Source organism: Ipomoea triloba, chromosome 7, assembly GCF_003576645.1.
Source record: "Ipomoea triloba cultivar NCNSP0323 chromosome 7, ASM357664v1".
In the NCBI taxonomy this organism is placed as follows: Eukaryota; Viridiplantae; Streptophyta; class Magnoliopsida; order Solanales; family Convolvulaceae; genus Ipomoea; species Ipomoea triloba.
In genome coordinates, this window is record NC_044922.1 from 18,726,040 (window position 1) to 18,865,726 (window position 139,687).

The 139,687-nt window shown below is 33.0% G+C and overlaps 11 protein-coding genes, 1 long non-coding RNA gene and 2 pseudogenes across 17 annotated transcripts; 2 read left to right on the forward strand and 12 right to left on the reverse strand.

Annotated features, from left to right (window-relative positions):
• Positions 1-9,315: 9,315 nt before the first annotated feature.
• LOC116024499 (disease resistance protein TAO1-like) lies at positions 9,316-18,790 on the reverse strand. The gene is made up of 5 exons (XM_031265401.1): positions 18,185-18,790; positions 11,950-13,066; positions 11,542-11,817; positions 10,114-11,427; positions 9,316-10,005 (listed from the first exon to the last, which is right to left on the reverse strand). The coding sequence occupies exons 1-5, from the start codon at positions 18,667-18,669 to the stop codon at positions 9,445-9,447; spliced, it is 3,753 nt and encodes a 1,250-aa protein (XP_031121261.1). The 5' UTR covers positions 18,670-18,790; the 3' UTR covers positions 9,316-9,444.
• A 15,423-nt stretch (positions 18,791-34,213) lies between these two features.
• LOC116024281 (TMV resistance protein N-like) lies at positions 34,214-50,621 on the reverse strand. The gene is made up of 7 exons (XM_031265172.1): positions 49,884-50,621; positions 49,756-49,765; positions 39,182-39,599; positions 36,704-37,817; positions 36,297-36,572; positions 34,888-36,192; positions 34,214-34,781 (listed from the first exon to the last, which is right to left on the reverse strand). The coding sequence occupies exons 1-7, from the start codon at positions 50,619-50,621 to the stop codon at positions 34,365-34,367; spliced, it is 4,278 nt and encodes a 1,425-aa protein (XP_031121032.1). The 3' UTR covers positions 34,214-34,364.
• A 7,374-nt stretch (positions 50,622-57,995) lies between these two features.
• Positions 57,996-63,262, reverse strand: LOC116024282 (TMV resistance protein N-like). The gene is made up of 5 exons (XM_031265173.1): positions 62,778-63,262; positions 60,507-61,629; positions 60,108-60,383; positions 58,788-60,005; positions 57,996-58,700 (listed from the first exon to the last, which is right to left on the reverse strand). Exons 1-5 carry the CDS (start codon positions 63,260-63,262, stop codon positions 58,170-58,172), a joined length of 3,633 nt encoding a protein of 1,210 aa, XP_031121033.1. The 3' UTR covers positions 57,996-58,169.
• A 2,894-nt stretch (positions 63,263-66,156) lies between these two features.
• LOC116024283 lies at positions 66,157-69,803 on the reverse strand (annotated as a pseudogene).
• Positions 66,695-67,348, reverse strand: LOC116024506. Its single transcript, XR_004099493.1, has 3 exons — positions 67,272-67,348; positions 66,872-67,147; positions 66,695-66,779 (listed from the first exon to the last, which is right to left on the reverse strand). It is a non-coding gene; the product is annotated as an uncharacterized LOC116024506 (long non-coding RNA).
• Positions 69,804-74,362: 4,559 nt separating the features above from the next.
• On the reverse strand, positions 74,363-77,466 carry LOC116024284 (disease resistance protein TAO1-like). The gene is made up of 4 exons (XM_031265176.1): positions 76,414-77,466; positions 75,992-76,252; positions 75,065-75,874; positions 74,363-74,925 (listed from the first exon to the last, which is right to left on the reverse strand). The coding sequence occupies exons 1-4, from the start codon at positions 77,464-77,466 to the stop codon at positions 74,425-74,427; spliced, it is 2,625 nt and encodes an 874-aa protein (XP_031121036.1). The 3' UTR covers positions 74,363-74,424.
• Positions 77,467-77,563: 97 nt separating this feature from the next.
• Positions 77,564-79,464, reverse strand: LOC116024285 (annotated as a pseudogene).
• Positions 79,465-87,676: 8,212 nt separating this feature from the next.
• On the forward strand, positions 87,677-92,479 carry LOC116024882 (truncated transcription factor CAULIFLOWER A-like). Its single transcript, XM_031265901.1, has 8 exons — positions 87,677-87,861; positions 90,819-90,903; positions 91,022-91,086; positions 91,152-91,251; positions 91,494-91,535; positions 91,651-91,692; positions 91,971-92,080; positions 92,209-92,479. Exons 1-8 carry the CDS (start codon positions 87,677-87,679, stop codon positions 92,318-92,320), a joined length of 741 nt encoding a protein of 246 aa, XP_031121761.1. The 3' UTR covers positions 92,321-92,479.
• On the reverse strand, positions 91,054-93,696 carry LOC116024883 (tRNA-specific adenosine deaminase TAD2). Of its 2 annotated transcripts, XM_031265902.1 has the most exons (3): positions 93,555-93,688; positions 92,689-93,337; positions 91,054-91,523 (listed from the first exon to the last, which is right to left on the reverse strand). In XM_031265902.1, the coding sequence occupies exon 2, from the start codon at positions 93,259-93,261 to the stop codon at positions 92,725-92,727; it is 537 nt and encodes a 178-aa protein (XP_031121762.1). In that variant the 5' UTR covers positions 93,262-93,337; positions 93,555-93,688; the 3' UTR covers positions 91,054-91,523; positions 92,689-92,724. The 2 variants fall into 2 exon arrangements, with proteins under 2 accessions (XP_031121762.1, XP_031121763.1); XM_031265903.1 differs by lacking the exon at positions 91,054-91,523 and having other exon boundaries at positions 92,533-93,337; positions 93,555-93,696.
• A 4,454-nt stretch (positions 93,697-98,150) lies between these two features.
• On the reverse strand, positions 98,151-101,066 carry LOC116026263 (cytochrome P450 CYP749A22-like). The gene is made up of 4 exons (XM_031267745.1): positions 100,805-101,066; positions 100,475-100,698; positions 99,044-99,667; positions 98,151-98,883 (listed from the first exon to the last, which is right to left on the reverse strand). The coding sequence occupies exons 1-4, from the start codon at positions 101,064-101,066 to the stop codon at positions 98,455-98,457; spliced, it is 1,539 nt and encodes a 512-aa protein (XP_031123605.1). The 3' UTR covers positions 98,151-98,454.
• A 922-nt stretch (positions 101,067-101,988) lies between these two features.
• On the reverse strand, positions 101,989-105,974 carry LOC116025633. Of its 4 annotated transcripts, none has more exons than XM_031266937.1 (6): positions 105,830-105,974; positions 105,433-105,530; positions 103,930-105,324; positions 103,478-103,600; positions 102,607-102,756; positions 101,989-102,495 (listed from the first exon to the last, which is right to left on the reverse strand). In XM_031266937.1, exons 3-6 carry the CDS (start codon positions 105,316-105,318, stop codon positions 102,355-102,357), a joined length of 1,803 nt encoding a protein of 600 aa, XP_031122797.1. In that variant the 5' UTR covers positions 105,319-105,324; positions 105,433-105,530; positions 105,830-105,974; the 3' UTR covers positions 101,989-102,354. The 4 variants fall into 4 exon arrangements, with proteins under 4 accessions (XP_031122797.1, XP_031122796.1, XP_031122798.1 ...); XM_031266936.1 differs by having other exon boundaries at positions 103,930-105,327; XM_031266938.1 differs by lacking the exon at positions 105,433-105,530.
• Positions 105,975-106,541: 567 nt separating this feature from the next.
• Positions 106,542-110,381, forward strand: LOC116024610 (protein CLP1 homolog). Its single transcript, XM_031265544.1, has 10 exons — positions 106,542-106,756; positions 107,650-107,718; positions 107,847-107,939; positions 108,489-108,730; positions 108,872-109,010; positions 109,091-109,147; positions 109,312-109,446; positions 109,570-109,805; positions 109,943-109,987; positions 110,076-110,381. The coding sequence occupies exons 1-10, from the start codon at positions 106,565-106,567 to the stop codon at positions 110,161-110,163; spliced, it is 1,296 nt and encodes a 431-aa protein (XP_031121404.1). The 5' UTR covers positions 106,542-106,564; the 3' UTR covers positions 110,164-110,381.
• Positions 110,382-113,620: 3,239 nt separating this feature from the next.
• Positions 113,621-117,178, reverse strand: LOC116025671 (ACT domain-containing protein ACR4-like). 2 transcript variants are annotated; one of them, XM_031266989.1, is made up of 8 exons: positions 116,780-117,178; positions 116,011-116,083; positions 115,888-115,933; positions 115,661-115,775; positions 115,469-115,536; positions 114,793-115,386; positions 114,567-114,671; positions 113,621-114,367 (listed from the first exon to the last, which is right to left on the reverse strand). In XM_031266989.1, the coding sequence occupies exons 1-8, from the start codon at positions 116,781-116,783 to the stop codon at positions 114,020-114,022; spliced, it is 1,353 nt and encodes a 450-aa protein (XP_031122849.1). In that variant the 5' UTR covers positions 116,784-117,178; the 3' UTR covers positions 113,621-114,019. The 2 variants fall into 2 exon arrangements, with proteins under 2 accessions (XP_031122849.1, XP_031122850.1); XM_031266990.1 differs by having other exon boundaries at positions 113,621-114,364; positions 116,780-117,176.
• Positions 117,179-135,569: 18,391 nt separating this feature from the next.
• LOC116024951 (translin-associated protein X) lies at positions 135,570-139,099 on the reverse strand. The gene is made up of 7 exons (XM_031265993.1): positions 138,923-139,099; positions 138,726-138,844; positions 137,020-137,099; positions 136,680-136,821; positions 136,439-136,588; positions 136,127-136,328; positions 135,570-135,977 (listed from the first exon to the last, which is right to left on the reverse strand). Exons 1-7 carry the CDS (start codon positions 139,008-139,010, stop codon positions 135,880-135,882), a joined length of 879 nt encoding a protein of 292 aa, XP_031121853.1. The 5' UTR covers positions 139,011-139,099; the 3' UTR covers positions 135,570-135,879.
• Between the last annotated feature and the right edge of the window lie 588 nt (positions 139,100-139,687).

Below are 139,687 nucleotides of genomic sequence, written 5' to 3' on the forward strand. Positions count from 1 at the left end.
AAGAATAATTTAACATTTTAAAATCTAAATGTAATATTTATGCGTAAAATAGTTACTTATGAGAAAAAATGTAATGCTAATCATGAATTGATTATATGAGAGAAAATGTAACTTTTATTGTAAAAAATGTGATACTTTTGATGAAAATGTAATACTTTTAAATCAAAATTAAATATTAGGGATTCAAGAGTTATAAAAAATTGTAATAATACTTATGAAGAAAAGTGTAATACTTTAAAAAAAAAAAACTCAATCCGTCACATAGATAAATACCCATAAGATGGTTTTATAAGAGATTTTGGCTTAGATTTAAAATTATAAATTTCAAAATATATTTTGGTAAGTTAATAATTTAATTATACATTAGAGTCATTGCCATTTTTGGTACTGTTATTAGGACATTGCCAATTTTAGTCCACTTCATTAATTTTTGCCACATTGTGGCCAGTCTTATTTAATCCTTGCCACTTTTAGTCCACTGTTAAAATTCTCGTCAAATGACCGTCCAAAACAGGAGTATTTTTGTCTTTTCATGCTTTGGTCATCTCCTTTACCCTTTGTAGTGGTTTTCCTTACACATTTGTAGTCGTCCCTTTCTCCTTTCTCCTTTACCCTTTGCAGTCGTCCAAAACAGGAGATGCCGCATAGAAAGATTTAGGTTTCCATTGGATGAAAATGTGTAAGGATACTACAAAGGGTAAAGGAGATGACCAAAGTATGAAAAGACGAAAATACCCGTGTTTTGGACGACCATTTGACGTGAATTTTAACGGTGGACTAAAAGTGGCAAAGACTAAATAAGACTGGCTGTAATGTGGCAAAAATTAATGAAGTGGACTAAAATTGGCAATGCCCCAATAATAGTAGGACAAAAAATGGCAATGACTCTATACATTATTCCCAACCTAGATCTTAAGATACAAGTTCTCAATTTTAATGTCACTATAATAAGTTAAATTAAGTTTTTTTTTTTCTAATATAACATAAATTTTCGTTATTATTAGTAAAATTGAATTATTTGTGAAAAAGTTTTCTATAATAAACAATATGAATGTCATTATCACAAGAGTTTTACTACATAAACTCCTAAATTTTACTCCCTAATGTGACCGACAATAATAAACTACTTTTTTCATGTGGGTCCCAATACAAATGTCTACCTCGATATTTTGTGTATGAAAGTAAAAAATTGAAGGAGAAAATGAAAGTACACAGTATTTTCCATCACAATGTAACCTTCAAAAAAAACATAGTGGGGACTAGTGGGGCTAGTACTAACAAATTTTCAACCACAAAACAATTAATTAAATTAAATGTTATGACCATCTTGAAATCGTTCTCCTTGGCAGTTGTAGTGAGTGCGTCTTTCAACTCATTAACTTTTTTAATACACTTCGTCCTTCTCCGTCCGTTTAACCGTCATAGTTTTCTTGAAATTCTTCCCCACAAAAAAAGCCCACTTGTCACTTGAGCTACCCCATTGAGTTTGTTTGTGTAGAGTTAATGCATCATCGAATATGCTTGTTTGTTTGTGAAGTTCGGAAGGATCAACATTGTAGAATATGGGAAAAATAATATGATTCAACTTTTGTTTACATTCCATGATCTTCACAAGCTCATCTAGACACCATCTGGATCTGTAATAGTCTTTGAAAAGTACGATGATGGATATCCTTGACTCCTATGTGGCCTTAGACAGCTGATCAACATAAATATCATCGCCTCTCTAGATTGATTCATCATCTCGAAAAGTGTTCATTCCAGCCCGCTTCAAATTTGTATAGAGATGATAAAAAAAAGGATCCTTGCCTCTGTTAGCAACTTGGGTCTCGTAAAGGAACCTGAGACTCAAAAAATAATAGAAAACTTGATCCGTCTTCATGTATGTTAAAGCACACTGTCTAAAAGTTTCTGATTTTTCTTACAAAACAAGATTGACAAACCGGGACGTATATAAGAAGATGTCAAACTTAGCCATGTTTTTCCATAAATTAAATTTACTAAGGTAGTAACTTGAAATTTTTGTTTATAGTTAAATATAATGGTTGACATCTTATAATCGAACCGGAGCGTTATCTTCCCGGAAGGGTTGTGTTCTAGTTAAATATATATAAAATTACGAAAGATGCTTATCAAACCGTATCAATTCTTTAATTGATTTGAATGCAGATCTTATAATCATATATATTAAACAAATTAATGGTGTTTACATCTCAAATTAATTAATATATAAAAGTGTATAGTAGTAAAAAAAAAAAAAGTGAAAAGAAGGTCTTTGTGGCATTCAAGGTCAAATCAAAAGAAAATAAAAGAAGGTATTCCAATTACCTTCTTTTCAAATAGGGTTTTGAAAAGAAGGTAATCTCATTAGTACTTTACACATTTTTGTCCAGGGTTTTGAATCAACACATTTTTGTCCACATGATGTCAAATCTACACATTTAAAACAATGACTCGAGAAGGGGAAGATGATGCCATATCCTTGAAATTGAGTATACTATCTGTATGTATTTTCTTGCAGTATTAACTAAAGATTTAATTAAGAGGTTTGAAAACGCGTGTAGCAGATATGCACTGAATTGAAGCCACTTAAGAATATTCAAAGTCAAGATAGGAAAATAATTCCCAATGATTGTTAAACTCACAGGAAATTTCTTGCTTCATATTATAGGCTTTAGATTTAATGATTATCAAATTCAAAATACGTTTTATATAAGTTAATAATTTAATAAGACATTATTCCCCAAGAGAGATCTTAAGATACAAGTTCGCAATTTCAATGTCACTATAATAAATTAAATTTATTTTTTTTGGTAATATAACATGAAGTATCGTTATTAGTAAAACTATAAATTACTTGCCAAAAAATTCATTATAATAAATAATATAAATTGTCATTATCACATGCAATGTCACCTTCCAAGTTCCAACAAAACATAGTGAGGAATAGTGGGGCTAGTACTAACAAAATTTTAACCACAAAAGTATTAATCAAATTAAATGTTATGATCAATTAAAGAAGGTGGCTAGATCTTTCAGCACAAATCAATTAATCAAATGCAATGACAAAGAAGATGCACATATGGTTAGACTTTTCAACACAAGAATTCATAACCAACACTTAATTAATAATTATTTGTTACTCTCAAAAAAAAAATAATTATTTGTTAATCAAGCCCCTTGATAGTTCCTCTTTTAAGATTGTCAAAAAGATATTTAATTTTCATTCACAATAAGAAAAGGTTTTGATGAAGATAGGAAACTACCTCCCAAGTCCCAACAACCTGTTGCCAAAGTCAGGGAAATTTCTCATCTTACTTAATAATAAACCCAACCTTAAGATTGTTAAATTCCTGTACACACAATACTTAGGCTGTGTTTGGAAACTTGGAAAATGATTTTCGCGTTTCTAGTGTTTGGCGAGGGAGGAAAAATGATGGTCAACGAAAATTAATTTCTGGTCAAAGGGAAAACAAGTCCATTTTTTTTGGAAAATTACCTCCACCTTTTTTCTTGGGGGAGAAGTCCTTTTCCGGAACCCTCATGTTCTCTATCTTCTTCCTTGGTTTTCGTTGGAAACCAAATGTTTCTCTGATTTATGAAGTCGGAAACCAGATTATCTAGTTTCTAGATTCGGAAACCAGGTTTTTTTTTTTCTTTTTACTTTTTATTTTTTATACAACTCTTCAACTCTCCAACAATGGCAATTTGTTATCTCAACACATCTTCTAGGTTCAAGAGTTTCCAATCTTGAAAGCTCAACCAAACTTTTGCAATTGGGAATATACAACTCTTCAAGTCTTTTCTAAGTTTTGTATTTTTTCCAACGACCCACAATTTTTTGCAAAGAGTGCCTCCAAATTAAACTATAAGAGGAAGTTGTAGTAGTGCTCTTAGATTTTGCCAATCATCCAATATGAGACGTTTCAAATTAGAAAGATGAGAAAGACTGAAGGGTAAACTTTGAAGATAGCAACTTCCCCGGATAAATCTAAAAAAATCCAAAGAGGTCAAACTTCCAAGTTCCAAGAGCAATTTGTAAGCATTCATATATGCCAATAGTTATAAGGGATATTCAAACTTCCAAGGTCAAGCTGTGCTATCGCAAGCATTCATAAGGATTCAACACTCATTAAGCACGAAAGCTCAACCAAACTTTTGCAGTCCACAATATACAAACTTTCAAGTCTTCTTAAGTTGGACATATCTGCTGTTTTTTTCTAATGACACACATGCATTGAGCCTATCCAAACTAGGTGGAAGTTTTAAAAGTGCTCCAAGATTTTGCAAATCTTCGAGGAAGAGGCTTCTCAAATTGGAGAGATGACAAAGGTCTAATGATAGGCTTTCAAGTTTCAAGATAGCAATTTCCGTTTAACTCTAAAGATTTCAAACTCCCAAGAGCAATTGGAAGATTTACTTGCTGCAATTTGTTGAAACTCCCCTTCAACCTTTCCAAAGAGCATAAATTCGCAGCTGAAGATGGAAAAAAAATCACTTTTGACTTGTTTTTCATGCTACTACTGAATCCTCAGTGTCTCCCACGTCCAAGGACTCTTTTCTCAAACATCCTAAAGAAAAGGGTAAATGTGAAATGGCAGTTTCTTTAGCAATTAATCTTCTTAGTTGCTCTAATTTTCCAACGTCAATTGGAAACTTCGCCAGATTTTGCAACCATATAACCCTAAGCACTCAAGTGATTTAACTTGAAAATGCTACTTGGAAGCACCTTCAATTTCTTACAATTACTAAAATCTAACCCAACACGCCTCGATCTCCAAACTTCAATTCCAATTGATGGGGGCACCTTCACTAAATTTGAACACATTTTGAAGGATATTTTCTGAAGGTTCTGTGGTGTATTCTTAACACATTTTGAATAGTCTAAGCCCGTGATGACTTAGACTATTCAAAGTCAAGATAGGAAAATCAATTAATAAAATGCAATGACAAAGAAGATGCATGGTTAGACTTTTTAACACAAGAATTCATAACCAACACTCAATTAATAATGGGTCACACTTGTGTGATGAGACCGACTCACGGATTCTTATTCGTGAGACGGGTTGAGTCGGGTCGAATTAACATACAAATGTCATATTTATTGTTATTGCTTTGACTCATATTATCTAAAAAGTGGATCCCGCTCTCATAGCTCCGAACAAATTCAATACGTGCATTAAGTTACGAAGGCTTCTTATTCCACAACAACGAAAGTACTTTTTCACTCTTTCATATAGGGCTAAAACGTAATACTAATCAANTTGGTTTTCGTTGGAAACCAAATGTTTCTCTGATTTATGAAGTCGGAAACCAGATTATCTAGTTTCTAGATTCGGAAACCAGGTTTTTTTTTTTCTTTTTACTTTTTATTTTTTATACAACTCTTCAACTCTCCAACAATGGCAATTTGTTATCTCAACACATCTTCTAGGTTCAAGAGTTTCCAATCTTGAAAGCTCAACCAAACTTTTGCAATTGGGAATATACAACTCTTCAAGTCTTTTCTAAGTTTTGTATTTTTTCCAACGACCCACAATTTTTTGCAAAGAGTGCCTCCAAATTAAACTATAAGAGGAAGTTGTAGTAGTGCTCTTAGATTTTGCCAATCATCCAATATGAGACGTTTCAAATTAGAAAGATGAGAAAGACTGAAGGGTAAACTTTGAAGATAGCAACTTCCCCGGATAAATCTAAAAAAATCCAAAGAGGTCAAACTTCCAAGTTCCAAGAGCAATTTGTAAGCATTCATATATGCCAATAGTTATAAGGGATATTCAAACTTCCAAGGTCAAGCTGTGCTATCGCAAGCATTCATAAGGATTCAACACTCATTAAGCACGAAAGCTCAACCAAACTTTTGCAGTCCACAATATACAAACTTTCAAGTCTTCTTAAGTTGGACATATCTGCTGTTTTTTTCTAATGACACACATGCATTGAGCCTATCCAAACTAGGTGGAAGTTTTAAAAGTGCTCCAAGATTTTGCAAATCTTCGAGGAAGAGGCTTCTCAAATTGGAGAGATGACAAAGGTCTAATGATAGGCTTTCAAGTTTCAAGATAGCAATTTCCGTTTAACTCTAAAGATTTCAAACTCCCAAGAGCAATTGGAAGATTTACTTGCTGCAATTTGTTGAAACTCCCCTTCAACCTTTCCAAAGAGCATAAATTCGCAGCTGAAGATGGAAAAAAAATCACTTTTGACTTGTTTTTCATGCTACTACTGAATCCTCAGTGTCTCCCACGTCCAAGGACTCTTTTCTCAAACATCCTAAAGAAAAGGGTAAATGTGAAATGGCAGTTTCTTTAGCAATTAATCTTCTTAGTTGCTCTAATTTTCCAACGTCAATTGGAAACTTCGCCAGATTTTGCAACCATATAACCCTAAGCACTCAAGTGATTTAACTTGAAAATGCTACTTGGAAGCACCTTCAATTTCTTACAATTACTAAAATCTAACCCAACACGCCTCGATCTCCAAACTTCAATTCCAATTGATGGGGGCACCTTCACTAAATTTGAACACATTTTGAAGGATATTTTCTGAAGGTTCTGTGGTGTATTCTTAACACATTTTGAATAGTCTAAGCCCGTGATGACTTAGACTATTCAAAGTCAAGATAGGAAAATCAATTAATAAAATGCAATGACAAAGAAGATGCATGGTTAGACTTTTTAACACAAGAATTCATAACCAACACTCAATTAATAATGGGTCACACTTGTGTGATGAGACCGACTCACGGATTCTTATTCGTGAGACGGGTTGAGTCGGGTCGAATTAACATACAAATGTCATATTTATTGTTATTGCTTTGACTCATATTATCTAAAAAGTGGATCCCGCTCTCATAGCTCCGAACAAATTCAATACGTGCATTAAGTTACGAAGGCTTCTTATTCCACAACAACGAAAGTACTTTTTCACTCTTTCATATANTTCCCATCAATCGAATCGCTTTTTCTATAAATACGAGACATCTAAGTCATACAAGTAAAGAGATCTATTCATTGATAAGAAAAAGAAAAAACGTGAACGGGGATTGGATTGATGATAAAATAGAATCCTGGGTCGCGAACAGTGATTCGATTCATGAGGAAGAAAGAAAATTCTTGGTTCAGCTCTCCGCCTTAACGACAGAAAAAAGAATTCTATTGAGTCTGACTCATAGTGATCATTTATCAAAGAATGACTCTGGTTATCAAATGATTGAACAACCGGGAGCAATTTACTTACGATACTTGGTTGACATTCATCAAAAGCATCTAATGAATTATGAGTTCAATATATCCTGTTTAGCAGAAAGACGGATATTCCTTGCTCATTATCAGACAATCACTTATTCACAAACTTCGTCTGGGGCTAATAGTTTTCATTTCCCATCTCATGGAAAACCTTTTTCGCTCCGCTTAGCCTTATCCCCCTCTAGGGGTATTTTAGTGATAGGTTCTATAGGAACTGGACGATCCTATTTGGTCAAATACCTAGCGACAAACTCCTATGTTCCTTTCATTACGGTATTTCTTAACAAGTTACTGGATAAGAAGCCTAAATTTATTGCTGATATCGATATTGATGATAGTGACAATATTGATGCTAGTGACGATATCGATATTGATGATAGTGACAATATTGATGCTAGTGACGATATCGATCGTGACCTTGATACGGAGCTGGAACTGCTAACTTGGATGAATGCGCTAACTATGGATAAGGAGATGATGGCGGAAATAAACCGATTGTCTATCACCCTTCAATTCGAATTAGCAAGAGCAATGTCTCCTTGCATAATATGGATCCCAAACATTCATGATCTGGATGTGAATGAGTCGAATTACTTATCCCTCGGTCTATTAGTGAACCATCTCTCCAGGGATTGTGAAAGATGTTCTACTAGAAATATTCTTGTTATTGCTTCGACTCATATTCCCCAAAAAGTGGATCCCGCTCTCATAGCTCCGAACAAATTCAATACGTGCATTAAGTTACGAAGGCTTCTTATTCCACAACAACGAAAGTACTTTTTCACTCTTTCATATAGGGCTAAAACGTAATACTAATCAAGAATAAAATATTTGTTACTTAAAATGTAATACTTTTTGTATTTTGATGTAAAAGTATTATATTTTCCATCAAAAGTATTACATTTTCCATAATAAGTAATGTTAGAAAGTAACTCAATGGGGTAACTCAAGTGTCAAGTGAGGTCTCTTTGTGGGGAAGAATTTTGGGAGAACCTGGGTTCGATGCCTCACGGACCAAGAAAGACCATATGTAATACTATTACATTTTGCACTGTGGACCTTATTTTTTTTTGAGTACCTGTTACAATGCAGTATTTGTTCATAACTACTTTCTCAACCTACTGAAGCAAAAAGAGACAGTAGCGCCTCCACTAAGGCTCGAACTCATCCCCTTCCACATGGGGTACAACCGGGTGCCACTTGTACACACACAATAATTAAATATGAAATTTATAGAAATTTCTAAGTAAATTAATAAAACTTTTTCCGATTATAATCTTTTAACTTTTTATTTTAAGGAAAAAACTTGTGAGATGTTCGTGTGAGACGAGTGTGATTAGGAAAAAAATATAGTATTTATACTGAAAATGTAATACTTGTTGAAAAATAGCATAAATGACATTTTAAGTGGTTATTTATTTTTGGTTCTCATGAACCAGTTCTTATACCGTGGACCATGGTCCACAATGAGTCATGGTTGATACTGCAGTTGTGTTGAAAGGATACTGCAGTTGTATTGAAAGGGAACTGCAGTTGCGCGGAACAGAGGCCGTGTCATCCATCTGGAACTGCAGTTGTGTTGAACGGATACTGCAGTTGTGTTGAACGGATGAACGACCTCTGTTTCGTGCAACTGCAGTTTCCTTTCAACACAACTGTAGTATCTTTTCAACACAACTGGAGTATCCGTTAAATACAACTGCAGTATCATCTATGATCATGGTCCACAGTATAATTTGCGCTCATGAACGCTAATGGCGAGTGGATGGATGGTTTTACGGGTAAGGCAATGTTTGGAGATGCATCCCTAATTGAAGCTGAAGCTTATTGTTAAGGGCTTGGAAGAAAGGTGTCCGGGATATAGAAATCCAATTCGATGTTATGAATGTGATGAAGTGGATCCGGGAGAGAGCTGACCTGAGAGGACCCATTCGAGCTTACATTGAGGATATGATGTTTAGTTATTTATTTATTTTTACTTGCATTTCAAAATTCAATTATTTACGAAAATATTATCGCTTTTTGTTTTAAAAAATAATATTTCTAATCTAATCCATTAGAGGCCTAAGAATTGTCATAACTGATCCTCTTACTTAAGGCTGCAGAGCGTGTTGGGGAATCAAGTACAACTTTATTATAATTGTAAAGTAGGTTTAGGTTTACGTACAAATTACAACATCATTATTTACCACACTAGCTAATAATGTTCATCTTCATTATCCCAACAAAAGCACTTGAGTAGAAACTCCCAAATGCAACATCTTGTGTGTCTTCTCCTACCCCTACCATTCTGCTCGTCACCTGTTGAATCCGCAACAGTTTCTATCATTAATCTATTTTCTTCATTTTGGAGACTACTTAAAGATCCATCTGTTGCTGTTTCCTCAAATTCCAGGAGTCCCCTTGTGGATGGAAAGAAACGCACTTCCTCCTCTCTGTTTCTATATATTTCAAATAGACAAACTGTCTGCAAAGGACAGAATTCTGCATAAACCTCCAATACTTGTGCAATCACTGTTGGGACCTCAAATTCAATTTTGTCATATCCATTGATCTGAATATATTTGGGTTCCTTTACAATCCAAGCACCAGTGGTTTTGCTTCTCACCCTCACTCGAACTCCATTATAGCGATTTTGTTCATTTTCACTGATAATGAGTTTTAAGGATTCAAACCCCAAACAAGTTGGAATATTGCAAAATACTAAAGTTCCCCATACTTGAAGCCAAATCTTGACACTATCACCTTCGTAACGTGCCTACATTATGGAATACCAAATCACATTATAGTACTACTAAAACACCAAATCATCAAAGACGACAAAGTGATAGATAGAGATCAAGCTAACGGAATGAACATAACTAACCTTGAACCACTTTTCAGTCGAAGAAATACTCAAAGCACTGCAATTTGTTATCTCAAGATTTCGTAAGGATTCGAGATTTTTCAGCCCTGGAAGCTCAACCAAACTTTTGCAATTGCGAATATTCAACTCTTCTAGACTTTTCAAGTTTGATATGTCTGCAACTCTTTCTAAACGGACACAATTTTTTATAGAGAGTTCCTCCAAACTAGGAGGAAGTTGTAGGAGTGCTCTAAGATTTTGCAAATCCTCCAAGTTGAGGCTTTTCAAATTGGAAAGATGACAAAGGTTGAATGGTAAGGTTTGAAGAGAGCAATTTCCATTCAAATCTAAATATGTTGACAAGGAAAAATCTCCATCTCCATCTCCAACAGTGATCGAAAGGTCTACTTCTTGCAAATAGTTGTAAGAAGTAATCAAAGCATTGCAACTTGCTAAGTCAAGCACTTCTAAGGATTCAAGACACGCAAGGCCTGGAAGCTCAACCAAACTTTTACAGTTGGGAATGTATAACCCTTTGAGTCTTCTCAAGTTTGATATATAAGCAACTTTTTCCAATGAGACACAATTTTCTGCAGAGAGTTCCTCCAAATTAGGAGGGAGTTCTGGAAGTGCTCTAAGATTTTGCAAATTGTCCAATCTGAGGCTTTTCAAATTAGAAAGATGACAAAGGGTGAAGGGTAAGTTTTGAAGATAGCAACTTCCTGATAAATCTAAATGTGCCAATGAGGTCAAACTCCCCAGAGCAATTGGAAGATCTACTTCATGGAGATAGTTGTTAGGCATACTTAGACTTTCCAATGAGCATAAATTGGCAACTGAAGGTGGAAAAAAACCGAGAGGATTACGAGTTCTTTTTGACCACAAATGAGGTGATAAGATGCCAAGAAGTTGAGATTTTGATTCCAGTGGTAGTAAACCCTTTTGCTCTCCCAGGCGTAGGACCTCTAGATTTCTCAAACATCCTAAAGAAAAGGGTAGGTGTGAGATAGCAGTTCTTTGAGCATATAACCCTCTTAGTTGCTCTAATTTTCCCAAGTCAATTGGAAGCTCCTCCAGTTTTTCACAACCATTTAAAATTAAGAACTCAAGGGACCTTAACTTGCAAATGCTACTGGGAAGCACCTTCAGTTTCTTGCAACTACTAAAATGTAACTCCACAAGGCTCTCCAGACTTCCAATTGATGGGTGCACTTTGACTAAATTTGAACAATTTATAAAAAATATTTTTTGAAGACTCTGTGCTCCAGTGAAATCCAATGTTTTCTTAAGTTGTTCACAACCATCAAGCTTTAAAATCTTCAAGCATCTAAAATACTGTTGAAATAAAGTAGAGGAATTTAATCAATTTAATTCTATTTTTTTCTGTACTTGGTAAAAGTTCTTAAGAAATAAATATGTAATGTTAAAATAATCATTAAACATACTAACCTGCATATTGGGTTGAAACTCTTCGATATTGCTATCTTGCACGTCTAACTCAACAAGTTTCCCAAAACAAGAATTAGATGGTATGTGACTCAAATGGCAATTATACAACCTAAACAACCTAAGCTCATTGGATAAATATTCAAAAGATCCATTGAGACATACTCCATCCAATATGAGTATTCGTAACTTTACCATCCTTGTGAATAGTTTGGTATTCAAAGGCACATACTTTAACATGTTAGAATTTACAATCATACCTTCAATTGCTTCCGTGCCCTAATTTTAAACAAAAAGCATATTATGTAACAATATCTTATACATTCAAAAATCTTTCGTACTTTAATAAAACTAAGTATTGCAAGTAAATGAATTAACTAGAATAACTCTAGTGCAAAGGATATATCTTACCTTGTTGTCTTGGAGAACATCAAAGACATCCTTTGGGTCCATCAATCTACTTCGTTTGCCAGGTTCTCGTGGAGATTCTTTTCTAACAATTTCTCTTCCCATATCCTGGACTAAATCATGCATCTCAAGTCTTCCAACTTTTCCAATCTGATCTATTGTTAACAAGCATTTTTCTGCCAAAGTTCTAATTCCACTTTCAGCATAAAAACCACAAGCTTCCAATATCATAGCAGTGTCGTTTTTGTCATGCCCATTGAAAAAACTAGCAATATCGAGAAAGATGTTTTGAGTATCATCATCAAGTGCATCATAGCTAATTTTAAGAATTTCTTGAACTTCGCCATGAGGTATCTTTTTTAATTTCTCAATGTCATCCCTCCATTCTTGCACTGATTTTCCATGTAAATGAGAACCTATGACTTTAAGTGCTAATGGAAGTCCATTAGTATAACCAGCTACTTTTTTGGATAGTTCAACATAACCCTCTAATGGTATAGGATCATCAAAGGCATGCCAACTAAAGAGCTCCAAAGATTCATTAGTGCTTAACATGTCAACCTTGTACTTCTCGTGTGTTCCAAGGTTACTCAACAAATGAATATCTCTAGTTGTCATGATAATTATGCTACCTGAACCAAACCAATCCCGTTGCCCTGCTAATGATTCTAGCTGAGTTATATGATCTATGTCATCAAGAACAATAATAATTTTTTTTGATCGCAATCTTTCTTTGATCAAACTTATTCCTCTATCAACATTATCTATTTCAAATTTCTTTCTCTTGAGTGTTTCACAAAGAAGTTTCTCTTGTAAACGAACTAAACCATTGTGTCGTCTCTCAGAAACTTCTGATCTAATGTTTGCTATAAAACAACTACCTTCAAACCTTTGAAAACTCAAGTTATATAAGGCTTTAGCAAGAGTTGTTTTTCCAACACCACCCATACCAAAAATTCCAATCATCTTGACATCATTATTTGTTTGACTTTGTAATAAATGATGTATATCTCTAACACGAGAATCAATTCCAACAGGGTACTTTGCAACATTCATGTATGTATGATTCACTTCCCTTAATACCTCTTCAGTAATTTTCTTGATGAACTTTGACTCAAATCTGATCACATTCAAATTTATTAAATGAATGTCAATTTAAATCGTTACTAAGAAACCAAATTGAACACATGATACAATATTGTAATTTTGTCCATAAGACATATATGTTTTTAGCCTCTAAATTATATGTGATTTCAATATTCTTGGAATAAGTACCCCTTAAGTGAACGGAAAATTATTTGGTGGACCCGGTACTTAGGTCTAAAATACAGAATTTACATACTGAATATTCATAATTTACATGCTTAATATAATGTTCAACAATTCAAATTGTGAATATTCAATATCTAAATTGTAATTTACATACTAAATGTTCACAATTCAAATTGTGAACATATATTCAATATGTAAATTGTGAAGTGGTCTAGTGGCACCCGATTGCACCCTCACATGAGAGGAGGTAGGTGGGTTCGAGTCTCAGTGGAGGCAATTAGTTGAGAAAGTAGCTATAAACAGATACTACATTGTAACAGAGTCAATAGTATTAAAAAAATTGTGAACATTTAGTGTGTAAATTTTTTATTTTGAACACGAGTTCACCTTGCAAGGTGGACCGGAGTCCATGGTATAAGTATTGTTAAATGAACCATGTTGCACAATAAAATGAATGCTTAATAAAAAAATGGTAAAATTACATGTTCAAAATAAGTAGAAAATAACTTCAGTTTCACATACAATTAACAATAAATTATTAATTTGTTTAGAATTTTATATCTATTAATTATATTTTGTTCTAACAATCTTCTAGCCTTTAAAAATTCACGGTGACAAAAATGTAAATATTTGAATAAGAATTCGCGCCCATTACTCACTAATACAGTCACCGTTTGAAAAAAAAATGTGGATAGTTTCCGTGACCGTTTCTTTAACAAACGGGTCGCAGAAACTGAATATTAAAATAATAATATACTTTCTACGATCCTTCCTCTTGGAACAGTAGCAGAGAGTTAATTAAAAACCTAGGGATCGTGATCGTCTACAGTGCTCTCCTTCTCCACACTGCTCTTCGTCTCTCCAAAGCTTTCCTTCTCCACACCGTCGACGACATCACCGCCACCGCAACCTCCACGACACCGCTATTGCAGCGAAGCTCTATCGCCACCACTATTATTGCAGCGAAGCTCCACCGTCGACACCCCTACCGCGCTCCACTGCCAACCCAAAGCCTGCCTCAGCCACCGCTAACCCAACGCTACCACAGGACGCGAACCACTGCCACCCGCTCGCCTATGTCTATCTGGTTGGTTTTTTTAATATTTAAATTGTTGAAAGTATGGTTTTATTATTATTTTGATAAATATTATATTTGATGAATTTTTAGAAATTTTACTTCGAATTTGTATTAATTTTTGATTATTTTTATTATTATATCTTGAATTGTTAAAGAATATGAATTTTGGTAAATATATGTATAAATTTGTTGTTTTTTTGTGCTTATATATTAATGTGTGTATGCTATGTTTTTGAATTTTTTTTGAATTTTTATTTCAAATTTTATTAGTTTTTAGGATGAATTATTGCTATTAAATATTAAAATGTGCATACCTATAGTGCTTGATGAGTTATGCATACTTTGATTATATGTTATTTATTTACTTATTTTCATGAATTAAGTGCTTTGATTACAAATTAGGTTTTTTGATGAATTAGGTAGCTAGTTTGATAAATTAGGTATTTGATTAGTTAGGTATATATTGAATATGAATTATTTTGTTTGATGAATTATTAGATTGAATATGATGAGTTAGGTATACTTTGATTATACATTAGATATTTTAATTACGAATTCGGTAATTTGGTTTCAATTCAAATCACCTAATATCATTTATAAATGCGTCCATCATCGAGTATTCATATCTCCACAGTACTTAGAGTAGCATTCTATGAATTGATAGATATGGATCAGAGTTGGATATATGAAAAACACACTACATTCAAATATATGCAAGGAGTTCACGAGTTTATAAAATATGCTGAAGAAAACAGAAGTAAAAAGGCGGAAAACTTTATTGTATGTCCGTGTTGTGATTATAAAAATTTCAGAAGATATCGTAGTTTTGATCAAGTGAAGAGCCACTTGATACGTCGTGATTTTAAGGAAGGGTATGATCAATAGATATGGCATGGCGAAAGCTTACTTCCTAATACAAGTGCAAGTAAGAAACTCATATAGATAGTGAAACTCATGCAGACGCTGAAACTTAAGCAAATAGTCAATTGGACGAGTTAGGAATATCAATGGGAAGCCATGCAAAGTATGTATGAAAATTAAATTAAAATTTTAGTGTGATATTATATTTTGAATTACAATAAGTTATTTCAATTACTAAAATATATAAGTATTTTGTAGTGTCAGATACAATCGGGAGGTTTTGAGTGTAGATACTATGTCAAGTGATAAATGTTTGACATATTGACAAAATATTTATCTGTTGATTGTTTTGATGAGGTAACTGAACTTAAATAGAAATATGTATAATCAAATTATATTTTATTAATTAACATATTTACTAATTTTATTAATTAAATTATTTGAGCAAATACTAATTTTGGTCCCACAACTATCACTAAAATGATAATTTTAGTCCACATGTTTAATTTCTACCAATTTTGGTCCTACGAGTACTGTTTTAGTACCAATTTTGGTCCCATGACTACTGTTTTAGTGCCAAATTCATCGCGCCGATCATCCATCAGTTTAAAACGTGCCGAAATCTAAAATTTTTAACAGTATTTTCGTCTTTTTTCAACTCAATATCCCAATTTGAGCATGAATAAAGAGATTTAAGCCCTAAGATCGATCACAATTCACAATTCTCCTCCTCAAATTAAGGTAAAATGGGGAGGAAAACTGTGAATTTTGATCGATCTTTGGACTTAAATCAATTTATTCATGCACAAATTGGGATATTAAGTTGAAAATGATGAAAATATACATAACAATTTTAGATTTTTGCACGTTTTAAACGGATGGGTGACCGACGCGATGAATTTTGGCACTAAAACAATAGTCGCGTGAATGAAAATTGGTACTAAAACAATAGTCGTGGGACCAAAATTGGTAGAAATTAAACATGCGTACTAAAATTGTCATTTTGCTAATAGTTGTGGGACCAAAATTGGTATTTGCTCTCATTTTATTGGCATTTGAAAACAATCCATACTTTATCAACGAAATAAATTAGACTCAAGTGGGCAAAAATACTTCTTAGAAGAGTGTGCATAACTTTTGTTTTAGATTAAATATTATCTTATAAATTATTATTGTGTTCAGAGAATTGTATTGATATTATTGTGTTGAAAGTGTGTTGATAATATTATGTTGTTAGTTAATTTGTATTGTGTTGATAGTATTTGTGTTCATAATATTGTGTTGTTAGATAAATCATATTGTGTTGATATATAGTATGTTGATAGTTACTAGTATATCATGCGTTGATATGGATTATGAGTTGTATAGGAATTTTTAAAAATTAGGGATTTTAAAATAAATAAATTATTTTTAAAAAATAATCAGCAATCGTTCTTCACTACGAACGGACACGGATGATAAAAAAAAGGTTTTTGCGACCGTTCTTCACTAAGAACGGTAGCAGATGCTCAACATTCCGCGATTGTTTAATAACGGTCGCAGAAAATCCAAGACTTTCCGTGATCCTAATATTTGTGACCGTTACATTGTTCAACAGTTGCGAAAAGCCCTTTAAAAGAGTCGCGGATTAGTTGTTCTGTACTAGAGTGACATCATCATTTCTATGAGTTTGCAATAAATAAAGTATATCTCTAACATAAGAATCAATTCAAACACGATACTTTACAATACTTATGTATGTAGGATTTACTTCCTTGACATCATTATTTGTTCAGTAATTTTTTTAATAAACTTTTACTTTGACTGATACCTATCACATTTACGAATGAATGTCAATCTAAACCATTAAATGAAATATAGGCAGCAAACAAAAAGCAAAGAATTAAATCAAATAGAACACATGTACGTACGCTAGTTCAAATATAAGAAAGGACAAATGACACTTTTTCCCCTTATGTTATGTACTTATAGCACTTTTCCCCCCTATGTTATTAAAGTGGCAGTTTTCCCCCCTGAGTTATTTTAAAAGTGGTAGTTTTCTCCCCTGTATGTTAAATTGACATTTTTGCCCTTAAAAATAACTATTACATTTATTTTTATTCTCCAACCAATTATTACTAATATGTATGGAAGATCACAGTTCGATACAAACCTAATCGAACACCATAGCAATTGAACTTAAATAGTATAGACGATTATGGTTACGATTCAGAACCGAAAAAATAAAATAAAATAAATTTTGAATTTAGACTATTTTTAAATAAGAAATAAAATTATAAAAATAAATAAATAAATAAATAAGTTTTGATTGGCGGTTCAAAATCGAAATTGGAGCCGAACCGTACCGATTTATCAAAATAAGTGTTTGATCATTTTCACTATATATGACTGTGGTTAAGTTCCGGATCACGGTTCAACAATTATTTAATTTTATTTTTTCGATTTTGAATCGTAACCAGAACCTCCGTACTATTTCGGTATGATTGCTACAGTGTTTGGTTAGGTTCGAACCGAATCGTGATCATCCATACATATAAGTAATAATTTGTTGGAGAAGAATAATAAATGAAATAATTATTTTTAAGGGTAACAATGTCAATTTAACATTTCAGGGGTAAAAATTGCCACTTTAATAACACATGGAGAAAAATGCTATATGCACATAGAGGGAAAAAGTGTCATTTTCCCTATAGGAAATGTGTATTTTAGTCTCTTATGATTCTAATGTTTTAGCCAAACAGCCCATATAATATTTTTAATTGTTTTTTAATCAAGGGATATAATCAATACATAGTTATCATTTCTAAAAGGAATTAATATTTATGACAAACAAATTAAAAAATAATAAAATTACTTACAATTCACGCGGTGCAGATTCTTCTTGCATTGTTTTACCAAAAATATGAATCCATCCACAAAAATATCATACTATCTCTCTCACACACAACAAAACAAAAACAAAGACCAAAACAAAACCAAAACCAAAACCAAAAACCAAAAAAAAAAAAAAATTGAAAAGAGGATTACCCGTTTGTCATGATTTGCAAATCCCATCCGGACAAATCAGCAACGGTAGTGAGTGCAGTTTTCCACTCATCAACTTTTAGGTCTCCAAATCGTTTTCGATGTTGATTCAATGCCTCGCCAAACTCACCTGTTTGTTTCCGAACCTCTGAAGGATCAACGTTGTAGAATATAGGAAGAACCATCTGTTGTAATTTTTCCTTGCATTCTAGGATCTTCACTAATTCATCAAGACACCATCTAGATCGAGCATAAGTTTTTGAGAATACGATGATAGATATCTTGGACCCCTCGATGGCCTCCAATAGCCTAGCAGAGATGTTTTCACCTTTCGGGATTTCTTCATCATCGCGAAAGGTATTAATTCCAGCTTGGCACAAATCTACATAGAGATGATCAGTAAAAGATTTTCGTGTCTCTCCTTTAAAACTCAAAAAAACATCAAACAACCAAGGTGTAGTCGTTGAAGATGATGAAGAAGAAGCCATATTTGAAATTGAGAGCGCTATGTATCTTCTGTCTTGATTTGCTTGCAGCTTTCCTAGATAGCTAGTTTATAATATTTAAAGAGCTTGGAAAATGCGTGTAGTAATGGAAAGGAAAATACTATTTTCCCTTCCAAAATTTTCACCAAATATTTCCTTTCATAATGAAACTTATATTCATTGGGTAGATGAATTTCCACTTTTGGTCGAGTATGGGATCATTACTACATTTATTTCCCGACTATTGAAATTTTTAAATTTGATACCACGACTTTTAAATCTATACCACATTTGATCTTTCCGATCAAAATTCCGGCCATTGGTGATCATATTTCCAACGAGTAATTTATTTTAAGGGAAAATTTCTCATTTTCTTTTTTTTTTAATTCATTTTTTCCCAAACCCCTTTCTTCTCCCAACCCTCATTCCCCTCTTTCGCAATCCTCTTCCCCAAAATTTCGGCCACCCTCAACATCTCCCTTCAAAAATTTGATCAAAATTTTGATCAAAATGACCAAATATAGTAAAGATTTAAAACCCATGAGACTAAATTTAAAAATTTTAATAGTTAGGACTAAATTTAGAAATGATCAAATACTTGTGGGACCAAGAGTCGAAATTTTTCTATTAGGTATTATGAATTAGTTGGCCCCGCCTATTTTTAATTAAACACTAATTTAACTAATGAGATCAGTTTTTTTTTTTTTTTTTGAAAAAACTAATGAGATCAGTTCTGTTTTGCACTTCTAGCTGAAAAGGTAGTAGTTAATAATAAGCTAAATGATTGAAATTAAGGTGTTTTGTAAAATTAGTTGTTATATAAGAGAATAAGTGTAAAAATACATAAAAGACATTTTTTTTTATAAATTTATAAATTCAAATTTAAATAGTGATATATATTGCAATTTAAAGTCTAAATATATATCACATTAATGATCTAGAATCTAATAATAAAGTAGCAATATTATTTCGAATATCCTTCATCTCACTATTTGACTCATTTAAATTTTCATTGCTGGTGCTAGTAGAACTAAAATCTTGAAGATTATCGGGCGAGATATAATCTGGATGTTGCTTGAGCATATTAAACATCATGTCAACTTGTGATATATATATATATATATATATATATATATATATATATATATATATATATATATATATATATATATATATANATATATATATATATATATATATATATATATATATATATATATATATATATATATATATATATATTACTCTAATTAAAAAATAAAAAGCGAGATTGATTACCTTGGATGATTACAACGCAAGGGTGATGAGTGTTGTTTGTCTCTCACATTGATGAACCCGTACGTTAAAGAACTGGGAAGAGAAAGAATGTTTAGGGAAAATACATGGTAAATAACTGAGAGAAGAAGAGTTTTTAGGAAAAAAAAATAGATATTAGCTAGGTTAGTTTTGATTAAAGAAAGGTAAATGGTGTCATTTTTATAAATTAATAAGGATTAAAAAAAAAGGATGAAAATGTTAAAAGTCTATAGCTTATTTTGAAACGCTACTTTGAAAAACATTTCAAAATAAGCTATTATTTTAAGATCACAAGTGTACTAAAAAAAAAAAAAAAAACTCAGGTTATTTTACCAACAAGACCAGAACTAGTTTATTTATAGTTTAAAATAAGTTATAAGCTCTAAAAAAAACTCTACCAAACAGAGCCACGTGTCACGTCAAATGAAAAAAAATGAGTGAAATTTTAGAGAATATGTGTCTAGCATTACTCTCATGAAAATTTTCCGAGCACTGCCAAACTCAATGGAACCCACAAAATATTGCAATTTGATCTTTGTTCATTGACTTGGTCTTTTTAATAATTTCCTACTACACCGCACCAAGGCAATAATTCTAAATAAGGGGACCATCCACATGATATGTTATGATATTGCATCCTTTTTCCTAGACCCCACCTATTTGCCATCAATCATGTTAAGTGCTCACGCTTTTTTCCTTTTATTAGTGTCACATTTGAAGTATAAATCAAAAGAAAATAAAACACAAAACTAAGAAATCAAATTCAACAGACCAGCATTAAACATTATAATAAGCTCGATTTATTTGACATAATACTTAATTTATAAGCTATCTTAAAACTGAAAACTTAAAAATTAGTACCTACTAATATATTTTGAAAAACTACGTAAAGTAGTGTTTCAAAATAAATTATTAATTTTTTTTTGAAAATAAAGAAACTCATTCATTTAATCATAAGCTAAAATAATTACAAATAGGATAAATGGAACGGTATACCATTTCTTGTAGTCAGACATAGAAACAATTTCCCTAGCAATGCTACAAAGAACTTCGATTCGCAGACTGTTTCACAAATTTGAAGATAAATCCGTTGGATAAACTTAATGCTTCTTTAATATCATTGAAGGATTGATCAAACGTAGTCAAAATTGACTTCGGTTGGAAAGTCTTGCACACCACCTGAGTATTTGTTTTCAACCCTACGTTCATTGACAATACATCCATCAATCTGAACTGCAGATGCTCTTTTTCATTGTCATCTTTGTCACCCAGGATGGGGTTCACATACGCCATGACCAACTTTTATAATTCACACTTATGAAGAAAAGAACTCGTCAAAAGAAACGAGATGAAAACAAACTCGTCACACAAACGAGGGAAACAGACAGAAAAACACAAACAAATACAAAACACACGAGAAAAGGGAAACAACAGTACACCTCTTCTTGAAAACTTTATTTTAGGGATCCACTAAAATCAAACAACCTCTTTATCCAGATTTGGTTGAATCCTTTGAACTTTGAAACTTTTGCAACTTCCTTCGAGAGTTGGTGGTTGAATCGGCAGTGAAAGTTATGAAAAAACAAAAAACAAAAAAACAAAACAAAGGGAAATAGGAGACCACCGGCCAAAGACATGCCGACACGAAACTTCATCAAAGTTTCGGCCAGATCTGGCCAGAGGCCGACGGCAAAAAAAGAGACAAGGTTTTGAGAGACAGAAGAGAGGGTTCGAGAGAATAGGCTAGGGTTTTACAAAAGAGTAAAATAAACTATTATTTTAAGCTCGTCATATTTTACTAAACAGAACTTATATCTTATTTTTAGTTTACAATAAGTTATATACTTTAAAATATTTACATTCTACCATACAATGCCATAGTTTACTAAAAAAAAAAACATTATAATTGACATTGTCAATTCTAACAGAACTCACTGCGGAGTGGGGTTAGAACTCAAAAACCAAAAAAATCATTTAATCAAATGAAATAACAAAGGAAATGACTAGACTTTCAGCATAATAGTCCAATTCAATCGACAAAAGGTCAGATATGAAAACCAATTAACCTGCGTGATCCAAATTAATTAAACTAATAATACTATTCACTGGTATTTTCAAGTTGTAAAGTGGCTCATTATACAAACTTCAAAATTTTTTATTAGTTTTATTCATGGAATAAATTAACATGGGTGGTCGAAATTAATTAAACTAATAATTTAGAATAAATAAATATAGACGAGTGTTGAGTAGGAAGGACAATTCTTGATTAAAGACTTGTGTAGGATGATTACAATATTAATTGTGTATCTTAACAAGACAAATAGTGAATTTATACTCTTCTTAGCCTCATAATAGTCCCGAGAAAAGAGTGGACAGTTAGGACCCCTTGACCAAGTTTGCATGCCCTATCCTGCCTCACAAGTCACAACGGGGCCTAGACCATAGTCATAAGGAGGCTGAGCACCTGGGCTCGGCCTTTGGCTGCCTAGGCCGAGCGCTGAGTTCGGCCCCGGGGACCTCGCTTTGATCCGAATCCGTCTCTAATATACTGCCAAACTCAATGGAACCCACAAAATATTGCAATTTGATCTTTGTTCATTGACTTGGTCTTCTTAATAATTTCCCACTACATACACCGTATCAAGCCAATAATTCTACATAATATGTTATGATATTGCATCCTTTTCCTAGACCCCACCTATTTACCATCAATCATGTTAAGTACTCATGCTTTTTTCCTTATATTAGTGTCACATTTGAAGTATAAATAAAAGAAAATAAAAACACAAAACTAAGAAATCAAATTCAACAGACCAGCACTAAACATTATAAGCTCTATTTTGACATTTTGACATACCTAATTTCTATTATAAGTTAGTTTAAAACTGAAAGTTTAAAAATTAGAATTCCTAACTTATTTTGAAAAGCTATTTAGAGTAGAATTTTAAAATAAACTATTATTTTAAACTACTCATGTTTTACTAAACATAACTTATAACTTATTTTTAGTTTAAAATAAGTTATAAACTCTAAAATAAATTCTACCATACAGAGCCACAGTGTCCTAATATAATTTGATAGTAGGAAATGACCAAGAATTATGCCTTTTAAACCGTATGTTATTTAGGGAGAGTTTATGATAGATATAAAATATTGTAACACTCTGTCAAACTCATTGCATGAGGTCTTCTTAGTACGGATTTGACGGTAATAATGGGTTACCGGATATTATTTGAGTATTATTGAGTATTTGAATATGATATTGAGTACAGTATTTTGAGTGCAATGCTCAGTGTACAATCGAGTTCAGTGTGTTTTGTCTAGTAAGAAGTGTCGTAAGAAGTGTCCCCCTTCTACAAGTGTTGTGAGCCTTTTTATCTCCTTCAGCTCAGTAACGGAGCGTTAATGCCAAGGGCTGAGGAGCCGTTGAGCATTAATGCCTTGAGCTGAATGTTGGGTGTCAATGCTGAGGAGTTGCACGTTGGACATCAATGTTGAGGGGCTGAACGTTGGGCATCAATGCTGATGAGTTGAACCGTTGAGCATTGATGCTGAGGAGTGAAGTGTTGAACGGTTGGTTGAACGTCTGTTGCCTTGCCTCTGGGTCCTGCCAGTGGTTCCGGGTCGGGTGCTGCTAGCCTGATTACTCTGTCACCAATCCCCCCACTCCCTAGCCAACGAGAGTGGTTGAGTTGGTTTGGGAGTTGACCAGCTTAAAAATTGATTTTTTTTTTCGTTGCATCCTCGGCACGAGGCAAGGCCCCGTGCCGAGGTGTGACCTCGGCGGCCGAGGTCGCGTGACATCAGCGAGGCCGAGGTCACGTGACCTCAGCGAGGCCGAGGTCACCATGTGCGTGACCTCGGCAGCCGAGGTCACTATGCGCCGAGGTCACCATGTGCGTGACCTCAGCGAGGCCGAGGTCATACTTTTTTTTTTTTAATTGCTCAAGGCTCTTGCGTGAGGTCACTTCGACCATCCGTAGGTTCGGTCAAAGGTCAGCTCTCCCGTCAAGTAGCTAGCGAGATCGGATCTCGTGCCGGCCTTAAGGGACTAGAGTGTGGTGTTTTCGTAGCAAAGCCTTAAGCTTTACCCAGAAAACACCCTCCGAGGTCTACTCTCCCGTCAGGTAGCTAGTGAGATCAGATCTCGTGCTGGCCTTAAGGGATTAGAGTCTGGTATTTTTTGAATCCAAGCCCTTGGTTGGGCTCAGAAAAACACTCTCCCGTTAGGTAGCTAGCGAGATCGGATCTCGTGCCGGCCCTTAAGGGATTAGAGCTTAGATTTTTTATTATTATTTTGTTTTTTAACAAAATTGATCAGGGCAGACCATGACCAACTACTGAGTCCTTTTGCTTATGGAGGTGAACGCACAAGTGAAGGAGGCAGATGTACAAGTGCAGGAGGCGGATGCACCAGTGGAGGCGATGGACGCACTTGAGGAGACGGATGCACCAGTGGAGGATGCGAGTGCACAAGTGCAGGAGGCGTGCGAGTGCACAAGTGTAGGAAGCAAAAGCACTTGAGGAGGAAGCAAACGCACTTGAGGAGACGGCGCTGCTTGAGGAGGTGACGCAGCGCTTGACGCTGCTTGAGGAGCAGCGCCATTTGATGATGTGACGTTGCTTGAGGAGCAGCACCACTTGATGAGGTGACACCCACTTGATGAGGTGATACCAGCTTGATGAGGTGACGCTGCTGGAGGAGCAACACCATTTGAAAAGGGCGGATGCTACCGTCAGGATTATCTCTTATTTGTTAGATGCATGCAATGGTTGATTTTTTTTTTAATGATTATCAATTAATTTTCACTTCTTGGCATGTCTTCACTATAATATGCCACTCTAATAAGTTGAGTTAATTTTTTAATGAGTTAATTCTATTTTTGGTTCTAGATTTATAAGTATCATTCTATTTTTAATTTTTTTTTTCAGAACATTACCTGATGGTCCTAGTATTATTATCGCATGCATGACCATTTTTGGTTCTCCACCAACAAACCTATTTAAATTATGTTAAATACGAGGACATTTTCTTCTATTTTATACAAAGTGGGTTGACACACTATATATATATATATATTTTTAAATCCCTAATTCAAGGCTAGAGTACCATGTCTTCTCCAATTGCAATCTGCGCCTCCGCAGTAGAGCCTCCGTAGCAGTGGAACGACACATACAAATCTAGGATCAAAAAAGAAATTAACAGTTCGAACTAAATAGACTAAAATGTCATCATATTTAACATCATTTAAGTAACTTTGTTGACGGATGACAAAAAATGGACATGTCACAATAATACTAGGACCAAAAGGGAATGTTCTGTAAAAATAATTCTAAAAAATGAATAAAAATAAAATATCACCTATGAATGTAGTATGAAAAATGGAATTAACTCTTTTTAAAAAAAAATTATAAGATATAACATAATATATCTTTATTGGTAAAACTAAATTACTTTTGAAAAAATTCACTGTAAAAAACATTATAATTGACATCGTCGCCTCTAACAAAACTCATCACTACGGAGTGGGGTTAGAACTCAAAAACATTTAACCAAAAAAATCATATAATCAAATTAAATAACGAAGAAAGTGACTAGACTTTCAGCACAATAGTCCAATTCAATCGACAAAATAAAGGCCAGATATAAAAACCAATTCTCCACGCACCTTTTTTTTAACATTTTCATTCTTCAAAGAGAAAGCACTGCACAGTGGACAAAAAAGGTTTTTTTTTTTTTTTTTTTTTTTTTTGCTAAAAAACGAAAAAGAAAAAAAAATTGAAAATAATAAACTGTTCACTCGTATATTCAAGTTGTAAAGTGACTCATTATACAAACTTCAAATCTTTTTATTAATTTTATATAGATGAAAGATTTATCATAAATTAAAAAGCCCAGTAATGTTGCAACTTGATCTTCTCCTATTTACATTGTCTTCTTGATAATTTCACACCACCAAGCTAAATAATTCAACGTTACAAGACTATTCACGTTACATGTTATAATGTTGTCTTTTTTCTAGACCTGCATGTCTACCATCAACCATATTAATTGTTTATGATTTTCGTTAAGCAAAATTTTTTATATCCTGAGCCCGGCCAATAGATATAAATATCACACTAATTTAATTTTAAAAATTATTATTGTTGCTGTTGAAAAAATGAAAATTTCATTTATTAAATTATTACTTCGTATATGGATATATATAAATTGAGCAAAATTTTATGTGAGACCGTCTCACCGTGAGACGAGTCGGGTCAAGGTGAAAATGTGATATTTATACGCACAAATATAATACTTATATGCTCAAATGTAATATTAATCATGAATAAAATTTTTGTTACTTATAATGGTAAATGTAATACTTTTAAGGGAAAATGCAATACTTTTACATTTTGATTTAAAAGTATTATATTTTTCTTTATAAGTAAGGGGAACATTACTTATTATGAAAAATATAATACTTTTGATGAAAAATATAATACTTTACATCAAAATGCAAATTTATTATTATACATTTTTCTTTAAAAGTATTACATTTTCCCTTATAAAGTATTATACATTAAAGAATCCCTTACAATATGTCCATATGCGAACCACCCTCACGTAAAAACTGTAAATTGATCATAACGATAGTGTACTGATCAACACTACAAAATACAATGATAAATGAACAAAGTGTATCTAGTGGTATGTGAAGTGCATTATATTTCTTATAAATATACTTCTACTTACATATCATCGAATGCTTGTAATTATTCAAGATGCACTTTCAAAATTTTAAATTGATGAAATTATAGGAAGTCTCTAAGTGTTTCTATATATGTATTTGAAATTCAGAAAGTATAGTAGGTGTAGAGGATGGATGGAAATGTGCATCCACTCTCACCATTTTTTTTCTTCTTCTTATTATTCTTAATAAAGAAAGTGTAGTAGGTGTAGAGGCCGGATGGATGGAATCCATCCCCTTTGGACGAAAAAGCCTTCTTTGTTTCTATGTATTTCAAACACACGGCAATATCATCTGCAAATTAAAAGAATGGAACCCTAAACCAACAAACTGCAATCTGATTTAGATGGTTTGAGAATTGAGATTAAAAGTCAAAAAGTAAATAGTATAAAGCTCACTCTACAAGTTTGCTTGGAGGGGGCAAAATAGTAAATATTTGGTCGGGGTAAAAAAAAATTTACTACAATACTAATAGAAAAAAAAATAAAAAAAATAAAATTGGCAGGGGGCCCAAGGCCCCTGCAACTCACATGTGGCTCCGCCACTGTAGGTGGGCAAAGTGGGAGAAAAAGCCAAAAATATACTACGTAAAAGTTAAGAAATTGTACTGGGTTTCTTGATTTTTGACTCTGCTGAAAAGAAGGAAAAGAAGATTAAAGGCAAAAGTTGGATGTGGGGTTTGCAGTTGGAATGTCGTAAGAAATTTCCTTTGAGTTTAGCAGTCTTCTACACACGCATTTTCCTAGCTGCTACCTCAGCTCTATATATAAATGTTTAGTTACTAGGCAAGCTGCTAGCGAATCAACGCAGAAGATAGTACTCAATTTCGAGTATGGCATCATCATCTCCATCGTCTTCTCGTTGGACGTATGATGTTTTTTTAAGTTTCCATGGAGAAACAAGAAGATCATTTACTGATCATCTCTACACGATTTTGTGCGAAGTTGGAGTTAACACTTTTCGTGACGATGAAGAGATCAAGAAAGGAGAGAACATTTCTACAGAGTTGTTGAAGGCTATTAAGGGGTCAAGGATATCTGTCATCATATTCTCCAAATATTATGCTCGGTCAAAATGGTGTCATAGATAATATGACGGGTTTACTTTATTATGGTATTTGACTGTCTAATGTAGGTTGCCCATACTTAATTGACTCAAATCGAGAAAGTCAATAATAGGCTCCTCCCGATGAGTTAGTAAATGTTCAATTTGATCTCTTTGTTTTGTGTGTGTTTTGCTTAAAAAAAAAAAAAGAAGAAAGTTTTGTGTGTGTTTTATTATTATTTTTTTTTCCATTTTTTAAGGATATAACTAAATGTTTAATTCAATAAATATAAATTTTGAGCAGGTATGAGTCAAAGTTCATCGAAGAAATCACTGCAGAGATATTAAGGGAATTAAACCACACTTGCATGAATGTTGCAAAGTACCCCAGTGGAATTAACTCTCGTGCTGGAAAAATAATTCGTTTATTGGAAAGTCAAAAAACGATAGACGATAATGTTGGGATGGAATGGGGCGCCAATAATTACTTGCGATTACTGCTGGGAGTTATTAACACTGCCTCCAGATCTTGGTCTCTTCAAAAGGAAGCTAAGGTGTAATGCATGCTTGAAAGTTCTCAATTTACAAAACAGAATACAAGCCGTCCCTTATTCTCAAAAAAAAAATACAAACCGTCCCTCTTACCAAAAAAAAAAAAGAATACAAACCGTCCCAAAAGCTATTACTGAGCAGGCTCCTACTTTAGCCCCTAACGCTGCCCGCACGCTGAGTCTGTCATATTCTGATGATTTGGGGCGTCTTTCTGCAGGACTCCGGTACTTTCAAGTAGGGGATTATGTCCTCGGAATGAAGAAGGCAAGTTTGCAAAGAAATGGGGGCCTTACATTATTGGGGAGGCCATTGGTCCAGGAACTTACAAGTTAAAAACAGTAGGAGGCAAGATCGTTGATCGGATATGAAAATAGGAACACCTAACTAAATATTATCAATAACACTGTAAGAAATGGCTCAAATTAACCGTGCAGCATTCCCTCCATCATCCACGTACTTGCCGCCCACTTTCACATTTTCTCCCATTTTCTCCCATTTTCTTACGCATTTAACTCATTTTGGATGTATAAATAAGTTAGGCTTTTGCTTTTGAAATCACTAATTCATTATCAATATTCAATTCTTAATTCATTCATTCTTCTTTTTCATTCTCACGCAGCCTCTATATATATATATATATATATATATATATATATATATATATATATATATATATATATATTATATCGTCCCAATTTAGCAATTTCCTTATTCTCTCATATTTATATTTCTCTATTATTCAACTTTTATAATTCTCAATTTTCGGTTATTGGCTTCCCGCCTCTGGTATATTCCTAACAAACACTGTAGTAGTAATCATGTTCCGCCCAAGGAAAGCCAAAATCAATGGAACCTACAAAATATTGCAATTTGATCTTTGTTCATTGACTTGGTCTTCTTAATAATTTCCCACTACACCCTACCAAGCCAATAAGTCTACATAACGGACCATCCACATAATATGTTACTCCGTATGATATTGCATCCTTTTCCTAGACCCCACCTATTTACCATCAATCATGTCAAGTGCTCATGCTTTTTTCCTGATATCAGTGTCACATTTGAAGTGTAAATAAAAGAAAATAAAAACACAAAACTATGAAATCAAATTGAACAGACCAGCACTAAACATTATAAGCTCTATTTGAAATTTTGGACATACCTAATTTACGACTTAGTTTAAAACTGAAAGTTTTAAAATTAGTAACTGCTAATTTATTTTGAAAAAATATTTTGGATAAGTTAATACTCCATCTGTCCCATTTTATCTGTTATACTTACTATTCATTGGTCAAACCAACTCTTTCTTTTTTTTTTGTTTATTTTCTTTATCATTTTTTACTTGTTTTTAAATTTAATTTTTTGTGTTTAATAGTACTTTTAGTGTAGTTTCTAAATATATAAATTTTGTATATTAATACTAAACTTAATATTATGAAAAATTGAATTAAAAATAACTTCAGTCAAGCCTCATTAACCGAACCAGACACATAATGTGACGGAGGGAGTAATTTAATTATACATTATTCCCAACCTAGATCTTAAGATACAAGTTCTCAATTTTAATATTTCACTATAATAAGTTAAATTAAATTTTTTTCTAATATAGCATAAATTATCAATATTAGTAAAACTGAATTATTTGTGAAAATCTCTTCTATAATAAACAATATGATTGTCATTACTCGTACGTTATCACATGAGTTCTACTACATAGTCTCCCAAATCTTACTCTATAAATTTTATTTCATGATGTAGCGGGTAAGCTACTTGTTTTTATGTGTGTCCCAATATAAATGTCTACATTAAGATTTTGTGTGTAGAAGTAAAAGTTGAAGTAAAAAATGAAAGTAGACAGTATTTTCCTTCACAACTTCACCTTCAACAAAACATAGTGGGACTAGTGGGGCTAGTACTAACAAATTTTCAACCACAAAACAATTAATTAAATTAAATGTTATGACGGTCTTGAATATGGATGGCAATGGGTCGGGTGTGGATCGGGGAGGGCTATTTCCATCACCCGACCCACCTTTCATTTTCTCCACCCATCCCCACCCCCAACCCGCATCGGGTGGACTTTTTTAGAATCCATCCCCACCCTCACCGGGTGCGGGTGCCCACTAGGGTGTCCACCACTTATCAACTTATTATTTTTTCAAAAAATAATATCAAAATTACTTACACATAATTAAACAACAAATTCATTAGTTATACTAAAACATAAAATAATAGAAATATTATAATATAATAACTAAATTGTTAATTTTTAAAAATAAATTTAGTTGTTTAGATATAAAAATGGTAAAAAGTTACCCAAAGTTATTGAAACTTTTATATAATTAACTATATACTAGTACTACTTATTTTACTATTATATATATGTATGCACACATGGTGGGTCTGGTGGGGTGCTAGGCGGGTTTTGTACATAAAACCCGAATCCAACCCGACCCATCGCGGGTTTACATTTTTAAGATCCACCCCCGACCCACCACCCACTATCACCCAAAAAACCCGACCCATTCGGGGTGGATTCGGGTGGATATCCGCGGGGCGGATTGAAATTGCCATCCCTAGTCTTGAAAGCGTTTTCTTTGGCAATTGTACTGAGTGCATCGATCTTTACGACTTTACACTCATTATCTTTTTTTATCCCCAAATCATTGTTTGTGTAGAGTTAATGCATCATCAAATGTGCTTGTTTGTTTGCGAAGTTTAGAAAAATCAACATTGTAGAATATGAGAAAAACAATTTGATTCAACTTCTGTTTACATTCCATGATCTTTAATTCACAGGCTCAACTAGACACCATCTGAATTCGTTATAGTCTGTAAAATACTATGATGGATTTCCTTGACTCCTATGTGGCCTTAGATAGCTCATCAAAAATATCATCGCCTTTCTGGATGGATTCATCGTCTCGAAAAGTGTTAGTCTTAGCCCACTTCAAATTTGCATAGAAATGATCAGAAAAGGATCATCTATTAGTAACTTAGGTTCCTTTCCTGAGACTCAAAAAATAATGAAAAACTTGATCAGTCTTTAGGTGTGTGAAAACACATTGTCAAGTTTACTTGTAGAAGAAGATGTCAAACTTCTTTGGTATGTTTTGCTAAGAAATTAGAAGATGTCAAACTTCTTTGGTATGTTTTGCTAAGAAATTTACCAAGATAGTAACTTAACATTTTTGTGCAGTTTTACTTTCTCAACCTACTAAAGCACCCTCACTGGTGATCGTAACCTCACTTGAGAGGGCCACAACTATGCCGCTTGACCACAAGCAGTTACTTAGTCAAGAATTGTGTACATTTCATATGCTGACAACTAATGAAAATTCTATTTTATGTCCATCATCAGACATCCCTTTCATATGTCTTCTTGAGACTAGAGTAATGAAAATGGTTAAAGGAAATTGTAACTTCCAAAATCATTATACTCATAATATGATTTCAGTCATTTAAATTATTATTTACAGATTAAATGTTTGTGTAACTCCTTTAAAAAAAAGTGTGTGTAAGTAATAAAAATTTCATTATATTAATGAAAACAAAATCTTTAATTTTAACTTATCGCACAAAGCACTCCTACTCTATTAAGGTTTCCCTAATATTATAAAATATGGTAATACAATTCCTATTCGTACTACAATTGAAAATTCAAATATGATAATAGAGTACTAATATGAAAATATTAGTATTAATATTAGAGTACTAATATGAAGAATATTGTAATACAATTCCTATTAGTACTACAATTGAAAATTCAAATATGAAAATTCAAAATTCAAATATGATAATATGAAAATTAAAATTACTAATTGTAATAATGCAGTACATTTATTTTCCTGCAACGTAATTTATACTATTTGTAATTCATAATTTTGAATAAAATACAGGTTGTTATTTTACTATTAAAATTGCTCTATAAATATTATAAAAAACAAAGAACAATTGTACTATTGAATATTTTCTATTCTTTTATGCTATTTCTCATATTTCTTCTTATTGTTTAGTAATAGAGTCTGTTTTTGTCTCCGTCTCCGACCTATCTCTAGGACAATGAAAAGCTCTTTAAAGCTCTGGTTGATACGTTGTTATTTCTCCAGAGAATATCAACTCTCCACGGTCAACCAACAAACACTCAAGGGCTTATTTCATTACTCCTATATGAATTTTTTCCTAATATAGTTATACTTACTGAATATCAAAATATAAGTGTATCTCAAAATATTGCATGGGTTAAATATTTTTTATATATTATAACAAATCAATTTCGTACGTGCATCGCACGGGTGAAAATACTAGTATATATTATAATGTCCTATTACTTCGAAGAAAATTTTTTCGAATCCATCGTATCAGAAGATATGACTTCCTTCCGGAGGATATTGTTTCCTTCCGGAAGGCATCACTCCCTACTGAACGCTCCTTCCAAAAGAAGCCGCTTCTTTCCAAATGACATTCTCAAATTATTTCGAGTAAATATCATTTTTGGTCCCTTGACTATCATTGTTGAAGCACATTTAGTCCTTAACTATTGCTTTTTTCTAATTAGGTGCATGACTTTCAAATAAGTATCACATTTGGTTCTCCGGTCAAACTTTCTAGCCATATATTACCTGAATTCTAACCGTAAAAATATTGGGTTACAATTAGAAGGGTATTCTTGTCCTTTCAAATTTAGTTTATTTTCCTATTTTATTTTTATTTTTCTTTTCCCTTTCTTCCTGGCTCTCTTGTTATTATCCCTTCCTCCTTCTTCTCACTGTCTTCATCTCAATTGCAGTGGTCGTCGGAGATGGGTGGTTTTGGTGTGACCGGCTGCAAGATCATCGGTGACGGTAGGCTCTAGCTTCTGGAAAGAGTTTAGGACGACAGCGTTTGCGCCGGATAACTTTAGCGCCATGTTGTAAATCATTCCAGGGAATGGCGCCTGCAAATCCTTGACAAGAATTTCTCCCGGCATTTCGCCGATTGATACTTTTGACATTTCTGGGATTACTTTCAGCTTTTGCTCCAACCAGGGCCGGTCCAAACATTTTGGAGGCCTGGGCGAAATTAAAAAATGGGCCCTTATATGAAAAACTAAAATTTAAATTTAATAATACTAAAAAATAATAATATCAAATAACATGAAATACATTCATTTTCTTTAGATTGTTTCAAATTTTTGTTAGATGATTCTGATTTTTTGAAAAATTTATTTATAGCTCTTGTAATTCTATTAGCTGCTCTACTTTTTTTTTTTCCACTTCTAGATAAATGTTTTTTTAGGTAATATTATATAATACAATTTTAAAATTTGTATATAAGAAAAGAACAAAAGCACCTGAATATTTTTAAAAAGTTCTCCTCAGTCTTCAGTTGTATCACAAACAGCTACACAGCCATGATTTTTAGTTCTTTTCTTTTACATATTTGCATTACTCATTAGAAGATTATAGATTTATATCCCTAAATCCCTAATGTGTGTTGTGTTGCCTGTGTGCAGTGTTGCAAAGGAAATAAAGACAGAACAAATTACAAATAAAATAAAACTTACAAAGTTACAACGGACAATGGGGCCCAAACTGGCAAACAAAAGAACAATAGTTTATCGTCCACGAAGATGCGGGGATGTTGCTGAATTTTATGAGTTAGAATAATATACATTATGAGTTAGAATAATGTACATTACGTGTTAGAATAATGAAATTTCTGGGGTAAGATAATGTACATTATGTGTTAGAATAATTAACATAATACTTCAATATTATTTGGTATTGTTATAATGAAATTAAATTAGTGTGTGGGGAAAATGAAACTACAAAATAGAGCTTATGCAATAATGTATATTGTCAAATGAAACTGTAGTAGAATTAAAATGATACTTTGGTATTGTTATAATGAAATTAGTGTGAATGGAAAATGAAACTGAAAAACATAGCAATATTGTCAAATGAAACTGAAATGCAATTAGAATAATACTTACTTCATGGGCCACACTGTTACATGAACCATGGTTCAAAGTAACCTCTTATTTTTAAGATTGCAAATATTACAATATCTTGCAAAGGAATGAATCCTTATGCTTCATGAAGATGCAGGAATGAATCCCCTTGAGGATGGAAAGAAACGCACTTCGCCTTCTCTGTTTCTATGTATTTCAAACAGACAAAATATCATCTCCAAAGAATTGAATTCTGCATACACCTCCAATACTTCTCCCATCCTTGTTGGAACTTCAAAAAACATACTATCATACCCAATGACTTTGATATTATAACACACATTGATGCTAATATAATTGGGTTCCTTTAGAATCCAAGCACCACTGCTTTTGCTTCTCACGCTCAAACGAATTCCGTTACAACCATCAATTTCACTGGGATCAATCACATTGTGCATGATTTGAAACTTTACATCCCCCCAAGGTATTGGAAAATTGCAGAATACAGACCCCACGCCCACTTGAAGCGAAATCTCGACACTATCACCTTTAGAACGTGCCTACATTATATTATGGAATACATACAATATAACAATTAATTATTACTACCTACTATACTATAAAAACACCAAATTAACAGAGATTAGGGGAACATATATAACTAACCTTGAACCACTTTTCAATTGAAGGAATCCTCACACCATTGCAATTTGCTATCCCAAAACCATGTAAGGATTCAAGACTCTCCAAGCCTGAAAGCTCAACCAAACTTTTGCAGTTCTGAAAATCTAACCATTCGAGTCTTTTCAAGTTTGATAGATCAGCTATTTTTTCTAATGACACACAATTCTTTGCAGAGAGTATCACCAAATTTGGAGGAAGTTGTGGAAGTGATCTAAGATTCTGCCAATCGTCCAAGTAGAGATTCCTCAAATTGGAATGATGGAAAAGGCTTAATGGCAAACTTTGAAGATAATATCTTCCCATTAAATCTAATGCTCTCAATGAGGACAAACTCCTAAGAGCAATTGGAAGATCATCATCTTCATGCAAATATTTGTCAGGAATAGTCAGAGCATTGCAATTGCTTATGTCAAGCTCTACTAAGGATGAAACACTCTCCATGTTTGGAAGCTCAACCAAACTTTTGCAATTCCCAATAAACAACGCTTGAAGTCTCTTCAAGTTTGATATATATGCTATTTTTTTCAATGAGACACATTTTTTTGCAGAGAGTATCTCCAAACTAAGAGGAAGTTCTTCAAGTATTCTAAGATTTTGCAAATTGTCCAAGTAGAGACGTTTCAAGTTTGAAAGATGACAAAGCCCAAAGGGTAAGCATTGAAGATAACAACTTCCTGATAAATCTAAAGATACCAATGAGGTCAAATTCTCAAGAGTGATCCTAAAATCTACTTCATGTAGATAGTTGTAACTCACACTTAGAACTTCCAAGGAGGATAAATTTGCAACTGAAGGTGGAAAAAATCCAACCCCAAAACGCCTTCTTCTTGACAATAAATGAGGTGATAAAATGTCAAGAAGTTGAGATTTTAAGTGTGATAGTACAGAACTTTTGTGCTCCCCCAGATCTAGTCTCTTTAGATTTCTCAAACATCCCAAAGAAAATGGTATATGTGAGATGGCAGTTCTACGAGCAAGTAAATCTCTTAGGTTCTCTAATTTTCCCAACTCAATTGGAAGCTCTCTCAGTTTTTTGCATTCTTCTAAACATAAAACTTCAAGTGATTTTAACTTGCAAATGCTATTTGGAAGAATCTTGAGTTTCCTGCAACTTTCGAAATCTAACTCAACAAGTCTCTCCAAACTTCCAATTGATGGGTGTACCTTGACCAAATTTGAACACCCCTTAAAGGATACTTTTTGAAGAGTATGTGCCCCAGTGAAATTTGGTGTTTTCTTAAGTTGTTGACAATAATCAAGCTTTAAGATCCTCAAGCATCTAAAATGCTGTTGAAAAAAAGTAGAAAAATGTTTAATCAATTTCTATTTTTCTAGTCAAAGCTCTTAATTAAGAAATAGGCAATGTTGAAAGAAAGGTTAGACATACTAACCTTCATATTGCATTGCAATTCTTTGATATTGCTACCTTTCATGTCTAACTCAACAAGTTTTTCACAGCGAAAATTTGATGGTATGCAACTCAAATGGCAATTGTGTAATCTAAACAACCTAAGTTCATTGGATAAATATTTAAAAGATCCACTGAGACACGTATGACCCAATATGAGTATTCTTAACTTTACCATCCTTGTAAATACTTTGGTACTCAAAGGCACATTCCCTAACATGTACGAATTTACAATTATCCCTTCAATTGCTTCGGTGCCCTATAAAAAACATTTATATATCGTTATTTCATATTTTAGATATTCTAAAAATCTTTTATTTTAAGATAGTTAAGTATAACAAACAAATGAATTAACTGGAATAACTCAAATACAAAAAAAAAATGTTTTACCTTGTCACCATGAAGAACATCAAATACATCCTTTGGGTCAACCAATCTACTTTGCTTGCCGGGATCTCGTGGAGATTCCTTTTGAACAATTTCTCTTCCCATATCCTGTACTAAATCATGCATTTGAAGCTTTCCGGACACTCCATCTCCATCTATTGTCAACAAGCATCTTTCTATCAAAGTTTTTATTCCAATTTTGGCATGAAAACCACAAGCTTCCAATATTATAGAAGTGTCGTTTTTGTCATCCCCAATGAAAAAGCAAGCAATATCGAGAAAGATGTTCTTAGTATCATCATCAAGTGCATCATAACTTATTTTAAGAATATTTTGAACTTTATCATTAGGTATTTTTCTCAATTTCTCAGCATTGTCGATCCACTCTTGCACAGATCTTCCACGCAAATGAGAACCTATAATTGTAAGCGCTAAAGGAAGTCCACCAGTATAACTTGCTATTCTTTCAGATACTTCAGTATACTCCTCTAATGGTTCAGAAACACCAAAAGCATGCCAACTCAATAGTTGAAAAGATTCAAAAAAGTTTAATGTTTTTACCATGTACTTCTCGTGTGCTCTAAGGTCACTCAACAAATGAACATCTCTGGTTGTTATTATAATTGTACTGCTTGAACCAAACCAATTCCGATGTCCAGCTAATGATTCTAGTTGACTAATATCATCTATGTCATCCAGAACATTAAGAACCCTTTTTGATCGCAACCTTTCTTTGATCAAACTGATTCCTTCATCGACATTATCTATTTCAAGTTTCTTTGTATTGAGAGTTTTGCAAAGAAGTTTCTCTTGCAAACGAACTAAACCACTGTGCCCCTCAGAAACTTGTGATCTAATGTTTGCAATAAAACAATAACCGTCAAATCTTTGATAACTCAAGTTGTAAATGGCTTTAGCTAGGGTTGTTTTTCCCACACCACCCATGCCAAAAATTCCAATCATCTTGACATGATCATTTGTTTGAGTTTGCAATAAATGAAGTATATCTCTAACACGAGAATCAATTCCAACAGGATACTTTGCAACATTTATGTATGTACGATTCACTTTCCGTAATACCTCTTTAGTAATTCTTTTGACGAACTTGGACTCATACCTATCATATTTTTCAAGGAATGTCAGCCTAAATCATTAAAGAAAATATTGGCAGAAAACACAAAACTAAGAAATCAAATACAACACATGATACAAAACTCTAGTTCAGTTATATTTTTAATTTTTTTTATCAACTGGCATAATCAATTCATAATTATAATTTCTAAAGAATTAATATTTATGACAAGTAAAATGAAAAATAAAAAAATTAATTAAAATGCATGATGTAGATTCTTGTTGTTTTACAAAAAATTTACATCCATTGGTAAAGATGTATAGATGGTGGAAGGCAATTAATTAGCAAAATTAATATAATAGGGTTACACTTGTGTGTGACCCGTTCCATGAGGTGAGTCGGGTCGGATTAGATCAACATGCAAATGTTATACTTATATGTGCAAATGGCATACTTATATGCTCAAATGTAATACTAATAAGGAATAAAGTGTTTGTTACTTACAAAGAAAAATCTAATACTTTTGAGGAGAAATATAATAATTTTTCATTTTGATATAAAAAAAGTATTACATCTTCCCAATAAGTAACGTTAGCAAACCTTTGTTACTTATAAGGAAAAATATAATACTTTTGATGAAAAATATAATATTTTTAAATCAAAATATAAAAAGTATCACATTTTCTCTTAAAAGTATTACTCCATACATTTTTTTTCCATATAAGTAATAAACACTTTATTTCTAATCATGGTGTGCTTGGTTTGCACATGGGAATCAGAATCAAAATAGGAATCAAATACTTGGTAATGGTAATGGGTGTTGGTGAAAGTATTTTGCATGTTTAATTTGGTAGTAGGGTGGAACTAGAATAATTACAAATATTGATGTTTGGTTGTGTATGACTCTATAATTGGAATAAGTATTTTAAAAATACAAAAATAAAAAATCAAATCAATTGATCCTAATATAATGACATCTAAAACATCATCAATATGTACAAAAAATCAAAACAATAATCTAAAAGTACTAATTCTAACTTAAAAATTAGATTACCAAGAAGATGGAATGATACACATTTTTAATTAGAGAATGATATTTTTAATTGAAGGGTAATCAAAATTAATAGTTGTATTTTAAAAAGTTATAAACCAAAAACTAATTATGATTTTGATTCTAATTCTTAATGTGTAAACCTATGAACCAAACACATCCTTAGTATTACATTTATGCATATAAATATTATATACATTTTCATCAATCTTGACTCAATTCGTCCAAAGGTGAGACGGTCTCCCAAATTTTTTTTTGCCAATATTATATTATTAATCATGTTGTGACAAATATATCGATCATACATCACATGCACCAAATATAACAATTTTTTTTATTAAAAAAAGGATTATATTACCCGTTTGCCATGATTTGCAAATCCCATCCCGACAAATTAGCAACTGTAGTGAGTGCAGCTTTCCACTCATCAACTCTTTGATCCCCAAATCGTTCTCGATGTTGAATCAATGAATCACCGAATTCTCTTGTTTGTTTTCGAACTTCGGAAGGATCAACATCATAGAATATAGGAAGAACCATTTGTCCTAAATTCTGTTTACATTCCACGATCTTCACCAGTTCATCAAGACACCATCTCGATCGAGCATAAGTTTTAGAGAATACGATAATTGATATCTTGGACCCCTCGATGGCCTTCAATAGCTCATCAGAGATGCTCTTGCCTTTCTGGATCCCTTCATCATCTCGAAAGGTGTTAACTCCAGCTTGACACAGACTTGAATAAAGATGATCAGTAAAGGATTTTCGTCTCTCCTCTAAAACTCAAGAAAACATGGTACAACGAAGCATCAGATGATGAAGAAGAGGAAGAAGAAGCCATAGTTGAAATTGATCTGAGTAAACTACTTTCTGTTTTGATTTGCTAGCAGCTTAGCATTAACTATAAAAGAGCTTGGGTGTAGTAGACAACCGGTGACTTAGACATTTCAAAGTCAAGATAGGAAACTTCATTCTTTGGAATGCGAAACTCAAAGGAAATTTCTTGTACATAGGATGTGATATGTTACGTTACGTCCTTTCCTAGATCCCACCAGTCAACCATTAATCATACCAATAAGGCAATAACGCGCCGCATAGCTTGGTAGGTGAAAATTTGAGTTTGGGGTAATAATTAGCGAATACTCATCAAATTTCATAAAGGGTTTGCCTAAAAATTTAGAACAATACATCATCAAGATATATTTCGTGATTTATTTCCTCTCACAAGTTTTCAGGACAGGAGACGTGGAATCCTTTAAATTTGTAGTTCAAACTTAATAAGGCAAATGTTATACATTCTCTTAATTTTTTCCCTTTATTTATGTAACATGTTTTGATTCATTAAAAAAAAAAAAAAGTGATTCAACCTCCACCTCACAACAAGAAGCAAATCCCAAACAAAATTTCCCATAAACTAGACCAATAGTTTTGGGGCGCATTGTGAATATCTTTGATTTGTATCTATTGCTTCGCAAGAGTCTTTACTTAACATATGAGTTAAGGATGTATAACTTTTGGTTAGCCATTTGTTTTTTATTCTCTAACCATGAGTTAATGTTGTATTTGTTGTTGGCTTATTAATTTATTATACAAATCTTATTTATTTATTTAATGTATTCTTATCTTGTTTTTTTGGTAAATTTACAGGGTATTTCTCTCCGTCCGTTTAACGGTGTCTGGGGGGGTCCACCCACGTTTGCTCCGGGAGGCACGGGAGCTGGCCTAGGGGGAATCGTCACTTGTGGGAATTGAACCCGGGTTCTCCTGAAATTCCTCCCCACAAAGAGAGCTCACTTGCCACTTGAGCTACCCCACTGGGTTATAATGTATTCTTATCGATTCAATAAATAATAATAATATTTAATGATGGTGATGGTGGTGGTGGTGTAAAATTTATACACATTTTGGACCTCCTATTTGTTGGCTTAATTAGTGTCAAAAACCTTAGTTTAGTTTTATAGGTTGTTAATTAAGTCAACAGTATCAGCTCTGGATTTTCCTACCGCACAGTCTGGATCAACGCTAGTGGCAGTTTAAGTCAAATCAAACTAAGTCTTCTTGATCCATGAATTGTGGGATTGATCTACACTACTGGTTGGAGCTTCATTTGAGGAAATAACAGCTGCAATATTTCAGGTTTAATGGGTTGGACATTCGGCTATATATAGAGCTCAAAATCAATGGTTTCATTACACACTTTCCTACAAATATATATTCCAGATTTACATGAGCTTTGAATACAGAATTATATATATTATTATTCTTGAGTTATTATCAGCGTGGAAGTGTGCTTGGTGGTTCGTCTTTGTTGGTGATCAATTATGCAACGCACAGTGTCAGCTTGAAGATGATGAAGGCTTAGCTAGGAGTACTTTTTGTAACCATTGTTGTAGTATGGTTGTTTCGTGACTCCTTGTAACCCCTGTGATCATCTAGTGGATTGGGTTGACGTGAAGTGCCCCGCAGACGTAGGAGTGTAGCTCCGAATTGCGTAAACAATTCCCGATATCTGGTTCTTTTACTTTGCTTTATTGTTTATGTTGCTTATTTATCTGTTTCTAATTTACTAATTTAGTCAGATAAATAATTCGGTTAAAAAAAAGTAGAAACCTTAGTCTTTATTTGTACATTCAAGATCCACAATACAATTTCAATGATGAGATGCTGATGATCTATATCTATACTATTAATAAAAACAAAATCCTCCATTTTAACTTTTTGTCCAAAACATTCCTATACTATTAAGGTTTGCTTAATATTGTAAAATATAGTAATACAATTCATATTCGTATTATAATTGTACATTAAAATTTAAGATATGGTAAAATTCCTAATACAATATATTCTTTCCTACTTTCCTATTCGTAATACAATTCTAGACTAAAATTAATAATTGCAATCTTCAATAATAATAATAATAATAATAATAATAATAATTTATCAAAATAATATACAAGCATCGTTACTCCGATCAAATAGGTTGTTCGATAATGCTCAGCCGTTGTTAGAATCAATTGATGGTTCACCATCATTTAGTCTAGTTAATCCTAGAGTGAATGGTAAGCATTGTACCATAGATTTATGATTTGCTTTCCAAGAACACCTATTAATATGCCTAGGAATGATAATACAACTCACATTGAAATTTTTTGTAATAACCTTTACATTTTATTATATACAAAATTTGATTTATTTGTTGTTTTAAATTATTGATTTACTCCAATTAATGTATTAATTATTATTTATTTATTTGTTTTTATTATTTTTCAAAAATATTTCAGTTGCTAGCAACCCAAATAATGCATATCCAATTAATATATAAAATTTATTTTGTATTAGGACATACATTCATAGTTGTGCATCTAAAGTACGAACCATTCTATGGGAATCGTTTAAACATTGATAATTTTTTATTATTTTTTTAAAGAAAATGAGCCGGTATTGCAATCAACTGTTGGTTCTCCAACATTTAATCCAGTTAATTCGAGATTGAATGGTGAGCAACTTTTTTTTTCCAATATCCCACGCACATATTTTCTTCTGTAAAAAATGCAATCATACATTTTTCTTCCTCAATGTAAATAATTGTAGTAGCGCAGCTGGTAACAAAACATTGTTCGATGGATTTAGGATTTTCTCTCCATCAACACCTATTAGTATACCAGCAACTACTACTACTGAAAAAATATATTGTAACTTAATATATTAAATTATATGTAAATTTTAATTTATTTGTTCTGTTAAATTATTGCAGTTAATATTTGTCAAAATCCATTCAAAGAGAATAATGTGGCCACTAGAGGAACACCATTAAGTGCAATCATAAATGGTATATGTTATATTCAAATTATCTTATTTCTCATCTCGGTTAAAGTAATATTTTAATATGATTTTATTTATTTAGTTATTGTTTTATTTTTACTTGTTAACATGTTAATATTAGTGAATCTTAGATCTCCTCAAAATAAGCTGTTGCATCCATTTAAAAGTCAGCACAATAAATGGATCATAAAAATTAGATTCGGTTAGAGTAAAACATGCCCACTATCCTGCATTCTGTCTTTGATCCAGACGACCTGAAGAGTATATTGACTTTGGTCCAGAAACTGATCCAGCGAACAGAAAAATACCTTATAAAATTTTTATATTTTGACTAATAATTAGGTCAATATTAAAGGGTCCAAATGTGTATTATTTTTACACTTACAGTTTACTTTGTATCTCCATATAAATCGGAATCCAGAGAGATAAGAACGAAAGGGTTGGTGTGGCCACAACTACAACTAGTGGCACTTCAAAAGGCTGAGATTCTACGGGCGCTACTAAAAGTCTTTTTGTTTTTTAGGTCGTGTAATAGGGAAGTGTAACCCTCAAAAGCCTTTGGTACTTCAGTAGGGCGAGCAACCCTTAAACAAAAAAAAGGTTGTTTGGGGCCGAAATTTTAGAAAATGTGTTTAGCATTATTGGAGGATCAATTCCTTCAAATTAAAAATTAGGAAATAAATTGACAGATGCAAACAATTGAGAAATCAAAAAATGATTTTTTTTTCTAAGTAAGGAGTGAAATTTTAGAGAATTTATATGTAGCATTACTCTAATGAATTTTTTTTCCAAGCACTGCCAAACTCAATGGAATCCACAAAATATTGCAATTTGATCTTTGTTCATTGACTTGGTCTCCTTAATAATTTCCCATTATAATGTACCAAACCAATAATTCTACTTATATAACGGGACCTCAATGGAGCCTACAAAATATTGCAATTTGATCTTTCTTCATTGACTTGGTCTTCTAAATAATTTCCCACTACACCGTAACAAGCCAATAAGTCTACATTACGCGCAAATTATATTGTGGACCATGATCATGGCTGATACTGCAGTTGTGTTGAACGGATAGTGCAGTTGTGTTGAAAAGATACTGCAGTTGTGTTGAAAGGAAACTACATCGAAGCTCCAACACGCATACAAAGGAATCATCCAGTACAGAACATCATTGGAGATCCCAGCTCTGGAGTTAGAACTCGAGGGAGAAAACGTGATTATCTTGAACTTGCAGGGTACGCATGTTACACATCGAAAATCGAACCAAAGAATGTAAAGGAAGCATTGCAGGACGAACACTGGATCAAGGCCATGCAGGAAGAACTCGGCCAATATGAAAGAAATAAGGTATGAAATCTTGTCCCTAAACCTCACGGTGTTAATGTTGTAGGTACAAAATGGATATTTCGAAACAAGACAGGCTTTGTAGGCAACATTGCTCGGAACAAAGCTAGGCTGGTAGCAAAAGGATACTCCCATATTGAAGGCATCGACTCCGATGAAACTTTTTGCTCCTGTAGCTCGCCTTGAATCTATACGTCTTCTAGAGGCTATTATTATCTCCTTCTATTGTAGTATTTTTTCTCATTTTAAATAGTTGACATATTACTATTGGTTTTCCTAAGAAGTCTGTAGAGGAATCAAAAAATTGTATTCCAAAAGTTCCACTTCCAAATGTTTCCATCATTTTTAATAATGAGTCTCCTATTATTGTTGGTAATTTGCTTATATTATACATGCTTTCATCTACTATTATTTTATCAATAAAACCATAAGTAAATAGTTTATATACTGCTGTAGGGTTGGCTTCTTCGGTACATAAAAATCTAGGATATTTTGTTACTTTTCCTACTCTTAATATGGTATTATTAGACTTATATTCATAAAATTTATTAATAACTTCATAGGCTTCTATTACTTGAGAGGGGTACTTAATTTTATCTGCCATGGTGAAAGGAATTTTAGTGGTGGAAGATTCTGGTTGGTGGATTAATTTTGATGGAAAAGTTTTTAGGGGTTCTAATAATGCTTGTACTGGTGAATTAATACTAGGTTCCTCTTTATATTCTCTTAATATATTAATAAGTTCTGCACACTCTTCTAGAGTTTCTAATATTAATTCATGTTTTTTAGTAATTTCTTCTATTGTTTTCTTCATTTTTTCACTGAAACTTCTACTACTTGACATTTTTGTACCTGCTCAAAAAATCAGCTAACACATTTTTAGTTCCTGATATAGGTTTAACAATAAAATCATAATAGCAAAAGAAAGATTGCCAATATCTCCTTCTGTTTAATTCTGGTAATGGATCTATTTTATTCATAATAAAGGCTCTAACTTGAGTATTATCTGTTCTTACTATAAATTTTACCGGTAATAGATGATAATGAAATCTTTTTATTCCTAATTTTACTGCTAATACCTCTTTCTCATTTATATGATAATTTTGTTCATTAGGCTTCCATGTTCCTGATCCATATCCACATATTAAAGATTTTTCCTTGTCTATATCTTCTTTAGTATAAGCAACTAATACTGCTCCCCATCCTACATCACTAGCATCTGTATATAATTCTAGTTGATCATCTTTTTCTGGTAATCTTAATTTTGGTAGGGATTTTACTTTTTGTTTTATAGTTTTAATAGCATTAGTATGTTCCTCTTTCCATTCAAATATATTAGATTTTCTAATTAAATTTTGTAAGGGTTTTCTAAGTGTTGGTAAATCTTTAATATAATCTGATGCATAATTTACTATTCCTAAGAATTGTTGTACTTCTTTTTTATTATCTAGTTTTTCTTTAAAATCTTTTATTTTTGTTACTATGTGTTCTTGTAATTGTAATCCTTCTCCTGAGACTATGTATCCTAAATATTCAACTGTATTTTTAAATATTTCAGATTTCTTTTCTGATAATAAGATTCCATGTTTTCTAACAGTTTTTATAAATTCATTCAAATGTCCTACATGATCTTTTAAAGTATTACTATATATTAAAATATCATCTACATATACTATACAAAATTCATTTAAAGGTCTAAAGACTTGATCCATTCTTCTTTGATATATTTGTGGTGCATTTTTTAATCCAAAGGGTAATACTTTCCATTCATGTTGTCCTTGAGGGGTACTAAAAGCTGTTAAAGGTTGAGCTTCCTTAGTAAGTTTTATTTGCCAAAATCCACTTTTATCAAGCTATTCTGTTTATTAAATTTCTTTTACAAGGTAAAAAGTATCCATCAAATATTATTTTCTTGTTTAATTCTCTATAGTCAATTACCATTCTAGCTTTTCCTCTTTTTTGTTCACTATGTTTTCTTACCATTCTAGCTTTTCCTCTTTTTTGTTCACTATGTTTTCTTACTAAAAAGGCATTTCCTCTTTTTTGTTCACTATGTTTTCTTACTAAAAAGGCAGGGCTACTATGTGGACTACTATGTTTTCTTACTAAAAAGGCAGGGCTACTATGTGGACTGCTACTTTCTTTAATTATTCCTAATTCTCTACTATGTGGACTGCTACTTTCTTTAATTATTCCTAATTCTAATAATTCTTTTATGCTACTTTCTTTAATTATTCCTAATTCTAATAATTCTTTTATATGTATTTCAAATTCCTTTTGGTCAGTTGGACTATATCTTATAGGTTTACTTCTTATAATATCATTTGGATTTATTAATTTTATATCGGCATATATTTTTTCTTTATCCCATAAGGTAATAGGGTTTTCTCCAAAGTTTATTTTTAATAGTTCTAAATATTTTTTCTTTAATTGTTCTAAATTATTATTTCTTTCTATTTTAATGTTATATATTTTTAAAAAATGTACTGGTAAAATTCTTTTTAATATAATCCATTTATTACAGGGTGTTAATAGACTTAATGTTTCACTATTTATTACTTGTGTTTTAAAAAAGTCTAAAAAGTTGTTTCCTAATAATAAAGGGTGTTTCATATTATTTTCTTGATATATTATTGGTATTTTAATCATTAATTTGTCTAATATGATTTTTACATCTTCAGCTACTACATCTAGTTCTTTATTATGTTCATTAAATCCTGAGATTTTTATTCTATGTCTATTTGATTTTTTCCATCTGTATGGTGCTATTATATCTTTTTTAGCTAAACATATATCTGCTCCACTATCTATAAATATTTTTTGTATTCCCATCTTATTAGGTTTGTATTCTACATATGCTTCTATATAAACTGCTACCATCTATAAAGTAAATAGTTATAATAATTTTCCATAATTTTGTCTCCTAGATCTTCTCCTAATTTTTCTTCTAATATTTTTTCTACTCTTTTTAAGGTTATCATCCTCTCAATAAAGTTTCTTTCAATGTTTTTTATTCCTAATTGTAATAAAACTAACCATCCTTTATGCGTATCCATTATTCCGAACTTTCATCCTCACTACTCTCATTATTACTACATTCATTAATATTTTCTTCTTCTTCTGGTTCTGTTTCACTGATATAAAATACTTCATATTCATACCATTGATCATTTTGTTCTTGTATTTGCTCTAGATTCATTATAAATTCAGTAGTATTAATATATTTTACTCCTTTTTGTTTTAGCTTAGGGCATTTATTAGCATAGTGTCCTTTTTCATTACAATTCCAACATCTATATTCATAAGGTTTTTTATTTTTATTTTCTCCTTCTAATGGTTTTATATTTCTTCTTCTTTTCCTGAATTTTCTCTTATATCTAAATCTTCTTCTAGTTTCAGGGGTATTTTTATACTTTCTAAATTTTTTCCTTTTATATCTTCTATAAGGTTTATAATATGGTTTATAATAAGATTCATTATTTCTATTTTTCCTAAATTTCCTATCTTTGTTAGAATATTTTCTTTTTCTTCTCTTATCTTTATAGTCTCTATCACATCCAAATATTAATCTTTTCTCTGTAAATCCACATATTTCTCTTAATCCTTTCCTCTTATCTTTTTTAATCTTTTGTTGTATCCTATATTCTTCACATTTTCTCATTAAATATGACCTTAATACTCTAATTCTTTCTCCTAAGGTATTTTCTTTTGGTTCATAGTGACTATATTCCTTAGTTATTTCTGTATTATATGGTGTTGGTAAATGATCATAATATAATTGTTGATATGTTATACCTTCTTCTTGGGAAAATCTTGCTTCATAAAAGAATTTGCTAAAGCTTATAGTATATTCTGGTAATTTACTAATTTTACAACATTTCATATTATTTAAATTCATTATTATTTCGGTTTTTCTTTCTGCTATTACTTTTTCTTGTGATACAAACCATCTTTCTCCTAAAAATTCTCTTTTTAAAACTATATCAAATATTGATAACATAGATTTCCAATCTGTAGCATAACTAGGTGCTTGTGCTCTAAATTGAACTGTTATAGATTCAAACCAAAATCCTACTTTTCCTATTAAAGTTTTTGATATTAAGTCATAAACATAATCAAGATCTGCAGTGTAATTTGAGTTCATTAGTGCTATAAACATTCCTAAATTCCAGTCATGTATTCTTCTATTAATTTCTTGTTCATCATAAACATTATCTAAGTCTAGAAAATATCCATTTAAATTTACTCCTTGACTCATAGATCCTACAAAATCTTTAAATTCAGATTGTTGTCCTATTGGTATGTGGTCTGGTAGTCTTGTTTTTCTTTTGCTGATTAATTCTTCTTCAGGATAATCATTAGCATCTTCATTTATTATATCTTCTGTTTCGGCATCAGTTTCTATATTATTATTGTTTTGGTCAAACTCTTCTTCTATATCGCTNATTATTGGTATTTTAATCATTAATTTGTCTAATATGATTTTTACATCTTCAGCTACTACATCTAGTTCTTTATTATGTTCATTAAATCCTGAGATTTTTATTCTATGTCTATTTGATTTTTTCCATCTGTATGGTGCTATTATATCTTTTTTAGCTAAACATATATCTGCTCCACTATCTATAAATATTTTTTGTATTCCCATCTTATTAGGTTTGTATTCTACATATGCTTCTATATAAACTGCTACCATCTATAAAGTAAATAGTTATAATAATTTTCCATAATTTTGTCTCCTAGATCTTCTCCTAATTTTTCTTCTAATATTTTTTCTACTCTTTTTAAGGTTATCATCCTCTCAATAAAGTTTCTTTCAATGTTTTTTATTCCTAATTGTAATAAAACTAACCATCCTTTATGCGTATCCATTATTCCGAACTTTCATCCTCACTACTCTCATTATTACTACATTCATTAATATTTTCTTCTTCTTCTGGTTCTGTTTCACTGATATAAAATACTTCATATTCATACCATTGATCATTTTGTTCTTGTATTTGCTCTAGATTCATTATAAATTCAGTAGTATTAATATATTTTACTCCTTTTTGTTTTAGCTTAGGGCATTTATTAGCATAGTGTCCTTTTTCATTACAATTCCAACATCTATATTCATAAGGTTTTTTATTTTTATTTTCTCCTTCTAATGGTTTTATATTTCTTCTTCTTTTCCTGAATTTTCTCTTATATCTAAATCTTCTTCTAGTTTCAGGGGTATTTTTATACTTTCTAAATTTTTTCCTTTTATATCTTCTATAAGGTTTATAATATGGTTTATAATAAGATTCATTATTTCTATTTTTCCTAAATTTCCTATCTTTGTTAGAATATTTTCTTTTTCTTCTCTTATCTTTATAGTCTCTATCACATCCAAATATTAATCTTTTCTCTGTAAATCCACATATTTCTCTTAATCCTTTCCTCTTATCTTTTTTAATCTTTTGTTGTATCCTATATTCTTCACATTTTCTCATTAAATATGACCTTAATACTCTAATTCTTTCTCCTAAGGTATTTTCTTTTGGTTCATAGTGACTATATTCCTTAGTTATTTCTGTATTATATGGTGTTGGTAAATGATCATAATATAATTGTTGATATGTTATACCTTCTTCTTGGGAAAATCTTGCTTCATAAAAGAATTTGCTAAAGCTTATAGTATATTCTGGTAATTTACTAATTTTACAACATTTCATATTATTTAAATTCATTATTATTTCGGTTTTTCTTTCTGCTATTACTTTTTCTTGTGATACAAACCATCTTTCTCCTAAAAATTCTCTTTTTAAAACTATATCAAATATTGATAACATAGATTTCCAATCTGTAGCATAACTAGGTGCTTGTGCTCTAAATTGAACTGTTATAGATTCAAACCAAAATCCTACTTTTCCTATTAAAGTTTTTGATATTAAGTCATAAACATAATCAAGATCTGCAGTGTAATTTGAGTTCATTAGTGCTATAAACATTCCTAAATTCCAGTCATGTATTCTTCTATTAATTTCTTGTTCATCATAAACATTATCTAAGTCTAGAAAATATCCATTTAAATTTACTCCTTGACTCATAGATCCTACAAAATCTTTAAATTCAGATTGTTGTCCTATTGGTATGTGGTCTGGTAGTCTTGTTTTTCTTTTGCTGATTAATTCTTCTTCAGGATAATCATTAGCATCTTCATTTATTATATCTTCTGTTTCGGCATCAGTTTCTATATTATTATTGTTTTGGTCAAACTCTTCTGCATCAGTTTCTATATTATTATTGTTTTGGTCAAACTCTTCTTCTATATCGCTTGTTGGTTCCTCTTCTATTATAGCATTGACTGATTTCATGCTTGTTGGTTCCTCTTCTATTATAGCATTGACTGATTTCATCTTTCTTAGTACTTCTATAATTTGATCATTTTCTTTAACTATTTCTGTATCATCTTCTTCTTCTTCTTCTACTAATCCTTCTATGTATCCTACTATTTTTAAATCTTTCTCATTATTTTCTATTTCTTTTCTACTATCATCACTACAAGTATCTACACTACTAGTATCACTTCTTATCTTATCTTTTCCTTTTAGTTTTTTCATAGAATTTCTTAAATCTTCTACTTCTAGTCTTAAATTTTCCATTTCTTGTTTTATTTGCTTTAATTCTAATTTAGTATCTTTTAATTCTTTTTTAGTGTCATAATAACTATGTTTATATTTCTTATATTTATCTATCCAGTCTTTACTAGTATGTTTATATTTCTTATATTTATCTATCCAGTCTTTACTAGAATTTTTTAATTTCTTATATTTATCTATCCAGTCTTTACTAGAATTTTTTATTAACTTATATTTATCTATCCAGTCTTTACTAGAATTTTTTATTAACTTAATATTTTCCTTTTTTAATTCTTCTATTTGTTGTGCTTGTTTTTCTATTTTTAATGACAAAAATTTCTGTATATTCTGTTTTTTCTATAAATACTTCTCTTTTTTCTTTTTGGTTCATTTTTTCAGTCATTTTAGATTCTTATTTTATTGGTTCATACTTGTATCTCTCTTTATCTAATATTTCTTTTCCATATTTTGCGAGAAAGGTTGCTATACTATTTTCTTCCATGATTCTAAAATTTTCCTCTTTTACTTAATAAAGCTAATTTTTCTATAGTTTGTTTTACGGGTTCTGTTAATTGAGGTTTCATCTTACTTATATCTATCATAATTGGTTCTTTAGTTCTTCTCCAAGCATCTATAGGTACTATTTCTGGTTTTTCTTCTAATTTTTTAAGGTCTATTGTTTCTTTATTTATTCCTGAACTTTCTATTCTCTCTCCTATTTTTTGCTTTTGTTTGTCTTTGTTTTCTAATAAATCTATCTTTTCTAATATCATTTTAAAAGTTGGAACTTCTGTTATATTCCATAATTTAGTCAATTCTTCTTTTACAATTTCTTGTATATTTAATTCTTGTATTTTACTTTGTTTTTCTTTGATTTCAGTTAATAATTTTATTATATTTTCAAGTTGTTTTTTTATTACTATCTCATTCCATATTTGATCTATTTTATCACTTAAGTCTATCTTATTCATTTTTATATACTCTTTTTCTCCATCCTCCTTCAAGTATTATCCATTCTTTTCTTGGTTCCTTTGTTCTTTCTCTTAATATTTTTATTTCATTTTCTATTTCTTCTTGTTTTGATATATATTCTATGTATTTTAATTGTGAAACTATTAAATTTTCTTCTATTATGCTCTTTATTTGTTTTAATTCTTTTTCCTTTTTATCTATTTCTTTTGATATATTCATATTCTATTTATAAATCTAATTTTTCCTTGATCATTGATTTCAATTCCTTCATTTGTTATTTTATATCTTATAGTGCTTAAAAAATCATTTCCTAGTAGCAATTCATAAGGGCTATCATATTCTAGTACTCCTATATTAATATTATATTCTAAATCTTTTATTTTAAATTTTAAAACTATTGACTTAGTTACTATTATTTCTCTTTCATCATTTGGATAATTATATATTTGAGGTTCAATTGTAATACATTCTTTTTCATTGATCTTACTTATATGGACAAAACTATTACTAGTATCCGTAGTTATTACTGTTATTCCCTCTGTTACAATCATTCTATTAAATATTGTTACTTTTATTTTTAATTTATCTAGTTTTTCATGTTGTTTATTTATTAAATCTAATTTTTTGGGTATAAATTGTCTAATTCCTGATTCCATTGGTCTTGATATAATTTGTTTTTGAAAACTTAGCTTAGACCCTTCTACTAATGGTATTAATTTTGATATTGGTGTTAGTCTTCTATTTTCAAAATCCATACATATATCTTCTGGTATTGTAATTCTAGAATTGTGTTTATGTTCTATAGGTTCTAAAATATCCTGGTATAGTTTGGGTACTATTATTTCCATTTCCTGTTGTTTTCTTATTTTGGTGATTTCCTGTTAAAGCATAAATCATTTTTGTTTCTATACTCATTACTTTACTCCCTGGAGGCATATCAATTCCTTGTAATCTATAATATAGAGTTAAGGCTAATTCTTTATGTTCATCTTCTAACGATATACTAAAATCTGGTTGTACTGTAAATTTTAATTTTTGATAAATTAGATTTCCTCTTACTACTGTTATTAAAGCATCTAATATATTTCCTCTTATCCTATCATCAGCTATATATATTTCTATAGGTGTATCTACATTTTTCTGAAAATATGCTTTTATAGTGAATTCTATCGCTCCAAAATAAACATTTCTGTATCTCTTAGCTTCTTTTCTTGATAATTTTGCTAATTCTCTTTTTAATATATCATCTGTTATCAAATTTAATTTTGCCTTTCCATTAATAGTTGTAATATCAATATTATTTTCATGTTTTTGTACTACATATCTTATATCTTTATTTCTATCAAACCATTTAGTTTTAAATATTTTANTTCCTTTGTTCTTTCTCTTAATATTTTTATTTCATTTTCTATTTCTTCTTGTTTTGATATATATTCTATGTATTTTAATTGTGAAACTATTAAATTTTCTTCTATTATGCTCTTTATTTGTTTTAATTCTTTTTCCTTTTTATCTATTTCTTTTGATATATTCATATTCTATTTATAAATCTAATTTTTCCTTGATCATTGATTTCAATTCCTTCATTTGTTATTTTATATCTTATAGTGCTTAAAAAATCATTTCCTAGTAGCAATTCATAAGGGCTATCATATTCTAGTACTCCTATATTAATATTATATTCTAAATCTTTTATTTTAAATTTTAAAACTATTGACTTAGTTACTATTATTTCTCTTTCATCATTTGGATAATTATATATTTGAGGTTCAATTGTAATACATTCTTTTTCATTGATCTTACTTATATGGACAAAACTATTACTAGTATCCGTAGTTATTACTGTTATTCCCTCTGTTACAATCATTCTATTAAATATTGTTACTTTTATTTTTAATTTATCTAGTTTTTCATGTTGTTTATTTATTAAATCTAATTTTTTGGGTATAAATTGTCTAATTCCTGATTCCATTGGTCTTGATATAATTTGTTTTTGAAAACTTAGCTTAGACCCTTCTACTAATGGTATTAATTTTGATATTGGTGTTAGTCTTCTATTTTCAAAATCCATACATATATCTTCTGGTATTGTAATTCTAGAGTTGTGTTTATGTTCTATAGGTTCTAAAATATCCTGGTATAGTTTGGGTACTATTATTTCCATTTCCTGTTGTTTTCTTATTTTGGTGATTTCCTGTTAAAGCATAAATCATTTTTGTTTCTATACTCATTACTTTACTCCCTGGAGGCATATCAATTCCTTGTAATCTATAATATAGAGTTAAGGCTAATTCTTTATGTTCATCTTCTAACGATATACTAAAATCTGGTTGTACTGTAAATTTTAATTTTTGATAAATTAGATTTCCTCTTACTACTGTTATTAAAGCATCTAATATATTTCCTCTTATCCTATCATCAGCTATATATATTTCTATAGGTGTATCTACATTTTTCTGAAAATATGCTTTTATAGTGAATTCTATCGCTCCAAAATAAACATTTCTGTATCTCTTAGCTTCTTTTCTTGATAATTTTGCTAATTCTCTTTTTAATATATCATCTGTTATCAAATTTAATTTTGCCTTTCCATTAATAGTTGTAATATCAATATTATTTTCATGTTTTTGTACTACATATCTTATATCTTTATTTCTATCAAACCATTTAGTTTTAAATATTTTATTAATAGTTAATTCTGATCTCTCATTTTTTAACGTTTCATAGACATCTTGTTTAAAGGTTAAGGTTTGTGTTGTTCCACCTTCATAAGTATCCATTTGATAATGTGTTCCTGATTCTTCCATTATTACCTTTTCTTTTCCCTTATCCATAATTTAATTTGTTGATTTGAGAGTAACATTCTTCTATAATTTGTCTATATTCTCTTATTTCTCTATCTTTTTGATTTTCTATTCTTAATTTTTCTTCTTTTAGTATTCTTATTTCTACATCCTTTTGTCTAATTTCTTCCTCTTTTACAATTAATCTATTATTTAAATAATTTATTTGTTGTTGTAGTCTCTTATTTTCTTCTATATATCCTTGTATTTCTTCATCTTTTTGTTTTATGATCTCTACACTTATTCTACAGCTTATAATATGTTGGTTAATATCTCTACTATATTGTAAAGGTTTTGCTGCTATATGTTCTAAAGCTTCCATTTTCTAGCAAATATAATACTTATATTGTTCATATAATATTTTTAAATATGCTTCTATAGTATTAATATCATTTATACAATCATTTATTTCTATTATTATAAAGAACCAATCTTGTGACTCTTTATTAGTGTTTTCTAATATTTCTTGCCAAGCTTTTAATTTTCTTCTCCTATTTTTTAATACTGTTTTCTGTTTTTTAATTTCTCGAAAAATATACATAATTTCCTATCTCTTTAAGGCTCTGATACCAATTTCGAGGCGGGAGGCTAGTTAGAATTTGTAGGAGTATAAGGAATTTCTTTTTATGGATTATGTAAATAAATTAGTTAATATCCTATACTTCATGGTTTCTAACCTTGTAATTTGTATTTCAATAACTTCTATTTGTTGAGAGAATTGATTTATTTGTTCAGTTTCTTCTCTTAGATTTGCTTCTATCTTTGTAATGTCTGTGTTAGTCTCTTTTATTTCTTGGGAAAAATTATGGATTATTTTGTAATATTTTTCTTGATTCTTGTTGTGTATTTCCTTAAGAATTTCATGAGTCCTTTTTATTTCTACTAAGGCTTCTTTATTAATTTTTATTGCTCTATCAAGTGTTTTAATAAGTTTTCCTGCTCTAAATTTACTACTCATGATTTTAGTCTGGGTATTCTAAATTCTTGAATCTTGCTGTAATACGTGTTAATACTGCTCTTCTTTGTTCTGCTGCTAGTTTTTCAAGTTCTACTATCTTTTTATCTAGTTTGTTTAAATTATTTATTGTTTGTTTACATTTATTATAATGATAGTATTTTCCTGTCTTATTTTCACAAAATATATATTTAGTTCTATGGTAATTACCTACTTGATACCAATCTCTTTTCTCCTACTCTAATTTATTTTTATTATTAATAATTTGATTCCATTCTTTAGTAAAATTATTAGGACTATTACTAGGAATCTATACGTCTTCTACTATCGATTGCATGTGCACTCCAAATCAAACTATATCACATGGACGTCAAAACAGCATTTCTGAACGTATACCTAAATGAAGACTTTTATGTAGCTCAACCCAAAAGATTTGAAGATCCAACTCATCCTGACTACGCATACAAGCTTGACGAAGCACTATACGGACTTAAACAGGCCCCAAGGGTATGGTATGAAAGGTTGTCTCAATATCTACTCCAACATGACTACAAGAGAGGGGGAGTAAACAAAACATTATTTATCAAAAGGTCAGATCAACCATTTGGAGGATCGTGTTTCTTATCAAGTTGCAAGGGATGAAGACCCTACACAGGGTGATGGTGGTACTCCGTCAGGCTCCCCGGTCCACTAGATTGATGATCACTTTGGCAAATTTTTGTGTCAAAAAAAAAAGGGGGAGATGAATAAAGTTAGGGGGAGCAGCTCTCTTGGGTGTTTTGGCTGCTTATTTGGTCAGCTCATTATGTTCTGGTTGACTTGAATTTGCCTTATTTGCCTTTAAGTGACTTATGTGTTTTTATATGTGTCTCTATGGCTATATGACTTCTTATGTGAAAATATGTTATGTGCTATGTGATGTTATGTGCTATGTGATGTTATGTGTTTTCAACCAGTCCATGATGAGTTAAGGTTTTGGGTTGTGGTTCTGAGAAAAAGCTTCTGCAGTGGTTTTCATTTGGATGTCTCTTTATCAGATTGATGGTTGGTTATATCAAGTTTGGCTGATACAGTCCCTTATAGTGTCAAACAGGGTACAACTCTCTTTGGTTGTGACTACAAATCTTCTGGGCACTCCGTCAGCTTCCAGTCCTAACTCTAGATGATCACCTTTGGCAATTCCTTTGTCAAAAAGGGGGAGTAAATATTAAGGGGGAGCTAAGGGGGAGCTGTTTCTGGTATGGTGTTTTTGGAATTCTTTGAAATATTTTTTGATTATGTATGGTATGGTTGATGGATATCTGGTTTTGGTACGTACTTGGATTTTTCTGTCTATTATATTGGACTCAATCTCAGAGTGGATTATCTTTGAAGTATGAAATATATGAGTTAAATGGGTATATCTGAATCAGTTGATGTGACCGTCAGAATCTTTTTGAGTATCTACTATCAGTTTTTGGTATGGTCTGTCTGATCCTGGTTGAATTGAGTATAATATCTCTTGAAGATCTTTGGAAGCCTATGTCAGGTACATCTAATACGTTATGACTTTCTAGTTTTGCTTCATAGGCTATTCATTGTAAATAAATATACTTGAAGGCCTATTTTAATGAAATTTGGTTACATATTACTTTGCCTCAAAAGTATATTTGTAGTTCAGGTTTTTGACAAATAATTGCCAAAGGGGGAGATTGTAAGTGTACAAATGATACACATTTTGGACCACCTTTAATTGGCTTAATTATTAGTCAAAAACATAGGTTATTTTATTAGGTGGTTTTGTTAGTTTGCTGGAACAGTTCTGGAGCAGAGCCAGCGAGCAGTCCAGTGGACGGGATTTATTCAAATCAGAATTCAGTCATCATGATCCTCATTTTACTCAGATCTAAACTTATGGCTGATCCTTATTTGGAGTGGTTTTCAGCTGCAAATATTAAGGGATGATTGGTTAATGGTTTGGCTATAAATATAGCTCTATCACATGGGATTCTAACACGCCAATTACTATTCAAAATCCCACTTCCATTATTCTTTCAAATCAGGTTCTATAAGAGGATTTCATGCTGGTGTTTCTACAGTTCTTCTCGTGTTCTTATTCTGGTAGCTTGAAGATTCAGCCGTGTTGGTGAATCGTGATGTATTGCACAGTGTCAGCTCCAAGATGAAGAAGGCTTAGCTAGGAGTATTTTTTTGTAACCATTAGTGTAGGATGGTTGTTGTTAGACTCCTTGTAACCCTTGTGATCATCTAGTGGATTGGACTGACGTGAAGTGCCCCGCAGACGTAGGAGTGGAGCTCCGAACTGCGTGATCAATTCTGGTGTCTGGTTCCATTTTTATCGCTTTATTTTCTTGTTGTTTATTTATCTGTTTTTATAGTTTAATTCTTTCAGATAAATATTTCTTTTAAAATAAAGTTGGAACTTTTAGCTAAATTATACATTCAAGACCCACAATACAATTTCAATTGTGCTGTATAACCTAGCTACCATTGACAAATGTTATCCTGCATATCACATCGAGAGTGATTCCAGCAAATCTCGCTCATTCGTTTAACATATCTTATCAGTTTGCATGATCATCAGATCCTAGCCTTGTCACAGTGTAACAGACCTGAACTCTACTCGGATCTTGTTCACGTAAAAACTGTAGATTGATCTCAACGGTGGTAAAGTGTACTGATCAATACTACAAAGTGCAATGATCAATAAACAAAGTGTATCCAGTAATATGTGAAGTGCATTACAATCAAACAATTTGTTTCTATTCTTTTTATATTTATCTCCCCATTTATTTCTATTCTTTAAAGAAAATAAAAATCCCAATTTGTTTTTATCTGCAGACTCTCTGGAATAATGCTCCTCCTCTTCCAACCATAATTCTGCTCTTCTTCTTCTTCTACACCACTTGTTGAAGAATCACTTTCTTGTATTTGATCAATTTGTAAGAAGCCTCTTGTGGAGGGAAAGAAACGTACTTCTCCATCTTCGTTTCTATGTATATCGAATAAACAAAGCTGCATCTTCTCCATCTCCAGAAGATGGAAATGAGCATAAACCTCCAATACTTCTCCAATCCCCCTTGTTCCCACCTCAAATTCAATTTCCTCATACAATTTAAACTTAATATATTCCAGAGGTTCCTTTACGATCCAAGCACTAGTGGTTTTGCTTCTCACACTAACCCCAACTCCATCAAACTTCTCATTCCCATCAAAACCACCACTATTAATGATTTTAATGGGTTTATGCCCCAAAAGTCTTGGAACATAGCAATATACTTCATTTCCAAAAACTTCAAGCCGAATCTGGACAGTATTACCTTCAGAACGTGCCTACATTATTATTATTATTGTTATTATTATTACTATTATATAACCAAATCAGACAAAGATGAGGAAGGGGAACATAACTTAACTAACCTGGAACCAATTTTCAACCGAAGGAATCCTCAAACCGCTGCAATTTGTTATATCAACAGATTCAAGACTCTCCCATCTTGGAAGCTCAACCAAACTTTTGCAATTGGGAATACGCAACCCTTTCAGTCTTTTCAAGTTTTCTATTTTTTCCAATGACACACAATTTTCTGCAAAGAGATGCTCCAAACTAAGAGGAAGTTGTAGCAATTCTCTTAGATTTTGCCACTCATTCAATATGAGACGTTCCAAATTAGAAAGATGAGAAAGGGTGAAGGGTAGGCTTTGAAGATGATAGCCACACAGCGATAAATCTAAATATTCCAATGAGGTCAAACTTCCAAGAGCCATTTGTAGGCATTCTTGCAAATAGTTATAAGGGATAGTCAGAGCTTTGTGTTGTAGAATCACAAGCTCTCCTAAGGATTCAACACTCTCTAAGCCTGAAAGCTTAACCAAACTTTTGCAGCCCACAATATACAAAGATTTAAGTCTTCTTAAGTTGGATATATCTGCTATTTCTTCTAATGACTCACAATCATATGCACTAAGATCCGCCAAACTAGGTGGAAGTTTTAAAAGTGCTCTAAGATTTCGCAAATTCTGGAGGAATAGGCTTCTCAAATTGGGGAGATGACAAAGGTCCAACGATAAGCTTTCAAGATACCAAATTCCTGATAATCGTAAATATGTCAATGAGGTCAAACTCCCAAGAGCAACGGGAAGATTTACTTGCTGCTGCGATTTGTTGAATCTCACAATCAGAGTTTCCAATGAGCATAAATTCGCAGCTGAAGATGGAAAAAAATCAACAGATATTGAACCCATGGGCTCTCCCACTTCTAAGTCCTTTAGATTTCTCAAACATCCCAAAGAAATGGGTAAATGTGAGATACGAGTTCCACTAGCATTTAAACTTCTTAGTTGCTCTAATTTTCCAATGTCAATTGGAAGCTCCATCAAATTCTTGCAACCATCTAATCTTAAATGCTCAAGTGATTTTAACTTGCAAATGCTACCTGGAAGCACGTTTAATTTCTTGCATTCCCCCAAATTTAACCGAACAAGCCTCTCCAAACTTCCAATTGATGGGTGCACATTCGCCAAATTTGAACAAGCTCCCAAGGATATTTCTACAAGACTTTGTGCCCCAGTAAAGTCTGGTGTACTCTTAAGTTTTTTACAATGATTGAGATTTAACGTCCTCAAGCTTTCAAAATGCTGTTAAAATAAAATAGAGAGGTTTTAATGTATTTCTATTTTTGAGTCAAAGTTCTTAGCAAATATGAAATGTTAAAATAATTTAGTATTAGACATACTAACCTTCATATTGGGTTGAAATTCTTTGATATTGCTATGCCTCAAGTCTAACTCAACAAGTTTCGCACAATGAAAATCCGATTGTATGTGACTCAAAGAGCAATTACACAACCTTAAAAGCCTAAGCTCATTGGATAAATATTTAAAAGATCCTCTAAGAAGCACACCATCTAATATGAGTATTCGCAAATTTACCATCCTTGTGAATACTTCCATACTCAAAGGCACATTCTTAAACATGTTAGAGTTTACGATCATCCCTTCAATTGCTTCTGTGCCCTAAAAAAGTGTTCGATGTAGCGATATGTTAGATATTGTAAAATCTTTCATATTTTTAATAAAACTAATTATTACAAGCAAATGAACTAGATTAATAACTCAAGTACAAAGGGAATGTTTTACCTTATTGCCTTGTAGAACATCAAAAACAACATTTGGGTCCACCAATCTACTTCGTTTGCCAGGATTTCTTGGAGATTCCTTTCGAACAATTTCTCTTCCCATATCTTGTACTAAAACATGCATCTCAAGCTTTTGAAATACATCTATTGTTAACAAACATCTTTCTGTCAAACTTCTTATTCCACTTTCAGTATGAAACTTACAAGCTTCCAATATCATAGCAATGTTTTTTTTGTCATGCCCAACAAAAAAACAAGCAATATCAAGAAAGATGTTTTTAGTATCATCATCAAGGGCATCATAGCTTATTTCAAGAATTGTTTGAATATCTTTATGAGGATTCCTTTTTAATTTCTCAATATCTTCAATCCACTCTTGCACTGATGATCTTCCACGCAAATGAGAGCCTATAACGGTAAGCGCTAATGGAAGTCCCCCAGTATAACTTGCTATCGTTTTGGATACTTCAGTATACTCCTCTGATGCTATAGGAACACCAAAAGCATGCCAACTTAAGAGTCGCAAAGAATCATCATTGCTTAATGTTTTAACTTTGTACTTCTCTTGTGTTCCAAGCTCATTCAACAATTGAAAATCTCTAGTTGTTATTATAATTGTACTACCTGAACCAAACCAATTTCGTTGGCCTGCTAATGAGTCTAATTGACTTGAGTGGTCTATGTCATCAAGAACAATAAGAACCCTTTTGGATTGCAGCCTTGCTTTTATCAAACTTATTCCTTCATCAACATTATCAATTTCAAAGTTCTTTCGCTTGAGTATTTTGTGAAGAAGTTTCTCTTGTAAACCAACTAATCCATTGTGTCCCTTATTATAAACTTCTTGTCTAATATTTGCAACAAAGCAACTACCTTCAAACCCTTGAAAGCTCATGATCAAGTGATTGTATATGGCTTTAGCAAGGGTGGATTTCCCGACACCACCCATGCCAACAATTCCCATCATCCGAACACCATCGTCATTTGTTTGGATTTGTAATAAATGAAGTACATCTTCAACAAGAGAATCAATTCCGACGGGATGCTTTGCAACATTCATGGGCATAAAATTCAACAACCGTAGCACTTCTTCAGTAATTACCTCAATGAACTTTGACTCATACCTAATCAGATTTAAATTTATTGCATTAATCTGTCTAAATATTGATTTTAAAAACAAAAACAAAAAAAGAAGGCAAAAAACACAATTTTTTTTGAATACTGCTGACTCTATTACAATGCAGTATCTGTTCATAACTACTTTCTCAACCTATTGAAGCACAAGAATCAGTATTGCCTCCACTGAGGCTCAAACCCACCACCTCCCGTATAAAGGGAAGGGAACCAAGCAATAACCCCTCACGTGCGAAATTATAGAAGATCCCCATCAAACAATTCCATCGAATTGAGTATGATTGTATGTGTGATAGCATCTACTATACCAGGAATATCAATGAACCCGATTATTGCAATTGCTCAGGATACCCTTTTTTAGCTTCTAGGGTCTAGTTCTTAGTTCAAAATCCCTCTTACTAACTGGAATCAAAGATTCGTAGATCTGTTCCGCCCAAAATGGGCTAGGGTTATGAACTTATAATCTGATGATCGAGTCGATTCCATGATTATAAGTTCATTCCATACCCCCACCACCTCCCGTATAAAGGGAAGGGTTTGATGCCACTGGACCACAAGAGAAGGCAAAAAACACAATTAAGAAACCAAATTGAAAACACGAGAGTAGACATTAACTAAAACACTATTCTACCAATTAATAATCCATCGCAATAATAATTTAAAAATATGATCTTTCTTGACTAAAAGGTTAAGCCCATAGTTGAATTCACAACAAGTAGACCATCATTTATATTTATTGCTGGATAATATGATGATTTCTTTCTCTGTTGGCTAGAAATCATTATAGAACCTTTCAAGAGATCCTTTATATTTAGTTCGCATGAGAATGTGATTTCCTATCTTGACTTAAATTTGTATTCTCCTTTTATCTTGGTTTTTGGTTTTTTTATTCTTTAAGTTTGACCGGGATTGAAATTTATATTTTTATTTGTCAATAATTTAAGACAACAAAATGTGTCAACAATTACTACTTTTAAAAATTAATTAAAAAGCATAGTTAGAAGATGCAGATCGATTTTCTCTTTCAATTATTTTAAAAATTCTTTAAAAAAATTACCATAAATATGAATTTACTATATGAGTAATTGTGTCAAGCAAATATCAACAAATAAAAGGAAATCAAAAGAGTTAGGATTACCCATTTGACATGGTTTGCAAATTCCATCCTGACAAATTAGCAGCTGCAGTGAGTGCATCTTTCCACCCATTAACTTTTTCATCTCCAAATCGTTGTCTATGTAGAGCCAATGCATCACCATAAGTGCCTGTTTGTTTGCGAACCTCTGAAGGATCAACATGGTAAAATATGGGATAAACAATCTGATTCAACTTTTGTTTACATTCCATGATCTTCACAAGCTCATCTAGACACCATCGGGATCCAGCATAGTCTTTGGAGAATACGATGATGGATATTCTAGACTCCTCTATAGCCCTAGACAGCTCAACAGAAATATGCTCGCCTCTCCGGATCGATTCATCATCCCGAAAGGTGTTAACTCCAGCCCGCTTCAAATCTGCATAGAGATGATCGGAAAATGATCCTCGTGTTTCACCCCTAAAACTCAAGAAAACATCATACGTCATTCGAGCATACGTTGAAGAAGATGATGATGATGCCATACTCGATCGAAATCTGAGTATACTATCTTTCTGGATTTTCTAGCAGCTTGCCTTTGGAACTAAAGATTTATGTTAAAGAGCTTTGAAAACGCGTGTAGCATATCAGCAGCGATGACTTAGACATTTCAAAGTCAGGATAGGAAAATACCATATTCCCACGCGTTATCTTAGGATACAAGTTCTCAATTTGAATGTCTCTATAATAAATTAAATTAAATTGTACTCAAAAATAATAATAAATTAAATTAAAAAATTTTTTTTGTGATATAACATACCGTATGTTATTACTGGTAAAATAAGTTAAAAATTTATGTGTCAATGACCTTGTGATCCAGTGGCATCAAACCCTTTCTTTTATACGGGAGGTGGTGGGTTCGAGCCTCAGTGGAGACTTTTGTGTTTCAATAGGTTGAGAAAGTAGTTAGTCGAGTCAATATTTATACACACAAATGTGATACTAATCAAGAATATAAATTTTTGTTACTTATAAATGTAATACTTTTAAGGGAAATATAATACTTTTACATTTCGATTAAAAAGTACTACATTTTTCCTCAAAATTATTATATTTTCCCTTATAAATAAGGGACACTTACCAACGTTACTTATTATGGAAAATGTAATACTTTTGAGAGAAAATATAATACTTTTACATCAAAATACAAAAATATTACATTTTTCCTCAAAAATATTACATTTTCCCTTATAATTAACAAACATTTTATTTCTAATCAGTATTACATTTGACCATATAAGTATGACATTTGCATGTTGATTCGACCTGGCCTGACCCATCCCCGTCTCACGAATAAGGATCTGTGAGACGGTCTCACACAAGTGTGATATACCACTTTATTTAACATTATTCGCATGAAATTGTAATTCATTTCCCACCTAATTTCTTTCTTCTACGAACAATAAAATTGTTCGCCAACACAAAAAACCCTATTAGATTGTAGTATCTGTTCATACATATTTTCTCAACCTGGGCCAGTATCGCCTCTGATCTACCCTCGATCTCATGACCTCCCATATAAGAGAGCCCCTGCATGCCATTTGAGCACAAGGTGCTTGCATGGCATATGTTACATGATTTAGTTTTCAAAAAAATAAAAAATAATTACAGGCTTTAGATTTACCGTGATTCTTCTTATCTTCTATATATGAAACTGTCTCATAAATTTTTAACTGCAAAATAAGTTAGATTAATATAAAAATGTAATATTTATGTTGGAAAAAATAATAGTATTTAGAAATAAATTAAGTGTTATTTATAAGAGAAAGTGTAATATTTTTTGAAGAATAATATAGTAACATTTTAAAATCCAAATGTAATATTTATGGGTGGAATAGTTATTTATTAGAAAAAGTGTAATACTAATTATTAATATATTATATGAGCAAAAACCCAGTACTTATGTTAGAAAACATAATAGTATTTAGAAATAAATTATTTGTTATTTATAAGAGAAAGTGTAATGTTTTTGAAGAATAATGTAACATTTTAATTTAAATGTAATATTTATGGGTGGAATAGTTACTTATTAGAAAAAGTGTAATACTAATCATGAATTGATTATATGAGAGAAAATGTAATATTTATGATAAAAATGTGATACTTTTGATTAAAATGTAATATTTTTAAATCAAAATTAAATATTATGGATCGAAGAATTACTTATGAAAAAATTGAGTATACTCTGTATGGATTTTCTAGCAGCTTGGCTTACGAGTTATTAACTAAAGATTTCGATTAAGAGGTTTGAAAATTGAAATGCATGCGTGTATCAGATATTCAGATATGCAGTGAAGCCCGTGAAGACTTAGACTATTCAAAGTCAAGATAGCAAAATTAATTAATCAAATGCAATGACATCAAAGATCGTATGATCAAGTGGCATAGTTGTGGCCCTTCCAAATGAGAGGTCATAGGTTCAAACATTTAATAACGTAACACTTCTAGTTTATGGGCTGGGGTTCATGAAAACGGAGGAATCCATTCCCTTGTTGTGGATGGAAAGCTTTGTTTGTGCTTCAGTAGGTTGAGAAAGTAGTTTATGAACAGAATCAGTAGTACTAAAAAAAAAAAAAAGTACAATATCATCCATATGCATGCAAATTAAAGAATATAATGGAACCCTAAACCAACAAATTAAAATAATATAACACAAAAGAGTCACTACTACTAGCTTGTTGAAGAATCACTCACTTGTATTGCCATTTATCTCATTTCTACGAAGCCTCTTGTGGATGGAAAGAAACCCATTTCTCCATCTTCAGCGTTTCTATATAAATTAAACAAAGCAGCATATTCTTCATCAGCAGAAGGAATCCATCCCCTTGTGGATGGAAAGAAACGCACTTCCCCTTTTCTGTTTCTATGTATTTCAGCTACACAACCTATCTTATTATACACACGACAGACTTCTACATACACCTCCAATACGTCTCCCATCTTTGTTGGAATCTCATAGAAACTATGTCTGTGCTCCTTTACAAGAATCCAAGCACCACTGCTTTTACTTCTCACACTCAAACAAATTCCATAACAACTATAATCAATATAATTGTGATCAATATCATTGAGCGTGATATTAAGGCATCCATTCGTTAAAGGAAAATAGCAGGATATCCCCCCAAAGCCCACTCGAACACCAATCTCGACACTATCACCATTAGAACGTGCCTACATACATTATGGAATATAACAATTAATAATACCATAACTATTACCAGCTACCTACCTATTCTAATATAATATCAGAGATGAAGGGAACAGTTATATATATAACTAACTAACCTTGAACCACTTTTCAATTGAAGGATTCCTCAAACTACTGCAATTTGCTATCCAAAGAAATTCGAAGGACGAAATATTCTCCAAGCCTGAAAGCTCAACTAAACTTTTGCAATTCTGAATATTTAGGCTTCTGAGTCTTTTCAAGTTGGATAAATCTGCTATCTTTTCTAATGACACACAATCCTTTGCAGAGAGTATCTCCAAATTAGGAGGAAGTTGTGGAAGTGATCTAAGATTCTGCCAATTGTCCAAGTAGAGATGGCAAAGGCTTAATGGTAAACTTTGAAGATAATATCTTCCCATTAAATCTATTTCTTTCAACGAGGAGGGCAAACTCCTAAGAGCAATTGGAAGATCTTCTTCATGCAAATAGTCGTCGGGAATAGTCAAAGCATTGCAATACCTCATGTCAAGCTTTACTAAGGATGAAAGACTCCCCATGTTTGGAAGCTCCCTCAGTTTTTCACAATAATCTAAATTTAAAACTTCAAGTGATTTTAACTTGCAAATGGTACTTGGAAAAACCTTGAGTTTCTCGCAACCAAAGAAATTTAACTCAACAAGTCTCTCCAAACTTCCAATTGATGGGTGTACCTTGACCAAATTTGAACATAACTCAAAGGATACTTTTTGAAGAGTATGTGCCCCAGTGAAGTTTGGTGTTTTCTTAAGTTGTTTACAATAATCAAGCTTTAAGATCCTCAAGCATCTAAAATGCTGTTAAAAAAAATAGAAGGTGTAATCAATTTCTAGTCAAAGTTCTTAATTAAGAAATATGCAATGTTGAAAGAAGCATTAGACGTACTAACCTGCATATTGCATTGGAATTCTTTGATATTGCTACCTCCCATGTCTAACTCAACAAGTTTCTCACATTCAAAATTAGATGGTATGCAACTCAAATGGCAATTGCGTAATCTAAACAACCTAAGCTCATTGGATAAATATTTAAAAGATCCGCTGAGACATATACCATCCAATATGAGTATTCGTAACTTTACCATCCTTTTGAATACTTTAGTATTCAAAGGCACATTCTTTAACATGTTAGAATTTACAATCATCCCTTCAATTGCTTTTGTGCCCTATACAAAAAAGCATTTATATAACAATATTTTAGATTTTAGATATTTTAAAATCTTTGGTTATAGATATAGAAAGCAAATAAATTAACTAGAATATAACTCAAATACAAAGGAAATGTGTTACCTTGTTCCCGTGAAGAACATGAAAGACATCATTTGGGTCAATCAATCTACTTTGTTTACCCGGCTCTCGTGGAGATTCTTTTCGAATAATTTCTTTTCCCATATCTCGTAATAAATCATGCATCTCAAGCCATTCAAACTTTTCATCTCCATATGTTGTCAACAAGCATCTTTCAATCAAAATTCTTATTCCACTTTTAGCATAAAAACCACAAGCTTCCAATATCATAGAAGTATCATTTTTGTTATGCCCAATTAAAAAACAAGCAATATCAAGAAAGATATTCCAAATATCATCATCAAGTGAATTATAACTTATTTCAAGAATTTTTTGAATACCAACATGAGGTATCCCTCTTAATTTCTCAGCATCATCATTCCATTCTTGCACTGATTTGCCACGCAAATGAGAACCTATAATTGCAAGTGCTAGTGGAAGTCCACCAGTATAACTTGCTATCCTTTCGGATAGTTCAATATACTCCTCTAATGGTATAGGAACACCAAAAGCATGCAAACTCAATAGTTGCAATGATTCATCTTTCCTTAACGTTTTTACCATGTATTTCTCGTGTGCTTCCATGTCACTCAACAACTGAACATCTCTAGTTGTTATTATAATTGTGCTTCCTGAACCAAACCAATTCCGTTGTCCTGCTAATGATTCTAGTTGACTAGTATCATCTATGTCATCAAGAACAATAAGGAACACTTTTAGATCCTAGTCTTTCTTTAATCAAACTTATTCCTTCGTCAACATTATCTATTTCAAGTTTCTTTCTGTTGAGTGTTTTGCAAAGAAGTTTCTCTTGTAAACGAACTAAACCATGATGCCCTTCAGAAACTTGTGATCTAATGTTTGCAATAAAGCAGCAACCTTCAAACTTTTGAAAACTCAAATTGTAAATGGCTTTAGCAAGGGTTGTTTTTCCAACACCACCCATACCAAAAATTCCAAACATCTTGATATTATCATGTCTTTGAGTTTGCAATAAATGAAGTATATCTTTGGCACGAGATTCAATTCCAACAGGATACTTTGCAACGTTCATGTATGTACGATTCACTACACGCCGCAGTACCTCTTCAGTAATTTTTTTGATGAACTTTGATTCATACCTATCACATTTTTTTCAATGAATGTCAATCTAAATCATTAAAGAAAATATAGGTGGAAAACACAAAACTAGGGGTGTGTTTAGTTCAAACATGGAAATTAGAATCGAGATGAGAATCAAATACTTGATAATGATGATTGATTTTGAGAAAAGTATTTTGCATGTTTGGTAGTAAGGTGGAATTGGAATGATTACCAATATTGATGTTTGGTTATGCACGGCTCTATAATTGAAATAAAGGTTTTAAAAATACAAAAAAAAAACAAAAAACAAAAAACAAAAATCAATGCAATTGATCATAATATAATGACATCCAAAGCACCAATATGAACAAAAAATCAAATTAAAACAAAAATATGAAGAATGTAGTGAGGATGCGACAGATCGGGAGGTGACAAATGAGGAGAGATAAGATGGAGTGATACCCGTTTTTAATTAGGGAATGTGATTTTTAATTGAAGGATAATCAAATGTCATAATTGTGTTTTAAAAGATTGCCAACCAAACAATAACTATGATTTTGATTTTCATTCCTGGTGTTGCTACCCATGAAAAAAGCACACCTAAATATGTATATTTAGTCGCTCATGGTTCCATTGCTTGAGGTAAACAACTCTTAATAATATTTTTATCAACGGATATAATAATCAATCCATAATTATTATAATTTCTAAAAGGAATATAATGAATATTTATGACAAATAAATTGAAATGCACGGTGCAGATTCTTCTTGTTTTACCAAAAATATTAATCCATCCTTAAAGATGCATGTATATATGCTACAACGCAATTTTTAATTAGCAAAACTAACATAATTAAAAAAAATTGGTAAAGAACATAATTAATATTATTGACAATATGAGTTAGTGAGCCAAATTTTGACAAATATATCATATTATCACACACAAAAAAATGAAAAGATGATTTACCCATTTGTCATAGTTTGCAAATCCCATCCGGACAAATCAGCAACAGTAGTGAGTGCAACTTTCCACTCATCAGCTTTTTTATCATCAAATTGTTGTCGATGTTGAGCCAATGCCTTACCAAATTCGCCTATTTGTTTACGAACCTCTGAAGGATTAATGTTGTAGAATATAGGCAGAACCATCTGTTGAAATTTTTTCTTACAGTCTAGAATCTTCACCAGTTCATCAAGGCACCATCTGGATTGGGCATAAGTTTTGGAAAATATGATGATGGATATCTTGGACCCCTCGATGGCCTTCAATAGCTCATCAGAGATGTTCTCACATTTTCGGATTTCTTCATCATCCCGAAAGGTGTTAACTCCAGCCTGACGCAAATCTTCATAAAGATGATTAGTAAAAGACTTTCGTGTCTCGCCTCTAAAACTCAAGAAAACATCATACGCCCCAGCAATAGTATATGAAGATATAGAAGAAGAAGCCATATTTGAACTTGAGAACACTATATATCTTCTATCTTGATTTGCTAGTTTTTATAGATTTAAAGAGCTTGATAAATGCGTGTGTAGACAGACGATACCGTAATGGAAATTTCCTTCCGGCCACTGCCAAACTCAATGGAAATTTCTTAGACAATCCAACGTAAGATTGCTATATGTGCACTTCCATATACTATACATACATATATATATATATATATATATATATATATATATATATTGATTGAATTGGTCATCTTAATAATTTCCCACTACACCGTACCAAGCCAACAATTCTACGTAACGTACGGGACAATCCACATAATATGTTATGATATTGTATCGTTTTCCTAGACCCCACCTATTTACCATCTCTACCATCAACTAGGGCAACAGAGCTTTCGACAAGCTACTCGTGTTTGAGTTCGGTAAGCGTTCGTTTATGTTCGTTTATTAAGGTAAACGAACATTAACAAACAAAATTTAGAGCTCGGTTAATAAACGAACAGAGTCTGAACAGTGGTAAGCTCGTTTGCTAAGTGTTCGCGAACAAGCTTGTTTGTGTTCGTTTATTAGTGTTTGTGTTCGTTTAGTAGTGTTCGCGAACAAGCTCGTTTAGTGTTCGTTTAATAATGTTCGCGAACATGTTTACAAACACACACACACACACACACACACACACATATATATATATATATATATATATATATATATATATATATATATATATATATATATATATATATATATAATTGTTCCTGAACGTATATTATTTATTGTTCACGAACAAATTGTGTTCATGAACATATGCAGATGTTTGGTTATTAAGTGTTCACAAACGTGTACATGAACACGATTGTGAACGTGTTTGTTAACGTTTGCGAACATGAACGTGTTCGTTAACGTTAACGAGCGCGTTCGTGAACATTAACGAACACTAACGAACACGAACACAAACACCCCAAAATCCTTAACAAACGAACACGAACAGTCTCCGTTCGTTTATGTTCGGTTCGTTAACAGCCCTACCATCAACCTATTAAGTGTTCATGATTTTTCCTTAAGCAAAATTTTTTATATCCTCAACCCAGCCAATAGATATAAATATCACAATAATTTAATTTTAAAAATTATTAATGTTGATGTTGTTTATGCAATTAAAATAAAATTCAAATTTACTAAATTATTATATAGATATAAATTAATGTGTAACCTGCATAAGCAGATAAGTATATTGTTTTATTTATTTAATTATTCTTAAAATGTTCTTAGGATTATTCTTTACATTTTAGGATTATATATATATATATGTATATATATATATATATATATATATATAAATGGGTTCCCGTGCAGTTGACCTTCTCAGGTGCGGTTGCTAAGGTGCGTGGTTTTCCTTCTTAAGGTGCATGATTTGTGTGCTTAAAATGCATAGTTTGTGTGTTTAATGTGCGTCAGTATTGAAACTTAAGGTGTATCAACCTAAAGCTTAAGGTGCGTGATTTTCCTTCTTAAGGTGTGTGATTTGTATACTTAGATGAGTCAATTGTGTGAAACTTAAAGTGCGCCATTTTAAAACTTTATGTGTGTGGTGTATGTTCTTAAGGTGTTTTTTTTTTGTGTGTGTGCTTAAGGTACATGATTTGTGTACTTAAGGTGCGTTGGCCTAAAGCTTTAGGTGCGCGTGGTTTGTGTTTTTAAGGTGCTTTGTTTTTGTGTTTAAAGTGCGTGATTTGTGTACTTAAGTTGCGCCATTTTAATGCTTAAGGTGCATAATCACACAACTGCACGAGAAGCTATACTGTACTCGCACCTGAAAGAGAGATCAGATGTGGATGTTGTGTCCAGGTTAAACAAACGGCGAGATGATAGCCATTCATCTTGCCAAAATCAACGTCCAGGATGAACACAGATTAAAAAAATACGGTGACAATTTGGTCATTTTGCGTATTGTTCAAACTTAAGGTACGTACTTTCTATTCTTAAGGTGCGGCATGTTAATACTTACGGTGCACCATTTAATACTTAAGGTGCATTAGTTATACACTTGAGAACTTAAGGTGCGATTTTTGTTAAAACTTAAGGTACGTCATTTCAAAGCTTAAGGTAGTACGTCCTTTTAACACTTAAGGTGCGTAATTTTACTACTTAAGGTGCGTCTTTGTAACACTTAAGGGTGTCATTTAAAAACTGAAGGTGCATGATGTTAAGACTTAAGGTGCATTTATGTAACACTTATATGATTGATGTACACATTCATTGGCATGTTGGATTCCATGCCTCAATGAGAGTTGGGTAATGAATTTAAGCTACCCCTTGCATAAACCCAATTTGCTTCTATGAAAATAGGGGAAATTAGGGGTTTAAGATGCTAATTGTGCTTGAACAACTTGGAGTTGATTCACCACGAAAATGGGGCAATTCCTTGTTCTAATTCTTGTATATTTGCTCACATGAACGACTTATAGACTAGGATTCCTACGTGCATACCCATTGATTCTTGGTTATTTGTCCTCCCTAGCCCCGTAGGTTGTTGAAGCATCTAGATGATAACCCCCCTAACTTGAGTCATATTTAAATTTCTTTATTTTGTGTTTATCTTTGTGTATATGTGTTAGTCTTACTATTTCTTTAAAATTGTTGTTTGATTAGCTTCTTGTTGATTTCCTTATGCTAGTGCCTAATTTTGTGATTGCATATTGCGTGTCATATCCAATCTCCTGAGAAAGACATTTCACACCCGTACACTCACTGTCTTTCATTTTTGCTACATCACTTAAGCACATAAACCACACACCTTAAGAAAGAAAACGACGCACCTTAAGAAGAAGAACGACACACCTTAAGTTTGACCAATAAGACCGAATTGGCACAGCATTTTTTAAAAGTTTTTCTTCAATCTGGGCAATTGATTTTGATTAAATCAAGGACTGCGATCAAATTCATCTTTTACCTGAAGCCTATTACCGCATTTGATATCTTTTATATATATATATATATATATATATATATATATATATATATTGAACACATATCTTATATATATATATATGTGTGCGCGGGCGTTTTTTTAACGTTTTGTTTCATAGGTGTTTTTGCCGCTCTTGTTTTCTTGTTGGGCTACATAGGTTGCATCAAATGAGTTGTTCTACAAGATGGCCGGCCATAATTATTCTCAAACACTACATTTGTATACATAACAAGAGTGGCAAAATTGTTCAAAAAAAAAAAAAAAAAAAACAAGAGTTGCAAAAACATGAAACATTGTGCGCATATATACACACGCGCGAATGATATTTTGTATAGATATTCATTGTTTATCTCTAATTGTTAATATAATTACACTCCAATCCAGTTGAGCTAATGATTCCAATTGATTAATATTAAGAACCCTTTTTTATCGCATTGATCAAACTTATTCCTTTATCAACATTATTGACTATTTTAAATTTGTTTCTCGGGAGAGTTTCACGAAGAAGTTTCTCTAGTAATTAATTTGACAATCCCATTTTTTTTCTTTCCTCTAAAACTTCCGATATGATACTTTCAATAAAGCTACTACCTTCAAACTTTTGAAGAGAAGAGAGTGGACCATCCGGAAGGAGACTGAACAAAAACTGTAAGTGTAAAATTTATAAACATTTTGGACCTCCTATTTGTTGGCTTAATTATTGCCAAAAACCTTAGTTTAGTTTTATAGGTTGTTAACTAAGTCAACTGTATCAGCTCTGGATCTGCCTACTGCTTACTTTGGATCAGCGCCAGTGATTGTTTAAATCAAATAAAACCAAGTCACCTTGATCCACGATTTATGGGATTGATCTACACTACTGGTTGGAGGTTGAATTGAGGAAATAACAGGAGCTGAAGTTGAGGTTTAATTGGTTGGATCATTGGCTATATAAAGACCTCTAGAACTTGGGATTCATTACATACTTTACTAAGAATATTTACTCCAGATTAACGTGAGCTTTGAGTACAATATTATACTATTATTCTTGAGGTATTATCAGCATGGAAGAGTGCTTGGTGGTTCGTCCTTGTTGGTGATCAACTATGCAACGCACAGAGTCAGCTTGAAGATGATGAAGGCTTAGTTAAGAGTACTTTTTGTAACCATTCGTGTAGTATGGTTGTTATGTGACTCCTTGTAACCCTTTGTGATCATCTAGTGGATTGGGCTGATGTGAAGTGCCCCGCAAACGTAGGAGTGGAGCTCCGACTACGTGTAAACAATTCCGGTGTATGATTGTATTTTCGTTGCTTTATTGTTTTATGTTTTATTTATCTGTTTCTAATTTATTAATATTTTCAGATAAATAATTCTTATTAAAATAAAGTAGGAACCTTAAGCTTATATTGTACCTTCAAGATCCACAATACAATTTCAAAAACCAATTAAACCGGCAGAAAATTAGAAAAAAAAATAATTGAAGAGATGAAAATGTCATTGCCTAAATTAGGGTCTCATAGGAAAAGTCATCGAAATAACAAAAAAGGTCAAAAAAATAATCTAAGATGTTAAATGACAAAATTGATAACCTGAACAAAAATTTAAAATTGTCTACAAGGGACCTTTGCCTAAAATTAACTCGTATTAACATGTAATTTACAAATATTTAGAAAATCAGTAGATGATGAGCTGCACTTCCTGACCATTGAAAGAAACTGTTGTTTCATCAACTTCCAGATATCCCCTTGTGGATGGAAAGAAACGCACCTCCCCATCTCTGTCTCTATGCAACTCACATAAACAAAGAATTTGTGAAGGATCCAATTCTGCATACACCTCCAATTCCTCCCCACCCATTATTGGGACCTCAAATCGAATTCCTTTACTCTCATCTTTCTCCAGTTCCCATTTTGGCCATCCACACTCAAGTCTAATCGTACCATCACAGTGTAAGAGTCGATACTCTAGAAAATTATGGTCTCTCAATGGAATCCAATGACCAGTGGTTTTGTTTCTCACAGTCACATGAAATCCATACAAATAATCATCATCAAAAGCCTTATGAATCATTCGAATGGGCTGTTTATGCCTCAAAACTGTTGGAATATAGCATTGTACAAAAGTTCCCAATACTTCAACACAAATCCGGACACTATCACCTTCACAATAATGTGCCTACATTATATATACAAAAAAAAATATTAATGTGTTGGTAATATAAATTAAATGCTTACGGATTATGAATTTTTCTATTGGTAAATTTGATTACGAAACGATAAGAACAGTGAAAGATGAAGAGATGAATGTAACAAACCTGGAACCAGTTTCCAAACCGAGGAATAGTCAAAGCACTACAATTTGTTATCTCGAGTCCTTCCAAGGATTCGAGACTCGCCAGGCCAGGGAGCTCAACCAAACTTGTGCAACCAGCAATGCACAATATTTCGAGTTTTTTCAAGGCTGATATATCTGCTATTTTTTCTAATGAGACACAATTTCTTGCATAGAGCTTCTTCAAACTAGGAGGAAGTTCTAGGATTGCTCTAATATTCCGCCAATCGTCCAAGTAGAGGTATTCCAAATTGGAAAGATCGCAAAGGTTGAAGGATAAGTTTTGAAGAAAGTAACTTCCCTTTAAATCTAATCCTTCCAATGAGCACAAACTAGCATTAGCAGGATCACAAGATGTTCTTAACCAGGAATGATGTGTTAAGGTTTTCACCCCCACCCCCACCCCACCCAGGGATAAGAGCTTTAGATGTTCTAAACATCCCAAAGAAAAGGGTAAATGTGAAATAGAACTACCATTAGCTCTAAATTCTCTTAGTGTCTGTAATTTTCCAAAGTCAATTGGAAGCACTTTGAGTGTGACACAATAACCTACATTCAAAACTTCTAGTAATTGTAACTTACAAACGCTATTGGGCAGTTCCTTGAGTTTAATGCATCCCCAGAAATTCAACTCAACAAGACTCTCCAAATTCCCAATTGAAGGGTGCACCTTGGCCAAATCAAAACAATGTTTGAAGGATAATTTTTGAAGACTCTGTGCCCCAGTGAAGTCTGGTGTCTTCTTAAGGCGCTTACAATCGTTGAGGTATAAGATCCTCAGGCATTTAAGGTTCTGTTGAAACAAAGTAGAGGATTTTTTATTTTTAGTCAATATAAAAATTTCTAGTCCAATTTGTAATTAAGAAATATATATAAAGTTCATAGAAGCATTATTGGACAACATACAAACCTGCATACTGGCTTTAAATTCTTCAATAGCACTATTGCTCATGTCCAACTTAATAAGTTTTTCAAAGCGGAAATTGGATGGTATGCATTTCAAATGACAATTACGCCACTTAAACCACCTAAGTTCGTTGGACAGATATGCAAAAGATCCTTTAAATTGCACATTATTCAATTTGAGTATTCGCAACTTTACCATCCTTTCAAGTGCTTTGGTACTCAAAGACAGATTCTTTAACATAATCCCTTCGATTGATTCCGTACCCTAATTAAAAATTTAAATTAAAAAAAAAAAACAAAGAAAAAACATTTTATAACAATATTCTAAACATTATAAAAAATTTAGATTTTTATAAAACTTATTAGTAAAGAAAGGGAATGAATTAGCTCGAATAACTCATGTAGAAAGGAGTTGAAATGTTTTACCTTGTTGCTTTGAAGCACGTCAAAGACATCTTTTGGGTCAATCAATCTAGTTCGTTGGCCAAGCTCCCGAGGAGATTCCTTTCGAACAATTTCTATCCCCATATCACGAACTAAATCGTGCATATGGAGTCTTTCATTTTCTCCGTATTCACTTATTATTGTTAGTAAGCATCTTTCTGTCAAAGTCCTAATTGCGGTTTCAGCATGAAATCTAGAAGCTTCCAATATCATAATACTTTCTTTTTTGTTCTGTCCAAGGAAGAAACTTGAAATATCGAGAAAGACATTCTGAGTATCATCATCAAGTGCATCGTAACTTATTTTAAGAATTTTTTGCACATCAGCATGTGGTATTCTTCTTAATTTCTCTACATTGATGCTCCATTCTTCCACAGATCTTCCACGCAAATAAGAACCTATAATTGTTAGGGCTAATGGAAGTCCTCCAGTATACCTTGCTACACTTTTGCATACTTCAGCATAACCATCTAATGGTTTAGGGACACCAAAAGAATGCCAACTCAAGAGTTCTAAAGATTGATCAAAGCTTAAAGTTTTGACCATGTACTTCTCGTGTGCTCTAAGGTCACTCAACAAATGAATATCTCTAGTTGTTAATATAATTACACTCCCTGAACCAAACCAATCTTGTTGAGCTAATGATTCTAATTGACTAATATGGTCTAGGCCATCAAGAACAATAAGAACCCTTTTTGATCGCAACCTTTCTTTGATCAAACTTATTCCTTTGTCAACATTGGCTATTTCAAATTTGTTTCGTTTGAGTGTTTCACAAAGAAGTTTCTCTTGTAATTTGACAATACCATTCTGTTGTCCCTCTAAAACGGATATGATGTTTTCAATAAAGCTACTACCTTCAAACTTTTGAAAGATCAAGTTGTATATAGCCTTTGCGAGGGTAGATTTACCTATGCCTCCCATGCCATAAAGTCCAATCATCCCAACATTATCTTTCGTTTTTTGACTATGCAATAAACGAATTATTTCTCTAGCACGAGAATGAATTCCAATGGGGTACTTTGCCACATTCATGCAGGTGTGGTTTAATTCCTTTAGTATCTCTTCAGTGATTTCTTCGATAAATTTTGACTCACACCTGGTCAAGATTTATATTTATTGAATTAAACATTTAGTTATATCTATTTAAAACAAAAAACAAAAAACAAATAAACAAATAAACAAAAAACAAAACTAAGAGATCAAATTGAACATTTACTGATTTGACGGGCTACAATCCAACTAATTAAGTTAGTCTATGGTTAACTTCCTAACCACAAAGTTACAAGTTTGGTCCTAGCGGGGGATGGAGAGCCCTATTGCATGTATTTAATACATGATAAATGTATTTGAAGTTAAAAGGTTTGCATGATGCATCAATGAGTGCAATTGCATGTGTTTTATCCATTTTTATCCATAAGTGTTGCAAATTAAATTAGGACATGCGGCAAATATATTATATCACACTATTAATCCAGAAATTAAATGAAATTGAAAATAGGAGTACCTGTTTGTCATGGTTTGGAAGTCCCATCCAGACAAATTAGCAGCCTTAGTGAGTGCAACTTTCCACTCATCAACTTTTTGATCCCCAAATCTTTCTCTGTGTTGTATCAATGAGTTACCAAACTCACCTGTCTGATTTCGAACCTCCGAAGGATCAACATTATAGAATATAGGAAGAACTGTTTGTTGCATATTCTCTTTACATTCTAAGATTTTCACTAACTCGTCAAGACACCATTTTGACCGAGCATAAAATTTGGAGAATATGATGATAGATATTCTTGACCCTTCAATAGCCTTCAACAACTCTGTAGAAATGTTCTCACCTTTCTTGATCTCTTCATCGTCACGAAAAGTGTGAACTCCAACTTCGCACAAATTCGTGTAGAGATGATTAGTAAATGATCTTCGTGTCTCACCTTTGAAACTTAAGAAAACATCGTATGTCCAACGAGAAGACGATGGAGATGATGAAGAAGATGCCATACTCTAGGTCGAGTACACTATCTTCTGCGTTGATTCGCTAGCAGCAAGACATTTATAGGGCTGAGGTAGAAGATTGCTAAACTCAAAGGAAATTTCTTACACATTCCAAGGTAAAGTTGGTAAGTATATATATATATATATATATATACACGTTATAAAGCATGCATGCAAGCACGCGACTTGCTATATACATAAATTGCCGTTTTGTGAGCAATAGGAATGTTCCCCCAAAAGATTGCAACTGCGTAGAAAGAGATAGTCGAGTAGGTTGTGCGTGATTCTCGTATCTAAAAGTTAGTGAGATCAATTCTTGTTAATATTTTTTCGATTGAGTTTGTTGCACATGTCTTTCTAGTGTGATTTACCTTTTTGTATAATTTTTAAATTAACTCGCAAACAGAATTTACCAACTGCATAAAGTGATGACGGAAGGTTTTCCTCGTCATCTAAAAAATTGCATGTCGACCTAATTAATAAGGAGTTAGTCAATAATTATACCATGGACCCATCACAATTTACATATTGAATGTTCACAATTCAAATTGTTAACATTAAGTAAGTAAATTGTGAATATTTAATTGTGAACATTCAGCATATAAATTGTGAATGTTCAGTATGTAAATTGTGTATTTTAGACTCGATTTCACCTTGCACATAATAGTTTGCCAGAATTAGTTATATGTGGGTCAAGATTCTGTCTTATAAATTGATGACGAGTAGTATAAAATGAAGAGACAACAAAGTAACATAAAGATTATTTGACAAAAAGATAACGTAGGGAGTAATATATAAGGAATGAATTAAATAAAGCAGGTCATGATTCTATTTGTTCAAATAGACAAGTAGTATAAAATGAAATAAAGGACAGCAAAGTATGTACCATAAAGAAATGTTTACAGTATTAAATAAAGCAGCTCAAATTTTGATGTCTAAATTGAAGGTGTTAAAATCAAGCATTTATCATTACTATACACTAAAAGTTATACCTAGTAATAAATAAATAATTTTATTTTCTTATACTTACGTAGCAATTAGCGTCATGTCTTGCTTTAATATCAATTGTCATAACGAAGACGTAATTTTATTCTCTTATACTTACATAGCAATAAATGTCATATTTTGATGGTAGGACATTGGATTAGACCCTCTAAGCCTCTGCCCAACAGAATGTGAACAGAAAGGTTAAAATTAAAATTAGCAGTTTAAGTGAGTTAAAATTGCGTTCTCTTTAGAAAAGAAAAGAAAAATAGAAAAAGAAGTACAAATGATTGGTTGAGAAGAATAATTACAGCTCAAAAGATGATGACATGAACTGTTTATAGTCCTAAAGATCATTCTCCTGCACTTGCGCCTCAATTTCTTCTCTTTTAATTTAAAGCCTCAGCTCTCTTTCTTTGACTAACTGTCTTACTGTACTCTTCTTGATGAATATTATCACATGAATATTTGAAGTTTGAGGAGGCAAGGTGGATATGATAACAAGTAAAATCGTAAAACGTCCAGGCTGTACGAACTATTTCACTATAATAAAAAAATTTTAAATTAATAAAAACCACTAAAAAGATCGTGTACAACGGGTTCATTATATTTGAGAGGGTTTAGGTATATATATATATAGTTTTCAAAAAAAAAAAAGGTATATATATATATATATATATGAAATAGTTCATGTGCAAGGAGTCTCCAAATGAAAAATTGGGTGCGATTTGAGCCGTTGAATAATGTTAAGAGCATCCTTATCAATGATTTTTTCATGGGATGAAGTTAAGAGCATCCTTATTTTTATTTTTTAAACTTATATTTGTTTTATTTTTTTTCTTTCTCCCACATTTTCTTTTTCTTAATTACACTTACAAAAACTCCTCAAATACAGCGAAATAATCCCATTGATATGGATGCTCTAAGTGCCTCGAACTGATGTACCTTAACCTCTGAACTTATGTACCTTAACCTCTGAACTTATGCACCTTAAGTCTCGAACTTATGCACTTTAAGTCTTCGAACTTATGCATCTTAAGTCTCGAACTAATGCACGCACCTTAAGTCTCAAAATTATGCACCTTAAGTTTCGAACTTATGCACCTTAAGTTTTGAACTTATGCACCTTAAGCTGGAAAATAATGCACTTTAAATTTTAAATTTATACACCTAAAGTATGAAAGTCGATATTCCTAATGAATCAAAGTTGTGCATCTTAAGAATTAAATTCATTTACCTTAAGTGGGAAACTGATGCACCTTAAGTTTGAAATTTATGAACCTAGAGTCTGTAACTCGTGCATCTTAAGAGTTAAACTTATGAACTTATGCCCTTAAGCTATAAACTTACGCACCTTAAACTTTAAACTTAAACACCTAAAGCTATAAACGTATGCACCTTAAGTTATAAATTTACATACCTTAAGCTATAAACTTATGCACATTAAGCTTTAAGTTTACACACCTTAAGTTTTGAATTTATGCAAAATTACCATACTGTCACCACATTTGTTTTAAAAATTTTCTTAATTTTGTGTTGTTGATTTTGGCTAGATCAGTGGCTGAGATTTCACCCCATTTTTTACTTGAGAACTCATTCGCATTTTATCTCTAGTTTTTTAAATTAGGACTTAGATTTTTTAATTAAAAATGCACTTATCTAATAGTTTGACAAGGAGTTGAACGGGAATGGAGATTTCCCGTCCCTGCTTAATTCCCCGATGGGATGGGGATGAGGAATATTTTCAATTCCTAATCAAAGACAGGGGTCGGGGTCGGGGTCGAGGGGACGATGAGGACACAAAATATACTCTCCACCGCGCACCGTGCGCCCTGTTATCCTTCATAGAAAGTATCAGTAAGAATCAAACTCATCATAACTTTTTAGTACAAGAATTATATTATACTCACTTGATTATTTTTTTCGGACAAATTTGATTTTTTTTCTGTAGTGTATTAAATGTTGTGCGTTTCATGTAAACTATAAGTGTTTTGTGAGGGTCAAATAATGCTAGGTGTGGGACCATATCTGAACTTTAATTGTGGTGGGGATTAGTGTTTTGATGTCTGCTAGCTTATGCATTTGTGCATGCATGGGACCATTGTTGTTTTACTTGTATTTTGTATTGATGTGAATTGTGATCCCTACTTTATCAAAGTAGCTTAGATACTATAATTTAGTTGTTCATTCCATATCCTTTATTAAAGTAGTTATTAGAATTGGAAATTTGGAATGTTCTTTCTCAATCATTTAATTCCGAAACTTTTAATTCCGAAACTTTTACACTTAAATTAAGACATGGAGAAAGATACATCAAAGTCTGTCTCTTGAATCCCCTGGGACCTTAGGTCCCTCCCTTTCACCAAAAAAAAAGTCTGTCTCTTGAATATATTAAAGGAATATTGATTGAATCATTTAACAAATAAGGTAGAAGATGAGTGGGGGTTAATTTCTTTAAGGGAGAAGGTAGGGAAAATTGGATGAAAATTTTATGTACTCCATATATAGTAACCATAGAAGGTTTGCAAGTTTGCAAGAAGTGATATTTGATTGGCCTAAGTTATTCTGGGTGAAGCCCGCTTTATTATTATCAAATTAACTGTTCAACTTATATAATATTGATAATAATAAAGCGGGCTTCATATTAGTAAGTCAACTTTTGAATTAATAAAAATATCATATTTTATGAAATTTTTGGGTGAACAGAAGATTGATCGTGTCTACTAATCATATTGATGTAGAAGATTGATCGTCTCTACTAACCAGAGTTTATAATATTCATAGTGGACCTTGCATTATTATATATTTTGGTAGTTTGATCCACAATATTGTCGATATCGATATATTATATAAGAGTGTCATTTCATTACATAAGAGTTTTTTTTTTTTCTCTTCCATTTTCTTTTGTCGTTAATTTACTTTTTTGCACCAGTTCTTCCTCCTTGCAATTGGATTAAATGTTGCTATTCTGGATGAAGATTCATCTTGCAATATAGACATTAGTCTATGATACAATTTGTTCATCTTATTATGCTTAATTGCGGATACAAAATTAAATTGAGCAAAATTATATAGTACAATCAAAACCTTACAAGTAATTTGACTAAAAAGCCTACGAATGATTGGATCATTGCAGAATAAAGCCCAAAAGATGGGCTGAGCTGTTTTTATAAGTTCAAGCTGAATAAGCCCAATTAAAGGCTTAAATAATGTTTGGGTAGGAGAGAATAATGGCCCATTCAAGTCTCGAAGGCAAATTATGCTATGGATCCGGGTCCATGTTCACAAATTTAGAACTCTATCTTCACAATTTTAAAACTCTATATTCAAAATTTTAGATCTCAATATACAAAATTACATTACTCAATATTCATAATTTTTGAACTCTATATTCACAATTGTGGTATACGAATTCAAAAATTGTGTTATACGATTGAATATAGAGTTATGAAATTGTGAATATAGAGTTCTAAAATTGTGAACATAAAATTCTAAAATTGTAAACATGGATCCGAGTCCATGGCATAATAACCGAGTCTTGAACCTGCAACTAATAGGCCTCTTAGCGATTTCCTATGACTTCACAAAAAATAACATTTAGGGGGGAGTTTGGTTCAAACATTAAAATTGAAATTAAATACTTATAACGAAAATGAGTTTGAGTTTAAGAAGTCTCTTTGTTTGACAGTAAATAAAAATTGGAATTAAAATAAATAATTAATAAAAATAGAAATAAATAAATAGATGAAATTAAACAATAAATATATACACACATACATAAATGTTTATATATATTAAAATTTTATACATGGACAATGACTTTTTAATGTTTTTCCTTTTTTTCTTTCTCGTATTTGATTTTATTGTTCAAACTAGTTTTTCTTATGCGCGATGCGCAAAATATAATTGCCCAATATTAGTATTTTGTATTAAAATTTTAAATTTAATTAAATTTTAATATAGTAAATAATAATGTAAAATATTTTTATAAATTGGATATTTATATTTTAAAAAATAACTAATATATAACTCTAATATTTAATGTGTATATTATTATTATTATTATTATTATTATTATTATTATTATTATTGAAGAAGAAGATAAGAAAATATATGGTGGATGCATGTGCATAGTAACAATAGTGGAAAAGATAACGGAAGTTATAACGGTAGGGGTATATTTGTCCAAAATATTATGTAGTACAACTTTTATAACATAATGTACAAAAAACCTTAACGGAAAAAACGGACATAAATGAGGGGTATAACCTTCATTCACATTTATTATGTTTCTAGATATAGGGAAGGAAAAGGGTAACGATTTTATGATTACTGAATGATTTGAATCTAATAGTAGGATAACAAAGGTACGCAAACAAGCATGGTAATAAGTATCAAATCTGATAATTAGGTACAAAAGTCAACAACCATTATGACTCTGTTTGTCAAGACTTATTTAGGAGCTTATAACTTATTTTAAACTATTAATAAGCTATAAGCTCTGTTTGGTAATGTTTCCAAAATAAGTTAATAAGTTATAAGCTCTGTTTGGTAATGTTTCTAAAATAAGCTAGTAGCTTAAAATAAGAGTTTATTTTGAAAAGCTACTTTAGGTAACTTTTCAAAAATAAGCTAGTAGTTTTTTTAACTCTTTTATATTTTTATCCTTATTATTTTATATAAATGACATCTTTTTCTCCTTCCAATTAAAATCCTTTTGGTCTTTTCTTTTCAATATGTTTGGTTATAAGTTCAATTTGACATTTGTGTGATTGAACATTAATTTTTGTATGAACTAATTTTATGAACTATAAATATTTTGTTTTACTTTATATATTTTCAAATACATGTTCTTACTTTATATTTTATTAAAATATATTAATTTCATTATTTTATATTTTAATATGTAAACAAACCTATTTAAATTTAAAACTATTTAAATTTTGTGAAGATGTCATTTTTAGTCTTTTTACATTTATCAGTTTATCAATAAGCTAATTTTACTAAACACTTTTAAGCATAATAACTATTTTAACAGCTCTTCATATTTCAGCTATTAGCTTATAGGTTTTCAGCTTTCAGCTACCTTTTCAGTTAGATTTGTCAAACATAGCCTATATTTTCAATAAACTGCTGTAAAAATCGGTCTAGGCACCCCTAGGCTGTTGCGATTTCACAATTAGGCGGGAAAAAATTGGCCAGCCGCCTAGCCGACTTGCTAGGCAGCCAAATCGGCCTAGTCTTTCAACTCGGCCGATTTTGACCAACTCGTTCGAGTCGGCCGATTTCATTCGATTTTTACCGAGTTATTTTGATTTAGACCTGTTGTTAGATCCTGGACTGCTACGGTAAGTTTTAAACTTTAAACCTTTTAATTTCTTTTATTAGTTAATCCAATTTATTCATTGATTTTATAATCCAATTTATTAATTACTTCGTAATAATTATTCATTTATTTGATTTATTTCATACTTCATTAATTAATAATCATTATTACAAGATCCTTATACACACCGGTAGTACACAATTCACAAATGATTCACAGAGATGCATAAATAAAATATGAACCCAAATTTTATTAGTCAAAGCTAAAATAGATATGGTCATGCGAGATGCATAATGATCCATTAGTTATTTTTGATAGTTTGCTACTTTGAATCTTTGGTTGATTGAAGTATTTGAGTATTTCATATTTGTGTATTTTTATTTTTTTAATATTGCTATGATGTTATGACTTATGAATTATCATTATTTCATTTATTAGGATGTGTTATTTGATTAAATGTTGAGAACAGTCTCATTAAAATTGTCAAACTGCAAGTCTGTCATTGTTTTTTTTTTGTGCCCACTTAGCGTCGTCTAGATTCTGCCTAGCGCCGCCTACAACCATGATTTTCATTAAGGTTTATTTGTGAAAAAAGAATTCAAACATTTATGTATATTGATAAATATATCTAAAATTTTAAATTTTAGCAAATTAGTATAAAATCTTTGTGTTTTATGACAAATTGACAAGTATATCTAATTATGTACAATAATTTTATTCAAATATTTAAAATTTAACAAAATAATATTTAATTATTTATATTTTGTAACAATTATATATAATTTGCAATTTAAGAAAAAATTTAACCTAACCGAATTTTGTGAGTTATATGTTGGCACATAAGTCATTTAATCAATTACAATATAATATCGTTTTTAATATATATATATAGATATATAATGTATCAAAATGCGTAATTAATAGGGTTGGCGGTAACCAGTAAGGGCGTAAGGCAATGAAAGAATTGTCATTTTGAACAAGAAAAAAAAAAATCGAAGTATAATGATATCTCCCTTGTTCATCATCACTTAAATAATGGTTTGTGGGCTCTTGTCCACTTGTAGAGTACTCCTAATTTTTCTTTCAAGTTTTCATATAAAATATTGTTTTTATTCTTTATGCCCTTCTTGTGTAATAGAAACCGCTCAAAGAAGATACAAGAATTATGTTTTATCTGTCAGCATGAGCAACTCAATTGATCATAAAAGTAAAGTTTGAAAAGAAATATCAAAATTGAGTCTCACCCTCATTAATGACGTGGAACATGTTATTGCTAGCAAATACCACCATTTTTTGCTTTAGATCTCCCAAACCGTTCCCGCAGGAGATCCAGACCCGTTTTTGTTTGATTCTTCGAAAAAATATTCATTCTCCTCATAACGAAAAAGAACAGGAGACAGAACCAATAAAGATTTCGTTTTCGATTCAGCCCCGATGTTGAATACCTCATTCAAGAATTTTTTTTGATCCAATCCGTACGAATCAATAGAAAAAGAAAATCCCTTATGATATACTAGATCCGGCTCGGTTATTGATAGAGTAAATAGATTGGGGCAGGATACCCAAAGCTATCACACCTATTAATTACTCCCTCCATCCCATTTTGGTTGTCTGGTTCGTTTAACGAGGCTTGACTGAAGTTATTTTTAATCCAATTTTTCATAATATTAAGTTTAGTATTAATATATAAAATTTATATATTTAGAAACAACATCAAAAGTACTATTAAACACAAAAAATTAAATTTAAAAATAATAAAAAATTACTAAAGAAAATAAGCAATGAAGAAAGAGTTGGTTTGACCAATGAATAGTAAATAGGACAGGTAAAATGGGACGGAGGGAGTACATTTTAATCATTGTATTATTGTTTGATTACTGCATGAATTATTTATCTAACTCATAATAAGATTACGCCACTTTACTAGTAAAGTAGTAATCATTTTTTTTTCTTTTGGAGTAGTTACGTTTTTCTAAAACTATTTTCACTACATTAATGCTCATAGATAGTCCTTTTCAGATCACTATAAACCATACCATTGCTTTTGATTTTCTCTTTTAAATGATCACACTCCCAACCCTAATGACCTCTACCACTCTTACCTTGAAAACTTAATGAATGAGATAAATCACGGAATAATGATTAATGCTCGAAGACTTGAGAAGCAATACCAAATGAAAAAAGCATGGTAGAGATTCAAAACACCGGCACGAGTAATCGTCCAGTCAAACAGTTGACTTAGTAATCACAATGTTTCAAGTTTGATTTCTTATAAAAACTATGTACTAATAACCTTCTCTATTTGAGCCAGCCTTCTTGTTTTAAGCCTATAGCTATGAACAACCTTGTTGAGCATAAATAATATATAAACATAAATGTGCATTCCAACTATCAGCTTAAGATTTTAGTTGAGATGGAACACATGCTTCAATTTGATATCAGAGCCTATATAAACATAAATGTGTACTTCAACTATCAACTTAGACTTTTAGTTGAGATGAAACACATGTTTCAATTAACCTAAAGTAACAAGACGTTTTTCACCTGGAGCACACTTCAGTAGGGGTACAAATTTTTTTAGAACAGTCTGTTAACAACTCAAAACTGAGCTTAAAAACCAGTAACCGCTGATGTCCAGCAGACACTAACGGAAGCACAGCATATAACCCAACCACCACTCGACAACACATCCTTAAAAACCACCCAGTTTCCCACTTTTCCCAAAACCACCATCATGTTTCAAGGAATCTCTGCGATGTCACATCGTTTACGTACCCTAGCTTTCCACCACCCACCCTAGCTATTGTTAGATCAGAAAGGGCAATTACAATAACAAAATGGGTGTTTCTGAATATTGTTATTATTCTAAATCGAGCTGAGGGTTTCAATTCTACTTTCCAGTTTTAGGTAATCTGATCTGGGCGGCCTAGCTAGGTTGTTGAGAGAAAGATGGGGAGAGGGAAAGTGGAGCTGAAGAGGATAGAAAACAAGATAAACAGACAGGTTACATTCTCGAAGAGGAGAGCTGGTTTGGCCAAGAAAGCCCATGAAATCTCTGTTCTCTGTGATGCAGATGTTGCTTTGATTGTTTTTTCCCATAGGGGAAAGCTTTTTGATTACTCCACTGATTCCTGGTATGTCAAAACTTCCATTTTCTCTTTTGTTCTTTCCATTTTTGTCATATGTTTTGCTTTTTTATTCACAATCTGTGAACTACTGGATCTAGGGTTCCGTTTTCTTGCAAGAATCTTTAAAAAGGGAATAGGTTTTATTTTTGTTTTTAAAAAACAAATCTAATCTCCTGAGAATATTATTTAGTTTATAAATAATATGTGTTTTCTGTTTAATTCATTTCTTGAATTTAGTTTTATAGTGTTTTTTTTTTTTTTAAAGTTAGACTTAATTCATTTGCATGCACTTTTAGGTTTTCCTATATGTGACTAATTAAGGTCAGAAGATCTGCATTTTCTATGTTTTTTCATAATATTTGGGAGACTAATTCACTAGTAAATGATTTAACTAGTGACGGTAATAATGTTTACCGGATATATTCTATGAATTAGTCAACAGAAACAATTGTATTGAATAGGTTTGTGTATAATGAACAGAGCGTGTCACCCTCTTGTTACACGAGGTCAACCTTTATACTATAAACCTGTAACGGTTACAATAATGATAGAAACAGCCCCCTAATAAGTGACGCTGTCATCCATAACTCCTATTTTTAATTTGATAAGGCGATGATCTTAATGCGTGTGCTCTTGTAACCGTTCTACCTGTTCTCTGCTCCTGACTGTTGTTTGACTGCTTTGATGGATTAGACGCACTGGGTCAGATCAAGTACCTTGTCCAATTATCCCGTCACCTAGTTTTTACCAGCTTTCTAGATCCACTAAACAGTTCTTTCATTCTGGCTCTAAGGTGTGCCTCATGTACATTTTCGCCCAGTTTGAATAATGGTTTTCTTGTTTTTTAAACAAGGGGAAATATAAAATTTGAAAACAAAATTAAAAATCATGAGCTAGGTTCATAACAAGTAGAAAGCTGAAAAATCTAAAATAATGTTTTAAGAAAATATTAATTAAATTGATAACTTAGGGTCTGTGTATGTTGTTCTCTTTTTTCTTTTTCTTTTTTTCCTTCTTTTTTTATTGGTTTTGCAGCATGTTCAGTGCTTTTTCAGATGAATAAGCATAGGGATAATAATTAACCTAGAAACTAGAAAGTGAAATGCTATATATGTGTAACAATGGTATGTACTTAAAAGTATATATTGAACACAGGTTAATAGGTTATTATTGTGAGTTATACTATCATTAGTATGTATACTCTCAAATTCTGTTCTCTTACTTTTACTCATTTCGTTATGTGGGTCTCCAGAAAATTATTCACACCAAGAATTTGAGAGTCAAAGTAGAATTTCAGAGTAGAAAATATGAATACTACATATAACACTTTCCTATTATTGTTGAATAGAGATTTAAAGGATCGAGTACATACAGTCTAGCATTATGTTATTGGCTGTGGAGGACTTATTATTGTAGGGCGGAGGCTTGGATGGTTGGGCATAGTATCCTGCCATCGAAACATAGCACTGTTACGCAAGTATATGAAAATAAAATAGCATATTCACAACTAACTATAACTTTTGCATAGTGTTATTTGATCCTAATAATTGATAATGTGTAATTAAGACTGATAGTATAAGAAAATAAATTTGTGATATATTAATCAACAAAAAATAGTTCAAAGATTAAAGCCGTAGTATGGGCTTTATTAACACATTTCATTGGTTTCACCTATGTATTTACACATTTATTTAGCACACATCACTTAGCTTAGGGAATTGCTTCCATGCTGAATCGTAACAAATACTAAAAAAAAATGAGTGCTTTTTTTTTGAGGAAAAAAATAATGAGTGTTAAGTACATTTTATAAGTTATATAACATCTTTTATTATTTGTAGTATCATACATTGTAAAATTTTCCTATTACTTAGAATATATCCATAATGAGGGTTTTTTGTTCAGTGCTTTTTCAGATCAATAAGCTTAGGGATAATAATTGCCCTAGAAAGTGAAATGTTATGTGTTACAATGGCATGTACTTCAAAAGATACTGGACAAAGTTTTAATAACTTACTAGCCCAGGGGTTATTATTGTTGGGTAGAGATTTTAACCACCGAGTCTAGTATTTTATTATTAAAAGATTTATTATTATTGTTAGGCGGCGGAGGCTTGGAGGGTTAAGTCTAGCATCTTCATATAAAACGTAGTACTAACTGTTATGTAAGTATAATGAAATAAAATTACGCATTCGCTACTAGCTATAACTTTTGAAGATAGCGCTCTATTCATCATCAAAAACAACAACAAAAGAAGTTCAAAGATTAGCACCGTATGAGCTTTGTTAAACCCATGACCTTTGATAGTATATGACATTTGTATTTTTATTGAAAGTATTTAAACATTTATTTAGCACACATTTATTACTTAGCTTAGGGAATTGCTTCGATATTGAATCGTAACAATGACGTATACTTAGGCTTTAGGTTATGTTTGGTATGCACATGGGAATCAAAATTGGAACGAGAATTAAATACTTGGTAATGGTAATAGATTTTGATGAAAATATTTTTCATGTTTAGTAATAGGGTTGAATTGAAATGATTATGTTTGGTTACGTATAACCTGTGAATAAATGCTTTAAAATACAAAAATTAAAAAATCAAACCAACTGATCCTAATATAATGACATTCAAAGCACCAATATGAACAAAAAAATCAAAACAAAAATATGAGAGATGCAGTGAGGAGGCAACGGATCGGGAAGTGACATATGAAGAGGGATAAGATGGAATGATACTCATTTTTAATTAGAGGATGAGGTTTTTAATTGAAAGCTAAGGGTAATCAAATCTCATAATTGTGTTTTAAAAAGTTGTCAGCTAAACAATAACTATATTTTTTATTCTCATTCAAAGTGTGTAAACCGGCCATGAACCAAGCACACCCTTTAGTACCATACATTGTCAAATTTTCTTAAAATGTATCCGTAATAGTATTGATAAGTTGTATATTTGAACTGCAGCATGGAGATGATTATTGACCGATACGAACGATACTCATATGCTGAGAAACGCTTGCTTGCAGAAACTAATGACTCTGAATCATCAGTAAGTGTATAATATGTCAAACTGTTACAAGCAGGCCACCAAATGAAACCGAGACGAAATATATCCTTCAATTTTGTTTGAACCTGGAATAGTTACGCTGTATGTGTCACTTTTGAAGGATAACTGGAGCTTGGAATATGCTAAGCTAAAAGGAAAGATTGATCTTCTGCAAAGGAATCACAAGTGAGAAATTCATATATACATTAATGACATCTTGTACTGTTGATGATAAAAATGCATGCATGCAGGCACTACATGGGAGAAGATCTGGACACCATGAGCCAGAAAGATCTCCAGAATTTGGAGCAACAGCTTGATTCTTCTCTCAGGCTGATTCGATCCAGAAGAGTATGTATGATTACTCGATTTAGAATATATATAATTCCTAAAGTCTAATCCTTCACTCCTTCAGCAAACCAAACAATAGAATACAATTTATGTTCTATTTCATTCCCTATGGAATAGCATTCGTATTCCCTCAAAATTCATTCCGGCCATGAACCAAACGTGCTGTTATTTTCCTTAGATCATCAGTTTCTAAGTGTTCACTAAAATGCATGACTTCCAAGCTACGTGTCTCTGTCTTGCAGAGCCAGCTTCTGTATGATTCACTTTCTGAGCTGCAAAAAACAGTAAGCAGATTGATTCTCTTCTGCCATGGCTTAAAATATCTTGAGAGATTGATTCTCTTCTGTTTGGTTGACTATATGATCTTCAAACATTTTGGTTTTTTATGTTCTTTGACAGGAGAAGGCAATTCTGCAGGAGAATAATATGCTGGCAAAGAAGGTGAGGTTGATTCTCTTCGGTTTGGTTAACTATGAGAACAAATATTTACAGTATAGTACCCAATATAACACAAATAGCATACATAGTTGTACCTGATACACAAAGGCACCAATACCGCACAAATTCCATATAAAATATTTCTATGGGAAAGGATTGCATATGCGAGGGATACCGTGAAATTAGTATTTATCCTCTATTTTTGAGTGTCAAATGACCAATTTGCTTAAACTTAAAACAAGATGATTTGAAATCTAGTGCTTTTGTGACCTGATGGTTAGATCAAGGAGAAGGAGAAGATGGCAGCACAGCAGGCACAATGGGAGCAAAATCAAGGCCCAAGCTCAACTTCATTCCTCTCACCACAACCACTTCCTTGCCTAAACATTGGGTAACGACTAAATGACTAATTTATCACCTAATCATTTGGGCAGGGATGATATATAGCTTGTTGATATTTTACTAATCCATGCTTATGATACTTGCATATATATATGTATAATGATTTCACGTAAGCAGTTACCAAGGAGAAAGAGCAAATCAAACAGGGAGAAATGACCTGGACCTAAACCTTGACTCACTCTACCCTCCATGCCATCTTGGCTGCTTTGCTCCATGTGCCAATCAATAAGCAATCAAAGTTGCTGGTCTGGCTTCATCCCCATACTTTCATTTCCTATGCGAGTATAGATGAGAGAAATAATATTGACACTGATTCCTAATTGTATGTTCATGATCTTTGACTCCTATGTATCTCATGCCCTCAGTATACTACTTTATCAAGAACAATTTGCACCATTTGTCATGAATCTGTGTCAGGATTCTTTAATATCTACACGTATGTTGGATATGATGTAAATTGACTGATGAAAGATGATGAATGTCTAACAGTATAAAATCAAAAAGGGAAAGCCATAGATTGTTTCAATGATCATGTCAAATAAGTTATCAGAGAACAATACAAATTTCAAGGAATCCAAGAATAAGTCGTTTTAATACCTCATCCATAAGTAGATAAGACACATGATCAGAACATCATGTGGTTTGCTTCACCGGCCTGTGAGGCTTGGGGGCATTTGGATTTCCTTGTTCATAGAAGCTACGCAGAAGAGCAACCGCCTCAGATGCCATGATTCCTCCTACACATTTGAAGCTCTTCTTCTGTGCCACTCCTGCACAAGTATGCAATGACAATATTGATCCACAGCCGCCAAATTTGTCATTCCCACATCCATAATACGCTTCTTTGATGCCTAGAAAAGACAGGGCCGCTGCACACATTATGCAGGGCTCGCAAGTCACATAAAGGACGCATTTTGAGAATCTTTCCGAGACTTCACTGGGTGAAAGTCCACTCTTCTTCCACTGCTCTAGCAAAATGTCAATGGCTTCCATCTCAGCATGCCTTGTAGCATTCCTGGTCTCTGTGGTTCGGTTCCTCCCCGAAGCAATCACCTCCCCATCCTCTACCATGACACAACCGACCGGAACTTCAAGGCTGTCCAACGCAAGCTTTGCCTGTTCCAGAGCAAGTTTCATAAAAGAAAGGACCTCTTCACCATAAGATGCCATCCGATTGAAATCGTGCTCTCTTCCCCTGGTTAGTCTGCCTGGATTTCCAGAATGCTGCGCTTCTCCGCTCACCGTCCTTGAGTGTTAGTGTGTTACCATTGCAAGTGCACGAGCAAATAAAGCAAGAAAGTAAATGACTGGAATGAAGAAAAATGATAAAGACAGGAAGGATACTGGTTTAAACATTTTATCAAACAGGTGGCGTTCATACCGCCGACGAAAATACAGTAGCAATAATAACAATAAGAAGAATAATTAACGATAACAAGATAGGAAGAAGAGAATTAACGTACCTGCCCACATGAAATTCAACTAGGGATTGGTTGCTGCAGACTGCAGTGGATGTTTTTGCAGAACAGTTGGCTTCGCAATTGGGGTTTGAGCTCTTCTTTTTTTCTTGAATTTTCCCCCCTTCATGGGCCGTTTGGTTTGCTTTGAAATAAATTCCACATAATTAGAATTACTAAAATTTAATAAAAAGAACATTTTATACTTTGTTCCGTTCATAAGAAATCATTTTAAAAGGTAATTTTTATCTAATTACAGGCCATACTTTACGTATGCAAATAGTGTATATTAAATATACTTATTATTTATAAATATATAAAAAATATACTTATTATTTATGATCCACACAAAGGAATAATGGTTGTATCAGATTAGTCTAATTAAAAACCTCTCATAAAAATGAGAATGCAAGACACCTACTAACCAAATTTCAGCAGTATTTAGGAACAAATGTTCAGCTCATTCAATCAAAAAAAATGTTAACATATCTTCGTTAATTACGCATGCATAAGTTACATTCTTTCCAAAGGATTGAATCTCCAACCCTAATTATCCTCACATTAGTCAGATAGAACATCTAGAAAGATGCAAATTATGATTATTCAAATGTATACAGACCCTAGGCTTTTACTCATTATACACAATGAACCCTTCACTTTATTCCTTATTTTTCTTTCTAAACTTAATCACGGTAACCAACTAAGCTGCATACACAGACTTGTATAAATTACTTTAACACTACTACTTCCTTCTCAAAATAGAGAGAACTCTATTCAACTTCAAATGTGGTCTACAAGAAGATTTTAAATAATTTATAAATTTTAGTATTAACAGTTTGACATTTTGTTCAAATCAACTATATTATAATAGTTTTTGTAATACATGAATTAAATATTTAAATATATTCTTCTCAAAAAGTTGAATCTTCAACTCTAATAAAAAATATTTGATTATATATTCATTTTAAGTTACATATTTTTCTATTAAATAATTATATTTTAATATTATGTAATAATATTCATCTCACATTGATAGCGTAAATGGAACCGGGGGTTATGATTACACTACGAATACGTATGTTTGTCAATAAGTGGGAGGGCGCTCGTAGGTCAGCCGGTCGGTCTACCGTAGGGCGATCGGGCAGTCCAAGACTGAGAAATATCCCGAGTGGTAAGTAGTTACGAGCGGGTCGCTTAGAATAGCGCAGGCTGCTATTGTAGGGTGGTCAGGTTGCAATTACAAAGCGGGAATTACAAGTGAACGGTTACACGGGGTGTAGACCGTGATATAGATTGATGTTGTAGGGTGAGATTACAAGTAGTGAGTAGTAGTAGTTACAATCAGATGGAGATGAGAAGTGAGGGGGAGACCCCTCTTATTTATACTAAATCAAGTCGGTCTACGCATTTAATGCACCAGCTGCAAGTGGTTTGACGTGACGTCTTCTTATTGGCTTGGTCAGGCGGTCACTCTACAGGCTACGCGTAGGTTGACTGGTCGAGGTTGCAGAGCCGCAAGTTGTCAATCGCCGGCCTGCAGGCGCAAGTTGAACTGCTTTACTTGTTGTGTAAGATAAGGTTTCAGCTTGCAGGTTGCGTCATCTTGTTGACCGACCGGTCATCCTATGGTAAACCGGTCATCCTACCGTAGACCGGTCATCCTACGGTAGACCGGTCGGGTGTGTTTCCGTCGGGGCGACTCCAATGGTGATCCGAGAGCATTTTTGTCACAAGGCCTATCGATACGGGCGGTACGGTTGATCACAAGTGATTTATTCCGGCCGGGTTGATGGCTATGACGGACTGGTCAGGTGACTTCTTGTTGGAGCGACTATACGGGTCAATCCTTTGTGCGTATTTACCCATCACACATATCACATGAGTCGCATACTAATTCTAAGATATAAAATAAAATAAAATAAAATAAAAACAGTCTTCGCCATTCAAAGAAAAGTCTTGATAACAATACCCAACATCATCGATCATCATCATGTTGTACTATGACATCAAATTAGAATATCAAAAAGAAAAAAACATGATTAAACACCAAAATCCCGCTCAAAAATAATCACAATATGTATCAAAGTCATTGAAACCACATTCAATATCATCCCAAGTAGCATCACCACATTCTTGCCCAAAATCCTCCCATGGCTCCCAATAATCAAACTCATGCTCAAAGTCATCTACATACTCAGTAAAACCATTCCAAACAAACTCAAAATCACAGCCATTCAAATCACTCCCGACACGGATCCGACGGACGGAGGAGGAGTTGCCGCCGTCGCTATCATAGTCTATCCCAAAATCATTCGAACAAACATCAGAATCTTCGTCATAATCATCCAAATCCAAATAGCCATCAAAATCTAGCTCAAACACATCACACCAAGACTCCGTATCAAACATTGTACCAGCTTTGAATCAGTGTTCGTTGCAAATATGAGCCTAGCAGGGACTTTATAGAGCATATATGGAAGGCCAGTGGTTAGAATTCAGAAAGTCATTTAATTTAATACACTATTTATTAGATAAACCCATCCAATGCCCTCGACCTGCCAACTCGTGCTGATTTCCAACCAAAATTGATGATATCAATAAATAATGTTGAACTGACTAGATGATGTCAACCGGCCAAAAACTATAGAAAAGCAAGTACATTAATTAATAGCAAAATAGAAAAATAGAGGGATAGAACAGACTCCACATTTAATTTCTAGGTGATGGGCAACTGCCTAGTACCCGCAACGAGCTTACCACTCACACGGTAGCTGCCAAGTTTTTTTTTTTTTTCGTACTACATTACAATGTAGTATCTGTTCATAACTACTTTTATATATATGGTAGTGTAATCGGGTGCCACTAGACCATCGTCTTTGACGTCAAGTTTGATCATGCGTTCTTTGGCGTCAAGTTAAATCATATACGGTGCCTGCAATGTGTTGCTCATGAACCAAGTTACCGGTTAATTACATGGTGGATGTCATGACCACTTATAATCTTAAAGTATACAAATGATCAATATTAGTCCCTGATGACTATTGTATTTTTATCACATTTAATCTGGTAGGGTTGTCATAATTTAATGATCACCTAGGTAAGAGACCTAATATACGGTAAGGAGCCACTTCTACAAGAACTTTAATCATGCATCTCCAAAAGTGATCTATAAGTTTCCAACAACTTAAAATTTGATCCTTTAATTGTTTGAGATGTATGTGTTGATTTTGCTACAACATAAGACTAATTACACACTCGTTCTTCCATTAAATCTTCCATAGATAAAACCATAAAAGTGCGAAGAATCTTCCAACCTTAAAAGTACGACGATCGAATTGCTTCTGTTTACCATTGTTTGTTTGGGTAGTATTAAAAACAAAAGAGAATCATAATATTAAGAAGAAAAAACCAACTTCACAAATTAAAAATTATGATACATGAAATGATAATAAAACAAAGCGAAGCCCTTCCATTTTGATTAAACAAAAACCATAAAAGTCCATACATGCATGCATGCATGCATGCGATCAAACAAAACAACAGAAACTAAAGCAACATCCTTAAAACTACTACATCACCACAATTAACACCAGAACAACCAAACATCTGCATATCTGGAACAGAGGATGATTACTTGTCACGAAGACTACGGAAATAGGAAGCGGGATCACGCTCAAAGTCATCCCTGAAGATGCGATAATCCCTGCCAGGAGCCTTCATCGTCGGGCGGTCGCCTTTCGAGCCTCCGAAAAGCTCACAGCCGTCCAGATGACTAAACCCACAATAGCCACAACACCGCCGCCGATGGCTGCGCCACTCACCTTCTTCTCCGACGGTTGCCCACAACTGTTGCTTCCTTCATGCGAACCCATTGCACTGCCTTTCTACCTGCTCGTACGTAGTGTGCTTCGAATTAAAGCTAAGGTACAACGTCAACAACATAGCATGGTATTTATAGCACAGACATGGAAGATCAAAGGACGGACAGACAGTAAATTATTACACTTTACTTTCGTGAATATTTCCAATGAAATTTGTGGATACCAAGAAGCTCTGGGTGGAGTGAATTGTACTACATGCCAGTATCTAGGGAATATCATTATATCAACGCCCAAGAGCTCATTAATTATACCAAGAAGCTTTGGGTAGCAGAGCACTACTCGAGAATTGTAGTAGGTAAAGGGATTATAGTTGACAAGTTACTGTTAATAGCACATTCTTGTTTTTGAATACTATGGATTCTTTTTTTTTTTTTTTTTTTGAATACTATGGATTCTATTACTCCATGTAAGGTAATATCTGTTCAATATACATTCTCTATCTGTTATAATTCAAATAGTCAATAATTCACTATTGGAGGCAGGAGTTCAATTCTGTGACTTTCTCTAAAAGAGAGACACAGATGTGCCAGCTGAGCACAATGTGTTTGACAATAGCACACTCGATCTAGTTATTAACAATTGATCAATCATTATCAATGACCATGGCTCACAATTGACATAAGGTACATTATTTGAGTATTGAAAATTCATTATTTGGTAATGAATACACAATAATTGTACCTTCAATATATTAATAATGAATATATATTCATTGTCCGAATATAATTTGCCTAGTTTGACCAACTTCACTAAAATGTCCCCTCATTATACAATTTTATTGCTTACAAACTGCACTAGACATGCTTACAAAATGCGAAATTCCCTTCCTGAAGTCCCACATTCAAGGCCGACAAAATAATGGAAGGATAGATCAGACTCCATTCCTAGGTGGGAGAACCACTGCCTATATACTGCACACAACGAGGCCACCACTCACACTATAGTTGTCAAGTTTAATTACGTGTCCTTACCCACAATTTATTATCTAGAAACCAACTGTAGATGCGAGCCATCCAATATACTTATCAAATCCTATGGAGGATGACTTGAACTCCATGTTTTGGTCTCACCATGAAAAGCTGAAGTGGGGAGTGAACATAAGATGAAGACAGCGCAACCGAGTAGCGTTGCAGGATCATAGACAGAACAACCTTAGCCTCAGCCATGGCAAAGTTTAAGCCCAGACAAGTACGAGGTCCATATCCGAATGGCAATAAGGCAATTGGATGGTTGTTTGTGGCTTTGACCACTCCTTCTGCAAATCTTTCTGGCTTAAACTTATGAACATCTTTACCCCATATCTCAGGATCGTGTTGAAGTGCAAGAGGTGAAATGTAGAGATGAATATTAGGCGGTAGAGTTATGTTCCCTAGAACAACATTCTTCTCAACCTTCCTCTTTATGTAAGGCACCGGAGGATATAATCTTAAGGTTTCTTCAAGAATCATGTTCATCTGCAACAACAAAACAAAACAAGAATCATGACATCTCTGTTGTAAATTTGAGGCAACGTCAACTAAAGCTGACACTCTTTAAGTAAAAGGAGAACACAACTGAAGCAGAAAATAAAGTATGTGGCGTGTTACAATTGAATTTTAATTTATTAGTACTTACAATTTTCAATCTTGCAATGCCATAAGGGGTGGGATTCTCTTGCCCAAACACTTCCATGACCTCTTTCCTTGCTCTCTCTTGCCAATCCTCATGTGTAGCTAGAAGGAGAGTTGCCCATCCAAGCAAAGACGTCGTCGTTTCGTGCCCCGCCAAATAGAATGTTTTGCATTCATCAACCATGTCTTGTATGCAAATTTGGTTATTGTCACCATTTTCTTGATTATTAGCCTCCAAGAGTTTCTCAAGAAAATCATCACTTCTTATTCTTCTAGAGCCTTTTGGTTCCCCAGTTTTTGTCTGCTCTCTCTTCTTTATAATCTGAATTATTCCATTTCTGATACCTTCCTCAAGTTTCTCAGATTCCAGTTCATCACTGTTCTTCATGATTCTACTGATCCCTGGAAACCTAACATTCAGAGCATTCTTGGAGACTAAGGTTGTTAGCTTTATCAGCATCTCAAATATGTTTTTCCCTTCCAAGTAATTGCTTCCAAAAGCTGTCCTGGAAATCACTTCTGATGTTAACAGCCTGAACTCCTCAAAAGCTTCAATCTCTTTCCCTTCGTGTTCCTTCCATGCCTCCAGCATTGTTTCTGCACTTTCGATCATGGCTGGAAACATACCCTGCAGTAAGACACATCAGTGTACAGTTCATCTAATAGCCAATAAGAATATATTGCTTCTATGAAACTTGAAATTCTTGTTCATAAAAGACAAAATTTTTCCGCTCACTCCAAGATAATAGAGATATAAATTATAGTAACTCAACCACCCATTAAGTGGAAGAGCCAATATTTAGTGCCCACAAGGAGTCCATTACATTAGGTGTAACACCAAGGCTGCGGTTGTCATGTTTGGTCATGTGCTTTTACCCACAATTTATTACCTACAAATTGAGCTGTCCGTGCAAATAAGAAATTAAACCTGAAAATTTTGTCAGCAAAATTCCCTTGCCCCCAGGTCCCAACACCTTGGCTTAACAGGATAGTAGAGAGATAAATCACGGATACTCAGCAACCCATTGGATGAGAGAACCAGTGCATAATGCCCATAACGAGCCGAGCTCACTACATTAGGTGTATCTCTCACACTTTAATTGTCCGTCTGAATTATGTGTTTTTGCCTATAATCTATCACCCAGGAATTGAGTGTGTGGGCAAGAAATTTAAAATTTTTGTCCACAAAAAACGAAATTCCGTTGCCTCAAGGCCCCGACACTCCAACTCAACAAGATACAAATAAATGACGGTGACTCAACGGCCCATTAAGTGAGAGAATCAGATGCCTACAACAAACTCACCGACCACCACATTGAAATTTGAATGTAACTTCCAGGCCACATTGCAAATATCAGAGTTGGGTCATGTGTCATTGTCCACGACCTACCCTAAAAAATCCTAAATTCTTGAAATGACAGGTAATTGATCTTACTCTGAGGCTTTCTCCATGGAAGACATTGTTGGCTAGTTTTCGCATTCTTGCCCACTTCTCCCCTTTTGATGATGAAACACCATCTCCTAGCAGCTTCTTGCTGAAGCCTTGAAGCTCTATTTTTGGGTAATTCCCCTTTCTGTCACTCAGTATCTCCTTCACAAGTTCTGGTTCAGTCACTACCAGCTCCGGTTGTGGCCCTAACCAGTAAAGAAAATTCGCCCCTACAGTTCAAAAACACACAAACATTGACTCAACAAAACAAAACAACAATTTTAAGTTACTAGGAAACCCAACAAATTTAATCTGATAAATAACCAAGCAACTAACCATATAGCCTTTTCCAGGAATAAATGTGTGGTAATATTCTTGGAAATATGTGATGAGACAAGTCTTCCATGGGCTTGCTGGTGATTCCTCTTCTGGCTTCTGAGATTTCTTTGGTGTTTCCATGGAGGAATCTGTAAGAAGGCCCTTTGATCCCCTGGGAACTCATCAGCTTCTGTATATGAACAGGAGCCCACCATAGCTTTTCACACAACCATGCAGCTAACACCAGCAAAGAAGAAATGAAAATTATGATGATTATCATGTTAATTAACCTGCAATATTAATTCCCAAATGCATTATCTGCTGAACTTTAAAAAAAAAAAAAACAAGTTCCTGAATTGGGAATTTTGTGTTGCAGCTACAAGACAATTATATCTAAGATGCCATTCTTGACTTCATCTAAAAACTAAGTAGAATTCTTGAATTATATCAGTCAAATAATATTAAATTGCAATAATTGTACTAACATCTCTTTTAATTTAATACTATATCCTCTTTAAACAATTAAACATGAGCTGTTCATTGAATTGATAGTGGTCCAAACATGCATGAAAAGCATCTATGTATGACTATTATAATATTAGGCACTATTGTACTTTTAATTTTAATGAACATTTAACGTAATCTAAGAAATTTCTGGTACACCCACTACTTAACCTACTTATTTTATTAAAATTTTGATTCGCAGGAAAATCCTTAACTGTTCTGAGCGAAACCTATTTTGTAACCCTCTCCAGCAAAGAAGCTAGCCAGGCCAGATCCCCTTAACACAAGTCGGGACTTCTCATAAAGGGTCTTACACTTATGTTATTAGACAACCGGGTTCTTGGCATATCATGACATTATTGACACGTAGTCGTGGCTACCTAGAAAGTTTAAAGTATTTCTGCATTATTTATATCCATTGGCCATTATAAGAACATTATTTAAAGTTTAAAGTGTTCCATGGGCTTGCTTGGGATTTCTCTGATCTGTTGGTGTTTCAATTCCATGGAGGAATTTGTAAGAAGGGCCTTTAATTTGATCCCTTGGGACTTCATCAGCTTTTGTATGTGACGTGGAGTCCACTATAGCTTTCCACACAACCAAGCAATTACCAGCACAAAAGAAATGAAAACTATGGCTGCTATTGGGATCGCTATTTTTTTGTAATTTTGCTAATATTTCACAGAACGTTCTGACTATGACAGGAAGAGATTGAGAATTTTATACCCCAACTATAAGACAATTGTAGCAAAGATAACAGCTTTGGCTTCTGGTGGATTGAGGAAGCTACAACCTCGGATGATCATCCCACTAAACTAAATAATTGTACTTGGTAGTACGAGTACCAAAAAAAAAACAACAAATACATAATGTATTTTGTGGTATCAATTCCTGGAATAGTGGATAGCTATGCTACAGGAAAAAAATTGAGGAATCAGCCCAAAAAAACAAACAAATTACACTTTTTACTATATAACAAGTATCCACCCGGGTTCGGGGTTCTAAGAAGGCTAATAACAAGGCCGATGGTCAAATTTTTGCTAGTTTTAAACCATTGCTAAGTGTCATAAGGTTGGGAAAAATTTCTCCTTCATTCGAGATATGAGCTTAAATTTTTCCTCAGCTTCAACCTGTTGACGAATATCATCTCTTGAAGCTCGATCTGGGTGGAAGGTCAGTAAGGCCTTTTTGTAAGCTGCTCGTACCTGAAATCGCAATTGGTGTTCTCAGTGAAATTATCTTCCATGTCACATTAGAAATGAGCAACAAATTAAGCAGGAATTGAAGTCGGTCCTTAAAACAAAGAGTAATCGTACCTCACTTGATTGTGGAAAAGGGCTGCTACCAACAAAAATTCCCAAACCTCGCAGCACAGAAGCCATATCTCTGCATGTTGTTTCTAGTTTACTCAGTTCACTTCTAACTTGATTGCGAATCACCTCCTTCATGTTCATATTTTCTTCATCCTGAGATATAACATAAAAGGAAAATGGTTGTGTTGAGAAAAATATATAAAAGGATTTAATCCACTTTTTTTGCCTAGTTTCAAAATTGGCCACTTGTCAAAGAGATTAAAAGGTATATATGGATCAGCATAAGATATCCACATGTAGAATGACAAATGATGTGTATCCTCTAGGGATGGCAATTCACATCCGCCTTGTGACTACCCACTCGATCTGTAGTGGGTCAAGTGATAGATATAGGGATCCCTGATCCAAATCCATCCGCCCCATTGCCATATCTAAGCCCCACTTACAGCATAGGCTTTTGCCTTTTAGTTATGATGGAACTCATCATTTATGTATTGGATAGTCCAGACTCTTTATGTATCTCTCATAGCCTATAAAAACATGGGCTCTTGTAGTCAATCAATCAATCAATTACCATTCTGCATCTCTTATTCTTCTCTTTTATGCTTGATACAGTTCAAGGTTTGACATTACCCATGGGTGGTGGCTCTTTACTACCAAGTACCAACCAGACTTATCCACCCCACTATTTCTAACAGATTGCATTAGTACCAAAGTTCCAACAATCAACTCTAATCAAACAAACGAAAAACACCATATATGATGAAGCATTAAGCCAGAGTAGTATGGATAGAAAGAAAACAAAATAGAAATTAAATACTTTTAAAAAAGGTGCAGAATGTGCTATTAGATAATAAATTTATGAACTACATACCTTCTTCTGTGTCTCTCTCATTTCATCCACACGCTGTTTTTGTCTTCTCTCCATGTCTAATAAACGCATTTTTTCAGCTTTCTTTCTCTTCAATAACCTCCGCAAATTTTGTGCTTCTTCAGCCTACAAATAAAGAAACTCACATTATATGGCAAATGCATAACAAAAAGACTGGCAAGTAAATAAGGCTAAAATGTCAGGACCTCCCAGAAGTCCAGAACTTAAGGATATTTAATCATAAACCCTGATACTTTAGATATGTAATTCAGGATCCCTGAACTCAAAACATCAATACGAAAGGAGGCATTAGGCACTATTCATTCAGATATGTTGTGTTCAACGATTCCGAATTACATTTTTAGAGGTTGAGGGTTTATCATGCATGAGAAATATAAAACAAAGGCACTGGCCACATTTCCAAAGACAACCATAAAGCAGTATAGATGACACACCTGAATCTGTAATGCTCTTTGCCTAGAAGCTAGTTCTTCCTCTAGTGCCTTCTTGTATTCATCAGTTTCTTTAAGTCTTTCTCTTTCAGTAATGATACTACTATCATCATTCTGTCCATCCTCATAGCCATGAGAATGCAATAGGTATTCTGATTTTTCCTCCTGCTGACTCTTAGATGGAGAACTAACAATCTCTTCCTCTGCCCCAAGATGTTTACAGGATTTAGATGGGTTCTCAAGTGAAGCTTCGCCATTGTCCTGATAATGACATTTTCCAGTGCCAATTCCTACCCCAGGTGAGAAATTTCTACCAGATGAAGTTTGACCTGGACAAGGGCTAAATTTGTCCATAGAATGCATGTGACCAGGATAAGGGCTCCCATATTCAGTGAAAATACATTGGTCATCACTGTCTTGAGCTCCAGAGGAACATGGATCTTCACGTAAGCAATCCCCTTTTCCTAATGAACTATCTTTTGTGTAATAGAAGCTTTTGACACCATGTTGTGACACAGGTCTTGTTACACACGGGTCGGCAGACTGGTTTTTCCCCTTATCCTGAAAATCCATTTCCAAATCATCAGCAAAGTTTTCATAAAAAGATGAAAAATCTTTAGGGTTTCGTCCATCTTCATTTCCTAAACTCGAAGCACTGGAGCTTTCATCTCCTTTTGCAAAGGGGGACATATCTTCTTTCTCATTACTGGCTTTACCCTGACTAGAAAAAGCAGGATGCTCTTCAGTTTGGCCACGCTCAGCTTGTAAATCAGCCATTGATGTATTGTCAAATCTGTTGACACCAGATTTTGTATTATGACCATCATATTTCCTCCTTGAGGAAGCTTTCTCCCATTCTTCTTGAAGCTTTCCAACAGAATCTACCATCAACTCAGAATCAGAATCAGATGAACTGCTCTCTGAATCTGAAGTCAAACCATACCGATTCCGGGAGGACGCTCTGCCAGAGTATGTTCTTTTGCATTTTGATAGCTTTACTGGAGCTTTATTTTCACGCACGAATTGACAATCATCACCATTGTCATCTGGAGTCTTTCTTGCATCCTTACACGGTGGGAAAGGTCTCTGGCTAGATGATGGACGATTTAAAAAGTCACTTTCTCGGCCACTAGTGGACTGGTTGTTTTCATTGTTTTCAAAGTTTTCGTCATCATCTAAGAAAATTACTGTCTTCTGTGGGCATCTATTCGCAAGACTCTGCATGCTTGTATGTTGAACATTTTTGTGCAAATACTCAGGAGAATCAATAACAATAACATCATCATCTATCAGAATAACATTATCAGCTTGCGTGTTATTGCTACATCTCCTCAGCATATTTTCCCCATTAAAAGGTCGTGATCGAGTGTATCCCATTGATATCCCACTCATTTGCCACTGCTGAAAAGAAAGAAGCTAGATCTTATTTTGTAAGCAAACACATGGATACTCTATGCACTATCACTGCACAAAGTAAATTTTTACACACATTTGCTCATAAATTACCACATTATCAAAGTTCTGGAAAACAAAATTAAGCAAATAACACGTTCAGTGAAACGCGGAAGGGTGTCACTTCCCCAACGGTTTTGCACAAGTAATATCTGCATGCAAAAGTGCATAACTTAGAAACAAGCTCTCGCAATAAGCTGCAGCCAAACAAAACCCAATTTAAACTTAGCTTAAAGCTAAATCCAAATTTAACCCAATTTCTCCCACCACCTTATTGACTACTACCAGCAGATGAAAAATAAACTTGAAAAAAACACAAAAATTGCATAAATCAAACGCGGCTCAATGAAATCTTCAGAATGAAGTGCAAGTAAACAGAATTTTACAGGAAAACAATAGAAAGTCAAAGAAGCCCTAATCGTGAAATTAGGCGGAAACAAGAAACGATTACCTCGAACTAAACACCGGAGCAATGAAGAAGACGTCTCATACAAGCACTTCACAGGGAATCGCCGGCGACGAAAGACGAGAAGAACCCTAACATCGCGCGAGAGAGAGAGAAATAGAAGAAAAGGGGAGACCGGGAGGCAATTTTTTAGGTGACAAATGTTCAAAAAAATAGGTCAGTAATGACGTAATAATAATAACGGCAAGTGTGCAAAGCACGCCACAATCTAAAAATTGTCAAAGGTTGACTGATGAAGATGCAAATACCTTAGACCAATGTCTACAATTCTAAATACTATGGACTATTTTTTTTTTTTTTTTTTTATATGTACTGACTGTATTACCTTATGGTATTTGTTTATTTATATTTTTTCAACTTACTAAAGCACAAAGAGTTAACAATGCTTCCACGGAGATTCGATCTAAAGAAATTACAATTATTTCAATCATTTTAATACATAGTTTGATTACAAAATAAAATACACAACATCTCGTTAATTACAATCATCTCATATAATATTTGTATATTTCTACAACAAAAAAATATCGAGGTGATCCTGATAGGATATAAAGATTGCCCAATAGGCCAAGCCCAAAATAAGAAAAATTTAGCCCAATACAAAAGGAAATCCAATTTAGCCCTACACTTTCTCGGTTCTCGAATCTAACTTCTTCAATCGTCATTTCGGCCCATATATTTGGGCATAAGTACCGTTTCCGCTAAACATCCAGTTCAGCTATGGCGACTCACGGCGGAAGCGGCAGCTCGAACGTCCGGCAAGAGAAGGTTGACAAGGAGTGTGAGCTCAGAATCGAAGTCAGCCCCGACACGCCTCTCCGGCTTCGGGTCCTAAACGGCACCGCGGAAATCTTCGGCACTGAACTCCCTCCTCAAATTTGGCTCACCTTCCCCCCTCGCCTCAAATTCGCCGTATGTATTCTTTTCTTCATACTTTAATCTTAAAGTTTTATTCTTTTCTTGATTGGTATGTTTTTTCATTGAACTTAGCTCCGGTTTTCGAACTTAAATCCTGTAAATTAAAGTTAGTAAACTCTTTTTTTTTTTTGGGTTAGTTCTTTGGTGGCTTGGTTGTTTTAGTCAATGGACTTAATATGAGGATAATTAGGTTTATTAGTGCCAAGACCTTGTGGTCTTGTGGTCCAGTGGGCACCCGGTTGCACTCCTATACCGCAGTGTAGTCCATGTTGACTCTTTGTGCTTCACTAGTTGAGAAAGTAGCTATGCCCAGATACTACATTGTAACAGAGTCAGTAGTACCCAAAAAAAAGTTTATTAGTTGGAATTTGTGAGTTGATTTGAGAAAAAGTACAAGTGGCATTGCATATATACTTGCCCACAATCTACCACACAAGAACCAATTGATGTGCGGGCTCATTGCATATAGTGAATGGTCATGAATTAATGGATGGTAGGATTGCAAATGTGGTTGTGGGTATGTAGCATAGGGTAAGCTGAGATTTTTGTTATGATATGAAACTATGCTTGTGGCTCTTATAGTTGAGGCTTCGGGGTGATTATTTCATTTGTGGGTTAATGCAAAAGACTGATTTTTTAGTTCCCTGTAAAAGAATATGTAATACTTTGATGGATCCATAAAGCTGTGAGCTTTTGCTTGGCAGAAGTCTCATCATTGTCAAGCCTGGGTCCTGGGAAGCCAGTCATGGCTAACTTCTACTAAAAATGCCATGGGGTACATGTAAAGGAAATCTGACGGTTTAGTATGCAAAATGCACTCTATTGTACTGAACTGCTGCATTGTACATATACGTATTTTATTTTAACACATCAAAATTCTAAAGCAGGTCTTTACTTGGTATGGGGCCACAATTGAGATGGATGGTCCAACTGAAACCGAGTATACGGCTGATGAGGTATCATTTCTCTCATCCCCTGCATATTCATTTTGTCTATGTGTCTTGACATTTTAAAATAATCAACTTTGCTTCAACTAAATTTTGCAAATGAAATGATACACCGTTTTTTGTTTCAATGGTTTTAGACACCCATGATCAGTTATGTAAATGTGCACGCTGTACTTGATGCTCGACGGCATCGTGCCAAAGCTTCAGCAAGTGATTCTGATACTTACCAGGTAATGTTTGAACTTCTATCTAGTATAGGGAAAGAAGCATTTGTGTGTGTGTGGTTTCAAATTTAGTTCTTTTTTACCTTCGACTTGTCAATGGTGTTAGATCTCCAATTTTTGGATTTTTTTTTCATGTCATGCATTATTGAGTTTTTCTCTTTAAATGCATGCATCAACTCAAACATTAGAAAATGACAAAATAAGCTTTAGAGATTTTTCAAAAATAAAAATAAAAATGCTTGCACTTTTGAGGTTTGAAATCGATGTCCATTGAAGTAAAAGCAAAGGATAGTGAGCCAATACAAAAAATCCAGCTTGCTGATTTATTAATCCAATCGTCAGCCAGGTTGTTGAAACTGAAAACACATTTGAATTGGAGGGAATTTGTATAAAGTTTATGGTATAGGCATTTATCAAAATGAACTTCCAATGGTGTGTTATATTGTTTTGTTTCCTAATCTTTATTGTTCAAGCGGAAACTGTTGTTAATCATGGTATTTGAAATTTTGACTGTGCATAAATTATGTGATAACTCTTCAATGCTAATTGGTTCAGGGTCCCAGGGTTATTGTTGTGGGACCTACGGATTCTGGAAAGAGTACCTTATCAAGGATGCTTCTTAGTTGGGCCGCTAAACTAGGGTGGAAACCAACTTTTGTGGATTTGGATATAGGCCAAGGCTCTATAACCGTACCTGGTTGTATTGCTGCCACTCCTATTGAATTGCCCATTGATCCGGTAGAAGGAATTCCTCTCGAAATGCCACTAGTCTACTTTTTCGGCCATGTTACTCCTAGGTATAAATCTTTTGCTCTTTTTCAGTTCTTTTAACCTTCTTACTGCATTGAACTAGATTGATTTGAATGTTAGCAAAGTTTTACCGTGACTGTTTTAAAAGATGGAGATAAAGATTATGTTTTCAACTTGGTGATTTGCAGTGCAAATGTTGATCTTTACAAGGTACTTGTAAAGGAACTTGCCCAGACTTTAGAAAAACAATTTTCCGGAAACGCTGAATCTCGAGCTGCGGGGATGGTTATCAACACCATGGGATGGATAGAAGGTGTTGGTTATGAGGTATTTAACTTCTAGCTCGGAAACCCGTAGTCTTTAACATGTGTAGTGCGTATCTCTGATTATTTAATCTTTTGTTTCAGTTGCTACTTCATGCAATTGATACATTCAACGCCACTGTTGTTCTGGTCTTGGGCCAGGTATGTACTTTAAGGCCAATGGAAATTTATCTTTGTTGTCTCTCCGGTGTAACTTCCACGAGAAAATTCCTGTGAGAAATTTCCACAAATTATTTTAGTTCAATTAACGGTTAATGTTTAAGGAAAGCGTGAGAGTAATATATTAATGGATATTCGATATGAAGGAGAAACTTTGGAGCATGCTCAATTATGCATTGAAAAGTAAGCCTAATGTGGATGTGGTGAAACTTCAAAAATCTGGCGGTGTTGTGTCCAGGAACGCCAAAGTACGGCAGAAGTCAAGGGGCTACAGAATACGGGTAAACCGTAAATGACTTTTCCATGAAGTTAGACCAAATGATAATTTTTTTTCATCCCTGCTGTTTTTCGGGCTGGCTTATCAATGCAACTAAACAAAACCATGTTTTTTTTTCTTATCCCAGGAATATTTTTACGGTCCATCAAATGATCTTTCCCCCCACTCCAACATAGCAAATTTCAGTGATCTGTCAATTTTCCGAATTGGTGGTGGGCCACAGGCTCCACGTTCAGCTCTCCCAATCGGTGCAGAGCCAGCTGCAGATCCAGCAAGATTAGTCCCCGTTAATATCAACAGAGACTTGCTACATTTAGTTCTTGCTGTGTCTTATGCCAAGGAGCCAGATCAGATCATTTCTAGGTAAAGTAGCTATTTGATAAACCGAAAGGAAAACAAAACATCTAGTCATACGACTTTTCTTAAAAGAACATGGATAAACAATTAAGCATACGAAGCTATGAACAGACTCTTCTGACCCGTTTCTTTTACCATGCCAGTAATGTTGCTGGGTTCATCTATATCACCGACATCGACATACAAAGGTTTGACGCTTTCACCCTTCTTCTGAAAGAATCCTGCTGTATTTTAAGCTAGTATGGTCCTTAGTGTTGATGGCGATCCTTCTTTCAGGAAGAAAATAACGTATCTTGCACCGTGCGCTGGGGAACTTCCGAGCAAGAATCTTATCGTGGGAACCTTGGCGTGGATCGAGAACTGAAGCGCTGCACGACCTCGAGGAATCATGAGCTAGGCTTTGTTTATTTCTGTTCAAGAGAACCCCATTCTGAGCTCTTTGCTGTGTCATTGTAAACTAGAATGTTGTTGAAATGATAGGGAATCTGGTTGCAAGAAATGTACAGTGCTGAGTATTGTGGATAATTTCTCATCATTTTTACTTCATAGTTCATACTAATTACTAATCATGTTTGCCAAAAACCTTGTAGTCTAGTGGCACCCGGTTTACACTTCCACATGGAAGGGAGTGGGTTCGAGCCTCAATGGAGGTGACTATTGACTTTCTGTGCTTCAGTAGTTTCATGTTTCTGAACAACCACAATCGCCTTATAATAAATAAATAATTTATTAACCAGTCCATACTAACTATAGATTATAGTATGAAAGTTGGGACTGTATCATGCTTTTTCTAACTTAGAACTGAGTGAGCATTTTAACCTAAAGTTAGAGATTGGTACAACTTGACCAAAGTTATTTAGTTAATCTTGGTAGCTAATAGTACATGGGCAAAGCAAAGTTGCAAACTACAATCTCTCACTTTCAGCCAAACTTCTAACACCCCAGAAGAAGCAACAATAATGTAATCCTGAAAGCTACACCAACCATTCAATACAAGTAGGAGTCACAAAGTTTCATCAATTTGGCCTAAATCCCCATCACCTCTATAATGACAAAACTAACTAATCAGTTGAGCATTCAAGAAACTAGCAACTGTTAAATGAAAGGACAAAAATTATATACATGAGTATGCTCAACCGAGAATTGGTGACTAGGAGAAAGCAGAAGCTGCGCACTCTAAAGAAAGGAAAAACCATGGTAACAATTTAGTACTATACAACACTACCAAGTGTATTTTATAAATTTGAACCCTAAATTTAAAGGCCCCTCGCGCTTTCGCCTAGAAGATCGGCGGAAGAGGTAAATCGTGAAATGTGTTTACCAAGTGCATATTATAACATCTACAAGTGCAACTGTCTTAAGTGTAGTTTACATATCATTGAATGCACTTGTAGTCTTGTCGAAATATACTTTTAGAGTTGCAAATCTTGGGTGTACTTTTACATGCCAATATACTTGGCAGTATTACAAAGTGCACACGCTTGAACACTGGTTTTTACTCGACCCGTGTCATATATAAAAGCCAGCATCATGCTGAGGTGGCAGGACCAAGTGGCAACACCCCACATCACAACCTAGCTAAGCTAGTTTCTGAGCACAAAACATGGTATAATGATAGCTCCAATCATGCTAGGGTTGAACTATGAAGGCTGGGTTTTCCTTTCCACACCAACAAAATTATAATACCATTTTTTTTTTAAGAAAAGAATTGATATTTGCAGTGATGGGATGGATAGCCATTGAGAGATGATCAGAGCTCTCCTTTTCTGATTCCACATATCTATCTATTACTGGTTGTGTTACATTGGGTATTCAAATTTAGCACCATCTTCCCCCCTTTTGGATCTTGTGGTCAAAAGAAAATTTGGTGAGGTGATAGAGATAGGGACAGGGGCACAGGGATAGTCTGCTTGCTAGCCTTTTCCTTTTTATGTGGTGTTTTTAGAGTTGGACCATTTGGATTGGCCATGGTGGTGTACTGCAAATTGGAAACAAGGGGAAGGAAAAGTGGTATGGATGTTAATAAGAAATGGCATCAAGAAATGTGCCTCATTGTCTCATTCTCCTTTCTTAAACCCCATCTCGAGAATTCCACTTGATCTTGTTTCAAAATCAATTTATATTATTCTCTTTGATAGAGGAAGTAAATCACATGATATGTTTTAACAGTTTATAAATTGTCCACACTACATAAGAAAAACTTTTAACATACTTTGTTTTAGGGTATCCCGACGACAAGTTTGTTCCATCAAACTATATCATGAATGTCGTGAACCTCAGGTTTATAAGAAGGTAAATCGAATCTACCTAACTTCAAACCGAACTTCAAACCGCACCAAACTTTATCTATGAGTGTGTTTTTATATTAGTGTTGCTTTGTGTTTTTGGAAAATTTGGACAGCTTTTCACAGGAGAAAAAAAAAAAGATAATGTTCGCACAAACGCAAGTTGAGCCCCTAGCGAGCACATAGAAAAGCTGGTGCCGATTATTTTTTTTTATTTTTTTTTATTTTTTTCTTTTCTCTCCTCTTTCTTGCCGGATGGACAAAAATTTATATTAGGTTTCATTTTTGTGGAAAAAACTGTCACTCAATTCATCAACTATTCAAACAATTCATCAACTATTCAAAAAAGAAAGAAATGAAATGAAATACACATCTCAACCTGTACCTTTCAGTGTATTCATATAATTGCAGTCATCTTTTTATTCAAACAAGAAAAAGGTTTTCAGAAGATTCAGAAGAACACATTATACTATGAGAATCAAAGGTTGCACTCCCTCTGTCATAATCTCACAGTAAAGCAAATGTATATTGCAAGGTATAAGTCTTGTCTTGATAATCTTTTCACAATCATTATATCTGACCAACCATGGTACTCTAAGATGGATGCCTCTTCCATAGAGAAAAACACAATAGCATGTCCCAAGACAGTGGTCTAGCAGATAAGTTACTATATTTCTCAGAGTTCGAACTCCACCACAAATAATTTGGAGATAAGCTATACCAATTAGGTATGAACTTTGTGTGTGCAACAGGGTTAGAATTTGAACATCACCACAAACAATTTGGAGATAGAGAAAAACAAAGTAATGCGCCCTAGAGCAATGGTCTAGTTGATGAATTTTTGCATGAATGGGAGTTCGAATTGGTCTAATAGATGAGTTGTTGCATTTGAAGCTCTTTAAACTCTTTTCCAGTGGGAGTTCAAACTCCATCATAGACAATCTGGAGATAGAGCGGTGGGATTGGGATCCTTTTTGAATGGAGTGGGAGTTTGAACTCCACTGCAGAGAATCTGGAGATGGAGAATCCTTTTCAAGTGGAGTGTGAGTTTGAACTCCACCACAGACAATCTGGAGATGAGCTCCACCAACTTGCGCTCTAGGGGTGGGATTGGGCTCCTTATGCGTAATAGGGTGAAGCAATTTGAACCCCACCACAAACAATCTGGAGATAAGCTCCACCAATTTGGTCTAGGGTTGGACTCATTGTGAACAGAAAAATACAATTTGTATTAAGGTCGAAGTTAGGTAAATTTAATTTACCTCCTCAATTTTTTGAGAGGTGGGTTCATGGGTAGTTTCTTCCCCACCCACTCACCCAAACTCTTATTCCTGCAGAACAGGGAAAACTAGTTTGGAAAGTGACACTTCAAAGACTCTTCACCACAGCCTTCATTCTTCAGAACAGTGGAAAACATAGAAGAATCAAGTCAAACATAGTGTTCCATGTCCTACTCAATAATCAAGAATAGCAAGGGCAACAAACAAACCAGCCCATTGATTGCAAAAACCAAGGAAAGTTAAGCAGCAGTAATAGTTGACCAAATAGTTAGAAAAAAGTCATTAAATCATAAGCTGGGAAATATAAATCTGTACACACCACTGCTTCTGTGACAGTTGCTAGGCAATAAATCACTACACTGTATTGATGAATGCAGCTTTGGATCAACATGGTGTTGGTCCATTCCAGTTGAAAAAAAAAAAAAAAAAAAGCAAGAAAGAAACCACATTTACATTCACTAGCTATGATGTCCTTGTAGACCTGAAGAAAAGGAAGAAACTTTCTTGTGACTTTGAGTAAAAGAGAGCCTAAAAGAGGGGGGCTAGAATATACAAAGAGAAGAGGACTGTGACTGTGACTGTGACTGTGACTGTGAATTGCCCTTTCAAGAATCTAGAGAAGAGAACTATGGCTGTGAATTGCCCTTTTCCCTTTTCAGGAATAGGATCTAACCAAACCGAAATTGCAAAAGGATCTTGACTTGAAGAGACCACCAAAGAGGAACCGGGTTGGGGATTCCTGAGGAGGAGCTGGATTTAGCGCTTCAGAGCTGCCTTTCACCCGGAGAATTGTCAGCCCAATTGTTTGCCGAACAGACTCCACAATCTTGGCATCGACAGGGTACCCCGAGGCATCACGAACATAGAACGTGTTCACTGCTTTGCCACCTCTCGTTGTGACTTCGGCTCTGGTCACAGTGAGACTATTCTCACGAAAGATTCGAGTGACATCAGACAGCAGCCCAGTTCTGTCAGTAGTACACAGTTCTAGCTTCAATCCCTGCTAGATTGAAGGATAAAAGTTAATCAGCCAAAAACACACCTATAAAGCCTCCTTTTGTGTAACAAAATAATCATGTAAAAATCACTAGTCCATCAAAATCACCATACAAGTGTATAACAATTCAATAGTCTCACAACAACTAAGATTAGACAAACTTGAAACTTATGCCAAACAAAGAACAGTATGTTAACAAACGAACCTCGGATACCCTTCTTAGTATTGCAGCCTCAAGACATTGAATTACTCTTTGTCTTTCTGCATCAGATTTAACCGGGGATCCATCAATATGCCGAATGCAGTACTCCTTCAAATCAAAGCAAGGAATTTAATTTTAGTCCATGTTCTAAGAAAGAATGGTAGTTTATTTCACAAAAAAATATTAACAATAATATAGTAGTAATAATAAACATTTAAAATTAAGGTACCTGGTAAGCGTCTGGTCCAACAGTATCTACATTGCCATGGAAAACCACATATTGCATGTCTGTCAAAGTGCAGATTATATCAAAGAGAAGCTTCGGCCTATCCTTGCACTGGACCGAGACAACGGAGTAGTCCTTGTCTTGCCAATTAAAAACTTTCACGTTAGGCCTTTCTTGATTATTTAAAGCTTCCCCGCTTGTATGTTCATAATCTCGGTCAGCAAACATCAACTGGTGAAGCCTTCTCTCGGTATGAGTGACCCCGAGAGAGACCTGTGTCTTTGCATCTCGGGATCTGTTGCTTCCCTTGAGTACGTTGCACAAGAGTTTCTTAATCATTGCCAACCTCTCGGGGTCAGTAATTGGACCGCCCGTATCCTCATCAGTTACTTGCATTATAGCTGCAGCTCGGGTGTTGTGTGTCCAAACCTCCGCGTTCACCACGTTGCATTTTAAATTGGTGAGCACAGCGCTCACCTCGGACAGCAAACCCGGTCTATCGCTTCCTATTAGCTCAATCGATGTATGGTCCGTTGCTGAAGTCACGCCAACCGATCTTCTCATCGAGGATGCAAAACAAGAATCCGGGCCAAGAGACTAAAAATGAAATTAAAACAATAAGTAGAGTTCAACAAAAAATGCAGAGGGCAAATCTCCACTTTCACACAAAACAGCTCACCTTCCTAATATAATCCAAGATTGCTTCATCTGTTATCTTGTTTCCCTCTTGATCTGTGACATTGAAGACTACCAAAAAGACATGGAAAGAGGAACAACTCAAAATTTAACCCGAGAACGTGTCAACTCCTTTTTTTTGACAATGAAAGAAACATCCCAACAAGAAATCGGAAGAAAAACAAAATGTCCTTACCATCCATGAACCATCCTCCATCAGAGCAAATATAAGCCTTGGTAACAATAAGGTTAAGATCAGTGAGGATTTGTACCACCTCCAAGAGTATACCATGTTTGTTAGCACTATCCACCTACAAAAACAAAACAAAAAACACCCATAGAATCATTTTTTTTTTCTATAAATCCCACAAATATAACTAATCAGACTAAACCAGCAAAAAAACCTAGAGAAAGAAAGACTACCTGTATCACAGTGGCATTTTTGCAGGCTTCATTATCAATTACAACTCTGACAAAAAACACACAATGGAGTAAATCTCATGTGGAACAAAAAAAGTCCTAAATCTGCTGAGGAATAACAGTTACCTTGGTGGATTCATTCTTCTTATGAGTTTCTCATACTCATCATCCATGTTTTGTGAGTAGCTAACTGTAGCCTCTGAAACATAAAAAAGAATTCCCTTTATAGAAAAGATCAGAGATAATCAAGGGCAAAAGAAACATAGGAATCATGAGTACCAATCACAGCAAAGATACTGGAACCAAGAGTGTGAAGAAAGCAATTAAGAAGAGAATAAATTAAGTCTGCCAATCATGAAAATTCAAGAAGCAGAATAACACATATAGCAAACAAAGGTCAATCAAGGAAGCCCTATGGCATCCCCACAAAAAGGTGGAAGTGCCTCTGTTTCTGTGGGGTGCTATGGTGGGGCTCTCTGCCTGTGTGTCGGAACCATTAGCCCATCAAGCCATAGAAACACACGAAAATAAAAAAACATCACAAAATACATAGATTGAGAACTATTTCCCTTTTTTTGTGTGGAATACAAGCAAAACACCATCACAACAACTCAGTGGTTACACATAAACACCATTCAATAATAATTACATAACAACCAACAAAACCCACCAAATCCCAGGACTAAAAACCAACCATAGCTAAGCATTTCACCACCAAAACCTCAACAAAAACCAAACAATCACCTGTATTCATCAGAATTTTACAATTAAAACACAAACCATCTCAAATGAAATGAAACCTTAACCCTCCCCCCAGCTTGAGGAGAATCAAACCCGGCAGCCACGAATTCAAGAACAGGGGAAAGAGAAACAAAGAGCAGAAAATGGGACGTACCCATGGAGATTCTTGAGGGATTATGATACGGGTCACAAAGATTTTCTCTTGATTCTCTCGGCCAAACACAAAAGGAGACGACTTGTGATTTATCAGAGGGTGTGGCAGAACTACTATATGCAAAGACAGCAAATCTTGACCAACCCCTCTTCTCCCTACACCCTATAACATATATATATACACATATAAATATAAATATAGAATTCAGATTATTCTATTGCCTTATTTGCAGCAGGCAACAAATAACCTTACACTCAAAACCTGCAACTTTATAAAGTACTGCCCATATAAAAATTATACACTCAGATAGACCTTTCCCCTCTCTCTCTCTCTCAATAGATGCACACAGTCTAATCTGTATGTATATGCGCGTGTGGTAACTCTTGCGCTTTCTAATTTCAGTTTTATCCTTTTCAGGCCTCTGCGCTTGCAATAGAGAAGAAGGATTTCTCGGCGTATTTTAGCGCTCAGCCAGCCAAGTTAGGTGGGTCAGAGCCCATTGGGGACTTGGGGTAGGGTAAAATGAGCTGGCAGTAATTTTATTTTTTTTTAATTCTTTTTTAACCTTTGGTAACTTTTTTACCCACGTGTTGGCACAGAGATATACCGTACAACCATAGTAAAAACTCCTCCCAGATTTGAGGAAAAAATTGGGCATTAATTTTGGTGACTCTTAACGGTTCTCACCATTAATTCTCTTTTCAAGTGTTACAAAATTGTTTATTTATTGGTTAATGTTAGATGACGAGTGAAACCTGTAGGCTGGAGCTATTATTAGAGTGTGTATTGAGTAAATTCTATTTCTGTATATGTAATACTTCATAAATTATACGTGAAAGTTAAATTGCTTTAAAAAGGCTTCATGTAACGGGCTCGACTTAGAGGTTGTTGACAAGAATCGAATTAGATTGCTGGAGAGTTAAATTGCATTTGGAAAGCTGCATACGACAGACTCGACCAATATGATGTTGGCGAGAAAGAGTATATAAGCTTAATTATATTATATGTATCAATATCATTATCAATTTTCCAGAAGAAAAAAAATTATGATGAAGAACAACTTTTAAAAATCAAATAAAATATAAAGACTAAATAAACTAATCATTTTAAAGAAAATCGAGTTAATATTTGAATTATTGTTAGCATTTCAAAATAAATAAAATTTTGTAATATTTATAAAAATAACTCCACTCATTTTAAAAAGGGAAAATGGTTAAATAAGTCCCTAAACAATACCTGCCAAAGACCTTGTGGTCTAGTGGCACCTGGTGTCTCGGTTAACACTCTCTCATGGGAGTGGGTTTGAGCCTCAGTGGAGGCGACATGTTAATGGACGTTTTAAATGTTTAGAGGTCTAATTGACGTTTTAGGTACTGTGGAGGCAACATGTTAATGCACGTTTCAAATGTTTAGGGGTCTAATTGACGTTTTAGGTACTGTTTAAGGGCTTATTTTTTCCTTTTAAAATTTTGTAATGTTTATGAAAATGATCCCGCTTATTTTTTACTTGATTTTTCATCTATCAAATATTGCAAATTAATGGTTTAAATAGAGAGTGGTTCACACATGATTATAATTCTATATATATAGATAGAGTACAACACAATTAAATACAAAGAATTAATTAGTTTTCCTAAAGTGAAAAATGTGCATCCAGAAACTCAATGATCCATTAAGGGACATAACTAAGATCCCATTGGCAGATGCCAGGTTGTTTTACAGCAACTTTTTTACCTTTTTGAGAGACCAATTATCTTCCTCCTCACTAATAATTGAATCTCAAGTCAATAAAGCTTTTTTATATATAAAATCCACAGGGTATTTCGGGTCTTTCTCTGTCTGGTCTCACAAAAAGAGCTCACTTGCCACTTGAGCTAACCCACTGAGTTATAAAGCCTTATATACACACGAATCCATTACTTATTCTTGAACCTGAATATACATAAATTACCATAATCAGTTTTAAATATGAATGAATATTACGTGTATCAGTTTCAATTTTATTTGACATTATTGACAAAATATCAAATCAGATTATCAGCCAAAGGATTTGTGGTCAAGCGGCATGAAGTGATTCTTCCAAGTGAGAGGTCATGGGTTCGAGCCTCTATGGGGGCAATGTTAACTTTGTTGGGCTTCAGTCGTCTTAATAAGTTTAAAAAGAGAAAAATTATATTATTCACCTCGGAGTCTATATTGTAGGGGAACTATAATATAATAAGTTTATTTTTAGTGTATTACAAGTCAAAATGAACATGTAATATACTACAAATTAAAACCTAAGCATACCAAAAATAAACATGTATCAAAGTTTTTACTATATTAACCCTGACCATGGTATAACTTAAACATGGTAAGAAAGATCAAGTACCCAATATTACTCGATTTTGTTGTCATCCATATTTGTGGACAGTTCAAGATACTCAAACTTAATTATCGAATATTTAAATCCAAACGTCTTAATAGAGTTGGGAGAGTCAAATATACTCATATACTCAATATTATTTGACTCGTTATTTTTCATATTTGTGGACAATTCAGAGACAAACTTAATTTTTTTTAAGACAATTGTAATTAAGAAATTAAAAGTGTCATTCTTCATAATTTATTTGTATCCATTTTCCAAAGTAAATATTGTTATTTAAAAAAAAGTAATTTATGTATTTGGGGTAGTTATGGCGGAGAGGGTGGCCGGCAAGCTTGGGTGCACCGTACCATACCGGACATGCACTGGGACAGTCACATGCATGTTTTACGGTGATGCTGCTTCTGCACATGACTCCTCCCTCTACCACGTGCTTCCCTGCGTAACTCAAGCTCTTCTTCTTCCACCTTTCATCTATCTACTCATCTCTCTACTGTCCACTTTTTTTTTTCTTCTTCTTCTTAATTACTTTCTTATCAAATTTTATAACGTCGTGAATTACAATATCATGTAAAATTGTATCTTCTATTCTATAACATTATATATTGTACATTCTTAGTTGTACATAAGAAAAAGTATAATTCTCTGTAATGTTAAGTTTGTATAGTATTTGACAAACGATCTACGAATATAACTGTCCATCTACTTGAATTGCTATGGAAGTTGTATTTATTGTTGACCGTAAAGAATGGAGGATGTCTCCACCATCCTTTCTTGTTGATGTTCTGTATTCTTATTTGAATGAATGAATGAATTTCAGTTGTTTGTTCCGAGAGAGAGAGAGAGAAAGTACAACTCGCAAAGCACAAGATACATCTTTGTAAAGTATATGATACTATAAGTTTTTACAATATGTTAAATTGTATATTGTACTTTGTAAAGTTGTATCTATATTTTGTCAGTTGTACATAAGAGAAAGTATAACTTTCAAAGCACAAGGTACATCTTTGTAAAATATATGATACTGTAAAATTTTACAATGTCGTAAATTACAATATCGTGTAAATTTGTATCTTGTGATTTGTAAAGTTATATCTTATGTTTTGTTAGTTGTATATAAGAGAGTGTACAACTTACATAACACAAGGTACATCTTTATAAAGTATATGACAATAAAATTTACAGTACAATATTGTGGTTACGATATCGTTTAAAATTATATTTTGTATTTTATATTTTATATTATCAAATCAACATAAATTACCAATGTTAGTTGCACAATCCAACCCCAACTTACACAGAATACACTTTTATTTTGTGTAGATGAATAGATTCAATTGTCGAATGTTTCATGACAAGACATGGACAAAATGGTGGAGAGGCATTATCATTCATGCCCACCTACTTATATCCCAACCAAAAAACATTTAAAGATTAAAAAATTGAGTAGAAATGAACATTTTTTGAACAAAGTTATGATGATATTAAAAAAATATATATTATTTTTTATAAAAAAATCAGTTTTCCACTCCATTTTCCACATATGGACTATGGTTATGCTATCCACCCAACTAGATATGAAATGTTCATAAAATTAAATTTAAAAAAATCACATAGAATCATCTCATCTATATATATACAAAAGAATCAAGTTATTTTCACATAACACATATATATTTGGCCGTGCATTTTAAAGTAATAAATTTAACTAAATGTACGAGGCCGGCTTCACTATATATATAAGATATAAGATATTAGATATATAACTTTTTCTACTCATTAACTTTGCATGCAATAGCCAATAAGTAGATTTATTAAACTATTCAATGACTCAATCTAAATCAACGACCTTTATCATTAGCATCTTATCAAAGCTGTTGAGGAGATGTTAATCCGCCACCTGAAAATTGGAATATTCAATTAGACATATTCATAGAAAAACTAATACATGTACAGAATGGATGACTTCACATGACGATGGCCAATTATAATTTGATTTTCGTCCCACATCTATGTAACATCCCTAACCTGAGAAGCATCACAAAGTTCATTTTGCTGATATAGTTAGTTTTGTTAGACCTAAATTTCCTTAATTTGTTCTGTTTAATTTTATTTATTTATTTATTTTGTTTGAGGGCAATATTAGTGTGGTGTGGGTGCTAAGTCTACAAGATTGTCACTTGGGTGCAGAGCGAGTAGTAATGGTCATGGAACACAGTTGCTAAATTTCTGGAATTTATCTGAGATGGCATCACTGATTCCAATGATATCCTAATCAGCTTTTGACCCTGTTTAGTAACCTAATTCAAAAAGTTGTTCTAAATAAGTTTTTTAATTTAAAAAAAATCATTTTGTATGTATTGATAAGGGAGAGAGAATTTGTTAGAATATCATCAAACTTATAACCTCTCACTTGGCAGGACCACAACTATACCACTTGACCATAAGGTCTTTGGCGCGAAATTGCAAAGATAAAAACAGCTAAGAGCACCCTCATCAATGGATAATGAGGGGATAATAGTATAGTGATTGGTGAGGTGGAGGGGAGAGAGGAGAGGTGAGAGAAAAAATGGGAGCTTCTGCAAATACCCACATATTGGAACAGTAACTTCTTTTTTTTTACTCTCTGTTGTGCGCATTTCGCGCACAACAGACGCCTAGCGGGCGCGTGCAGTGCAGGCAGGCGCGCCTGACAGAAAGCTTTGTTTGTATATATATTTTCTTAAATCAACTTTGGTTTGTTTTTTTTTTAATCTATCCCCATTTTCTTTTTCATAATCACACTTACAATAACTTCTAAAAAACCGTGAATGATCTCCATTGATAATGATACTCTAGGTGCAAAATGGTTTGACGAAGAAAATATCTTGCACCCAATGAGAGTTGCAATACAAAAGCAATCCATTGGCGCCAAACACAATGCGTAACTGCAAGTACCTCTGCAACTTTTGTTATTGTAAACGAGATTACTAGATTAGCATGAAGACTTGCACCTACTATAGGTCAAACCCTAGACTGCCTATCATTTTTTGTTTTTCAAACACTACAATCATATATCACTGGCTACTTGTACTTTTACACTGGCTAGATGTGATCTTTCGTAAGTTAATGCTAGCTTTTGCAACTTCCATGGAATAATTTTTTAGAATGAAAAATGATATATATATTCAAAAAGGAAAATTCTTACCCCGTAAGATAAAAATAAAGTAATAAAAATTTTGGTCTATATTTTTTTGAGCAATCAAAAAGAAAATTTTGGTCTATATTTTTTTGAGCAATCAAAAAGTGACATGTAAACAGAGAATATAAAATAAAGTAGAATGTGGGAGTACGTGTAGTATTACTCTTTTAGAAAATGATACATGTACTATTGTACTATAACAAAGTATAATTTTTGTTAGGTGTATAGATTTTTTAGGTTAAGAAAGGTAACTGATTCACATTATTTTATTTGGATTAATCATAGCATAACATCTTAGCATGGAGTAAAAAAATATATAGTAGCACGGAATATTTTTACCATTGGTCTAATTTTTTTTTATTTAAAATATATAATGTCCTACGACCGTCTACGTTCTTAAAATATTTTTTAACTTATAAAAGCACATACTGTTTATACTAGTTTATTTGTAATTCAACTTTATTGTTCTTTACACCCAAATAGTTCACACTCATTTTACAATAATAACACAAATTTTCTCATAATGACCACGCTTAATCAATTATTATCAAATATTGACCGCTTAAGAAGTTTTATGAAGTCAAATTTCTAAATAATTTTTTTTTTTAGAGTAAAAACTTATATCATTAACTCAAAAGTAATAATGTTCACAAGGAAAACAGGAGGAGAGAATTACCACTCCCCGCAACCTGACTCAGAAACGGCTTCCCTAGCTAAAGCATGGGCGGCACGATTCGCAGATCGCCTAGCAAATTTCTAAATAAACTTTTAATGAACGCAAATTTCAATTAGTGTTTTAAATCCAAAATGAACTGAACCTAACTTAAATTGTGTTTACCATCAATAAGGAATACTATTATTAAAATAATTAACAAATCGAAATGGGTAGAGTATTGATTTTTATACATGAATATTACACGTTTAATTTTATTCTTGTCTACACCTTTTTTTACTCATTGAACATCATCAAATAGTAACTACAAGCTAAGTTTCCTTCCTCACCAATAAAAAAAAGTGTAAATATTCAACAAAGTGAAAAAAAAAAAAAAGTAAAAAATATGTATCAACATTAAACATACACTAATTAATATTTTAAAAACTAGTGATAATATATATTGATATTTTACATAACTGAATAAATTAGGTCTATTTTAACCAGCCGCCATTATAATTATTCTTTATATATATCAATACAAAATATTAGTTTTTAATTTACGAAAAATCTGTAATTGATTGATTATTTTAACTAAAAAGGACAATAATTTTATATGAATGAAAATACGAAGTACAGATCTAATAAATATAAAACATATGGATTAAGAGTACTTTTATATGTACTCTCATTCTCTACTTTCTATGACGTAATATGATTTGATTGCTTAATACAATAGAGGGTAATGATTTTTATCCATTCTATTTTTTGCATTCAATAAAATTTGAACATTTAGTACAGTAAAAATCTATTCAAAACACTTTATGTATATGTTGTAGCACAAAGAGTCAAAGAGTAAACACCCATCATCAAAATTTGATTATGTGATTTTTTTTTTCTAAAAAGAGTACAGAAATACCAACCGAACACAAGATACTTGACTATTTTTGATCCAATAATAATTCTAATAAAAATGAGTACACAATATACGTACAATGAATAACTGTCAATGTAAAGATTACAACCGACATAAGACATGATAATATTATTATTATTATTGTTATCAGTTGTTGCTGATACAATAAAGTTATTTTTAATACAAATTATTATAAAGCAAAATAATAATATAGTTTTAAAAATAATAAAAGCTGATTTGGGGGAAAATATAATGCCACCGACACACGTGACAAGAGGCAGTCGGCTTGTGACTTGGTTTTGTATTTTTCACGTTAGTTATGGACCAAGCATGGGGCTAGACACGTGTAACCATCATCACCTTTCCTCTTCTTATTTTTTTTCTTTTTTATTTTCTACTGTATTTTTATTTTCAATGCCTGTTCGGAGTTGTCAAGAGCCATACTGTCGTACAACGCCAGCTCATCGTCCACGTCATAAAAGCCACAAAGACGATCTCAGACAACGATCTTTCTGACATCATTATTCGTATTTTTACGGCCAGTATTACAATTTTTATTATTTCTTCAAGGAGTTTTTTTTTTTTTTTTTTTTTTTTAAGAAAAGAAAGTTTTCAAATAATCGCATTAAATTATACGTAAAAAATAATTAGGTTCCTAAATTATAAAAAATTTAATAAGACACACAATTCTTTAATTTGATTTAATTTAACTGATAACTTGTTAAATTGAAGAAATTAGACCAATTGGCCAGTAAACTCAATGTGATGAGATGTAAAATTAGGTCCTAAATTAATTTATATATTGATAAAAATATTAATTGGAGAAAAATGTTTGTTTATTGATCAAAGAAAATAATTTTTATAATATGATGTAAATGAGACCGTGTTTAAAGTGAAAAGGAAATTGCATGGATGAAGAGTAAATAGTGATTAATTGTAAATTTAATGATATGATAGTTTGAAAGTGAGAGATGATTTTATGGGTGCAGATACCCTTAAAACAACATTTTTTTAGTTTTTATTTATTTAGAGAATTTACAATAAGTGATTATTAATTGTTTTTTATTTATTGATTATTACTTCGAATGTTACAATTTTACATCAGTACCATTAAAAAAAAAGTATGAAATGATATGTAAGTTTAATAGATTATTTCACCCCTATTAAATCCCTATTTTGGAATCAAACCTCATATTACATTTTTGGTACATATAGTGGTGTTCTTATTGAATGCTTGTGCCAATTAAGCAAGGAAATTGCTACGATTAAAAGAGGACTATCGATTACAAATTAGTATATGTTCTATACTTTTTTATTTGTTGTATCCAAAGAGTTAATAGACCACCCCAGAGTTCAATTCGATACCTTTCCTCAAGAAGAGGGACAGAGGTGCCATATGATCGAGCACAATGTGCTTGACAGATAATTTCACCTTTAGTCCAATGACTATTTTAGTATTGTCACATTTAATACATGACTTTTAATTTGACTACATTTAGTCCCAGAACTTTACTAAAAATGTCATAGTTGGCCATCTATTACAATTTTTATTTAATTAATGTTAATTTCTAAGACAATTTTATATTTTAACATCACAATTATCTCTTGTTGAGAAAATGGTCATAAATAATTTAATATATGATAGTTTGAAAGATTGTTTTAATGAAACTAATTTTTTATATATTATAACATATTAGCTAATAGGATACAAATTATTGTATTAGAGGTCGAAATGCGGCAATGCCAAGAAAGTTATGAAACCAAATGTAGTTAAATTAAAAGTAAAAACTAAATGTGGCTATGCCTGTCAATTTGTCATAGAACTAAAAGTGAAATTTTCTATTGTTTTTTTAATACAAAAATTGTAATAATTAGCATATTACATTCAAATACCATAACAAAACTCAATATTACATCTCAACCATTTTATAACATATAAATATATAATTATATTAGCTATATTTTTAATAGATATATAAAATATCCCAATTAAGTTTACAAGCTGCTCAAACATAGAATTAAGACTTAGATTTGCCTTGACTTATTACTTGAACTACTCGAATTCAAATCCAGCACCACAATATAATAAATTTGAATTCAAAAATTATTGAATCAAAAGTGAATAACTCACAAATAATTTGAATCATTTGGCCTTAATAGGTCAGCATCATAATTATTTATAATTTGTAATGCACATGCACCTATGATGAAAAATCAAAATTTAGGGAAAGTGGGGTAAAATTTTCTGGCTTTTACTTAGCCGCAGTTGCCTGCACGTCTCTAGCCATTTATGGGGCATGGCATGAAAAGTGCTTTCATAGTGTGAAGAAACGTGACCAAGATTATCGCAAACTATACTCTTCTCTTCCAATCAATCATCATTCACCAGCTCAACAAATATTATTTTCTTCCCGGTTGAATATCCAATCCTAAGGGTTCCTACACCTCAGCCCAACAAAACATATAAGAAGATGTAAATCATGATAACTCAACTGAACATAGGGACTAGACTTTTGCTTACTACTCATAAGGAAATCCCTCACTGGTCATTCTTTTCAAAGTTCACTCATGTGACCAACTGAGCTACCCGCACTGATAGCTGAACAAATATTATATTATCCAGCCTTTTGGAGTTATTTCTTTACACTGTGCATGATGCGATTTTTTGAGTGGATAACGCATAATTCTTGTATAAAAAAATGTTATGAATTTGATTCTTGCCAACACATTCTTGTTTGAATCTGTCACATAGAGGTCTTCTTAGTGTGATTTACCTCTGTTATGCGATTTGCATTCTATTACATATCATTTGTACATAGTCTTTTAGTGCAGTTTACCTCTCATGTATAGTAGTTTGCAGGTTGTCACACGTAAATTGTATTGTACGTAGTCTTTATAATGCGATTTACTTGTTTTATATATATATTTGTGAGTTATTATATACAAGTGAGGTTTATCATGTAAGGCCACTCAACGTTTTTCAACATTAGCAACATTTCTAGTGGATCATAGAAGGTCGTGCAATACAATAATTTATAAATTGATAATTAAGCTACAAATTGTCAATCATTCCCTCATTACTATGACTACTATAGTCAAGATTTGATTCCAAAATTTTGTATTCTATTATGTAGTTCATTCCAAAGTGAATTCTAGAAGTAGCTAAGGGAACATTTCTTGAATGCCATACTACTACTAATGTGGCAGTAGCGAGGACAACTTTTAAGAATACAAATATGTGATGGCACATAAATGCTCACATTCCTTCCCCCTAGCTCGCTAACTTTTCACCTAGCTTTCTTTCTTCGATCTCCATCATGCAATGCAGTATTGTATTTTTGGTTACTTTCAATTCATCTGCATCTAAAATACCTTTATAATATTCTAATCAACAATAATAAAAGTCGTGCCATGATAATATATGAACCACTTCCTTATTAGAAAAGAGTATTTCATGCTACTAGTGCATGTACGAACTTAAAGTGCGGGCATTTATTTTCAAGGATTACATAAATTAAAGTAACAACAATAAAACTCATGTCGTAATAATATATGGACCAGGCCATTTTTTTTAAAAGCAATTTTGTCCATACTAGTGTAGTCGTGTAGGTATGAAAGCACCATCATCCCCAAGGTTTACATAACTGACTCTGTATTTGTGCATTCGAACTTGCTACTAATGCACATAAAAATAGTGGGGTATTTGTGCACTCGAATTTGCTACTAATGCACATAAAAATAGTGTCATCTTACGAGATTGATTTACACAATTACTTCTATATTCTTGCACCGAAATTTGCTACCAATACAAGCTAAGTATGAAAGTCGGTGTCGTCTCTCAAGATTTATAAAGTTGTCTCTATATTCATGCGGCCAATTCAAATGTGTTACCAATGCAGCTAAGTATATATAAAAGTAATGTTAACTCCAAGATTGATTTATAAAGTTGTCTCTATATTCATTCCGCGCATTAGAGAGTATACTCACATTAGTTTAGAATAGTTTAGGACATTAGGGAAGGATGATAAATTAAAGATGATATAATAGCAAGAGATTATTTATTTATTTATTTATTTTATTATTATTATTATTTTTTTGCATTACATTAAGAACACTTCAAAGGCCTCTATATATAATCACTTCCATAGTAGCCAACAAGAGTTTAACAACAGTGGTCAAAAGTCCAAAGCCTTTTCGTGACTCTAGTATCGACGACTGTTGGACAACAGTTGCAAATGTCTTTTATAACAGTCGTGGATTAGCTATTCTGTAATAATTCTAATTTCTATTGTCATTCAAAATGCATTATATAACATTATGAAATATACAAAGTTTTTGTGAAGGTTTATAAAAATATACAAAAATACATATTACACGCAGAATATATAATACAAAGTTTTTGTGAAAGTTTATAAGAATATAGATAACAAGCCAAATCTGGGGGGACAATGCAGAAAGTCAGATCAAAACCTCGTGAGCGACAACTCTAAAAACAGGCAAAGCCTGAATCATGTGGTCCCCACGTACTGTATAGTATTCTCTTCCTCCTATACGTACATATACGGATGGGGGTACGTCGTAGTACATATACTTTCCGTAAACCACAAAAGAAGAAAAGAAAATAATGACTGACAGGTGAGGAGTTCGACGGTGGTGGGGGCGGCGGAAGGTGGTGGTTCGCCAGCCTGGCGTTGCCCCAAGAGAACACTGCACTGCACACCCTTCTCCCCCACTCCAAGTTTTTTTTTTTTTTTTTTTTTTTTTTAACAAATACATCAATTGTAGGTAGGAACGTTTAGAGCAAAGTTCAATGGAATGATAAGTCATTCTTTAGAGTTTGACGCAGAAACAACTTTTCTAGCTAAATTATTGAAAAATTGATTCGCAAACTATTTTACAAATTGGAAGATGGAATTCTTAAAAGAACTTAAAGCTTATTTCAAATCTTTGATGATATGGTCAAACGTAGACAAGACTATCTCTGGTTGAAAAGTCTTGCACACCACTTGAATCTTCATCTCTATTCTTCTGTTCATTGACAATATTCCCGATTGAATAAAAGGAAAAAATGTTATAGCATTTTGGTAATTTCAATGATATGCTAGTACATTTAAAATTTTAGATATGCTTAGCTTGATGGTGCATTTAGATATATATGCTTGGTGGTACTTTGAGTTCAATGCACCATCAAGTATTCTCATGTGACACCAAAGACCACCATCAAATGGTGCACAATAGATTAGCCCGTAGTGCATACAAACCGGTCATCACTTAATACACCTTGCATAAAAATTATTAAAATGCATTTTTTTTTATTGATTTTTCACTATTAATATGAGTTCATTTAATTCAATGGTCTCAGTATGTTTGCATGGAAGGAGGTTGTCACATCTAATTCGTTAAAAATAAAAAAGAAATGAAAACCTTAGAATTGGAATCCAATTGCCTAACATGACACAACAAATGGTAGAGGTAGCACCACCGAGGAGCATTAAAACAAGGACTATACTGTCCTTGAAATACCATGAAAAGGAATCGACAAGTCTGCATTTCAATTCCGAGGTCTAAAATGATGAACTAATGTGGCAATGTCCCGAAATGACCGGTCGAGTGTGTAGAGTATAACTCTCATATTTAAAACTTATAAGTTAGATTCTTACTAACATTCTCTAGATTGTGTCAGTTTGTTGCGCATGTCTTTCTAGTGTGATTTATCTCTTTTATATAATTTGTAAATTATTGTACAGAGTTTTTTCCACTTTTAGTCCTATGACTTTAGTGCTTCCGTCAATTTAGGTACACAACTTTCATTCCTGACATAAGTAGTGCTTGACTTTGATTTTTTTCCACTTTTAGTCATTGACTTTGATTTGTTTTCCACTTTTAGTCCTTTTGGTCATCCGAACGACAACTTTTAATTGGAATCAACAAACTATTGTGTCATTAAGGGTAAAAGTGTCTTTTGATAAAGCCCTAAATATATTTATAAATAAAATCAGATAAAAAATAGGAAAAAGAAACGTTATTTGCTTGTTCTGCTTCGCTTTTTAAGCGACAACTTTTAATCGGAATCAACAAACTGTTGTGCCATTAAGGGTAAAATTGTCTATTGATAAATCCTTAAATACATTAAATGTTATTTACCCTTAATGGCACAACCATTTGTTGATTTCGATTAAAAGTTGTCGCTCGGATGGCCGAAAGGACTAAAAGTGGAAAAAAAAAATCAAAGTCAAGGACTAAAAGTGACAAAAAAATTAAAGTCAAGCACTACTTATGTCAAGAATGAAAGTCGTGTACCTAAATTGACAGAGCCACTAAAGTCATAGGACCAAAAGTGGAAAAAACTCTTATTGTACAAGAGCCGAGTTTATCTCCACTGCACACACTCAGATAGTGAATTAGTTTCCTCGTAATCTAAAATAAAAAAAAAATAAAAAATAATGCGACAACTGCCATGAATGACAAATTTGCAAGTAGTTAACGATGATGACATCTCGATCATTAAATGAATGGAAGGACAAATGGTGGAGTTGCATCACCTAGATCTGAGATCTAAAATCTTTGGTTCATGAAAAGGAATTGACATTGGAAGATGATTAAAGTCATAATCCCAACTACATTTAAAGATTGACAATAAAATTCCGACAACATCTTAACTTTAATTTTCGGAAAATCTTAACGGTTACTTGAAGTTACACTTTAAATAAAGTCTGTCTTGAACATATAGTTTATCGGCTCAAACAAAGAAAGTTAATAGATAATTTCTTTTTTTTTTTATTAAAAAAAAATCATAACTTAAAACATTGTAATTATTGGATTAATTACTCAATTAACTCGATTAGGATTTCTCTGATCTTAACTCATCCAACTGTAGAATATTATGGGAGTGCAAGAAATTGTGGAATATTAGAATGAAAAATGGATGCTATGGTCCATACTGCGTGCCGAAATCTAGGTGGAATGGACCACAAGTAGTATGACATACAGCGATGTTTAGTGCAAGTGGGTTTATGGCATTAATGCTAATATAAATTGGAGAAATATGTCAAACACCCCATACTCAATTGATACCTCTATGATTTTTGAGAAAAGTCACATGATTGAATTTCGGTGGTGGTCTATTTACCTATAGAATAGATACTGGCCCTGTTTGGTAAATAATCAGCCTATCAGCCAATTTTGACTTATTTAATTACTATTAGTTGTTTGGTTAATAAGCTTTTTGTAACTTTAAAATACTAAAATTCAAAAGGCTACTCAAAGCATCATTTTCAATTAGCTTTTTGAGAAAAAAGAATTATACCAAACAGCTATAAGCTAACAGCCAATCTATCAAACAACTTTTTACAATCAGCTAATGTTATCAACAAATCATACATTTTAACTCAAACAGCCAACCCAATCAGCCAAAAGTCATTTACCAAACAGGGCCACTATCTTTTCCCAAATAAGGATGCATGGTTGGTTGGTTATTGGTTATTGGGAGAAGAAAGAAAACGTCATTACTTGTTGGTCATACACCTTTCATAGAGATTTTGCAACTAACAGATCGAGAGAAATTTTGCTCATACTAGCTATGTTTTCTTTTCAAATAACTTTTATCATACTAATTAAAAAACACGTTTAGTATCGCTATAATTTTTTTTTTTATCATAATGTCTCTTCATAGAAATTGTCCTCTTAATTGCCTCTTCTAACCTCATATGGCGGTCATTTATCTCTTTCCAAATAGCATTCCCTTGGAGTACAAGATAGGCTAAAAGGTCCACTGCAACATTCTGTTCCATATCTCTATGGTTATATCCAACACAACAAATTACAAGCAATTTTAAACAGACACAACCAAAATAATCCTACAAAGAGAGATATCTATATTCATAATATTCAATAGATTCAAAATCATTACTAAAAGCACGTACTGACTTCAAATCCAGCGAACAAATTATAGTGTTAGGAAAAATATTTGATGCACCACTGATGTATATATAGATGCTATACACAGACGGTGAATGAGGAGATGTCACTTCATTAAAGAAAAAATGTTAACATTCACTAAGTCCGTTTTTATTTTTGTAAAATATTTATTACTTTTTAAATTATAATTTTTATTAGGAAACTCTTTAATTTTTTTTATTAACAAAATCTATCTAATTTCTTAAACCTATTTTTTATCTATATAATAAGAAAAAATATTTAACTACTTTATATCTATTTTATTATCAGTTCTTTTTAGTTCTCTTCTTATCTTCCCTACGCTCTTTAATATATCTATTTTCACAATTATGGAGGGAAGATAGGAAGAGTACCAAAAAGAACTGATAATAAAATAGACATAAAGTAGTAAAATATATTTTTTTATTATATAGTTTAAAAAACAAGTTTAGGAAATTAGATAGATTTTGTTAATAAAAAATAAAGAGTTTTCTACTACAAAATATAATAATTTAGAAAGTAATAAATATTTTTTAAAAAAAATTCTAATTAGTGTTGACCTTTAAAAAATGAAGTGACATTTCCTCATTCACACCGATATATAACATACATACATCAGCGGTGTAAAAAAATCTTCTCCAATTTATAATGCAATAATGCTACTGAATTTAAGGGGGAAAAAAAGTTTAGTACTCCAACTTAAAAAGTGTCGATCAGATATGAGATTTCATAATAAAGTCAAATGTAATACATAAAAGCTTACCTAACAAGGTACATACATGAGATGTAGCTTTGATTTATCATTATTGAAATTTATTTTGGTATCCTCCTAGGAAACCTTTGAGAAACAAGGAAAGACGTATGTATTATTCAATGGAACGGAGTTAAGGTTTTTTCACCTACTCAAAAGATGAGATTTTCGACTAAATTCTAGATTCTTCATATCGCGTAAATACCATTACACAATTTTATTTGATCTACAAAAAGAAGAAGAAGCCTAAGCAGTTGAATTTCTTGAGCATCTTGATTTAAAAGTGAACGATCCAAACCTCATTCAACAGTAGTGATTATATGCCATAATCTAAATACAACAATAGTATGTGAAAATTACTCTTCTAACTCAAAACGCAGTCAAATGACATGTGCATAATTAATGCTTAGGGGTCAAATAAGTTTGGCGATCATAACATTTAAATGATCGAGGTTATTCATTTCATATTCATTAATTATCCGTAAATTAACTAAACCTACTACAAGTACAAATAAATTAGAGATGATTGAGTATCATTTTCTTATATATTGTATGTTACGTTATCTGTAAGTTAACTAAATCTAGTACAAGTACAATTTAAGGGATGATTGAGTCTCATTTTCTTATATGTTACATATGTATCACCTAAGAAGGGTAACATGCATATATAGGATGAGATGTCTATTTGGAAAGAGTGATATATAGTACTTGTTGAGTTGTTTCCAGTTAATAAGTGTGGCTCCTAGTACTTTGTACAGCAGTGATTTGATATTGTAAAAAGAGATTGTTGGTGAACTTTTAATCATGAGGAGATATGCCAAAAGAAGTGACTGAGTAGGTGGAACATAATTTTCAACTGTGACAAAAAAATTTTAATGTGATTTACTTTTTTATGTGATTTGCAAACAATTTCACATACATAAATAAAATTTACCTGTTACACGTTTTTGAATAATGATTGAGGGTTTTTCTTGTTGCTGGTGATGGGACACATACAAGGTACAACGCATGAAAAGAGAGGACAACTTGGGTACAACCTTAGAAAGCTAAGGTGGTCGCAATTAAGTTGGCAACAACCACACCACATACACCACACCTATCCAATCTAAAAGTTATTCCATTTCATTGGCACCACATCATATCAGATCATTTAACTAACCGATTACCTACCTTATTATGTTGATGAAAAATAATTATTACACACACATGCACGCACTTCACTTCTCTAGATAAAAAGGTATGTAATTATAATGTTCCTTCCCCAATTTGCTTGCTACATAAGCATAACATAATGTGCGTGGACTTAATGTTACATTTGGTGGGTATTTTATTTCCATTATTAAAAATGTGTAATGACTTTCTATTATCATATTAAATATCTCTAAAAATGCTAATGCACAATACATTTAGAGTTTTTTTTTTGTTGTACACTTTTATATTTCTTAGCTTGAAGTTCAGTTTTTAGTTTTTGAATTACACTTTTATATATCATAAGATGCACTTTGTAATTTTACATGGTACACTACTTCTAGAGATCTTGCATTGTCATTTGAGCATGCATTCTCATATGATTTGTCCCTTATATGTTGTGTGTGTGCATATATATATATATATATATATATATATATATATATATATATATATGTGTGTGTGTGTGTGTGTGTGTGCCATCAAATTGGCAACACTATATCATAGAAGTTCCCTTTCTTATAATAATTTGGTGTTGGTTACAATATAACTTTGCTAGCTGTTGCTAGGCTCCACAAATCTAAGGATAGATACATACATTTTTGTGTTTTTTTTTAAATAAATAAATAAATACATTTTTGTTGAGAAATCAATGGTCATTGCATCTAACTAGAATATGTTGGTATGGGTAACTCATTCAAGTAGGTCGGGTAACTGACTTGATAATCACAAGGTTCTAAGTTCGACTATACGGAAACATAGCCTAGTTTACTTCCTTATGGTTTGAGTCACAAGGTAGGTTTTACTCAGAGCACACTTTCGGATAGCAGTTATGAATTTTCCAAAAATATGTCGGCATGCATAAATTTCATGCATTATATTATTATGCACAACTTTTGGGGATGTATCTCATTTAAAATTGAAATTTTAGATACATTTTAACAAATCAAAGATTTATCTGAAACCTTTTAAATTATAAATCCTAAAATCTTCTACATTCAAATTTCAACCTCCATTTACCTGTGGAATCTGAGGATTTTAGGACCATCATATGGCTGGATGATTTTAACTGGAATGATGGACCACTGTAATAAAAAGGTTATGGACAATAAATATATACGCCGATTTTCCCAATCGTAGGAAGATATACTGCAATCTACTGTCACTTTCACTCACAACATTCTTGAAATCAATACATTCAACTTCCTCATACTACTGTATGTATATCATTGTGTAATCTTATCCAGAAACACACATACATAATTTTAACAGTTAATAGTACTCCAAAAAAAAAAAAACAATAAAATACTACCTCACACAAATTTTCTTATTTATCAAAACCAATGTTGCAAAAGACGCTAAGCGCTCAGAGGGCGCCTAGCGCCTAGGCGGCCTACTAATTGAATAAATCGTTTCACTTTTCCACTCAAGACTAAAATTTATTAGATTGTTATAATTCCCAAACTAATTGCATATGTTAAATGGTTAGTTGAGTACATAATTGAAGAAATATAGAAGAGTAGCCGCCGGCAGAAAAAAATTACTCGATCGAGTTGAACGCTCAACTCGACCTCAACTCAATCGAGTCGGCACCTAAGGTGCCTAGTCAGTTGATTAGTCGAAGCTGACTAAAAGCCGCCTAGGGCTGAAATCGCCTCGGCCAAGGGGTGCCTAACGCCTAGTTGACCGCCTAGGCCGATTTTTACAACACTAATCAAAATGTAACACTTACTATAATTTATAAGTTTCAAATAAACAAGATTTTAGGTTAAAAGGCTCGTAGATATGGGTCTGAGTCAAGATTCATCAAAAACAAAGTGGATAGTAATGGCGGGCAAAAGATGGGATTCCATATTTCCATTCAAGAAAAGTCTTCATCTCTACAGTTTGAGGCACCTTCTACTGGGACTGATGCACATAAAGTCATAAACAAGTTGTATCTGCAATTTCAGATCTTGAATCTATAGCAGAAGTTGTCGGTCAACAGGTTAGGCTACTTTCCAGTTCACATGTCATCAATTGAAGACTACAGCACATTATCAAACATGAGATGAGAGAAGAAAGATGGAATGAGGAAAGGGCGAGTTTTCCCAGGATGCAGAGGTTGCTTCATCAGTCGATGTCAGAGACGCCCAGCAGCGGGTAACTGGAGTCGTCGGATTCAAGAAAGGGAACGAATTCTGATCCTCTAACATGGACGCTAAAACAGGCTGCAGAAAATAGACTTGATAAGAACAAATCCCTACTCGCTATGCATTTGCTTAATAAAAGTGTATCTAGTGTTTAAACGGGGAATTCGTTGCAGAACAATGAGGAACCGGGGGCATCCAATGCATTAGTAATAGAACAGAGAGCATACCATTTTCGATTTTCATAACACTTTGGAGCATTGTATCCATTTTCGTTTTCATGTCGGAACTGTCTTCCATTAATGGGGCAACAAGAGTCAGCTCCCTATGGATTTCACGTACAAAGTTGCAAATCTTATGAGCAAATTCGACTTCACCATCTGAAATCCGTCCAATTGCCATCCTCATGAGCTCTCCAGTCAAGTCTGCTAGCTAATACAGAACAAATAATAATAAACCAACTTATAATTTTCAATTTCAGAGAACTCATTTTGAACTTAGACAAGAATACATGAGTTGGCATGAAACTCTAAAGCAATTACCCCTAATAGATAATCTAGTATGTTAATCTGCAATGGCTCAATAGAAGGATCACTTAATGGGGTCAAGTTAGCATTAAGCTCATCGAGGCTTATCAGAGTCCCAGTCTTGCAGAAATGACAAAGTGTGGCAGCTTCAACATATTCTTGAACCTACAAGTTGAAAACACAGACCTTTAGGTCAAGGCCACCCAAAATTTTCACTTTAGCTTATGGAAGTATAAGAATAGTAAAAATGCACAACCCCAGGAGAATAAGCTCGTCTTAGCTTCCAGAAATCAGTCCCCTGCAGCTCCTTTACAAGGCGGGACACATATTGAGCAGTCACAGCATCAAGATCTTTTTCAGCTTTTTCCAGAACTTCCTCTCTGTTGTTCTTACTCATCCTACAATAAAGAGTGGAATAATGGGAACTTTGAATTTGGGAAACAATTTTTAGTTAATATCAAATCTTTCATAGCGTCAAATTGCTAGAGATAAATAGCATGCCCTAATTGGCTAATTCTAAACAACTTGTAGCCAAAGGGCAATGGAGTTTTTAAAAACAAGCTCTAAATATTGACAGTATAAAATCTTCCAATTACCTGTGAACTTGAAATATGACCTTTTTGCTATTCATGGTAATATCACGACTTGCTTTTACCACCCTTTCCCGTTTTTCATTCTACATGAGGCAAAGAATTAATGGGTTAAACATTGGGAAGAACTATGAAACATCAGAAACTTCTATGCAACATGTCTGGTTCACAACCCAACTGACACCCAAAATGGTATTCATGTCTACATATGTTCCACTAAATTCAGTTGCAAACTTCAGCTGTTCACTAGAACTTTGGCACAAAAGGAACATTTCATTCACAACAGGTATGATCCTCTACTTGGCAATCAGTTTTATCTCATGAGAGTCAACAAAGGGTTTGAGCATATCACAATAAAATAAGATCTTGCTGTTGCATCACAATTAAGACATCTCTTTACTAAACAGCAGCTAGCAGAGCTTCAAATACTCAAAGCCAAATAGATACTTGGCAGCATACCCTCACACTCTACTGCTATGAAATGAACTATACAGCTAGAATGTTACAGACAATAAAGATTAACCAATAAATGAAAACAAATTTAGGCAAATACACGAAAACAGTGGTCACATAAAGAAAAACACTAGAGTCCCTTTTAGTAGTTGATGCACTATCATCCCACAATGACTAGAAAGTCCTACATGAGCACAAGTAACAGCAGTGCAGATAGCACTGCTTGCAGATCTTCAGAGTCAATAGATACCCAACAACATACCCTCACACACTAATTTGAAATAAACCATACAGCTAGAGTGTAACAGACTATTAAAACTAACCAAATAACTGAAACAAATTCAGGCAAATACAGGAAAGCAGAGGTCACATATAGAACCCACTAGAGAACACCTTTTAGTAGTTGATACACTATCATCCCACAATGACTAGAAAGTTCTACATGAGCACAGGTAACAGAAATGCAGCTAGCACTGCTTGCAGATACTCAGAGCCAAATACATACCCAAAAAACATACCCCACACACTACTGGTATGAAATGAACTATACAGCTAGAGTGTAACAGACTATTAAGACTAACCAAATAATTGAAACAAATTCAAGGAAATACAGGAAAGCAGAGGTCACATATGGAACCCACTAGAGAGTCCCTTTTAGTAGTTGATGCACTATCATCCCACAATTACTAGAAAGTTCTATATGAGCACAAGTAACAGGAATGCAGCTAGCACTGCTTACCAATACTCAGAGCCAAATAGATACCCAACAGCATACCCTCACACACTAATGATATGAAATGAACTATACAGCTAGAGTGTAACAGACTATTAATGCTAACCAATAAACTGAAACAAATTCAAGCAGGTACAGGAAAGCAGAGGTCACATATGCAACCCACTAGAGAGTCCCTTTTAGTAGTTGATGCATTATCATCCCACACTAACTAGGAAGTTCTGCTATTGTAGCAACATTGAACTATAAACAAATCATCTTTTCTGAACTCTGAAAATCTACACTTAAATAGGATGGACAATACCCATATAGAACTTGATACAGAATGAACAATTCTACCCATTTCTGGCATAGCATTATGTTCACATGAAATTGTTTCAATGTATTCCATATTCATAAATCAAAAGATCATTGCCATTTGCTGCTTTCAGAAGCACATACAGAACCAACACCCAAACTAAACTCAAATTTAAATATTTTCTTCAAAAGGGTTCATTCCATTTAAGACAATGCTAGAAGGGCTAACCAGGCCATTGAGGTAATCAGTGTATTTGGAGAAGGCGTCTTTCATGTGAGTATCGGCAGAAGCGGAGGTGGTCATCGTCCTAGCCTTCTTCATGGCGGTTTGCCAGGAGGTTTCTCCAACTGTTCGACGAAATGAGTGAGAGAACTAAACGAAGTAAAATTCAGGGTTTTGATCTCGGGGAGGTTAGGAGTACGTACGGTAACGAACGCGCTGGGATTTGTTTGAAGCCATGAGTCGAATGAAGAAATTGAAGTAGGTGGCCGAGGAAGAAGAGCCCAAGAACATGTGTCGCTTTGGCCGCAAAGCGGAGAGACGGTCAGACTTCAGAGGCTCGGAGCGGTGTGTAGCAGCTTCTGCACTTTGGCCCAAAAAGGTCTGTTTGGATATTTTTCATTAAAAAAACATTTGCTATGAGTGTATCTTTATTTTTGTTTGGGAAATTATCAATTTAGTCTTTGACTATCATTTTTATTAAATTAAATCTTTAATTTTGAAATTTTTACATAATTTTGTCCTCCCGTCAATTTGAATCGTAGGATAATAACGAATGACGAAATTGGGTAAAATTTTCAAAATTGATGACTTAATTAACTTGATAAGGATGATAGCCGAGAACTAAATTAGTAATTTCGCTATAGTTAAGGAACTAAAACAATCCTGGACAAGTTAATACGAAGTATAATATTTTAGAAAAAGAAATTAAAATGGGTCATAAAATTTCATATAAAAAATGCATTTAAGAATACTTCTATTTTTGAAATTAGATCTTCAAACACTTAGGCCTTCCTCAATAGTAGAGATTTTGGTGTGATTTTTTTAGGAGTTTTTGTAAGTGTGATTAGAAAAGATAAAATAGGAGTGGAAGAATTATTAAAAAAAAAAGACAAAACAAAATTTAAAAAAATAGAAAATTAAAAAAAAAAAAAAAATATATATATATATATATATATATATATATATAT

Excerpts from the sequence above, each read along its gene's own strand:
- LOC116024281 (XM_031265172.1), bottom strand. The coding sequence starts at position 50,621 with ATGGAAAATTTAAGACTAGAAGTAGAAGATTTAAGAAATTCTATGAAA. Across the intron at positions 36,573-36,703 it reads ATGTTCTTCATGGTGACAAG|GGCACCGAAGCAATTGAAGG; the intron begins GTAAAACATTTT and ends TGTTTTTTATAG. Across the intron at positions 34,782-34,887 it reads CAATTGAAAAGTGGTTCAAG|GCACGTTCTAAAGGTGATAG; the intron begins GTTAGTTATATA and ends AATATAATGTAG.
- LOC116024951 (XM_031265993.1), bottom strand. The coding sequence starts at position 139,010 with ATGTTCTTGGGCTCTTCTTCCTCGGCCACCTACTTCAATTTCTTCATT. Across the intron at positions 138,845-138,922 it reads ATCCCAGCGCGTTCGTTACC|TTGGAGAAACCTCCTGGCAA; the intron begins GTACGTACTCCT and ends TTCGTCGAACAG. Across the intron at positions 136,822-137,019 it reads GTCATATTTCAAGTTCACAG|GATGAGTAAGAACAACAGAG; the intron begins GTAATTGGAAGA and ends TCTTTATTGTAG.
- LOC116024282 (XM_031265173.1), bottom strand. The coding sequence starts at position 63,262 with ATGGCATCATCATCATCTTCTTCAACGTATGCTCGAATGACGTATGAT. Across the intron at positions 60,384-60,506 it reads ATGTTCTACAAGGCAATAAG|GGCACAGAAGCAATTGAAGG; the intron begins GTAAAACATTCC and ends ACACTTTTTTAG. Across the intron at positions 60,006-60,107 it reads AATTTCAACCCAATATGAAG|CATTTTGAAAGCTTGAGGAC; the intron begins GTTAGTATGTCT and ends TTATTTTAACAG.
- LOC116024883 (XM_031265902.1), bottom strand. The coding sequence starts at position 93,261 with ATGGCATCTTATGGTGAAGAGGTCCTTTCTTTTATGAAACTTGCTCTG.
- LOC116025671 (XM_031266989.1), bottom strand. Across the intron at positions 115,387-115,468 it reads TCTTGGATTATATTAGGAAG|TCTCTTGGCCCGGATTCTTG; the intron begins GTGAGCTGTTTT and ends TTTCATTTTTAG. Across the intron at positions 114,368-114,566 it reads TACTAAGAAGGGTATCCGAG|CAGGGATTGAAGCTAGAACT; the intron begins GTTCGTTTGTTA and ends CCTTCAATCTAG.
- LOC116024284 (XM_031265176.1), bottom strand. The coding sequence starts at position 77,466 with ATGAATGTGGCAAAGTACCCCATTGGAATTCATTCTCGTGCTAGAGAA. Across the intron at positions 75,875-75,991 it reads AATTTAAAGCCAGTATGCAG|AACCTTAAATGCCTGAGGAT; the intron begins GTTTGTATGTTG and ends TTGTTTCAACAG. Across the intron at positions 74,926-75,064 it reads GGTTTGGAAACTGGTTCCAG|GCACATTATTGTGAAGGTGA; the intron begins GTTTGTTACATT and ends TATATAATGTAG.
- LOC116024610 (XM_031265544.1), top strand. The coding sequence starts at position 106,565 with ATGGCGACTCACGGCGGAAGCGGCAGCTCGAACGTCCGGCAAGAGAAG. Across the intron at positions 106,757-107,649 it reads CCCCTCGCCTCAAATTCGCC|GTCTTTACTTGGTATGGGGC; the intron begins GTATGTATTCTT and ends ATTCTAAAGCAG. Across the intron at positions 109,011-109,090 it reads TAGAAGGTGTTGGTTATGAG|TTGCTACTTCATGCAATTGA; the intron begins GTATTTAACTTC and ends CTTTTGTTTCAG.
- LOC116025633 (XM_031266938.1), bottom strand. The coding sequence starts at position 105,318 with ATGAGTGGGATATCAATGGGATACACTCGATCACGACCTTTTAATGGG. Across the intron at positions 103,601-103,929 it reads AAAGAGCATTACAGATTCAG|GCTGAAGAAGCACAAAATTT; the intron begins GTGTGTCATCTA and ends CTTTATTTGTAG. Across the intron at positions 102,496-102,606 it reads CTTTTCCACAATCAAGTGAG|GTACGAGCAGCTTACAAAAA; the intron begins GTACGATTACTC and ends TTGCGATTTCAG.
- LOC116024499 (XM_031265401.1), bottom strand. The coding sequence starts at position 18,669 with ATGGCTTCTTCTTCATCATCTTCAACGACTACACCTTGGTTGTTTGAT. Across the intron at positions 13,067-18,184 it reads TTGCAAATCATGACAAACGG|ATTTGAGTCAAAGTTCATCA; the intron begins GTAATCCTCTTT and ends GAATGTGATCAG. Across the intron at positions 10,006-10,113 it reads CGACTGAAAAGTGGTTCAAG|GCACGTTACGAAGGTGATAG; the intron begins GTTAGTTATGTT and ends TCCATAATGTAG.
- LOC116026263 (XM_031267745.1), bottom strand. The coding sequence starts at position 101,066 with ATGATAATCATCATAATTTTCATTTCTTCTTTGCTGGTGTTAGCTGCA. Across the intron at positions 99,668-100,474 it reads TCCATGGAGAAAGCCTCAGA|GGTATGTTTCCAGCCATGAT; the intron begins GTAAGATCAATT and ends GTCTTACTGCAG. Across the intron at positions 98,884-99,043 it reads GCATTGCAAGATTGAAAATT|ATGAACATGATTCTTGAAGA; the intron begins GTAAGTACTAAT and ends TTGTTGTTGCAG.
- LOC116024882 (XM_031265901.1), top strand. The coding sequence starts at position 87,677 with ATGGGGAGAGGGAAAGTGGAGCTGAAGAGGATAGAAAACAAGATAAAC. Across the intron at positions 91,252-91,493 it reads GGCTGATTCGATCCAGAAGA|AGCCAGCTTCTGTATGATTC; the intron begins GTATGTATGATT and ends TCTGTCTTGCAG. Across the intron at positions 91,693-91,970 it reads ATAATATGCTGGCAAAGAAG|ATCAAGGAGAAGGAGAAGAT; the intron begins GTGAGGTTGATT and ends CCTGATGGTTAG.